The sequence below is a fragment of the Parambassis ranga genome, chromosome 7, assembly GCF_900634625.1.
Source record: "Parambassis ranga chromosome 7, fParRan2.1, whole genome shotgun sequence".
NCBI lineage: Eukaryota > Metazoa > Chordata > Actinopteri > Ambassidae > Parambassis > Parambassis ranga.
The window spans coordinates 11641129-11749912 of NC_041028.1; the positions used below are offsets into that span (position 1 = coordinate 11641129).

General features: G+C 40.8%; 7 protein-coding genes across 9 annotated transcripts; 3 read left to right on the forward strand and 4 right to left on the reverse strand.

The window, feature by feature from the left end:
* Window positions 1-835: 835 nt before the first annotated feature.
* Window positions 836-3309, reverse strand: LOC114438978 (chymotrypsin-like elastase family member 2A). Its single transcript, XM_028410656.1, has 8 exons — window positions 3235-3309; window positions 3044-3132; window positions 2869-2966; window positions 2486-2608; window positions 2260-2396; window positions 1692-1837; window positions 1283-1435; window positions 836-925 (listed from the first exon to the last, which is right to left on the reverse strand). Exons 1-8 carry the CDS (start codon window positions 3269-3271, stop codon window positions 908-910), a joined length of 801 nt encoding a protein of 266 aa, XP_028266457.1. The 5' UTR covers window positions 3272-3309; the 3' UTR covers window positions 836-907.
* A 754-nt stretch (window positions 3310-4063) lies between these two features.
* Window positions 4064-6596, forward strand: LOC114438975 (chymotrypsin-C-like). Its single transcript, XM_028410653.1, has 8 exons — window positions 4064-4158; window positions 4242-4330; window positions 4509-4606; window positions 5107-5229; window positions 5364-5500; window positions 5760-5905; window positions 6187-6327; window positions 6490-6596. Exons 1-8 carry the CDS (start codon window positions 4089-4091, stop codon window positions 6505-6507), a joined length of 822 nt encoding a protein of 273 aa, XP_028266454.1. The 5' UTR covers window positions 4064-4088; the 3' UTR covers window positions 6508-6596.
* Window positions 6597-9483: 2887 nt separating this feature from the next.
* Window positions 9484-12214, forward strand: LOC114438974 (chymotrypsin-C-like). The gene is made up of 8 exons (XM_028410652.1): window positions 9484-9617; window positions 9691-9779; window positions 10133-10230; window positions 10700-10822; window positions 10959-11095; window positions 11367-11512; window positions 11794-11946; window positions 12109-12214. The coding sequence occupies exons 1-8, from the start codon at window positions 9548-9550 to the stop codon at window positions 12124-12126; spliced, it is 834 nt and encodes a 277-aa protein (XP_028266453.1). The 5' UTR covers window positions 9484-9547; the 3' UTR covers window positions 12127-12214.
* Window positions 12215-12465: 251 nt separating this feature from the next.
* LOC114438980 (chymotrypsin-like elastase family member 2A) lies at window positions 12466-14884 on the forward strand. Its single transcript, XM_028410659.1, has 8 exons — window positions 12466-12523; window positions 12708-12796; window positions 12967-13064; window positions 13583-13705; window positions 13786-13922; window positions 14218-14363; window positions 14515-14667; window positions 14758-14884. Exons 1-8 carry the CDS (start codon window positions 12484-12486, stop codon window positions 14773-14775), a joined length of 804 nt encoding a protein of 267 aa, XP_028266460.1. The 5' UTR covers window positions 12466-12483; the 3' UTR covers window positions 14776-14884.
* Window positions 14885-15158: 274 nt separating this feature from the next.
* tmem51a (transmembrane protein 51a) lies at window positions 15159-19700 on the reverse strand. Of its 2 annotated transcripts, none has more exons than XM_028410655.1 (3): window positions 19562-19700; window positions 17866-18324; window positions 15159-17445 (listed from the first exon to the last, which is right to left on the reverse strand). In XM_028410655.1, the coding sequence occupies exons 2-3, from the start codon at window positions 18282-18284 to the stop codon at window positions 17049-17051; spliced, it is 816 nt and encodes a 271-aa protein (XP_028266456.1). In that variant the 5' UTR covers window positions 18285-18324; window positions 19562-19700; the 3' UTR covers window positions 15159-17048. The 2 variants fall into 2 exon arrangements, with proteins under 2 accessions (XP_028266456.1, XP_028266455.1); XM_028410654.1 differs by lacking the exon at window positions 19562-19700 and adding an exon at window positions 18457-18669 and having other exon boundaries at window positions 17049-17445.
* A 2597-nt stretch (window positions 19701-22297) lies between these two features.
* On the reverse strand, window positions 22298-25442 carry LOC114438979 (kazrin-A-like). The gene is made up of 6 exons (XM_028410657.1): window positions 25337-25442; window positions 24268-24499; window positions 24076-24177; window positions 23435-23601; window positions 23208-23349; window positions 22298-23113 (listed from the first exon to the last, which is right to left on the reverse strand). The coding sequence occupies exons 2-6, from the start codon at window positions 24478-24480 to the stop codon at window positions 22955-22957; spliced, it is 783 nt and encodes a 260-aa protein (XP_028266458.1). The 5' UTR covers window positions 24481-24499; window positions 25337-25442; the 3' UTR covers window positions 22298-22954.
* Window positions 25443-27639: 2197 nt separating this feature from the next.
* On the reverse strand, window positions 27640-108010 carry LOC114438964 (kazrin-like). 2 transcript variants are annotated; one of them, XM_028410637.1, is made up of 9 exons: window positions 107441-108010; window positions 61809-61916; window positions 42022-42213; window positions 33672-33808; window positions 33229-33399; window positions 32867-32950; window positions 31799-31988; window positions 30449-30585; window positions 27640-30065 (listed from the first exon to the last, which is right to left on the reverse strand). In XM_028410637.1, exons 1-9 carry the CDS (start codon window positions 107613-107615, stop codon window positions 29895-29897), a joined length of 1365 nt encoding a protein of 454 aa, XP_028266438.1. In that variant the 5' UTR covers window positions 107616-108010; the 3' UTR covers window positions 27640-29894. The 2 variants fall into 2 exon arrangements, with proteins under 2 accessions (XP_028266438.1, XP_028266439.1); XM_028410638.1 differs by lacking the exon at window positions 32867-32950.
* Between the last annotated feature and the right edge of the window lie 774 nt (window positions 108011-108784).

Genomic DNA, 108784 nt, shown 5'->3' on the forward strand with positions numbered 1-108784 from the left:
AAGTTCTTTATACAAAATGGAGTTAGATTATATACAGGAATTACATGGGATGAGAAAGGAAGAATAATACAGAAGGAAGGTAAAAGAAGACTCAAAAAAAGAAAAAAAGCAGGGTCAAAACAAAAACACTAATCATATTACATAAAATAACAAATAGAAATGTTTTCTTTGGTGCTTGTTTGATTTCCAAATACCGTATATTACTGTTTGTGTGTCAATGGGTCAATGACGGACATTTGCTTAAACGCTTTATGAAGTTTGGTCTATTTTGTTGTATTAGTTTAGTGGTAAATTTGCAGCATCCAATATGGCAGTCACGCTGACGTACCGCAACGACGGGCCAGCCCGCTCAATGAGGCATCTACGTATGTATGTCTATGGGCACAAGCGTAGGCTAATTCAAGGTGGTCCAAGGTGGCGCTTCTTTCTTTTTACTTGTGACATCTCGACTGAAACAGCACGAGAATATCATAGTTGCCACAACCGTGAGGCAATCATTTGGGCTAATGACAATTATATTAGATAACTAGATTACTAACTAGATATGTTTTTAATAATAATAAAAACTTCATTAAAAAATTTTTAAGAAAATAGCCTATGGATAGATTGTTTTGGATTCAGCTCTACAGTAGGGCTGTTGATTCAAAAAAGTGATGTTAGCTTTAAGTTGCAGTGAGGTGGCAACATGTACATTCAAAGCTTGTAAACAGTTCATGTCAGTAAACTCAAAGAGGAATAAAAAAATAAAAGGAAGGCAGGAGGACACTGTGGTAACATATTTTGTGACTCACTAACAAATCAATGTGGATGTATGATTAAGAAAACACAAAAGACATTTTTTAAAACATTCCATTCTTTATTTGATGGTACAACAACCAACCATGTATGAGAAAAAACAAACCATATCTTAGTTTGTAGTCATCACCTGGAAGAAAACAAAGGGCATTAAAAGATTGTTTTTAAGTGTAAAGAGGATATTTTCTCTGCACTTGGTGAATGAATTTAAACAGTATTGGAATGCAGTAGTATTTCTTCATTTGCTTCAGCAATTGCTGCACAATTTAGATTTTTTTGCCAAATGTTAAAAAAAAATAGCTGCCCATCAGTAGTTTGTATGTCTTTTCATTTTGTTTGGTATTATCTCTAAAGTGAGTCAACAGTGGATGTCTGTGGAAATATTTACGACTTGTTTGCCTACACCATAAATAATGAAGAATGTATATTGTATATTTTTTGGGATTCACTGAACAAATGTATTTATCAAGTGCTTTTTTCTACTTACATTGTTGATCCAAGACATGTAGGCGCTGACTCTGGTGAAGACAGAGGGCTTCTTGGCGTAGTTGCAGCCCATGCTGGAGCCAAAGCTCACAATTCCATGCACATCCCAGGAGCCATCTGAGTTCTGGCAGTTCAGGGGACCGCCAGAGTCTCCCTAAAAGGTAACAGAGACCAACATTAAGAAAACCCTTTTACAAGCCACAACCTGAGACAGTGGGTCTAAGGCTTCCTCATCCCCCTGTGTGAAAGTTACACACATATATGCAACATATTCTCCTTTTGATAACTAATTCTATATGATCATTTAGCCCCATCTGCAAATTTAAAAACCTCTCGAAAAAATGTAAAACTACAGAGACATAATAGAGACATGTCTCAGTACTGAGTGAAATGAAGTGAATCTGACTCACGTTGCAGCTAGCGAGCTGTCCATCTCCTCCAGCACAGATCATGCTGGTGGTGACCAGACTGCCCCACCAGTCAGACTTGGAGCAGGTAGCGTGGTCGACCACAGGGAGCAGAGCCTGCTGCAGGATGTCAGCAATGGGACCTCCAGCTTAAGAGGGGAACAAAGTGTTTTTACTGTGGTGTAAAATCCATCATATTCAACATACTTTCATATTTCTAATAAATTAAAAATGTATTTATTTATGCAGTACACAAATTTTATAATTATTGTGAAAATAAATCACATAACTCTGAAGAAATGGCAAGAAGACACTAAAAAGTGTTCTTGAAACTGGATAAGGACTTTTCAGATTTATGACCCATAGAGGCCAAGTTTATGATTAACCTCAGGAGTGCTGTGTAACATATTCTTCTCACACATTTTAGGACGGAAAGAAGGTGGATATGTGCTGAGAAAAACTACATCTGTGCTCCATGAATTCTGATTGAACATTAGAGATATGACAGGAGCACAAGGTTTACAGCCTTCACAGCTACTAGCACTTCCTTATTAACATCGATCGAACTTACTCCAGAGACGTCCCCATCCAGTGACGTAGCAGGGAGCCTTGTTAGGCAGGATTTCTCCAGAGGCGGGAAGACAGGCAGGCATGATGGCGTCGGAGAAAGTGACAGGAGTTGACAACTTAATCAGGGCAATGTCGTTGCTAGAGTGCAAACATGAAGAGCACATTTAGAAACACAGGTAAAGCAGTTTCATATCCAGCCCACTATATAAGTACAATATTTGGCCCACCGGATTCTGTAAGAGTCCCAGTTAGGATGGACGACAATCTTGGCAGGGCTGATGGCCATGGAACCAGCCTCATTGTCGTTCTTCAGATTGTGTTTGCCCAGGTAGACTCTGTAGGTGCGACTGCTGCTTGGCCACAAAGGAAAATATAGAAAGAAGCATCAGCACAATTTAGATAGTATTGCTCTTGTGACAATAGTTGTTCAGCTGACACTAATGTTCTCTAAATCTGCATTTTCTGCAGTGAGCAGGTGGATTGATAGATTACCAATAACTAATAATTTGGTACCTATTGTAAAGAACTGAGAGCACTTTTTTTTATTTTCCCTATGTGAACTTGCTCGTCTGCGACACACCTGTAAATGCCAGCTGTTCTTTGGCCTTACCCGATGCAGTGAGCAGCAGTAAGAACCCACTGGTTTGAGATCAGAGTGCCACCGCAGGTGTGGTAGAAGCTGCTGCCACTCTTGTACTGCAGAGACACCTGAGGAAAGCAAACAGCACCCATGAGTGATTTAAGGAGGGCACAGAGTTTTAAAGAAAAGTCTGAGAGGTGTATACCTGCCAGGGCCAGCTGTGCTCACGCACATCATCTCCACCGACCACTCTGGTGAGGACGGGAGGGTAAGTGGGCAGCCCACACCCGTACGCTGAGAGACAAAAGAAATGTGATGATTTGTGATGGTGTTGCAATCAGAAAACAAAAATATTGCCTACATAGTTTTCTTGTCAGAAAAGTATCACCAACGTACCACCAGCAACAAACAAAGCCAAGATTGCGAACTTCATTGTGACTGTCTTCAGCAGACGTTCAGAGTGTTGCTCCCCTTTATATAGTGCATCAACCACTTTTTTAGACACATCAGGTGTATTGCTTAACATTTACCCCAGCACAGCCTGGGGAAAATGGTGAGAAAAATAAATCAACCTTGAAGATAAGTAACCACAGATATCCCCAAATACTCCTCACCAATACCTCTGTGTGAACTACACAGATGCCTCCCGATGGGATTTTACAGAAAGCATTGACATGTTAAGCTTCAGTGGCAGTCCGTCTGTATTGTTGTTTGTCAATTTTTATAGGTGAAACCACACTACATAAGAGTTTTGGTGTAAACAGGATGTGCACTTTTGTTTTTTCTGTAAAGAAATCTAGTTGAGAAATTGAAATTGAAAGAGAAATTTAAAGCTGTTTTATTTCTATAAATTGGTTTAGCATAATTTTAGTAATTGTGCGTAACTCAACTGTATTTAAGGGATAAAGCAGGTGAGCTATTCAACATGTCCATGAATATTGAAAACCTGTATATATAGATATAACCTGTATATGTCGTTGCATTATAGGTCTATCATTTCATAATGGGTATGGGGTAAGGCTGCTATGTGAACTGCAGCTGCTGATAATAAAACCTAAAAAAAACTTAAGTGACATGTTCAATAAACAAGATAAAATACATAAACTGAACACCTGAACGTTTTGGCCTTGGCCTAATATTCTTGTTTGTCATTATAGCTCCACCCAAGGTTTAAGCTTAGTCAAAAGGCAAATTTCCAAGAAATTGATGTAGGGTTGAGGTTGCATAACACTGTGGACGCTATAAACCAGATGTTAACTGCCAAGTGTGGAGATACAGACATGATGAAGGTTGTGGTTCTTGCTCTGTGTGTTGCTGGCGGTAAGGATCTTTTTGTGGCTTAAAAACATCACACACCACACTTGTAAAAGCCAGGTTTTAAAAGAGTTTGTCTCAATCCCCAGCCTATGGGTGCGGCCTGCCCACCTTCCCCCCTGTGGTGACCAGGGTGGTTGGAAGAGAGGATGTCAGACCTCACAGCTGGCCCTGGCAGGTAAAGGGAAGAGTTTTATTGGAGAAATAAGATATATTGGGTTTTTCAGTGCACCAAACCCCTTGTTGTTAGATTTAAGGGCAAAGGCAAAAACGTACCAGTGTCTTCTACCCCTCATTCACCCTAAAATAAAACTTAGTGATCACACATTGTTGTGTTTGTTTTTTGCATGTTTCAGATTTCCCTGCAGTACAACAGAGAAGGTGAATGGACACATTACTGTGGGGGTACTCTAATTTCCAACCAGTGGGTTCTTACTGCTGCTCACTGTATCAGGTATAAGTGAAAGGATTAGTGATGTGGTGAATAGCATCCATAAATTGTGTCAATGAAGATTCTTACTCCTCCAGGTCATTTTCATTCAAGAGGTTAATGCTTGAAGGTGTTTTGCAGCTCCTCCAAGCAGCTATGAGACTGGACAGGGGCGACTTTGGGTGAAACCTTCTGGGAATAAGGTGAAAACAATGGGTTGTTAACCTGTTTTCACCACCACAGCTTCCAAGCAGTCTCATAGCTGCTTGTAAGAGCAGCAGAACATCTTCACGAAACACAAATCCAGTTGACTCGATTCAAACTCTTGAATAAATTGTTTGGCTAATATGAAAAATATGTGAACTTATTTGGCTTCAATAGTGGATTAAAATGATTGCTAGGTACACACGTTTCCATAAACTATCCTAAAGACATAGTGGGTAGTTCAAATAGTTCAAATTTGTTTTTTCAAGTGAATCTGGAGCTAATATAGCTGCTTCACATTTTGCTTCATCAACCTGCAGCATAGGCGTGGAGTATGGAGTGGCCATGGGAAAGCACAACTTGGTGGAGACAGAGGAGGGCGCTGTTTTCCTGGGAACTGCTAACATCATTGTGCATGAGAAGTGGAACCCCCTGTTTATCCGGTAAAATATAATCTACCCCTGACAACTGTGAACAGCATCATCTGCATACAGATAATATAGACAATAATAAAAATATATAGTTTTAGCTTTAGAACATTTGATTGGACAGTGTTTTTTGTTGTTTTTTTTGTCAGTAATGACATTGCCCTGATCAAACTGGAGTCCCCTGTTGACTTCTCCGACACCATTATGGCTGCTTGCCTTCCGGCTGCCGGCATCATCCTCCCCCACAATGAACCCTGCTATGTCACTGGGTGGGGTCGCCTCTACAGTGAGTAACACATTCACTTCTGAACTGAAATCTGACTGTATATAAAGTCTCTTTATAACAGTTGTGTGCTACAGTCTAATTTGTATTCTCTAAAAACACAACCTGCCTGTTTATGTATATGATCCAGGACACACTTTGGTTTCTTCTTCTTTTTTCCTAAGTTTGACATCTTAACCTCTAATATCACTAGGACAAACTTAGGCTACATGATGTCATCTGTCATTGAAGTTTTACCTGAACTTGTGCTTCCTCCCAACAGCTGGAGGTCCCATTGCTGAGAACTTGCAGCAGGCTCTCCTCCCTGTTGTGGACCATGCCACCTGCAGCAAGCCTGACTGGTGGGGCTTTATGGTGGCAGAAACCATGGTCTGCGCAGGTGGAGACGGAGTGGTGTCTGGATGCAATGTGAGTCTTAAACAGAAATACAAATAATAGTTAGTTGGTTCCTTCGCATTTTAGTCAATTACAAACATTCCTTGTCTAAAACTGTTCTTGCAGACTAAAATCTGACACCTCTTGTTTCTAGAAGACTGTTTTGGAGAATATAATAAAGTATTTCAGAGTAGGAAGTGTATAAACTAGTAAGGAATGTCTGGTCCCCCCCCCTGGGTGTTTTTATGGTCAATAAGTTACAGTGAAGTGTGGAACTTGCCCACTGATCACACGTTTTCTCTCATATGACTCAGGGAGACTCTGGTGGCCCTCTGAACTGTCAGAACACTGATGGCATCTGGGAGGTTCATGGTATTGTCAGCAACAGCTGCAACTCCCCCAAGAAGCCCGCTGTCTTTACCCGCGTCTCCTCCTACAGCGACTGGATCAGCTCTGTAAGCTCCTACACTACTTTTTCAATCACTTAACAGAATTTAGAGGGAAGACCTACAAAAATTGACAAGAACATATATCCACATAATTACCTCATGTGATACCGCTGAAAACACCATGTTGTACTAAATCTGACGTGTCTGTATGTATGATCTGTTTCACAGAAAATGGTGGCCTATTGAGAAGAGCCTTCTAGGATTAAAGCAACTACTGCATGTGCACATTTAACATGGGACAGTAAACAAAATAAAAAGCTGAGGTTTTACATTAAGTTTGTTTGTGTCATTCTTATTTAACAATTTCAATAAATAAATAAATGAATAAATAAATTTTTACTTACAACCACAAGTTGGTCAACATAGTCTGCAGTTTGGATTTAATTCCTATAGTTTCCACAACACACTATATATACATTAATTTATTATGATATATATATATAGGGTCAAAACAGATTCTATTATTATTCTCACTTGACAGTGTTGCCTTGACAATTCATTTAGAAATGACTGCCCAATATGTTCCATCAGTAAACATTTCTCCATATATCTCCATAAAAAAAGCCCAGCAGAGGATGTTCTTCCTGCAGCAGCTGAGGAAACTCAAGGTGCCAGCCAGGATGATGGTCCAGTTCTACATCACTGTGTGGTACGCTGGGACCATGGCCAGGGACAAGCACAGACTGCGTTGTGCGCTCTGCTGAGAAGGTGATCGGCTGCAGCCTGCCATCTCTCCAAGACCTATACATCTCCAGGACTCTGAGGCATGCAGGTTGGATCACAGCTGACCCTTCTCACCCTGGACATGGACTCTTTGAGCCACTCCGTTAAGGCAGGAGGTTGTGGTCCATTCGGACAAGAACCTCACGCCACAAGAACAGCTTCTTCCCCTCTGCTGTTGGACTGTTGAACTGTAATTAACCATACTGCTCTGCACTGTCACCTCACAATGACACTTTAGTATAGTCACTGCACAATGATGACTATTTGCACTGTTTACTTTCCATGTTGCACTACATTGCACACTAGTACCACCTCACCTATCCATGTGGTACCTGTTACAGTTACACTCTGTTCATAGGTCTAGGTTTGCCATTACAACCACCACTCATGTTCTGTTCTTTGTATGTCTGTAATGTCATGTCAATTTATAGCCTTACTTTTAGATTACATTATTTAATTTGTTTACGTGACCTTATTTTATCTAATTTTATTTTTTTTTAACCCTTGCATGCTTCTTATTTCATGTTATTTGTTGTTTTATGTATGCACCAATCACTAAGGCAAATTCCTAGTAATGTGAAACCTCTTCACTTACATGGCAATAAACACGATTCTGATTCTGATATATAACATAAAATGTGTCTAATATAACATTAAGGGCATGATTAGCATGTCTTAACTCAAACTAGTCTTGTTCCATTCTTACCTGAGTTAACTATGTTTCTATGTTTATCTCTTCTTTTTTATTTTTTTAAGCTGATACTGCAGGTTCAGCAGCTGTGGCATTCTTTTACTTAACATTAATCTTCTGCATTGTTCCACTTTGTTTCTGGGAAATAAAATATTTCACTCTATGTGTATAATACAATTGTACTGGGCTATACACAATGAATGTGTTAAACATTGCTTTATATGAAGTTTATGAGTGGGTTTAATATTGTGTGTATATTGGTTTTGCATAATTTGAGTAACTGTGCATAGCCAGTGGTGGAATGTAACTAGGTATTTGTATTTTGTTACTGTACTTAATTATTTTTAATGTATTTATACTTTACTTAAGTAAAAATAATAGTGCATACTTTATACTTTAAACAATTACATTTTGCAGCTGATATCTGTACTTTCTACGCCACTACATTTCTACAATGTCTGTAGAAAGTTGCAAATACATTTATGAATACAGTTGTGTTCATACAACTGTGCTGGACTGTACTTCTGGACTGATGTGAGGTCAGACTCTGCATGGAGGTGGTGTCACGCTGCGAGCTGTGTTTCTATAATGAGCCTCAATCATGATGCTGGTGTACTGGCTCAGCTGACTAGTTAGCTACTGTTTGCTAACATGAATCCCTCCATTAAAGATAGGGTAGAAGATTTTGAAAACTCAGTGAGAGTCAACCAGATTTCGAAAGTAAACACACGCCCCTTTCTCTCGGAGCTCACCTCGAAGCCACGCCTCCCAATCACATGGACGCGCATTACCTGAAGACGAGCTGCGGTCTGTGACTTTGGCCATCGGGTCGTCTCAGAGGTTTGGCTGATGTTTTTAGCATTTTATAGCTTCCACAGCTGATTCATATTCTTCGTTTTAATGCGAAACTGCCGAACTAATTGGTTGCTATCGGATTGTGAAGAAGTGAAGTTACACTAATTTAACAAAAAGTACATCAGAATGAAATCTCCTTCCTACCTTTAATATCTGATTAACATTAAACATAACATTAAGCTAAAGCAGGAATACTTGCACAGTAAAAATAGTGAATGCCTGTTTTTTATTACCAGCCTGTGCCCACAGCCTGTGTCATGACACACACACCTGTCCATAGCTGGTTCTGGGCACATTTCAAAGATTTCTGTACTAAAAATGTAAATTGTCCATTTTAATTTTAAGATGATTTCTTTGATTATTTTAACCTCTTTATATATCCTTTGCAATGGAGATCAAATATATGTATTCAGTGCATGGTTACTTTTACTTTTAATACTTTAAGTACATTTAAAAGTAAGTACTAAAGACTTTTACTTAAGTTGGATTGTTGATATAGCACTTCTACTTTTACTTAAGTACGGTATATATTTTGCTGGTTATTTGTACTTTTACTTAAGTTCCAAGCTTCCATACTTCCTCCACCACTGTGCATAACTCAATTGTATTTAAGGGATACAGCAGGCAAGCTATTAAGCATTTCCACGAACAATGAAATCCTGTATATATGTCGTTGCATTATAGGTCTATCATTTCATAATGGGTATGGGGTAAGGCTGCTATTTGAACTGCAGCTGCTGATAATAAAACCTAAAAAAAACGTCAGTGACATGTTCAATAAACAAGATAAAATACATACATAAACTGAACACCTGAACTCTTTGGCCTTGGCCTAATATTCCTCTTGGTCTACGTTTTAGCTCCACCCAAGGATTAAGCTTAGTCAAAAGGCAAATTTCCAAGAAATTGATGTAGGGTTGAGGTTGCATAACACTGTGGACGCTATAAATAAGCCAGATGTTAACTGCCACACGTGGAGATACAGACATGATGAAGGTTGTGGTTCTTGCTCTGTTTGTTGCTGGCGGTAAGGATCTTTTTTTGGATTAAAAACATCACACACCACACTAAGTTTTTAAAAGAGTTTGTCTCACCCCCAGCCTATGGGTGCGGCTTGCCCACCTTCCCCCCTGTGGTGACCAGGGTGGTTGGAGGAGAGGATGTCAGACCTCACAGCTGGCCCTGGCAGGTAAAGGGAAGAGTTTTATTGGAGAAATAAGATATCTGGTAAAAAAATAAAACCTGTATATTCTCATCAGTGTGATTAATCCAAGAAGGAAAACAATGAGGTAAACTTAATGTCCTAAGTTCAATAAAGAACATAAGAACAGAGTAAACAAAATAATTAAGCAAAGTTGTAGGACTTTCACCACTTGTGATGCATGTGCAATGTTTTAATGGGTTTTTGAGTGCACCAAACCCCTTTGAAAGGGCAAAGGGGTTTGGTGAGAGACGCAAAGACGTACCAGTGTCTTAAATAAAACTTAGTGATCACACATTGTTGTGTTTGTTTGTTTGTTTGTTTGTTTGTTGCATTTTCAGATTTCCCTGCAGTACAACAGAGAAGGTGAATGGAGACATACCTGTGGAGGTACTCTGATTTCCAACCAGTGGGTTCTTACTGCTGCTCACTGTATCAGGTATAAGTGAAAGGATTAGTGGTGTGGTGAATAGCATCCATCCATTGTGTCAATGAAGATTCTTACTCCTCCAGGTCATTTTCATTCAAGAGGTTAATGCTTGAAGGTGTTTTGCAGCTCCTCCAAGCAGCTATGAGACTGGACAGGGGCGACTTTGGGTGAAACCTCCTGGGAATAAGGTGAAAACAATGGGTTGTTAACCTGTTTTCACCACCACAGCTTCCAAGCAGTCTCATAGCTGCTTGTATGAGCAGCAGAAAAACACAATTCACAAAACACAAATCCAGTTGCCTTGATTCAAGCTCTTAAATAAATTGTTTGGCTTTATTTATTGATTAACATGCTTGCTAGGTACGCACATAACTATCCTAAACTATCCTAAAGACATAGTGAGCAACTGACTTCAAAAATTTTCAAGCAAATCTGGCTAATATATATCTGCTTCACATTTTGCTTTGTCAACCTGCAGCAAAGGCAGAGAATACAGAGTGGCCATGGGAAAGCACAACTTGGTGGAGACAGAGGAGGGCGCTGTTTTCATGGGAACTGCTAACATCATTGTGCATGAGAAGTGGAACCCCATGTTTATCCGGTAAAATATAATCTACCCCTGACAACTGTGAACAGCATCATCTGCATACAGATAATATAGACAATAATAAAAATATATACCGTAGGTTTAGCTTTAGAACATTTGATAACACTGTTTTTTGTTGTTTTTTTGTCAGTAATGACATTGCCCTGATCAAACTGGAGTCCCCTGTTGACTTCTCCGACACCATTATGGCTGCTTGCCTTCCGGCTGCCGGCGTCATCCTCCCCCACAATGAACCCTGCTATGTCACTGGGTGGGGTCGCCTCTACAGTGAGTAACACATTCACTTCTGAACTGAAATAAATGCAGATAAATTAAACCAGTCTCTTTATATATATAGTCAGATAACAGTTGTGTGCTACAGTCTAATTTGTATTCTATAAAAACACAAGCTGCATGTTTATGTATATGATCCAGGACACACTTTGGTTTCTTCTTCTTTTTTCCTAAGTTTATCTTAACCTCTAATATCACTAGGACGACTGTCCCTAGGCCATGGTTTATCACTAGTTTTACCTGAACTTGTGCTTCCTCCCAACAGCTGGAGGTCCCATTGCTGACAACTTGCAGCAGGCTCTCCTCCCTGTTGTGGACCATGCCACCTGCACCAAGCCTGACTGGTGGGGCTTTATGGTGTCAGAATCCATGGTCTGTGCAGGTGGAGACGGAGTGGTTTCTGGATGCAATGTGAGTCTTAAACAGCAATACAAATAATAGTTGCTTAGTTTCTTTAAATTTTAGTCAATTACAAACATTCCTCATCTAAAACTGTTCTTGCAGACAAAAATCTGACACCTCTTGTTTCTAGAAGACTGTTTTGGAGAATATAATAAAGTATTTCAGAGTAGGAAGTGTATAAACTAGTAAGGAATGTCTGGTCCCCCCCCCTGGGTGTTTTTATGGTCAATAAGTTACAGTGAAGTGTGGAACTTGCCCACTCATCAAATGTTTTCTCTCATATGACTCAGGGAGACTCTGGTGGCCCTCTGAACTGTCAGAACACTGACGGCGCCTGGGAAGTTCATGGTATTGTCAGCTTTGGCTTGGGGCTCAGCTGCAACTTCCCTAAGAAGCCCACCGTCTTTACCCGCGTCACCTCCTACAGCGACTGGATTAGCTCTGTAAGCTCCTACACTCCTCTTTAAATCACTTAACAGAATGTAGAGGAACTTTAGACCTACAAAAATTGACAAGAACATATATCCACATAATTACCTCATGTGATACAGCTGAAAACACCATGTTGTACTAAATCTGACGTGTCTGTATGATCTGTTTCACAGAAAATGGTGGCCTATTGAGAAGAACCTGCTAGGATCAAAGCAACTACTGCATGTGCGCATTTAAATTAACATGGGACAATAAACAAAATAAAAAGTTGAGATTTTACATAACTTTTTGTTTGTGTCATTCTTAGTTAACAAATTAAAAAAAAACATTTGCTCTGACGAACTCTTATTTACCAGTGTAAAAAAAAGCTGATGGGAAAATCATATCACCAACCAGCCGCTCTGTCTTCCACCCTCAGTGTTGTTTGTTTTTCTGCATGTGTGTAGCAGGTTTCCCAGGAAAGCCTATAAACTGGACGTTAAGCATACAGTATAAATACAAGACTGTTACTAAGTTAGCTTAAGCATACAGTTATACACACATGAATTATGAGGAGGCTGGTGGTTCTCACTGTTCTGGTAGCTAGTGGTAAGAGACAGATTTTTTTTCAAAATACATCAAAATAAAATAATTTCATAGATTAAGTTTTTCTCTCTTTAGACTCTACAATTAATCCAAAACTGGCTATTTCAATATTTATCTTGTCTTCATCTTGCATTGCCTATGTATGCAAGTTGAAACTAAGTTTCTGATGTGACTAACCTTGCTCTAGTGTCTGGGTGTGGCCTCCCCACATTCCCTCCTGTGCTGACCAGGGTGGTGGCAGGACAGGATGCCAGACCTCACAGCTGGCCCTGGCAGGTAAGGTCTGCTCTAAATGTGCAAAAAAATGCATGAAAACAGTATCAACTTTACATTTTATGTTATCACCCCACACAGAAAAAGTAAATCCTGCATTTTAACAGCCAGTCTAATATTTACTGTGTATATTTTAAGGACTACAGATTCTCTAATTTCTTCACTTTGCCCAGATCTCACTCCAATCAGACAGCAGTGGGCGCTGGAGGCATGTCTGTGGGGGTATCCTCATCTCCTCTCATTGGGTCTTGTCTGCTGCACACTGCATAAAGCAAGTTTAACTCAACACAACACAAATGTGTTACATTATAAAATGAAGATAAAAAGCATAAAATAAAAAAAGAGTACACAGAAGGGCAAAGAAAGCCAAGCTTAGCTCTAACACCCTGAATCACCATCATTATGGTGTGATCATTAGTTATTACTATTATGGCGTTTTATTAGCAGTAAAGATTGCAGATGAACCCATGCTGGTCCTTTACATGTGTCCACAGTGTGAGCGATATCACTGGAATTCTACCCTACAGGCCGAATGTTGCAATATTACAACATTCTCCTAAAAAAGTAAAATCCTTAATATATGCGTATGTGTTTTGGGGAGTAAAAGAGATTTGCAGCTCACAAATGCAATCCGACGACCATCTAGAAACCAGTCTGAAAAAAAAAACACTTGAAGAAAACCATTAGCCTCACATGACGGTTTGCTTAATCATAGAGGCATAATATTCAATACTGCTGTCTGAAAAACTCAAGGCCATGACCAAAACCATGCAAACTGCCATCCCACAGTAACCGCTACAACTACAGAGTGGAGCTGGGTAGACATAACCTGAAGACGAGTGAGGAGGGCTCAGTAGTTCGGAGTTCAGCTACAATCATCACCCATAAGGACTACAACACCCTGCGCAGTCGGTAACAGCAACAAACCTCACAGTTCACCTCATTAGTCCAAATGATCTTTTTTAGTTAAGTTTTTGCTGTGTGTTTTACAGTCATGACATTGCCCTGATAAAGCTGTCGTCCCCTGTCACCCTCTCTGACACTATCATGCCCGTCTGCCTTCCAGACCAGGGTGTCATCCTGCCCCATGGCACCCCATGCTATGTCACTGGCTGGGGTCGTCTCTCCAGTGAGTCAATGAACAATGTACAATATTAATCAACCACAGATTGGTCAACACAGCATGCAGTTTGGATTTAATTCCCATAGTGGCCACAACTCACTGTATGTACATTCATTTATTATCATATATATAGGGTCAAAACTACAGATTCTATTACTATTCTCACTCAGTGTTGCCTTGAAATGCCTGATATGTTCCATCAGTAAACAGCTTTTATTGGCTCTCCATATATGACATAACATATTTGCTCAACTAGTCTTGTTCCATTCTTACCTGAGTAAACCATGTTTCTTCCCCACAGCCAGTGGTCCTTCAGGTGACATCCTGCAGCAGGCTCTCCTGCCAGTGGTTGGCCACAATATCTGCTTGCAGCCGGACTGGTGGAGTGTCCTAGCAACAGATAAGATGGTCTGTGCTGGAGGTGATGGCATCACTGCTGGCTGTAATGTACGTTTATATGGAAAAGATCTGATGGTCAAATAAAAAACACAATGGACATCAAGGAAAGGAGTTACTATGAGACAATGAATGCAAATGATCAAGAAGCTGTACCTTCTAGCCTGTCCTGCTGGCCAACAGACTGTGTGCTGCCTTACAGGGAGACTCCGGCGGCCCTCTGAATTGCCAGAACCCCGATGGCTCTTGGGATGTCCACGGCGTGGTGAGCTTTGGTTCAGGTCAGGGCTGCAATGTATTCCAGAAGCCAACCGTCTTTACACAAGTCAGCTCCTACATCAACTGGATCAACACAGTGAGGAACAGTTTCAATTTAACAAAGGCCTTGGCTGCACACAAAAAAACAGGAAATTGAGATCATTTGCTTTCTTTGTTCACTTCACAGGTTTTGACCAACTTCTGAAGAGGCTGGTCAAGTGCTTTTACATCAGCAAAAACATCCATGATGTACAATGTGGTCTGTGAAGTTCTTTGCTCCTCTCTGCTACCTTTTATTACCTTTTATTTAGAACACAGGTGCCGCTGTTAACCTAGATGTGGTTACAGAAATGGTGGTTAGTAAATATGAATGTTAAATCTTCACTTGAATCAACATGAAATAAGAAAGACAACTTTTAGTTAAATACTTAAATACTTCCTTTTATTTCTCATAAAATATTCATGAGATAAATATGTTTTCACTCTTTAGAAAAAGTTCATTTTCCTTATTAGAATTATAGAAAAGTACATTTTCACAGTACATATAAAACACAGATTAAAGTAAAAAAGCAACAATAAATGAGACCGACCAGAAAGAATATTGTTTCTGAAACTTCTCTACAAAGTGATTTCTAAATCCAAACACTATAATTCCTTAATGTAAAACATTTCAATGATATTGACTAGCATCTTAAATAAACACAAGTCAAATGTAGACAGCTAATTTCATAACAAACATGAACAAAGTATTGAGCTGAAGATGACAGAGCAGAGTTTTTTGCAATTAGTTTAACTTAAACACAATGCAGAGCAGAAAAGAAAACATCTTATTTGTGCAACTTAAAAATAGTAACATTAGACCAAATGACTACTGGGCTTCAGCTTGTTATATCTAATCGGGTCTACCCTATTGCTAAAAGAAGGCTGTTGACAGATATTGGCAAAATAGATACACAGTCAAAGAGTCTTTCTGTTGGCCATCTAGAATACAAACAAAAAGGCCCTGAGAATCAGACTCAGCCTTCACAACAACAGTGTGCACTATGGTTACAGGATTCACAAGTCCTTCCATCATGCCTTCTTTGTCTGCCATTTGCCAGAGTAAATGCCAAACTAAATAAGTAAGGCTGAGTCAGGATCAGTCATACACAGACTCTGAAATGTTGAAGGAAGCACAAAGGCACTTACAACTGTACAGTCTTTGCTGCATCTGCAGTCAGTCATAATTACCACCGCTCTCAGGAAAATCATACCTGCCTACACAGTAACTTCCCTTACATGGTAACTGAATCTGGATATATGTGGTAACAGCTGCTACTGCACTATAGCAAAATGAAAGTTTCATTCAGTGCATGAATGGAAGTTTCATTCAGTGACATCCATCCAGTTTCCATGTGGATCGCCGTTTGATTGCACCTTAACAACCGATGCCAGCATAAAACATGCATGGCAACTACATGCTCATTTCAAGGCCTAATGTGGGGGCAAAGGCCTGATGTAAATGATTCATAAGTAGCAATCAGCAACCCAAAGGCCAGTTGCTCATGTCACCACAGCCTCCAGATCTCAACTCCAGCATACAGCAAACATACAGAGATTTACCCAGGTTATAGGCTCAATCAACAATGTGTAAACATATTTGGCTTGAATGTACATGTTTCAAAAGGCGACACCACCTATGTGATAATCCAGGATATTTTGTTGGCACTCATTAAAACAAGACTTCACAATAGTTGCTGAGAGTCACTGAACCTGTACTTGGTGAATATGCCAGAAATGTAAAGTGTGTCAAGAAAATAGTACAACAACCATTAAAGTGGGAAGTGACTTTCCCCTCTGTGAAGGACAACTGACTCTATCACAAAGTTAAACTCATAAATAGCCTCTTATCTGCAGCTAATCTCTTGTTGACCACCATCTGTTTTCATGTAGGATGATACCACATCAGATTAAGGCACATACATGCACATGTCATTCAATATGGAGCTTAAACAGCTACCAGCAAATGGCCTCCAGTACTAATCCAAACCTTAATGGCAGCTAACTGACAATGAGGAGTATTTAAGTATGAAGCATATTCTCAGTGTACTGTAGCCCTTATGAGAAGTCTGACCCTACTTCAACTCATTCTTTCATCATTGGCTGCTGGTTACCTAAAGGTCATCAATGAACAGAAAGCTATTTTGATAATAAATATAACTGCATTGGTATACTTCAAATCCACTCTGCCATAATGTGACACGATCTGTCACTATAAGGACGATAAAGCAACCATGTCCATTACAATCTGTCAGATAAAGACATCAAGTGAGATCCAAAATAAAAGAAATGTTTCTACTGCTCAGTGCTGGCACAATGAATGTCACAAACTGCCACTTGTATTCAAGTCTTAACAAAGCAGATCCAGAGCAACAAAAGGTGATGATGGGTGGTTCTGGGTATTCCACTAAATTGTTTTAAGACACCATCAGGTTAATCTCAAAGCGGAGGCACTTTATCCTCATACTGGGGTGGTGGGGTGAGCGGTTCAATACTCATTCCTGCTGCTGGCTGAGAGTTATCAACATTTTTCATGTGCAGCTTCTCTGATTTAATTCTGCGAATCTTTATAGGCAGAAGCTTCCGGTTATTTTTCCCAGGTCTGCGGTTGGATGTTGATGCAGCAGCAGAGGAAGCAGGGGCAGGCTGGGATCCAGTTGTAGTGACCTCTGGACCCTCGTTTTCGTACTGTATGCCATCAACTTGGACCAGGTCATCGTAGGAAGGTAGCTGGGAAGAGCTTGGGCGAAAGTTGCTCTGACGAACTGGATACTGTCCGCTGCATACCACCTCTTCATAGGTGGGGACAGCATAACGCTGGGCTTGTTCCGCAGCACTGCAGACATTTATAGAAACATACTAGTATCAATGGCACAAATTAAATTATACATTATCTTAAACTGAAAGTTAGGGATAACACACTTTAGAGTAGAACAATATGAAATCAGCCATTTACCATTATTTGTATTTTGCAATGTTATCCAGCCATTAGTTATGTAATGATTACAAAGCAGCTCTGTGTTCTTGATTTTATATGTACCGGCAGATTTATCTAACAAATAACTTCTTTACAATGTCAAAAAATCTAAAAGAAGTACACATAGTCCGAATGTTTCTGACGTGCTTTAAGGGAAAAAGCTGTGTGTTCACCAGTCCCTGGACTAACAAATGTAGCTGACAAAGCTGCAAGAAGTTTCTGTCTGCAGACATAAACAACACTGAGGTGTCATGTGATTGTGATCACGACTGAACTCACGTCTCTCTTTCCTCCAGCTCCCTTGCTGCCACTCTGTGGTTCTGGGCCTCCTGGAGCCTGAGTCGCTCTCGCTGTTTGTTCCTCATTCCCAGACACAAGGATAACAGAAGCATCGCCACCCCGGAGCCTGCCAAGACAAACGCTACAGAGGATGCTTTATTCTTCCTGTCACTAGTTTCACTGCTGCCGCCTCCTCCTCCTCCTGAACTGCTGCTGCCGTTAACAGCTGCTTCTGCAGGTACCACGCTCCATACAATCATCACAACGCCGAGGGCAATAAGTCCAACCCCCAGAGCGCACAGAGCATACTGGGAACCTGAGTTTCCAATGTTTTCAGGAGTACTGTTGTTATTGTTGTTGCTACGGTTCCCTCCGCTGCCACCAGCGGGGCCTGGTGGTTCATCCACAGTGGAACGCATCTTGTCAGTCTGTAAACTTCAGTCGAACCAGGGTCAAAAACTGTGGAGAGAAAAGCTACACTTAGTACACTCCAGAATGTACCACAAATCATTAAAACAATAATGTTACACAATAACTTCAGATCTGCACTCTGACACAGGAACAGCAGTGTGTATGCAGCATGGCTCTCACCAATCAATGTTTTCCTGTTAAGAACTCCCAAACATGTCACTACTGCACACAGATCCGTTCTTTATGTGAGTCCAGGCCCTTTTTCCAGTGAACATAAAACTCACTGAAGTAAAATACCACCGAGGCTTCTGCGAATAGGTGTGCTGCATGGTAAAAAATTTACAGCAGCCTTTCAAAGTCACTGGTGTCATAGCATTCGTCACTATTGTTGACACATTAAAAGGTAGATAACAACCGCAACAGCCACTGTAAAACAAAAGATATAAGATCTAATCAACATGCACATTTACTGCATTACTTTCTCTCGTTAGTATATTAAATATTACATCATGTATCATTTATATGTAAATCCAACATAAGGGCTTTTCAAAGTGAAATGATTCTTTGAAAGGCAATGACCGACCACTGAGTGTACATTTCTTTTCTTCTTCTCTAACAGCGTGTCTCCTCTGCAGACATGTGCTGACCTGTAGGAATGGAGGGTTAAGCAGATAAACCCAGCTCCACTTTAGGGGTGCTTCCTCCTCTAAAGAATGCATGGTATGAATTTTTCACACTCACAGCTGCTCAAATGACATTACACTAACTACGCTCTGCTGTCCTGCTCACAAGCACGTTGTGCAATCCAGAGGCGGAATGTATGTGAAGATGTCACATGTTGTGGACATGCGTACAGGGCGCAGTCCAGCTTAAAAACTGTTAGATCATGAACTTCCCGGCGCAGTATAGTAGGTTTATAGTAGACATTGACAATAAGCCTGTTCATTCTATGTTTTAATGACTTTTTGTGGAACATCTTTAGCCACAATCTGACACTTTGTGTCTCTTTCAGTCTGATGCCATACTCCCCGCGCTGCGCTGCCCGCGATGCTTTTTGGGTGTGTGAGGGCTTTAGTAAACATATTTTAGTTGTTCCGACAACACAGCGTACCGAGCTCTGTCCCTTTTTACTAAACAAACACTCAGCGCCCTGTTTCGTTTGTGCACTCTAAGTTCATAATAAAAGAAAACATGAAGAAAAAAACTTCGGTTGTAACTTTTACTGACATTTTCAGCGATTCAATGGGATACTTGAGCGAACGGTGTGTATCAGCGTCACACTCACCTTCGCATCACCTGACAATTTATAATTTCTTCTTCGTCGTCTCCACGCCTGGAGGGGTAGTTGTTTATTATTCCGCCCTTTACGTGGCTCAGTTTGATCACAAACACCGTTTGAGAATCAGGAACCTTCCGCTAAGATGGATGGGCCCGGGCAGAGGAGGAAGGAGGGGGCTCCGAGCCGCCAAACACTTCCAGTTTCTGTAACCCTTTCATGCCCGGCTCGCTGGTGACTGCAGAGCGAGCAAGGGTGTGTGAGTAAATATTTCAGGTATTCATTTTACTACAGCTGGAGCAGGATTCTCCGGTCTACGATAGGATTGTAGACAGCTGAATGATGAGTTGACAGATCTATGTGTTCGTGTGCTTTAACTTTTAACAGCCACACCTGATTGGTTACAGATATAAAAAGGAACACATGTCCACAACATCTGATGTGACAGTTATTTTTATGGTTTATGCCAAAAAGTGCCCCCCCCCCCCTTGTTTTACCTAATCTTTTATGTATGCTTCAACAGCTGATCGTTTAAGATGACAGATGATTTCTGTCTCATTATTCTGTGAGAGTAGCATGGACGGAAAGAGGTCAAGGTTTATGACTCATAATGACAAAAGATAAGATAATCCTTTATTAGTCCCCCACGGGGAAATTCACAAAAACTGACAGGAAGCAAGTATTTACAACTTCCAGTATTTTTTTCCTGGAAAGATATCACTTTACATGTAATTTTGTAGTGACAGCTAAATGCTAAGCTATCTAGGGAGGCTTTAGTCACAGCAGACAGATCAGCTTTGTGTCATTTGGCTATGAGCAGCATGCAGTTTTCATGAATGAATAGGCTTGTAAGTATTTTACAGACAGTGGTGTGTCTTTTATTTTATAATTTAAATGTATTTTTGTAAATATGTGACACTATTTTTGTGCATGTTGAATCATATATATGACTCATGTATGATTGTGCAGACAAATATCACATCAGGAAATACCCCAAAGCAGTGCACCATTAATTACTGCTTAAAAAACGAAGGTCCAGCAGCAGAGAAGATAACCACAAGATTTTGTCATCTCAGTGTTGCACACATTTCTTTCGAAACTTTTCCAACCACAAGTTATAAATACAATAACATTTCTGCCTCTCCGCTTTGCACAACAATCAGCAAAGACTCACTGTAAGTGACACACACAGTGAATACAGCTTTATAGCCTTTATTAGTCAGATGTGATTTTGACTTCCTCTTTGTACATTTACCACCTACTCACTGTCACACCTTTTCAGCTCTTTGGACAGGACCAACCTCAAAGACTGATCCTGCCCTCTCTCAGATGACGTAGATTGTCTTTCATCATAAGCAAGCAGCATATCATTTACATGTTGCAGAAGAGTTTCCCAAATTTCCCAAAGACAGAAAAAAGAAAGGTCTTCGTTCAGCTCCACTTCCTTTGTCCCAGTGTCCTGCACTTGGACTGTACTTTTTCACAGTAATGACAAAACCAGTCCTCAACCCTGACCGTATGGTTCATTGTTCCTTAAGTGAGGCAACCTTGTTGTTGTGGGCTCCCTCCTGTCTGGTTCCTCTGTGTTACCACACACGGAAGGATAGAGAACCGCTGAACTAACTTTGATTACATCTGGTAGTCTGGATTGATTCCTTATCACTATCAGTATGTAATCAAATTAACTGGCAGCTACAGGAAACGTCACAGTAGACTACAGTTAAATTGTAACTACATGGCCTCATTATGGCTGGGAAATTGACTTAAACATTACCTACTATCTCAGACAAAATAACCAGTTTCTTGCTTATTTTCCACTTGTGATCTCATTCCCTTATACGGGCATGCAATTGTTAATCTTGATTTTATGGCTGCTGGGCGAGCCGGTGATTACATTTCTCATCTAGATGTTTTCCCGTAGTAGTTCAGTTCATTTCCCAGGTGGAACTTCCCATATCAGGGGGCTTCAGCCAGCTGTGGGTGGATCATCAGAAATGTGAAGTAAAGCAGATAGCTGGAGGCTATATAACGTGTCTCATTCTGTGCTTTGTCATTCTTGGCTTAGCAAAAACATCACTGAGTCACTGTAAGGAGAAGTTGCACCATATTGCGCAGAGGTATGTGACCCGTCCAACAGAGAGTAGAGGAAGAAAGTGGTGAGTGGGAGTGATTTGCAGCCTAGGAATAAATCAAGTGTATACATTTAGTGTTGGTGCACAGAGATAACAGCTCAGTTTAGTGTGGACTCTTATTTGCATTATAGTGGAGGTAATGAACCACACACACTTCCTCAAGCAAATGAGCTCATATTAACGCATTCATTCTATGGCAACTTCCCATAACCTACTGTCATTGTTAGTTATGTTAGTTCCTTTTCTCCTCACAGCTCCTTTTATTTGTAAATGTTTGCAAGTATGATCAATCAACAATTTTGGGGGGATTTTGATTTTCTGCATGTTTAGTGTTTTATTTAAAGCTGCTAAATCTGCATTGCTGTGCTTTATTTAGTGGTTACCTGATGAATTTTAGTCAGTTCTTATCTTTAGTGGCTTCATGTGTAGAACTGCCTGATGATTCTTTGAAAAATTGTGAATAAATTGTGAATTGTATTCATGCGTGTTGGAGCTGTGAGCTTTTTATTGACCTTCTACAATTATATTTTAGATTAGATCATCTTTATTTCATTATAAGGAACACTCTTTTATTTCCACAAAAGTGCATCCTTACACTTTTCACCATGGTCACACAGTTCTGCAGTCATATTTTGCTGGCATTGTTCAAATATTTTATATTTACTGCACAGTATAAAACATCAGAAGAGGTGCTACATGTCTTTAGACACAACAGTGTAAATGTGCAAGATGAAAAATGACTTTCAAACATAAACTCTAGAGTTTAAAACTCAGTCTTTTTGTTTTTTTTTTTTCCCTCAGCCATACTGACAAGGCATCACAAACAGCAGTATTTAATAAAACATGAGCAGTTTATACTGATATTAAACTTTTTTTTACCCTTTTCTCATTAGGTTTCCTGTATAATACAGTGTTTTTTTTTACTTATTCCCCTCAGAATAGAGTGTCTGCCCATAGCAGCCACTCAACAAAGACAAGCTGGCACATAACAAGCTGGTTTACACACATAAAAATAGAAAAATAATCATCTAGCTGAGGTCCTTCATCTCTTAATTCTGGAGATGGGGACATAAAAATATTATCCTCAAAAACACAAATGTACCAAAAGTCCACAATTTTCTAAAACTTAAAAAAAAAAAAAACGCTTTTACAAAGTGCACTCTATCCTGTCAAAGTCCCATGTTGAGGTGTACATTGGTGACAAACCTCGATGTTGTTATTTTAGCTGTGATGAAGCCTAATGACTGTTGTTTGTCGGACTCTGAGGACATCACACATTGGTGACCTCAATGCTGGTGTAACCTCGGATTGGACTTCCCTCAGCTCTGGGTGGGGTGTGCTCTCGAACTTCCCGAGGCAGGGAGCCATAGCTGTTGTGGCAACTCAAGTCCCGGCCACTGCGAGCTTTAGGGCTGAACCCAGCGGGAGGCTGGAACAGAGAAATACAACAGAACTATATAAAATAGTATTTGCAGCATGGCCTCTCATATGTCAGGAAGGGAATGGAGGGAGTTTTTTCACACCTTGACCGCCCTTCTCCTTAGTGAGCCCTCTTCATCAGTCTGTCGGCTGTTCGAGCTGGCTGGTCTGCCCAGAGAGTTCTGGCGCAGCAGGGTTGGTGGTGTTACCTGGCCTAAACGCTCATTGTCCTGTTTAGCTTCCGCTCTGCAGGAAGAACAGGCAGGATCGACTTAATGAATCTCTTAGGAGAGTGTGGAAAGCAGAACTACAGTGTCTGTATGCTTCTTACCTGGCTGGGCCAAATAGTGTTTTCATTTCTTCAACAAGGTGTCGGCGAACCATGTGCTTGCTGCTGGGGATCCCCAGGGCTGTTGCCATGGTATCTGTATTAAATGTAGGGTCAAGCACCATGACAGCTCCATGAATGCCACTGTTTATGAGGTTCTCAGCAAATTCCTGCACAGGAAGGGAGGAAAGAAGGCCAAAAAGTGACCACTTTCATTTAAAATATCAAATCTCAAATAGGAAAAGACGAGACATCACACAAAAGACATCAATATTCATGTTGTCAGGTTTTTTTGATTAACCACATTGATTACATTTGTTAATATTGGTGTAAATAGGACTTGCAGAGGCTATTATTACAATGTCAGTTTAGATAGATTTATCTTTGTACACTCTGACTGTAGTAGTGTTGAAATATATATTCCTATTGCATCACAAGGCTATAACTCGACGGGTGTTGTTATCAGGTAGGTTCAGCCTGTTATTGTTTTCTGGAGATAGGGAGTGCTGTACACAAGCTCCATCACCAACACTATAGTGTGTCTGTTCATTGTCAATATTAAATAAAAAATATTCAAAATTAAAAAATATAACTTTGGTGACTAATTTCATTACATGTGTTTAGTGTTTGCTTGCATGTCCCACCTTCAGGTCAATATCTCTGATCCACTTCATGACACGATGGGAAGTCCAGACCAATGGATCCGCATTCTGGTGCTCACAGTGCATCCGACGAGCCTGCAGTGCCTGAAAACCATTTTAACAAACATTTCTTTCTACTTATCTGCACTGCCACACACCCAAGTTTTTTTCATCGTCCTCCTGTGTCTCTCTTACCTCCTTATCAAAATTAAGTAAGTGTAGCAGTTCGATTCCCAGCAGCAAGCTGACCTGGTGGAACTTCTTGGTGATGTTGAGGTGGCGGTCAAGATCACGACGTGTCAATGAGTTCAGCATGCGCCCGTCTACCAGGTGAGTGTGAAATGCTTGGGAGTACTGAGGTAAGCCAACATCGCTTAACCAGGCCTTGGCCACCCAGTGGTGGTCCATGTCTGCAGCCCTGGACAGCCTGTGTGTCACAATGCCTTAAAGGGTCACACACTCATCTCGATATATAAATATAGTAAGCTACGGGTCAAAAGTTTTAGAACACCTAAATGTTTAAAATTTTTATTCAAAATTATGCTGTTTAATATCCTCTGAAATAAAGAGTATAGAAGGTCCAGGCAAGCGTCTGTTTATGTGATGTCTTACCAATGACTATCCAGCATCAGCTCCATCAAACATGCAGCTCGAAGTCTTGTCTCTACAGTTGAAACTGAGACTAACTTAATATGACCACTGTTGAGCTGTGCTGGAAGCTGTTGTCCTGAGCTGCCTATCTTGCAAGCTGTTGACTTTCAGAAACCTGTCTTCAGATTCTGTTGCAGCTTTGTGTCTGCCAGACCTCTTCTTGTCAGAGTTTCCCCCAGCTTCAGAGAGCCTTCTGAGGGTGAAAAAATCTGTACTCACTGACACCTTGATTTGTTTTAACCTCAGGCAGTTCACCACATATCTTTGCACCATGTCAAGATATATATTGGAACTGCTTGAATGTCAATAAAAAACTGGAATTACTTAGGTTGTTCTAAAACCTTTGACTGATAGTGTATGTATTATTTTCATTTAAGCACATAACATTAAGTGCACTAACTGTTTACTAATTGCTCAAAATTACTTAAACAATGGACAAATTATCAAACTAATGCTGGACTCATGTCTATTTAAAGTTAATATCATGACTCTTGAGATTTGATTGTTCCATACAGTAAGTGGTTTATACCATAAATCACCAACAGATGGCTCTCTTACGCTACCGTCTAACATGGCATTCACAATAATCCTCTGTCCCCTTCTCACCCTCTACCATTCTCAGCATCCCTGTAATCTTCAATGGCCAGGCGGAGTTTGCGACGATGCATCAAACTGCTGACACCTAAACCCAGCTCCAGGTCCTCATCTGTTAGTCCCAGTAAAACCTGCAAGATGTCAAACTGTTACAGTTAAATCTCAGTGCCGTTAAGAACAAAAATAAAAACTGCATCATATTTCACTAACCTTGCCACTCTTGACATTTTCCGAGCAGGCGCGAATGTACATGGGCATCGCCATGACAACCTCCAGCCAGGCCTGCACAGTGCCCGCCCTCCACTGAGACATGGGTGTGGTCCTCGCGAGCTCAACCTGTTGGAGGCGGTCTAGCTGGTCCTCTGACCCATCTGACAGGCTGAGGCTGTGGCGGGTGGGGCTGGAGAGGCTATCTGAGTCTGGGTGGGCAGGTGGGTGAGAGGATGAGGGGGTAGACATATGGGTGATGTGGTTGAGGTTGTGAGTGAAGGCAAAGGTGGCAGTGAGGTACAGTGAGCAATGAAAAGAACAAAAAAATATTAATTGCAATGCACTGCAACAAAAGCTAATTTAGTATCAAACCAGCCCAGTGGGGTAAGAGAACAAACACCTTTTAAACAGCATCCTAAGCTTTTGGCTGCCAGACAACAAGCCAAGTGTTTGCCAGTAACGATGTAAACAAAGGTGCAGCTTTTATAAACAGGCTCCTCACTTAAGAAGTCCATTAAACCAGCAGCTGTTTGAGCTGATGAATTAATGTGGCTCATCTGTCTAAATCAGCTTGCAGCAACAGCTCTTCAAAATTATAAAACATGCAATTACAAATGTGTGTGATGCATTATGACCACATCTACCTCACATTATTGTTGTTCCCCTGTCGTTCTTACCTGTCATATGTCATATTTTTTTCTCACTATTGTCCAAGTAAACAGCAGGCATTTTTATCAGGATCATTTTGATTCATTTCACTGTTTCTACCAGTGGGTGGCAACCCAGTCACAGTTTAGTCCTCAGCATCAGTCATTCTGAAGTACCCTCAGCTCTGCCTGTGCAGCAACACTTTTTCCATGATAATGAAAATCCTCAGTCACTTGTCTCATCTAATACCGACTAAATGCCTGCAGAATCAGCCCCTAAAATAAGCTGAACACTGGCTGTAACCATGAAGCTTCAAACTGTAATGAGTCTTGCATTAAAAGCATCTACCTGAGTGCACTCTTAGTCAGTCCTTGTCCTTCTTTTTGCTGGTTGTGCACTCTCCATATCTGCTTTTGTTCTTTATAGAAAACCTGAAGATGCTGTTCACTGTTTTAGGCAATACAAAACAACAAAAAAATAAACTGTGCATTCTTTGTTTTCTCTGTGTTTTTATGTCTCATTTCCAGTAAATGGTAATGGTAATGGAACGCCTACTTTTTTGGAAGGCTTATCTGATTGTTGTTTACTGACAATCAGATTCACAGCTATGGCTGTACTAATACACAGATAGTTCTAAGTTTTCCCTCTGTATTCCATCTCAGACTGGATGGTAGAATGAGAGACATAATCTGACAGCACTCTAATCACTGCCTTTCTGAGAATGATGCATATCACATAAATTTGCTATTTTAAATGAACTCTAGCCCACTGCTTAAGATATGCTGACGTATTTCCTGAACTGCTGTGAGATCACAGAAAGAGATGCACTGTTGTCCTCATACTTGTGAAAATCAATTGTTTTCAGTTGGTTTTTAAATTCAACTTGAAGAAGTGCTAAACATCCGGTCGATTAGTGATGTTGTCTGAGAGTTAGAAGGCATCTACAAACACAGTCTGCAACCCAGCACAACTTGATCTGCTGTACCTCGGTCCTATACTGAGTCTGATTGATTGGTTCTTGGGTCGCTTCACTGTGTTGAGAGTCCGATGGAGGTCAGACAAAAAGGATCAGTGTTAGAGGTCAGGGGTGAAATCAAAGCAGAACATTATCGACAACATGTGCTGACACATATGAGCTCTGCGCCAGCAATCTGACATGGCCTCATCTCCTCTCTTCTTCTTCTTTAGTTTTCTTTTCCAGTAATCGATTTCAATATTATGCAATAAGAAAAAACAAATGTTGGCATGCAGCAAAATTTACAAAAGAGAGGAAAAGAGGCCATTTGGAACTTCTGGGATGCAGTCCCCTCACAGATGGACTGGCAGGGCCGAGAGGAGCTATCACATATGTTAAAAATGGAACCCCCCCCACCCGAGTATAAAGGGACGACTCAGGATTAGAGTCACAACAGACGAACACTTACACACACAGACATTAACACAGGGAAAGAGAGGACAGCCACATTGAAATTCAGTGTTATTTATTTTATTTTAAAATAATCTTTTTTTTTCATTGAGTTCTTTTGAGTGTAACTTTGTTGCCATGCCTTTAAAACTTTGCTACAATCCACTTCTAAACATCTCAGGACTTCAGAATAGAAATCCTCCACTGAGGCCTACATCTTTGACTTTAAATAAAACTCTTTAATAATAATAATTTCTGTAATGTTTTCTCATTTACAAAAAGTAAAATATCTGTGTGAAAAAAAACAATGAGGCTGGTGGCTCAAAACATAAAATTATACAATGTTTTCATTTGATATGTTTTTTCCCCTTCAGCAGAGGGTCATAAAAGTCTGCCAAATAAAAATAAAATAAAATATAGCCTAGTTTTTTTCATTTCTTGGAAGGCTTAATGGAATAAACTGGCTGAGTTGTTGTTCTTCTACACACAACTGAAACACTGTTGACTTATAATTGGTAAGCTTAATGATTTATCTTTATATCTGTGAGCCAATTGTAGGTTGAGCCAAGGGTTAAATGAAACTCTCCTCACCTCTTACAGTACATGGATGCTCTTTTAACAAGCTCTATGGTTAAATATAGCTCTGGCATAATGTGGGACTCTATGGTGTTTCAGGTAAGGCCAACAAATACCCAGCGTTAGTTCAATATCAGGGAGAGAAAAGATTTCCTGAGGGGGCAGTGCAGACTCTGACTCAATCCAATGAAAGGAGGAAAATAATCCAATGTCTGTCCTTTTGCTTGAAGAAATGCTATTAACCTTTAACACCAAGTTAATTGCTTTTTTTCAGTAATGGCTTGAACTTTGCATTGGAATTTTTGGTGAGTTCAAGGGGTTATGGGAGAAGGTATGAATTTGCTTGATTAGCATGCATAAATTCTGATTTGTAACTGTCAGACTTGACAACAGCTGATGTTATAGTAGCTCACTGAATGTGTGTAACTCCTAATTGATGCTATGATATATAAGTACCTGATGCTACTATGTATTTGTGATAACTTTGGTATGTTAACACCCAGCAGATTTGTTTTCTACAGACAGAAAAAGGCAACAAGCCTGCTGTATAAGTGGAGTAATTACAGTATTTAAAGACTTAAAGTAGTGCTGGGTTTTCTTCACAACTGTTGACTTTGCTGACCTTTAATTTTACAGAGGTGATCTTGTATAAAGAGCCCCGTAGGTGCAAACTAAGCTCTTAACCAATAATCAAAGCACGTTGGAATAACAGAGGGCCAAGCTGATTTAAAATGAACAGCCATTATTAAATTGGTAACTGACCTCTCTTTTTTTAAACACATTTTGTCACCTTCTCAACAACATACCATAGGGGAAGACATTTCTGTTCAGTAGGGTTTTGTTCAGCATGCACTTGGGGACTGGGACTACGTTCATGCACGTTACACATGTACCTTCTATCCAAACAGATAGAAAACACATTTCTTTCATTTCCTGTTTGGCTTCATGATGCTGTGGAACAAATGGTTCTGCATAGAAAGTTCATTCCTTGCTTAGCAGCTTCTTTGAAGTCTCTTTGAATAAAACTTCAAGGGCTGCAGAGCTTCTGTTTGGCGGTTGTGGGACAACACACGAATTAGAGGTGGATTTGAGGAGTCTGCATGTTGCCTACAGGAAACTGTTCTCATTATGGCAGTGTTGGAGGAGGGGGATGGACCAAGCAGGACAATAAACAGGGAGGAGTTTAAGTTAAAATGTAGTGAGGGGATGGGAGTCCATGTCAAAAATAACAAAAGGCATTCAGGACAAGGAGACATTTACACGCACAAAGTGCACATCAACTGTTGTTATTTACAAGTACAGCAGTCCTTCAAGTTTCCAGTTGAACGAAAACAAAAAGTCAAACCTTAAAGAACAATTAAAAGATCCAATAACACAGCCTTTTTTTGGAGGGCAGATACAATAATGTCCACGGTGTTGCTGTGTTTCACTCTCCACACTATTTACAGGGCTGTACATACATACAGGTGAAATTAAGGTTTACACTTCAGCGAAGCAAGACGCGCCTCCGGCTTCTGACATGGCCTGTGACCATGGGCGACACACACATGCACCCGCACTACACGCATACATGTGCAGCATGCATGTGAGACTGCACAAGCACACAAAGTTTTATAGACGCATACGCACCGACATTAAACACACACTCAGCCTGTCACACATGCGCACTTTAACATAATGTTGTCTTCTGATAATTGCCACAAAGGCTCTTCAGGTGGTTCACTTGGACGTGTGTGCTTTACCAGTCTGCATCCTCCTCTATGTAATAATCAGGTGTTGAAGTACCATCAAACAAACCAGGGTCGAGGGACTTGCGTTGCTTTCCCCGGGCGAAGACACGTGACAGAGAGCCTAGACCCATCTTTTCTTTCTTCTTCTTACGCTTCGCCTCCTCCAGATCTTCTAGGGACTGAAGGAATAAAGAGGGAGAGAGGGAGCAGAGGAAGGAAAAAAAGATGAAAAGAGGTGCAAAGGAACAGAGAGAAAAGCAAGAGCAGAGTCAGTGAAGGGGTGCCGAGTGGGTGATAACAACCAAAAAAGATAAAAATCACTGCACAAAGGGGAAGCGACACTTGACATGCTGCCAGGCATGCACTTACTCAACAAGACTTGGTTTTCACACAAATTCAAGTTTCTACTGCAGAGTGAGTACACAACAGACTGCGTGGGGCAAACATGAACTCAGCCAGAACAATGGTGGAGGAAACAAGAGTGGCCAGGCAGCAGGACAGTCAGCAGTTTGCTACAAAGGAGGTGATTACTTGGGAGGATGCAGTGGTGGGCAGCTCTTACATTGCAGAGGGAGTGAGTCCGATGGCGTGGGGAGTTGATGTCACTGGGTGTGGATGATCGGTCTCCCTCCACTGCAGAGGCGTCAGAGATGATGGAGGGCTGACGCGAGTGGCAGGGGCTCACCCGCACGGCAGCCACTAAACGGGGTGAGAGGGAGAAGAGAAAAGGCTCGTTTCTTTCTTGGGTGTTTGTGCACCTCGAGTAGTGAACAGGGAATACCAAATTCTTCTCAATAATAGCACGAGATCCATAAAATAAAAATGTATTTTAGAATAAGCCTGTAACCAAAAGCCTGAAATGATTTGCAATCAGCTGCAGTTGCTAAGCAACAGTAAAAACAGCTTCACAGAGGTTGAGAGGATGTGCAAGTGTGTATGTGTGTGTGTGTGTGTGTGTGTGTGTGTGTGTGTGAAAACCAGTGAGGGTGGTACATACAGTACCAATTGCATATGAATTTGGGGTTTGTGACTGTTCACACGTTTCCCCTGTTATTGTTGGACTGTGTGCTTTCTTCTCTAGATGTCCCCATTAGTGAGCAACCTGTGTGAGGTGCACTCTGAACAGTCTCTGAGAGGATGGAAAAGGACTCTGGTGGCTACAGGGCTAATGTTTGAAGAACTTCTTTTTTCGTGTAGTCCACAATGGCACTTCTTCAGTTGAGGATGAACCTCTTAGGCATTTTTTAGAACAATGTTTTTTTTTGGTCTTTTTTACTTGCATGTGTGACCGACCACCTGAAAAGCAGCAAATGTGTTTAAAAACAAAAAGAAAATGGGTGTGCTGCATTTTAATGGCTGTGTTGCTACACACCTCTGTTTTCCGTCTGAAAAGAGTCACACAATTCAAAGTGAACAAGCTACATAAGAAAAAAGATTTCAAACTGAGTTTCCGACGTAGTTCTTGACTGCACTTCATCTATAATGGTCTGCGTGTATGAGTTGCAACAGGAGATGCTGTTTCTCCCTTCCTCTGGGATGTATGCAGGTCAAGGGACACAGCTATGGCACTGGCAAATGTTACAAGGGGTCTTGAAAATACTGAAGTACTGTGTGGCCAAGAAAAGTTAAGTAAGAGAAAAAGCCTTCAAATCCATTTACTTGCAAAGATTCCCAACAAATAGGACATACTGGAAATATATCTGTGTGGCAAAGACAAATGGAAGCTGTAAAGCCAAAAATCTCTTCACCTTAACTGCCACATGAAGCGCATGACATGTCACGACTACTGGAGCATCATCGTGTGGTCAAACTAAGCAGATGGCAGGAGTGAATGTGTGTGAAGCAGGTTCAGATGAGCATGCAAAGGGTAAATGATGGTACGACTGCATTATTTCTGCTCATGTTGTCCTACCTTGTCTGTCTGTTGGATGTCCCGTGTGAACATAGAGGGTCTGCTGACTCTGTCTGATGGCAGCAGTTAGAGGAAGATCAGCCTGCATCACCCACTCCTGGTTGTTGCCATTGACGACCGCCTCTGTGGGCATGGCCAGAGAGTGACGCTTGGGCACGTCCTTGGTCAGGGTGGCTAGTGACTGTTTAGCCTTAAGAAGGTAGATGGACAGATGCAATCAGTGAGCAAGTGACACATCCTGCAAAAACATTTTAAGTGAACCTCATTTATTCTCGGTCTTTTTATGTGTAAACAAATACACATGTTGAGTGTCCAACCCTATGAGTGCATGCAGATGTGTGAGTTCTCCCCTGGGCTCCTCATGTGGTTCTTGTCTCATGAAAAATACAGCTGTATTCTTGTTTTCTTTTAGCAATGTGAAATCTCTCTCAAAAGGATGTGTTTGCCACAGCCTAAGGGGTGGGAGTTGGTATTTGTTGGGGTGTAAAAATTGAGAAACTGAAAACAATTAGGGTGCCTTTTAGCAGGAGCAACAATGAGCTGCAGGAACCTTGGAAGATGTTTTTTGTGCATATTGATTCTGTGCCAATAAAAACTTTTTTTCTTTGTGTTGGTGTATTCTGATTGCCTTGACATGATGTTGTACAAATGCTTGAAATCTTGTTATTGTGTGAATCTTATCATCATGCCAAGCGACAGCAGGCTGCAAATTAGAAACACAATCAGCTTCACTGCAATCATCTCCGCCAACCAAGTCAAACTATTATCAACCACAGTGTTTCACATGCAAAACAGAACACAATCACAATTCTCCAATGTGATCATTAGAAATCAGATTACTGATGTTTTTCCACCCAAGCAGTTTAGCCCTAAAAGACATTCAGATCAATCACAGTGGGAATCTGAGGGACCACTGATGTTAGGGTCACTGGGATCAGACGGGGTGGGCTGAGGGTTAGTCAACAACGTGCTTTCCAAAACCACAACTAGGTCACAACTAGGAGAGATTTCCAGGGAGCAGGAGGGGCAAGAAAAGTCAAACGTTAAAGCTGTGGGCGCCCATCTTACCGCCATGACCCTAGTAGAGTAGTCCCTGTCCACAAGCCGCTCAAACACCCGGAACTCCATTCTCTGATTGACACAGTTACTCATCTGGGGGTTGGAGACATGAGGGATGGCTATACTGTTCATTCAAAGGCTTTCCATATGTAACCCTAAAACTATGCATAATGACAGACAGATGTACTGTACACAAACACAATCACACTGGTTCTTCTTTTTCTCGTCTGTACAATATTTTTCTTTCACCATTAATAGTTTTAACACTTGAGACGGCTAAGACTGCAATTTTAAAAACCTTCATAATTAATGAAACAGATAACTGGTAACTGACTGGCTGCTGACTCTCCATCTGCCACCTGCTGTCTCACCATGGCCAGTTCAGCCTCCAGCTCCTTGATGCGGTTCTCCTTGAGGTCAAGCTGGGAGCGCAGCATCCCCGTATGCTCCGTGGCTTCCTTGGTCTGCCGTCGCAGGTCCCACTTCTCTCTCTCCAGGAGGTCTTTCTCCTTGGCCAGTGCCTTCACTGCATCCTCGCTCTCCTAGCAGACATACATATCCTGATGGATTGGTTCACATTTCAAGCATAGGCAAACAGACTGTGGACAATGTTCAAGCTGTATTTTAGCTGTTTAGTTGTGTGCTGTATATGTGTATATGTACAACACACCATAGATACAATGACATGTTCTTCTGCTGTGGTATCTTATCTTATGCTCTTATTTTATGTTGTTGTATTGTGGACCGATGTTCATTTATTCATCTGTATGCACCTTTGCGTGTTTGCATACAGGAAGGTGCATGGGGGCCATACTTTTCTGTGCTGCTCATAGTTGCGTATGAAGTCGCGGAGCTGCTCCTCCCGGCTCTCCAGTGTGGCGTAGAGCTGCTGCATCTGATTTACCAGATCGGCTTTCTCTGCCTTCAGGCGCTTACGGTCCGACTTCATGGCTGCATGACAGAGAGAAAGAAAGGGGTTGTTGTTAACATCAGACATTTTAACATTCATGCCCTTTGTATATTTACATGTAAAGGAGAAAAGGGTCAAAGAATGTACTAGTTTCACTTGGCAGTAAGTTTGGCATCGAAAAAAAATTTCAAGAAACAGCTGCTACACCAAAGCACAGTCAGTCTTCCTTAGTCATAATGTGCACACACATTGGCTTTTACTAAGTTGGCATGTACAGACCATGCTGCAGTAGCTACTTTATGCATAATAACCAGGTTATTAAGTTCCTTCAGATATGAAGTGTGTAAGTAAAATCATTAAATCCACCTGCTGTTGTGGGTCTAATTTGGCATGACGGTGTTGATAAAGAAGTGAATCACACAGCCCACCTGTCAATCTTCTCCCTGCTGCTTGCTTCATTTAGAGGCCAAGTCTCTCCTTTCATCTGTCTCTCCACCGCACATTCTCTCTAATCCTCTGGCACCTCACCCACGCATCGTGATAAAGAATATGGTTCACAGTGGTTATTCAGAGAAGCTCTAATTTTCTCAAAGGCAACATCTCTGTTTTTCTCTCTCTGCATCTGCCTCTTCTCCAGCTTTCTCTTCATGCGAGGTGGTTTTCCAGGCATGTGTTTTAAAGCCGAGTTTCTCTCCAGCTACACTTCAAAACTGCCTGCACACAGTATGATTTATTTATATATTACGCATCCACTGTCTCTGTCCACCTTTGTCCTCGTCCTTTTTGACATTTCTTTCCTTGCAGCACCACAGCTCTGACTGCTTGGTATTTCACAGCATCACACGGTTCTGTTTTCCTCTTGATGCTTGTTATCTTGTGTTCACCTTTCTGTCCCCCTTCCCCCACTACCTCCGAGCCAGCTGTGTGTCATTAATTAACTTATATCACAGCCTGGTTAATTGTGTCACATTCACAAGTTGTGTCAGGGGAACGTGTTCAGGCAAGTACAATTAAAACAGTTCTACAAGGACATAGTCACCCTTTCATTTCCCTTCCCCTCCATGTCACCCTTTCATATCTCATCCTTTCACTTCCTCTTACAGGTGGAATCCCCAGCCAAAAGGGATATCCAGGCCACACTAGCAGGTGAATGATGACAAACACAAACAACATCCCTCCCTGACCAAGAGAAACAGGAAACCTCCCAGCACCTGCCTCAGGAAGTGAAATCAAAGCCGTCTTTGAGATGAGCCAGAAACGCGGCTACTGCCTCACATCCTGCACCTGTGACCACTTGGCAGCAGCGACCTTCCTGGTGTTGTGTGCAAGAAAGCACTCACTGTGTCTCAGTGAAGGGGTCCATTCACAGTTGCAAATTCAAGTTTTCACCATTTTCTTTTACCATTTACAACTGATGCATTAACAATTCTAAAGGACAAAGACGATATTACATTACACCAAAGAATGTGGGAGAGACGGGAGCATGTTAGCCATAGTAATGACAAACATGCTCTGCGGCTTGTTGCTAAAGTATAAAACAATTATTACCAGATGAAACATGCAGAGGACACTTGGAGTTCAAGAAAATGTTTGGGGCCACAGGAGGTAGTCATAGAGACAACATAGACTGGAAGCAGTTTAGTGGTCAGTTAATGGAAACATGATTCGCATCATGGAGACATCTGTTTTCTGTCTTACTATCCAAGTTAATACAGTGGGATCCAAAAGAGATACTTCTGTCTCAAGTTAGTTTTTGTCATCACAATTTGGTGGATTTAAAAAATATCATAGTATATGTCATGCCTTATTTTTGAAACCACACGCTTGAGCTGTTTAGTGTTCTTATTCTGCAAGCAGCCCCTTAAAAGTTTCATGATGATGAGGTCAAGTGGTGGAGTGTTCATGACAGACAGCACACCTTGGTCTTCTTTAATATTTAATGAGTTCTTTCAAACCTAATTAACCACTTTTTAACTATTTATAATCTTGGTTCACTGTTTTGTTGTGCACTGACTGCTGAGCAGTGGATGAGTACAACTTATTTTGGTTTCTAAGTGGTGCATAAAATGACAATAAAGAATCTATCTTTAAAAGTTTTGAGGTTCAGGTCCTCCTGCTGCATGAATCCTTCCCCACTTGCAGTGTTGTGTCAATTTAGAGCAGGTGTCTAAGTCCAGAGTCACATAACATTACAGGCCATGTTTCAGTTATGGGTTTTGTCTCGTAAAACATACATACTACATACATACAACTACATATTTTTCATCCTTTTGTTACTGACATAAGTGTATAACTTGGATTCAACAGGACTCTACTCATGCTCGTTTTTTTCAACTGAAATAGTGTAGACATGCTAATTCCCATCTGGAGTCACTACTACAACGGTCCTTTGACTTCTTTCTGGGGTTCCTCTGTACCTGTTTGTCTTCTCTAAGGGAGATCGTCATTGTTTAATGTGATCACTGATCTGTAATTAGGTTGGGTTTTACATGTCATATGTTAAAATGCTTTAAAACTTTAATTATATACAAGTTTCCATTTTTGATGAGATCCTGGGCTTTTTGTTTCCGCTTCATTACAGAATTTGTGTGCATTTTTCATATTGAGTTTTGGTTGTGGTATTCAATAGCTGCCTTTGTGTGATTTTGCAAATGTACATACTAAAAGCTACTCCTTTTAAACAGAAAAGAAGCATATCAGGTCTGTTGCAGAAACATTCATCATGAAAAAGTCCAACCCACTGTTACAGGATGGCCAATGTTGAAAACAAAAACACCTGTCTCTATCATGCTCTTGACACATTCTCTAAAATCTGCATAAGTGGTTTTTACCTTGCCACATAAAAGCTCTAAAAGCCTTTGTCTGCTGGACTCTGCTATGATGCTTTCACACTGGAGGACATAATGAGTGGGCCGACTCATTAGGCAGTTTCTAAACAGAAACACCGAGCCTCTCATGGAGTCCACTCCAGTAATAAAAATACCTTAAAGAAGTGGTTCCTAACCTTTATATGACTATATGAGCTCTAAGTATATAACACAGCATTTTGTGTTTTTAACATATTCGCAGCAATTTGTTAAAATTAGTAAAATAAGCTAGCTAATAGGGTTACATAAAGCTATCAGCCAATCAATACCATGTAAAGAACTACTAGATTTTAGGTTTTAGGTGTGATAACAGCACAGTGTTGACAGTAAGTAGTTTGGAGGTTTGATTGGTGGAGGCTAGTCTGTGAGAGTTATACTGGTACCTTAAAGATAATTATATCACATGTTATTCGGCTCTAGGAAAATACTTTGATTGTTCTTAATTGTAAAAAAGACAAGGTCAACCTACGCCATCTGGGCTTGCATGGTTTGTGCCTGCTGTGTTGTGGTTTTCACATCCTGCTTACTGATTCTGTTTGAATAAATAACTGCTCTCATTATCTGGTGTGCAGCATCTCTTAGGGTGTCAATACAACATAATTCCAGCCATGATTGCAGACACATAACATGTCTGTTTGTTTGTTTTAATCTAATACTCCCTCTGGCTTCTTGCAGAAGACAATTTTTAGCTGGATGCATACAAGACACAAGTGTGTCAATCCACTGACAAATACACTTATCTATACTTATGTGCATTCACTGTTGTGCTTAAGCAAGTTTTATACCTCAGTCCACCCGCGATGACAGGATCACAATGACATGATTATCAAAACCCTTCGTAATGAGAAGCCTCTGCATTCTGACATCACTCCCTATAAATCCAGTGCTAAAGAGAAAGGACAGGCTTTTAGTCAGCTCTTAACATCATTATTTTGGGATAGAACAAAAGAGACACCAGCTCATTGGACAGTGTCCTTTGTTCATGGTTTGTGGATTTTACATCTGACAGCTGAATAATAATGTAGGAGCTGAAGAGCAGCACAATGTGCTCACCTCCTAACAAAACAAACTCATAAGTTGTAAGAAGCTGACATCAGTACTATGCTGTCCATGCACTGGCAGCTGCTGGCTACTCGTTGTGGTTGTCCTTTGCCACTTGGTGGCAGTGTGTATAACTTAATAGGTAAACTGCTGCATTCATCTTTGTCCAGCCAACTCTTCAACCAATCGATCATTACATTGGTTGAATTCCCATAGTCCTTCACTCTGCACAGAAGTAGAAATAAATATTTCTTTAAAGGGACAGTTCAAAGTCGAATATTCTGCTGTTCCTTTTTGATGGAACTTGATGCCTCTCGTGTTCAAAGCATCGAAAAACCAATTAGCTCTGTAGCAAATTATGATCTGGTTACTGTAGAAAATCCACACACCTTGTTAAAAAGCTATTTTATTTATTTTTTGTTACACACGTGTGTTTTGCTGCACACTGTCATCATGCAGATGGCATTCATCTACATGATGACAGCGTGACAGGAACACTGGTGCTGCTCTGTTCATTATGGTGGATATGTATTAACAGCTACTTATAGGGTGGACACATTAGGGAATCAAGGAGAGGATGATGCTCAAACACAGTGCCTCAGTGCTCCCCTTTCTCTCATTATGGATTGATACATTTGCTGGTGTAGAGTCTATATATATATTAGGCTGATCCTAATTCTGATATGCTTTGATGGGTTCTGACCACCCTATCTAACATCTAAGATTGGGGAATGATCACCACTGTATGATGTAATGACCTGCTCTCATGGATGACCTTCCAATTTGAATATTTTGAGGTGGAACACCAATATTAAAGTCATCGCACAATATGGCGAGCTGCTTCTAATGAGAAGGAAACACTAAAAAAGGTTTAGAAAAGCACCGCTGTTTTTGATTGCCTCGATTTGATTAAAAGTAAGACACCAAAAACAGCTTTAATAGTATCTATAGTTGAGTAGCCTGATGGGATTTTGCAGCACTGTGTGTGTTTGTGTGTGTGTGTGTATTGGTGTTTAAACACCTAGTGAGAAAAGGAGCCTTGTAGTCAAGGACAGAGCTGCTTTCTGAGTACAGTGTAGCGTGAAATGACACTAAACAGAGCAGGCAGACTGTGCTTTGATGATACATAGCTGTCTTCTGCTTTCATATGGGCTCTGGATTGACTGGAAGTCCCTCAGTGATAGTAATTAGCCAAAGCTGAAGCTAATTAAAAACAGCAGCGAGGCCCAACTATACTTTGAAAATTCATTAAAGTAAACTTTGATGACGAAGTCCAAATAAGAGTGGTGTAAACTTCCAAGTACCATCATTTTAGTTTGTTGTGATTTGTGTACTTTAGGGTTGCAGGCAATTGTAAATGCTGCTCTTCGGTTGGACTGAGTGCCCACGGGCAACATAACAAAACCAACAATTGTAAGAAGTTGGCAATTACCCTCGATGGCAATTACAGTGCTCACAGGCCAAAGTGTGGATCATGGTGGGAGTGAGCTCAAACCTTAAGTTTGAAACAGTCTGAGCACCACACCACAAAGAAAGGCAGCTGAGGAGATAAAGGGAGAGACAGTGGGGAAGAAAATGAGGAATAACTAGAAAGAAAACAGACTGAAAAATAGTCTTCTTCGCTGCTACTCCATTTTGTATTCATAGGCACCAAAAATCTGCATGTAATTCAGCTGCAAACAGTCTGAACCGAGGTAGGAGTGGCAACACAGTTTCTCTGAACCATTCCCAAAGTAAACAGGTATTATCTCATGCGGCTGAGAGCAAAGGAGGAGATGATGCATTGCTTTCACGTTGCTTGCTCACTACAGCTTTCTCCTCCAAAGCAGAACCAGAGTAAAAAAAAAAAACACACACACACAAAGAGAGATAGTCTGCTTCACAATAATTGTTGGTAGCATTTCAATAAAAACCCCCCAGGGTGCTAAAGTTCTCCAAACATTGCTCTCATTCTTCAGGGAAAAACACTTTGTCTGAGCATCTGGTGAGATGTTCACAATATGCCAGACTCATTGAAAAAAAAATCAAATGGAGCCGACGCCTCGCCTCCAATCAATTGACAGCATGCAGAAATTGCTGTAGTTAATGAGTTTTTTGTCCTTAGAAAATTCTTTAGAAGTGTTTTTTAACTAAGCTTCAAATGTATCTGTTCCTCTTTAAAACAACATTTCTACTACTATATGCAACATCACAGGTACCTACCATAGTGCTATATTTATATATGTGTGTATGTGTGTGTGTGTGTGTGTGTGTGTGCCCTGACCATTAGCACCCCTCTTTATATGACAGGCACTTCCTCCGCCTCCAGCATGGCCACGCAGGGTCTTTATATTCAGACATATTAACTGTAGTTTAGTTTATTTTAAGTATACTGATACCTGAAAGCTTCTGCAGATATTTCTCAGGTGTTGCTTTCTACTTGTCAAAATGTTGAAAAATGCACAACCAATAATTTTCAATTTTCAAAATTATTCTGCATAGATACATAGCAGATTATATGAAAAACATAAATATGTTGTTTTGGGTTGAAATGTCCTTTTTAATAAACAAACATCACATGCACTGTCTGCTACCATGTTCCAATATCTGCAACAGTGAACATAAATTGCTGAGTGAAAGCAGTTGGACAAGCAACAAAAGGAAGAAAATGAAACAAAGTGTGATGGCAGATGTGTTTCCACTTTCTGCTTGTAAACAAGAAAATTTTGCCAAAACTCCCTGGCAGCTTCCCACCACAAGCAAACAGCAAAGAGCAAAGAGCTTGCTAATGCTGTAGCTGGCCTTTCATACAGTGGGTGGCAACTGGGGACTAACAAAAGGGCTGAGAAGCAGCTACTGCTGTTTACAAGCCAGGTGAAAATAACAATAAAATAAATAATTCAGGTTTCTTTCTGCTTTAACGTGCAAATGAAAGATGTGTTGGGTCATTCTCTGGCCAAAACTTCTTCTTGAACATCAGCCACTTGCTTCTTTTACACCATAAAAACAATGGAAGAATAGCAGCAAATTCAAACTCACAGTTGCTTCAGTTCACCTTTCTGAACTTACTCTGACAAAACCAAACTTGAATATGACAACAGCCAATTTCCTCTTGTCCTCCCACATACCCCATCTTAATTGCAGACCAGATCCACCCTGCTTAACGTTTCTGGACCTTGTAAGCCAACCAAAGTCCCCTTTTATAAAGCTTTCATTAGCCGCTGATTACTGTCAGTGCCTGCTGGGGCTGGTAGGCTTTGGCCTTCATTAACAGGCCTGAGTCATACAAATGACTGCATGAGCCTGTGTGCAGTCAGTTCAGAAGAAGAAGAAGAGATAAGTATTTATTTGATGTGTGCTCTATTCTTCTCTGCCTCAGTCCATTTTGTTTCTGTTCAGTTCTTCCAGAAGGCGTAGGCTGAGAGTGTCAACTGAAATGTCGTGGCAAAAAAAAATCCCCTGACAGCGCGTCATGCTTTTGTCTGATACCAAATGGTAGTTTTGTGCTCTGCCTCATTCTATGGGCAATATTTCTTTGAAAAAAATGATTCACTGCCACGCTGATGACATCTCTGCTTGATGCCCTGAAATCCACTGTGCACTGCCACGCAGAACTTGTTCATTATACTTGACCATGATCACACTGTCTGCGAAGATGGTAATATCCCCACATTACATACCTTCATAGTGATAGTGTCAAGTTATTAATAGTATATCTCAGAAATTATAGCATCAGACTACCTGAGTGCAGGGGTGACGACAGACAGGCAAGTCAAAGTATCTGTGTCCTCTCTTACCCCAAGGTACCACTCTATCTCTGGGGTATGACAGGTGCGAATGAACCATAATGCAGCTAATGGGCTGCATTAAACACACTGTTACAGACACTTATGTTAAAATTACAGTGACAAGAAAAAGATGCTCTAGATTTTAACCTATGAGGTGAAATGCAGCAGGTTTTCTCAGCAGCAGTGGGTGTGGAAAACAGAAACTCTGATGCTGCTCGGTAGCGAATGGTTAGAGAATAGCTTGAAGTGGCTGTTGTTGCTATTTTGCTTTACATATAACCATTTCACCTTCCACATGTGCCACTGTTCTTGCTGAGCGCATTGCATAATATGTAGTATCTGATTGCCCTTTGAGTATTTTAACTGCAATTTAAACCAGTGACAAAAGCACCTTTTTAATAATTTGATTTTTAAAATGTTTTATCTTTGTATAAAGACAGGCTTTTAGAAATGATTGTCTTTGTCTCTGGTCACAGGAAAAAGGCAAATCAAACAAATAAACAATGAATTTCCATGAATATAGTTATGGGAGAACTAAGAACAAGAACATATCTAAGCAAAAACTGATGAAGTTCTTACCTTGCAGGGCCTCTTTGGCTCGGTCCAGCTCCTGCTCCTTCTGGGCCAGCTGCACGCGGAGCTCAGTGGCAGAGAGCACGTCGGCCGAGCAGCCTCCCTGGGTCTCCTCCAGGTCCTTACTCAACATGTCCTTCATCTGCCGCAGCAGGTGCACCTCCTCTTGGAGCTGGGCCACCTCCTCGCGCAGCAGGACTATAGGAGAATGGGAAAAGGAGAGAGATTTATCAGGCTGACACCGAAACACAGCCCCAGTGTTTGTGGTTTTCATTTCACCAGATAGACCTAAGAGTGGATTAGTTTTTAAGCCAAAGTAAAAAAACACAAAAACAAAATGGAACTCTAGCAGCGACAGAGGGTCACATACACACTAGAATCCAGTATCATACTGGTGCATTAGCTTTCAATAGCTACAAAGCAGCCGGAATTGTAATGCTTGAAATTCAAAATCAATTTCCCATTGCCATAGGAGGTCGGTTTCATTTGTCATTGAGATAACTGTAACACCAAATTACTGTCAGTAATATGCATCACAGAGATAGGTGTCAGAGCAGACAACACAGTGATGCTGTAATGAATTTAGTCTTTGAAGCTGCCTGTTGAACCTCCTGTTTGAGAAAAAGCTAGAGGTGTATCTATTTAATATTCATTGAATGGTGCTTTAAAGTGCTCCTCCCTGCCGTTGTCACAAAGAAGCAAACAATGAAATGAAAACAGAGGCACAGAAAAATAGATTATTCTCACAATTTGACTCACTAGAAAACTTTCAAAGTGCTTTGAAAGTGTCAGCATCAGAGAGAGGACTACACTTGCTTTAAAAACAAGCCACGCAGACCAAATGTCACACTCCAATTTCTCACATCAAACCTAAAAAAAAAAGAACTATTTAATTCCAAAATGTGTTTTTCTGCACACTGGATGTGCTCGTCTAGGTGGAGCATATACAGAGTAATTTATAGCGGGATGAGTAGCATCATTCTGCTCAATTTCATGCATCCTCGGGGCAAAGGGGGAGGATGGTGGCGGGTGAGGGTGAAAACTGCTCAGCAGCCCCATCTCCCAAGGCTCCATTATTGAAGTGCCTTGCATAAATCACACTTCATATTTTAATATCTCAGCTTCAATGTTATTGTGTAAAAAAAATAAAATCAGAGATGAATGGGGGGAAGGAGGAGACAGAACATGCCAAAATACTGGAGTCCAAGTTAATGACTCAATTATAGCAGCAATTAAATAAAAGTTGGGGGATTATTTTATCAAAATAATGGAGGGGGAAATTTCACTGCTCTCATACCAGGCCTGGTGTTATCTCTGCTGACCTGGTAGCTGATTGATATCTAGCAGACTGTGACAAAAAAAACACACAACAGAGGATGTGAACATTTAAGGACTGCTTGGATCACTTTAGCTCTCAGCTTTCATTCTCTGAACCTTTAAGATCAGTTCACTGCTTGTATGACATGTGCCTGCTTCCCAGAGGCTGTTAATTTGTGTTCACTGACAAAACGTAAGTGGCTGAGGGTAAGGGCTGCCCGCTAAATAACCAAAATGAAATGTAAAAGGGGTTATTAGGAGAAGGGTCAAAAGAAAAATGTCGGCAAGTGGGGTGTCATTATGCAGAGGTATACTTAATGGACCTGATAATAGAACCACATTTTAGAAAGCAACTCAAGCAGCAATGCTCTTATTGGCAGCACATGGAGCTGCACCCCCCGTCCTGGAAACAACCAACAGCAAGCTACACTTCATTTGTTTTTAAAAAATCCTATATCCTATATTCATTAAGACTGGGCAACAGCAGCAACACAAGGAGTCATAACTAAAGGACAAAGACTAATCTACCACAACAAACTTTAACATAATGTCTACATGATTAGATATGAACTGACATATGAAGTCTAATGTGTTTACAGATATCTACAGTTCTGAATGGGACATTTGAGAAACATTTCAATAATCAAACTTAACTGTGAACTGATAAGTTAATGATAACCACAGGACCAGTGTTTCTAGTAAACTTCCAAATATTTACCACAGATTAATTACATTTTTTATGTTAAGGAATATATGTATTTTTTTACATTTTACAGTCTTGTTTCCTGATTTGAACACTTGACTCAGTAATGTGTCTTTACATTGAATAATTAGACTCAGATGCTGCCTACATCTGAAACAGTGATAAGTGGTCAAATCCCTCCACTTTACCAGCAAGAGGACCCTCGATATCTGTGACAGGAAATGCACGATGAAGTGTCTAAATATGCCACAGCAATTATTAGCGGAGTGTGTGAGGTGAAAACAGATATGTTATTGTCTTCTCCAGCTTTCTGCAGGCGAGCACAGTGCTGGAGCATTCCAGATAAGACAGTCAGCGTTTGGGTGGAGGGTGGGAGCGGTGGGTGGAGGGTGGGAGAGGTGGGTGAAGAGACTGCTACCTATTTTTCAATGTCCGCATAGCCTCTAGGTTGGCAAGAAGCACACATTGTAGCTCTGCATTACAATGACAGAGTGGGAGCTTCCTGATAAGTACTATCTCTCCTGCTCTCCCCTCTAGGGCTGTGTACAGCTTCATTCCCATGATGGGTTCTCCATGCAGCGGCTGCCAACGTTGGTCTCAAGTAAAGTGCGATAATTTAAAACATTTATTCAAATCATATTTGTCTCTATTTTTTACTTTGTGCAGTTATTTTCATATTAATGTTGTACAAATCAACTGAACAACTCGGCACGCTTGCAACTGATTTTCCTTCCATGTGTTACAAGTGTTCCACATGAGGTGGAGAGAAACACATATAAAACTAAAATGAAGCAGAGGCTATGAATTAGCAAAAAAACAGGGGAAAAAAATCTAAAACCAAATCAATGTTGTTGATCAAAAGCTGCTGTAACATGAGCCTCAACTAGATTTTTTTAACAAAAAGCCAGATGAAAGGTAAGAGAGAAAAACATTTAACCCTGAATTAAAAGGTATGAGTATGCTTCAGAGTTTTTCCAACAGTTCCTAATGAAATCTGTTCATTCACAGACAGGCAGCTGTTTTTATCTGCACTCAACTGGCTGCAAAAATCTTCTATATATATATTTCTTCATCTAGTGACAACATGGATGTGTATCAGTCTTAAATAGTGTGATGGTGTTGCCAGCGATGAGAGGATGTAGCCATAGTATCAGGGTAGGTGACTCTGGTTGCTCAGCTTTTAACACCATCTGTTCTCCAGCACAGGCTGAGCTTCACACTGTTAAATGACAGTTGCCATCTAAGGGGACTTATAGTAGTTAACATTTAACAGATATAAGCACACAGTTTGACTGACCATCTAAGCCTTGTTTACATCATGCACACTAAGTCTGCTATAACTCCTACCTGCACAGGATTATAGCGGCCACAAGCTGCTATGGTACTACCAACCAAAGATCATTCAAATCCTAGTGTAACCTATGAACAATAAATAATCCCACAAGAACTGATTATTTTGCCCACTTGAGGAGAAAGGAATCAAACTGTAAGCTAGCCGGTCAATAAAAGTAGTGCAGTTGTCCCTCCTATATACTATGTTTATTTGCTATTTTTTGGTGTGTGTTGAGCTTTTTTTTGTCAAAGATGGCTCCCTGCTGTGGCTCAGGATTATGACATTAAGAGCACAAGCTCAACTTTTGAGAGTTGGAACATTCAACAGAACCACTTCTTTTCTCAAAGCTGGCCACCAATACATCAAACATTTACTTTAAAGTGCTGTTCAAATGTGGAGTCAAAAAAACTCAGTTGGCATGGCCATTAACACTTTAGACAGCATGTCTACAAACAGTAGTGTGTTTATTTGTGCAGCCACTCTGAGCATTTGTAGTTGAAAATCTCTGAACTGCACCGTCATTAAAGTCCTCCTCATGTAAGCAGCCATACATTACGGGGGTGGATTCTATGTTATGTGGTGATGTGGTGCACTCCCTGCTGGTGCCTGTGTGTCAGAAGAATAAGAGGCAGCAACCCCACTGTGGTTTATAATCACAAGCTGAATAAATATCACCTCCTTATTTGAATGACACACCAAACACCTGAAGGTGGTCAATGGTCAAGCCAGCAATGGAAGAGCAGACAGAAGCACCTAAACATCAACTCTCCACTGCAGCATATGTCCCTGTGACAAAGACCTGAGCACCTCCACAGATTGCACTATACTCACAGTGCTTGTTGGTGAACTACAGCCAGCCAGCTGGGAGCATGCTAGTCGTAGTCATTCATGATAGTGCTGCTTTTTGTGTTCCTGTTTGTGGTGCACTGTTGTTACTCCTTTTTTCATCTTGGCATGCTCATACAGTACATTCAGAAATATCTGTGCCGTGGACTTCTGTCTCCATGCCAACTGTGTACGAGTCATTCCTCTCTTTGTGAAACAACAGGAGTGGGTTAAAAATGTGGATGGAGCAGCAAAGTTAATAAGCGACTTCATCATCTTGTGTTTTGGACTTTGGCTGGCTCTTAATCTAGTGACAGCAGTTTCATTGAAACAAATAGACTTTGCTGTGAATTGAGGTGACTGTTCCTTTATACTGAGGAGAATGGCTTTTTTTCTACTACCATCATTTTTTTTCATTTCTCTTTCAAATCACTTCCTTTCAGTTTTTCTATTTAAAGTATCAGCCTTCACCACAAAAATACAAAGGGGGAATTTAATCGTCTTTTAATAGTATGGGCTTAATATGAATGTCTGACCAAAGTCTTATGCAACAGCCAAGTGCCACAGGGATTAAACTAAGGCTAATGATGATGACTGATCTTTGTCTCTGCCTCAAACAGTGAAGAAATATGTGCATTTCTTTGACCTCCCCTCCTGCATGTCTGTCTCCATTCCGTTCCAATTCCCTAAACAGACTCGCCTCTAGTCATTATGATTCATTGAAACAGTAAATAAAATCTCCTTCCATGGCCACTGATGTAAATGACTGCTTAAATGTGTGCATTTGCATAATAGCAGCCATGCATCAGCTGACATGCACTTGGTACCAGTGAATTATGAATCTGATCAGTGCCATTTCCTATTTGTATGATTTAAGCAAAATGGCTGAAACTGTCGTCCTGAATAATCCTGCAGCGTTTGAGTGACAGCTCTGCTATGCTGGAAACCAGTCATAAAATTGTTCTAAAATATCAGCACTGCTCTGGGGACACTAAATTCATCATGCTTTCTTCATAAAGTAGACTTAATGGTGCAAAAAAGATTAAACTTTTCTAAGGAGAAAATGGACTTTTGATAATTATAGGGCAATATAAGGGGGCTCTCTCTCTGCCGTGTCCATGTCACTCTGTGTCTCCTTCAAACTCACTTGTCCTACGTTGTTGTCCCTTCCTCTGCTCCCACTTCCAGAAAATCAGCAGGACTCAGATACTAAAGTTGCAAAAGGTCTAGCAATCTGTCAGTGAGTCCAGTGGCCACAAGGCAGCTGAAATTGGACTTGGTTGGAACGGCAGTGGAGGTCAAAAATTGATAGGGAATGACAGTAAGTGTCTAGAGGGGAGTCATTTTTAGATTGGTTTTCCCTCTTTAGAGTGGGTGGGAGGAAAGGACAGGGTGGGGTTCAATTTTTGCCTCATACTGGAGACAAAATCAATTAACAGTCCAATTGTTCCCATAGAATTCTCATTCAGCCAGCTTGCAGTGAGGACATACAGTCCCCCAGTATGAAGCTGATGATAGCACATGCTGTTACAGGCCACATATAAAACATACAGGCAGCACATATTGTGCCCAGCCTGCAGAGAAAAGGCTTGATGTCTCTGACATAATAACTGTAATTTAGACACATTATGTGTATGTTCAGCTCCGAGCATCACCATGTAATATCCCATCTGACTACATCAGCCCCTTAAATCGAGTCCAGCTTCCTTTAGCATGAAGAATGTCACATTTAATGACAGGAAAATAAAGCAATGCAGCGCTGGCGAGTCTCTAACATCCTTTTCCTGCTTAGATGAATGTTTGTGTGTATAGTATTGTCTGCTGTGTGAGTGCTGAGCATACTGTAGCACAGTTGCATGAGACAAAAGGAACAACCCAAATCAGGAATGTGTTAAATAAGAAGGGAATAAAGGAGCAGTCAGGGTCAAGAATGTGAGCAGCAAGGGCTTTCATGAAGCAAGGCAACAGCCCACATCCTCTTATTTGTTTTGGGCTTGGCAACTCATCGTTGCTCTGTTTGAATAATACTGATTCTCTCTAATATCCATATGGTACCATGCTGGGGTGAGATCTTAACCCTTCGCAATACTCTTTTGAACGGACTGACAATAAATTGTCGATTTTGGAGTGCCTATGCCAATGTGATTGAGTTTGTCGACAGATTATTTTAATCACTCTTTTGTGGTCAAATAATGAACATTATAGCATAAACACAATCAGTTCACTGAACACTGCCATGTCAGACTCTAGTATTACTTATTTATAAGTCATATACAACACCAAAAATATATGCCTTGTATTCTGCAACTATACAACAATGCTATTTGCCTATTCTTGCTTGATGGTATTTGTGGTATTTTGTCTCTGTTTCTGTTTCCTCCACAGTTACCAGCCAGACTATAAAATCCATGAAGATCAGCAGTGTTATTCCAAAGGAAACTACATGGAAGAGAGCCTTTGGGCTAATGCACCCAGTCCTCTCTAATGATTAGACCCAAGGAAACACATCAACCTCACAGATTTATCCGCAATATGTTAGACAGTCAGCACAGATGAATATGAATGCTTTTAAAAGACACTGAGTTGGTTATTCCAATTTATTTAATGTACTACTTGATGGGAAGAAATTCTCTTACACAACAACACACTTAGATGCTAGCAGAAGAAATAAAAAATATGCATGATGAGGTAATGATTAGTGTTTGCTTGTTACAGCCATGTGCACAAACACCCCCATTATCTGACCTTTCATTTCTAAAAGAATCTGTCAATATAGTTAATCCAATCAACATTATATTAACAGCTTTACACTCACTAAGGTGTTTTGCAAAGCCTGAACCCCCAGAGCAAGCAGTTAAGGAACCGGCAAAGAAACTCACAAACCCAGATTCAGATGCATCAAATGCTCATCATCTGATGAAGGAAAGATGGAGTACAAAACTTTTAATTAGCAAACACTCTGGTCCACAAACACACTCTGCACTGTGGCTGATCTGTGCCAAACCATTACAAACAATTTCCCACTGCTAATACAGCCTCTATATATAAAGTGTAAGGAACCTCTGTCATCCCTGCACATACACTGATGAGTTCCTTTTAATGTGATTACACCTGGTTGCCTGTCATTTATTATTTAAACAGAGAGTGATGGTCACAGGTGCAAATGAGGCATTCAAAATCAACCAGAAGGGCAGCAAAGGTGACATGCGTCACTTTCACATGCGAGTGAAAGCATAGTGTTCACACTTTGCCTTCTGATCCGGCACACATCATTCAGGGCAGATTCCCCAAATATATTTCATACAGCCTTTCATCTCAAATGAGCGGCTGGAGTCATTAATAAAACTCAAGAGTGCCTGTCTGTCTCTCTGTCTCTCACACACTCATTTTTATGGACCATTGATAGCAAATTCATCAGTTGCTCGTGACGGTTGTAACGCCTAAGCTCTGACTGATGAAGGCTGCCTGCAGTGTCTGCTCTGTCTGGCAGTACTTTGCTCTGGATTAGCTAGTCAATTCTCATGAGCAGAACAATCTTCCTGCGTTGCCTGAGGAGATGACGGGGTCACGGCTGATGAAAACAGAAAAAAAGGGAAAAAAAAACACACCTGCCTCGGGCCACTCCATCATCGAAATCAGACTTTAATATTCTGTTTTAACTGAGACAATGATGAAGACATATTGAATTTCATCATAACACATCAGGGGATATATTGCTGTTTATTGATGAGCATGCATGCATGGAGGGTAAACCTCCAGTCTCCATGGGCCAGTCTCATTTAAACTCATGATCTCAGACTTAAAGATTATGTATGAAGAGGTCACTGAAGCTTACAACATAGTATACAAACGTATGGGACCATTCAGCCAACAATAGGTGAGGATAAGACCAACTTTACTTTGTGTTGACATTTCATCTTGCATGATTTAATACTTTACCTAAACAAACCACTAACTTTATATCATAGGATCTTAGGCTGTCAAACTCATCAACAAATTCATCACTTAAGGTATTTAAATGATACGTCACTCACTGCATGACTCCCTCCTTTCTAGTCAGCCAGTGTCGATCAAGTGGTCTCTGCTTTAACATCACAGAATCTGACATCCACATGCTGGCAAGCCTATTTCATGCTTCAGGTCCTTGGAGTAATGGGGGTGAACTAGTGTGAGAGTGGGGGTTAGAACAGAGCTCAACAGCGAGCAAAAAAAACAACAAAAAAACAAATGATGGGATTGAAAGATAGGCAGTAATCTCAGCCACATTCCACCAGCATCTCTGTGGATATTATCAGTAACACTGGCAAGAACATGCACTTCTCACATAAATGCCAACAGATTATCTTAAACATGCAGCTACTACACTGTAGTTACATGGGAAAAAATACAGATTTGCATTTTTTTGACTTTTCTCTTATGGACTGAGATTTAAGTCCAGCTTCAGTTTGGTGCTCTTTCACAGAATTACATAAGCGACCCTCTTTTTTTCACAGTCCGTACTGGCATTGAATTGACAGTAATCCATCAGAACAATGCATTTGTTTTAAAGGCTACAGCCATGTCTGAAGTGAAAATCATAAACAGTGAGATTACTGTCCCTCTGAGGCTGCAGATGGACAGATACACTAGAAGCTTTTTCAAATTCTTCGTCATGGAGATTAAGAGCAGAGTCTCCAGAGAAGTGGGGTAAGGTCACAAAGGGGTGAAGGCTTGGATGGCAAATAAGATAAGTGGTAGATAGAAGGAGGAATTGATGGAGCCATTAAATACTGCACCGAACAAAATGGCAACCCTTCCATAGGTATTCACTAAAAGTGCAAGTTAGCAACTATCCGCCCCACGCTATTTTCAGCCTCCTGTTTTTTTGTATTAGGCATTCAGGAAGAAAACAAATGCTGTACAACAGCCAATTGTAGGATAGAGTAACTGTAAAAATGTGCACTATTTGCTTTTTTTGGGGGGGGGGGGGGTAACTAATTATGAGCACACTACAGTCTAAGTTGGCGAGCTAATGAACTGGGCTTTGCGAAGGTGTTTTTGCTAGATACTGTTTGTGGTTTTATTCTGGTCAGCTCATACCAGACATGATGAGAATGCTAATTGGTTGCACTGAGCCATGCAATAATAACAGCCATGGCTATGCTTGATGAGCTGAGCTGCTATTATACTCATGTCATTCATTTAGTCATTGCACAGCATCTAGCTATCAATGTGTCAGGAGTTTTGCACAGTTTTTCCCTAATGCTCTTTTTCTGGTGTGTGTTGTTAACACTGTGCTATTAAGTGTACCTAATTTTCCCTGGGTGCCTAAGCATATTGCAAACATATTAACAAATTTTTTTTTCTCAGGGTTTTGTTGTGCATAAGTGGGTGCCAAGTAGATAACAATGCAGCACTTTTTTATGCAACAAGGGCAATAAACAAGGTCTGTGGAGAAGAGAAGAAGTCTGTAAGTGTGACCAGAGCTGTCTAGAAACATATTCAGATTCTGTTAACTGCATGGACAGATGTGCTGAGACAGGTAGCTAAGAGGTGTCTGGATATGTGCCAATGCTTGTATGACAGAGCAGGTGTGAAGAGTGTGTGTAAGTGTGTGTGCATACAGCTGAATGAATGACCTTCTGTGCCATAGGCTAACAGTGTTGTTATTAATAGTTTGGGCCAAATGAGAGAGCAGACACTGTGTCACCATGGATATTTCATCAAACTCCAAACACATAAAAAGCCACTTGCATGCGGCGGCCCCAACTACTGTGATAAAACCCTGCAATCTTTCACATTAACCACACACATAAACAAAACATCACCTGACTGTATTATGCCAGGATGAAAATTGGCAGCGAAGTTAGAATATGGAAGTGCCAAAACGATCCTCAGTCAGATTCTAGGACTGAAATGTTGACAAGAGTTGCATTTGTTCAGTTTTCAAAATGAGACAAGCCTTTGCTGACAGCTTCATTAAATAAAGCTACAAGATTGAAAAGACTGTCACTGCAAATGTGAGTTACCTTTTAGGTGACTTACAAAGAGCAGGTTCTGTCATTTGCCCATGTATATTTGATGAACTGCAGAGGGAAGGAGACTGTCTGAAGTCTGCTCCCAACAGGGAGATGAATTTGATTTGTGACAGTGACAAAGTAAGCAGCAAAATTAATCATTGCTTTTGCTTTAGAGTAAATGTAATTAGGCACAGAGGTGTTCAAACAGAGGGATAGATGGAACACAATAAAGGCCCCAATCAGTCCACTGAAATAGAAATTTACTTCACGCTCTCCGAAAGTGGTAAAGCTGTCGTACTGCAGCTCATGATTATTATAGTTGCTTTTCCATTATCCCTGACTTGATTCTGACAGGCAGCTGATTATCTGTAACTTGTTCTAAATTGTCATCCGTGTCTGCCACAACTAAAGAAACCAGCAAGCACCTGAAGGAGCCTGCAGGAGCTGCACTCACCTGCGGCACGCTGAAAAAGGCCAATTACACAACTAGGGCTTGCAATCAGCTGCTCTCACAATTATGCTGTCAAACTACGGCAACAGGAAACTCAAGCAGGCACGTGTACATGCATGTATGAAGTGATTGCCATGTATTCAGGCATTTGAAGGCATATCCATGACCTGAATTTCTGTGGGATGGTAACCAGTAGGGACTGTTGTTTTACAGTGTGGTTAATATAAGGTGTTAATCTACTGGGTGAAGCCACTCATGACACCATGTCACTCCTCTGTCTCAACTGTGGGACATAAGGCAGCAGTGTAATCTGGAATAAATTAGATGACGGTGGTTGACTGGCAGTCCTGGCAGAAACACAGTGAATGTCACTTCTCTGTTATTCCGCTTGGAAATCATCAACAGCTATGATTATATATAATCTGTTGCTATGGTTACAAGCAATAATGGCTGCATGACTAATGTTGACCAATTCGAGTTTGCAACAACAGACCACAAATTACCTAAGTGGTAATCACAGAGCTTGTCAGAGAAATGTAAGACAGGGAGGGAAGTAACTGAGCACAATTACAAATACACAACCACACCTGTGATAGTAAGGTTTAAGTAAAGACCACCATCCACAGCCTTCAGGTGTTTTTGCTTTAAACACACTAAGTGTCACGACCACACCTCCAGGTAAGCTTAAAAGATTTACATGACATACCTGCAAAACTCATCATGACCAGTTTACATCACATTTGATTAGAAGAGAACAGGCAGAGAGCACAGAGAAATGTCTGCCATCATATGAACTTTTACTTCTGTGTTAGGGCTTTCTTTAGTCCAAGGTTGAAAGGAGGGTCAACAACCAGTGTACACATGGAATGCAGGTATTTTGAGGCCAAACAGCAGAGACAGATATCTGAAGTTCGCCTCACAATTGCAACACTTCTCAGCTTATGTAAGCTTATGTATGCTTTTCAGTTAAAAAGTCGGAAACCACTCCGGCTAATGCAGCGAAACAAGTGGTATGTGAATCTAAGATGTTCATTCAGATTAAAAACTGCAGCGTGACCACCCCAGACCACAGTGTTTACATTACAAACACAAGATATTGACTTTACATGACCACAAAACACAGCTGTTTGGGGACAAACTTTACTGGAGAGTGAAAACAACACCAGTACTGTCCCGAGACAGCACTGTTCTCAAATGTAGTCATTGTCTGCACTTAAATCTTCCTACAAGCAGCCATTCTTTGCAGTTTTGTCGAGGAAAAAGGCTCATTAATGGTGGACTGTCAGTTCCCATGTTTACACAATAACAGCTGAGGTCAGTGCAGGTTAAAGTCTCCCAACGGCTCTACACTCGAACAGGTGACGGACTGGGTGACTCACTACAAGATATGACACCTGCCAACATGTCAACATGATGCTTTTCAGGTTAAAAAGCAGACAAATCTCCTCTCCTGGGAGCTTCAGTTCAGACAGACACTGAAAAGAAGCCTTTTCAAGAAGAAGCTCCTTTCACCGTGAAACCTTTGAAAGTGAAAGACTGCTGCACTTGTTTCCACTCACCAGACTTCACTTGCTCCCCTTCTGACTTCATCCCCTCCTCTGAGGGGTGTTTTCCAGAGGATTCCAGGATCTGTCAGTGTGTGCTGGACACTTCCAGGACAGATAGAAGGACAGAAACCACCCCCCCAAATAAATCCTTGTTTCTGAAGCAGCCCTCACTCAAACCATTCCCATTTTCACTTTAATCCGACCAAAATCAGGCTCAGCTGGCACCAGGAAATGCATCCAGGAGCTATCGCTGTGTCTTTCCCGCTGAGACTGTACCTGTTCAAGGCAACTCCTGCGAGCTGAATAATACAGTACACTTGGCCCCTCCCCCTCCAAATAGTTTACTAGGTAAAGAGGGAGGAGGAGGAGCTCAGTGGGGGCTGTCACTATGATTTTCCCACATTACTCAAACAGGCAGCTTTGAGCACACACATGCACCAATGAGGAAAGGAGTGAAGCCAAGGTGTGGGCTTACAAGCAGGTGGGTGTCGATGTGTGTGTAGTCTAATATCAGCAGGCTGCAATGCAACAGGTCTGCCAGCTGCTGGCTCGCCTGAGGCTCTGAGGCCTAAGTAAGCTAATACCTTTAAAATAACTAGGAAAACCCTTAGCACCATTAAAATGAACACCGCTGCGGGAAACGCTCGCTACTTATTACTTATATACTTTTTTGAATTTGAATTTGATTTGATGTTTGATGGACACGTTTTTGAGCATTCCTTTTCTACTGTAACATATAAGGGCTATGTACCAAGTAAAGTAGGAGCCCAGGCAGTGCAATAATGCATGGATTTAGAGCTAAAAAACATGGGAGACACACAGGATATTGTCATCATTTAGTGGATTAAAGTCCAAGTTCCTTTAAAATCATCCTGGATATGTTTACAGTTCATTGTAAAAGGAATCTTCTAAAGCTTTCTGCATTTTTTTTTAATTTCAATCCTTTTAATGTCTCTGGTTGGCATGGAAGCCAAACAAACTCAGTCTCAGTACAGACACAGGTATGTGCTGTTTGTTTACACAAGTTGTGTATGCATGTTTTGTTGTCTTTTAATCTCAGCCACCCTCAGCAGTGACATGTTGTTCAGGCAAGCAAGTGAATGGAGAATTGATAATGTGCCAGTAGTCGGGCAGAAGATGTTACAGAAAGGTGATAAGCTTATACAATAATTAAGATATATTCATGTGTCTGCAGGGACAAAGATAAAACCTTTTTGAATGAGCAGAGTGATGACTCAGACCATAAATGTAAATCCTACAATTAAAGTGCACGAAGAGAATTAGTCATAAAAAGGACAAAACAGCAGAATAAAAGACTCATCAGAGACTGATTAATTGTATCTTAAAGTTAGTTCCCCTTTGTTCCTGGAAGAATTAGGAATAACGCAGCGAGCAGACAGAAATGACACAAATTTTATTCCCATCTCACACTTCCATACTCAAACGTTTCTGTAAAGGTTACAGTCTATGCTCTTCACAATGAAAAGTCTAATATTTACATATTTGTTGCCATCCTAGATCTATCTGACTACGGCACATGTAAAAGTGTCGTTTGGACTGGGACTCATCACCATGTTAGCTACTAATTTGGTGAAGGGGTGGGACAGTTTTACTGTGAAAAACATTGTTTATGTTGTAAATGAAGCTATTAGAACCCAAAACATGTTGTTTTTTTCTTAACCTAACCAACTCAAACTGTACCACATAAAATGTGATGTTTGTGAGGAGCCAGGATGCTGTTTAAAGACAGTAAGAGATGTGCCTCAGCCCCCTGTGTGAAAGTCTGGCTTGTTATCTGTTATCAGGCTTGTTGTGTATGAGACACATGGCCGGATCACTTCAGTGTGACTGCTGGATTTTTTTGTTGTTTAGGGAATCCAGCCAAACAAGGTGTTTTTTTTTCAGAGTGGTGATCCCTACTGACCATTTTCCACATTCATGTGTGAGTGCACAGTGAAAGGTTCATACATCACTCTGGAGGTTTTAATGGTCCCAACTGGTCTTTGGTAAAGCCAAATTATTTCAAGCTCCATGAATTAAAAAGGCCAATCAAACTACTTAACTGTGGGGTTGTGTACAAATTGACATGTAACACAACAGAAGCTCATAACAGTCAGAAGACTTTTACTCTAATTGTTTGAATGGATAGCCATGTATACATCTTAGTACAACAGACTGAGATGTCTGTATTAATCTATGGCATACACCTTGATGGCTCTTCTGCAGACTGACATTTGAGAGTCATTCAATGTACTGTACTTATACCATCCCTCTCTACACAACAATAGAGCAGCTGAAGAAGTGTTTGTGGGCCTACATCTCAGCTGCCTCGTCCTCTGTGCTCAACTGAAACACATCAGAATAAAACACTGAGCGCACTGACACACCACTTGATATGTTGTTGTGAGGCCTGATCATACTGCAGCAATTTGTCTTGTGAACATGTGTGTGTAACAAAATGATGATTTCAGTGCAAAGCTGCTGGCTTACACTGTGCGACACAATTGGAGTCGAGTCATTGATTTTTGGTGGAACTTATATTCCTTGTACAGTCCCAACGCCATTTCATGACAGAGTAACAAATAATTTATGTCAGTGCAGAGAAAATGTGTAGTGAAAGTGGCTATAAAGGACATCATGTTCCCCGTGCCTAGGATTAAGATTACCAATCCAAAGATGAGACGTGACTCCAGAGGAAAAGTTAAGTGAGAAAACATTTAATAGTGGAATTTGTCATGTGACCCAATAGATTATTATGTCACATAATTAATTATGGTGTTAAAATTGGGGGCTTGAGCATGACTGCAGTTCCTGAAACACAGCATGACCTGGTTAATCTATGACATTAATTTTTACTGTATACAACAATCATGTTAACACACAACATTTTAAATACTCTATTCTTGTTCCAAACTTTTTTTGGGACATGCTAGCTATAATAAGCAGGAAGCAGTCAAACTGCAGCTCAGTTTTAGACAGGTATAAAGATACAGAGCTAATCAGCTTTCTTGGGCTTTCTAATTAAATTATTGTACCTGGCTAGTTACACTACATTGAGACAGCATCAAATCACACTGCAGGGACTGAGGGAAGGAAGACAGCAGAACAGCTATCTGTGGCACTGTGCTTAGACTGCAAAATCATTAAAAGAAAACACATGCCAGCAGGGGACAAACTTTTTTTTAAATAAAAATGTATCGAAGCAGCCAGTTCCTCTTACTATACTCAGGGACACACAATACCTGAAAGAACACCCAGCACCGCCTCACACAGCCAAGAATATGTCAACCTTTTACTGAAAGAGATGGTAGTAAATACAGAGAGAATAGAATGAAGAGGAGTACTTGTGTGTATGTGTGCATGGATGCAATCAAACTTTTTATCACTTCAGGTCTTTTATGTGAACAGAGTGTGGTTTATCTTTTCAGTCTCCCTGGCCTTTGTTACGATACACAATGCACGTGTTAATGGACACTTTCTCCTCATAAATTCCTTCTTTTCTTTTCTTTTCTTTTTTTCTGTGCTCCTCTTCTCAACAGTGCAGCCTTGCACTGCAAAAACCTTGAAACAACCCTGTATGAAATATCAGCCTGCAAGTCGCAGCGTGTGAACTAAAGGAGAAAAAATAGCAGTGAACGGTGAAGAAGGCAAAGTAAGAATGGTGGAATGTATTATCACCTATGCCACAGCAGATATATAATAGAAGACCTTGTGGATATGTAGTAGTTACAACTTTCTGAGTCCTTGTAAAATATTTTGAAGGATAAATCTTCTTTGAATCACATAAAACAGAAGAGTGCTGCTGCATTATTCACTGTAGCTTCAACTTTCAACTAAGCTGCACCACCCACACGTCAATTAGTCAGGTCAAAGCAGGTACTTTCCTTAAGTACCTAGTAAAGGATTGCTGCTGCTTTAATAGTTAAGAAAGAAATGCAGCTCTTTCAATATTATAACAGTTGAGGATTTCTTCTGATAGGCCCTGTTTGTGCATCAAAGCTGTTGTTCCTGCTGTTTCTTTGCGGGCATGTAAAGGGTTTTCTTTTGCTTTTCAGCCAGCAGAGGTTTTATTCCACAGTAGAACTCTTCTTAACTTCCACAATTCCCCTTAACTGCAATTTCTTAATGACAGTAGAGACTGGAGGCAGCAGGGCTTTGATAGCTTTTTATAGCCTTCCATGTCTTTGTAAGCTCCAGTTAGCTTCATTGTTTACAGACAGAAACACTAACTTTGCCCACTGCAGATGTTATCATGACAAATGATTATATTAACAGTTCCTGAGCTGCATCTCAGTGCGTTACAGTACCTGTGACTACAGGTTATTTTTATTGGATAGGTGCAGTCATTTCTACTCATTCCTTTTGATTTTTGAACATCTGCATATGTCAGACTAAGAATATTAAGGTCCCAGATTTATGACCTTCAAGACAATGTTATTTTTTTCCTCCCATAATCATCTTCACACACCCCAGCTTTTAACTCTTTTTACCCCAGGCAAGGCACATACATGAGGAGGGTGGGTCAAAGTTAAAATGTCAACTCGAAGCTTTTGTTTGAACAGAGGCCTGAAGGCATGAAACCTTATAAGGCTGATGTGCTGTAAGTCTAAAATTGATCAATCTTCAAGCTTAACTGCCTGCTCTTCTTCTTCATTCTATCATAACTTGTGACCAATTTATGCAGCCACAACCAGCAATCTTTTCTTTCTTTATAAGCTGTGTAATATCCAGCAACTTATGTTTAGTCCTCATCGAAATGTAACCAGCAGCCACCAGGTGCAAGCTTCCGTAGCCACCTTCTCTCTCCAGCGACACCTCTGCTGCCAATTCGCTGCTGCCAGACATCAGCCCAGATTAGCTGCCCGTGGGTCTTTTTAACGGCCATTTGAAGGGCAGGCAGAAGGTATTACAACCGGCGACTGGTTGCACCAGTTGGCTGTTAGCCTTGTGTCAAGCCTGAATCCAAGGTGGAATTCAGAAATAGAAAACACCCCTCTAGTATCACCTTGGCACAGACATGCTACATCACGGATCCAAGAGCAAATGAGGTGTAAGTGTTAAGTGGAAATTCCTTGTAAGGCTTTTAATAATAATAAACACAAACAAAAAGAAGTGCCAAACACAATGTACACAACGTGCTGTAAAATATGATCATTTTATTCCGGGCTGCAAAGATGGTGCAGCAAGTCTGACTGTCTTTTCAGGGCGAGGTATCATGTGATGAAGACTCATCTCTGCTTGGACCTGTAGTGTTTTGGTCACTTTTAGTTCACAAAGATGAATAGGTGAATAATAAAAAGCTTTGCATGCTGTCTGCCTCTTGCTCTTAAACTCCTGACATTTTCAGCCCAAAATAGCAAACCCTGTGCCCAAACAATTACTGGCAATAAGCCAAACTCAAAATTGAATTTTTTAGGTTAGTTTCTTCTGTAAAAGAAAATAAAAACAGAAGTCAATAGATACAAACACATATAATAGGATATCTTTTAAGCAATGTAATGTGCTCCAGAACAAACACACATGCAGCCGCGCAGTGTGTGTAAAATGTGTCGACTGTTAGTGATGTAACTGATCTCCAGATCTAAAATTAGACTACAGTGTGGTATTTGAAGTTAAACGTACAGTAACAGCTTGAAAGGCTAATTTATTCAGCAGCACAAGCGGCTTCTGAGTGGCGGTGAGTTGCAGACATGCACACAGACTTGTACCAACACACAATCCTTAAAAACAAATATTTCCTTTGAAGACTGCTTAAATAAAGCCTTCCAGCACTGACACGACTAATCGAGACATCTGGAAATGCAACTTTTTGACTTGATGACCTTTTGAGTTCTACATTTCAGCAGTCCTCTTTAATGAAGCTGTGAGAAAGTGACAAAGCCTGAATATAATCAGACTGCTGTGTTCAACTTTTCAGCAGCATTTCATGGAAACACACAGGCACAGACACACAAAGACTGAATTAACGGAATGACACTCCCTGATGCTTTTCTGTGGTCATGTGACAGGTCTGGCTGATAATGTCAATCTGTGTGTGGTTTTATACGGTACCATTACATATCCATTATAACAGTGTTGTGCAGCCCAGTTGTTGCATTCTGGTATAATTATATGATGTGAGTCACATAAAAAAAACAACTCTAACAAGTCTGTCTGAGCATTTCTGAGTATCTACATCTGATGTGTGTAAATTACAGTGGACAGGCCTGGATATTGTTGCTGGAAACAATTTAACTGCCACTCTCCCAGAGGCTAAAGGAGGGCTTCGATGGGGGCAGGTGTTTTGGAAAGTGTCAGCACATGAGAAAAAATGGAAGTGCTCAGTAGAGAGCACTCACACCCACACATACAGTTCCACATTCTCCCTTTTCTTTACTGTCCTTTTGTTCCCTATACTCCCCCTGCCCTGTATGATTTTCTCTCATTAATCAGAATACATATGCAGGCAAAGCTGTGTCCTTATGAAATCTTTCACCTTGTTCTTGTCCTCCTCCTCTCTACGGTGCTCTTGAATATTTCTTCTCCCTCTCTGTCTCTATGTCCCTCCTATAAGCCTATTTTTTCCTGGAAGTCTGGTTTGACTTCTTTGCATTGACCTTCCTATTTAAACCAGTGTGCACATCATGGCTTATTCAGCTTGTGACATCATTGCCACTTAATGTGCAGAAGCAGCACCTGTCTCCATAATGATCCAGTGTTTGCTGCTTACGTTTGTTTCACCTCTCCTTCCCTGTCTCTGTCTTACTGCAGAACTGAGATGAATTTGCTGATAACACAGCCCTTCTGTTCTCATTCTGATGAAACTTGTAGTGATATACGTGGCCTTGGCCACTGCAGGGGTTGTGAGTGTGTGTGTGTGTGTGTGTACTGTATGTATTTTTTCCTGAGTCTGCACACCCAGAAAATGAGTACAGACATAATGCACCAGCTGCTTTATGCTGCAGGAGAGTGTGTACTTATAACAATGTGCACATTAAAATAAACAATAAATTGCCTTATATAGATATTATGCACATTAAAGTTATTATTAAAAAGTTACCAGGAGTGACTTTCCTTGTTTTTCTGAGCACTCACTACTTTCACGGCATTGACAAACACTAATAGGAGAGAACTGGCAGCTAAATGGACCCCAAGCAGGACATCCTAATGAGGGAAGGGCCTCTGGGGGATGGGATCCATACTGGAGCTGGCAACTTTTACTGAAAAGCTATTCTAGAGTCACTTTTGTACTGGTGCATATTTGATCCTCTCTGCAAGACTTCCTTGAGAGGATCATGTCATAATGTGCTGGAACATTCAACACACACATGTGATGTTAGACCTGAGTGACCCCACAGTCAGATAACAGTCAGATATCTTGTGGACATAAATACAGTCTTTAAAGATTATATGCTACACCCACTAAAGAAATACACAACAATTGTTTCTCGCTTCAGTAGCATGTGATGATGCTAACAGCAAATGCTAGGACAGCTGATGAAGTTTTAGAAGTGCTACCACTGCTTTGACCTAATGAATGAATGAAATGAAATGAAATGAAATCTGAATCTGTATCTGAAGTGTAACAGAAAGGAAACCCTTAAACTGCTCTGATTCAGCAAAAGTAATCAAATTTTACCTTTATCAAGTGAGGCATCCGGAGAGTTGAAGTCCATGAGGCTGCTGATTTCAGTTTTGTAGCAGAGGTCCGTGGCTGGCTGCTTTTGCCGTGCGTGCGGAGAGGAATCTAGGAGAAGAACAAATACCAACCACGGTTAACTTGACAGATAACATGTGAAGAGACGAGGACAAAGTAAACACAAGCAGTGTAATGCACAGCATGCAGGTGGTATCAAAACATATCATTTTTGATACCACCTGATATATATATATGTATATATATATCAAATATATGTATATATATGTATATATATATATATCAAACGATATCATATATATAAAATATTGATGTTTTAACAATACATTTAAATTGGTAGAATTTCTGTGTTTAACAGTATGCAAAAGCAAAAGAACAGAAGCTGTAAATTGTATATCTGTCATTATAAATAGCAATATCAACAGAGAGACAAAAAAAAGATGCTCATCATTTAAAGTTTCCCTCCGTGCACAAACACATATTGTGGGTTTCTAAATGAGTGCAGGAACTAGAATGATTAATGCAGCACAACACAACTACACAAAAATCCCCCTCAGTACACACATAATGAACTTTTACTCCTCACTCCTCCTCACACCGCACTAACCCCACATAGCTTTCCATTCATTAACACAGCTACTGTCTCCAGGGAGAACATGAATGCACAGCCGTAGCAAAAGCATATACGAGCTGAAACACATGCATGCGCACAAACACAGATGCTGCTTTGAGAGACGGCTGCTATACTCCCATATATATTAGCATTTTTATGGCCAGAGTGTGATTTGATTTCCGGTGAGGTTCAGTGGTTTCTAATATAGTTTTTGGTTCCCACCAGTGGCACATAGTGAATGCATATTGTGTGCATTGCTCCAGGTCACCTCACATAAAAGTGTTTACTAAAATGACTTCAACATGTGCAGTCAAACTCTGCACTCTCCCAGTCTTTAGAAGAATTATTTGTATAAGTAAACAACTATAAAACATGCAGTATATTATTATTTCTCTTTCCCTGTCCCTTTACTACTCTGAAGTGAACTTAAATCTAATGTGACAACTCTTCAATAACTCCATACATTCTCTGACCTTTCAAATATGTTGGAGGATTGGTAAACTACAACAACCTTGCTGCCAGACCTTATTAAATATCTGAAAACTGATGAAGCTGCTTGGAGGAGGAGTGAAACGTCTTCAAGAACACTCTACAGCCTTTTGAATGAAAAGGACCTGGATGACTGAGCATCTTCATTGACATGTAGAATATGACAATAATTAAAAATGGCAGTTTTCATGCACTAAAACCTTATCCGTCTCCTTTAATCCAAGAGTCAGGACACCCATCACGAATGCACAAAATACAGGCAGGGAGAAGAGGGGGAAGAATTAAAATGCTGCAGCTGTCAACTTCACAAAGAACTTCCTGTTCTCTGTGCCATCCCCTCCACCACCCCTCTATTAAGATGCTACAATAGTTGAATTACAGTACACTTAGCACGGCTGTGTCTATAGGAGCTGAAGCTGCAAGGGTGGTGCTGTCATTATGTCATTACAGACGTAAGTGTGTTAGTAAAATGTGTGTAAGTGTTGCCTTTACTGCCTTGCAAATACATAAGGATGTTGCAGACTTTGACTCCAGCAACACTGTTGTCAGTTTTCTGAATAATGTAAAAATTCACACTGCATACTTCTCTGCCAGGCTCAAGCTGCTGTTGCCCGGTAGCCTCATGAAAATGTTTTATCCTCCCCACATCGTGCATTTGACAGGTTCCCACCGATATTGAGGAACTAAAGGAAAGGGAAAGAGTACTGTGGAATAAATGCCAAGAATGATGGCTGATGATCTGTTTGGGAATATGCTGCAGAGTGAGCTCAGCTGTACCAGGACATTTTATTTACTGAGTATGTAATGAAATAAATGACCACTAAACCTGTTTGGATCATTTTCGATTTTATTTTCCTACAATATTCAAAATGTATAGTTAACTCTCTTCGTATTTCTTCGGCCAGGCAAGGTCATTTTTCCCAACAGGATTTATCAAGGATAGTTGTTACTGTCCATGGCCCTGAATCAATGCCTTCACTGAACATGTGGTCCACTGAGATCTGAGAACCTCATATTGATCTTTCAATCTTAAGCTCATTCACTAAAGTCAAACAGACACTGCACTGCAGGGGCTCACAATACACAAGACTTGTATCAATTAATATATCATCTCTTTTGTTACCCTCGTTACCTGTTTGTGCTTCCTGCTATGCTGCACTTTGGAAGCTCTCTGTAAGCCTAGTAAAAATTTTGGATGATCTCTTCAGGACATAAGATAACAGCATAATTTCCTGTCTCTGATTCCAGGTTCCCTCCTGATCTTTCCTCATTTCCTCCCTCACAAGCCAGTGGGAATTTTACTTGACAAAAGACACAGTAAGCTAACACATCATCTCACTGCAAGTGTGGATATATCTGCCAGGCAGGAGGATGTGCCGAACTGATAACAATGCAAGCATGCTAATTAAAGCAAAACTAATACGTTTAGACAAGCTTGTCAGTTTTTTTTTATCATTGTCACTGTAGAAGAAGGTGTCTCTTGTAAAACATTCTATCCACCTCTCATGCAGCAGATGTGTTGCTGGAGGATGTGCAGAGTCAAAGCTGGTGATATTGTGGCTTTCGCCGCAATCTTATAATTTGTGTACTGGAAAGCAGTGGTGGAAAGTAACTAAGTATTTGTACTTCGTTACTGTACTTAAGTAATTTTTTTATGTATTTATACTTTACTTAAGTAAAAAAATAGTGCATACTTTATGCTTTTACTCCATTACATTTTGCAGCTATTATCTGTACTTTCTACTCCACTACATTTCTACAATGTTTGTTTAATATGTATTCGTTGCATGAGTACTTTTACTTTTAATACTTTAAGTACATTTAAAAGTAAGTACTTAAGACTTTTACTTAAGTAGGATTGTTAATGTAGCACTTTTACTTTTACTTGAGTATATATTTTGCTGAGTAATTGTACTTTTACTTAAGTACCGAGCTTCCGTACTTCCTCCACCACTGCTGGAAAGTGATGATTTCTGGGAAAGCGTAACCATAAATACATTTAAATCTAATCACACTATAGTTTCCTTCTCCTTTGAGCCTTGAGGGGAAAAAAGAAGTGTGGGTAGGTAAATATTTCATTCATACAAGCTCTGACATCCTCATTTTTTCTTACGGTAAGTCATGTTTAGAGTTTGTGGAAAGCTTTCAAAGCCACACTGCAATATTCTTGTAAAATATAGGGTTTCATGAGAAAATGAACTGCACGGCAGCAGATTTTTTTGTTGCTGTTGTTCTTTCTTTCTCTTTTTTTTAAAACGCTGATGAGAATTTATGACTTTCAGTTTACTTTATCAACAATAAGCAGTTTTATTACTGAGCACAGTGCTGAGGCAAAAGGTAATTCTGCTGTGATAAAACAAATAATGATTTGGCACAGAGACTCAAAACAACTGTTGTACTCCGGAGTCGCAACAACGCTGTTTGATTATAACAAATGTCAGATGGTTGTTCTAAACCTTTAGCCAGGTGTGCGGAGAATGATGAAGAAAACAAACTGCTTGCCTACAACAGTCAGGTATAGTGGTACATTAAACCTCGCAAAAAGTGAGTAGAGTTGTTACTACTATTACTGGTAAGATGACAGCAGACTGTAAGGGATGTAAGACAAACATCAGCCAGCTGGTACTTGCAAGATAAAGGCATTTTATTTGTTTAGCCTGTTGGCTTTAAGAATGTGAACATGATGTCTTTAAACAAGCCTTTCCCCCTGGTTAACGCACTGTGAAAAAAAAAGATCTGTGTGTCTTCATTGACCCTTATTTTCATGGACGTCCGATGCTAACCTGTACTTTGTCACACTAAAACATGTGTGGAGGACTCAGACATTGCCCACCAGAACCCCCTGTTGTTCTTTCTCTCAGCAGGAATGCAACACAAAAGAGCGTGCTATAGAGTGGCATCTCCCAAAATAAACCAGAGGCAGACAAGCCTGCTTTACCTCACTGAGTCAGGAAGAACACCGAGTTCAAACTAAAGTCTCTATTGTGCCTTTTTGAAAGAAGTCAGTCACTTGCTTATGGGGATCTGAGTGTTTCAGTCAAAAGATCATCCATGAAGATGAGGGAAATATTCATGCAGCATTTAGAGTGCCACTCTGAGTGCTGATCCTCTCCCAGTACATACCAGTATTAAAGGGACAGCTGCTCCTGAAATAAAATATGACACTTTTTTCCTGCAGCGTTGATAATCTGTCATTGTACACAAAAAACACAAGTATATTCCCCTTTAACCACTCAGAGGGAACATACCCTCCATGGAACACATGTCGTCTTAATAATGAACTCATCTTATAGAGGACTTTGGTCTCGCAGCAGGAAGAAGACTCCCCTGCTCTCTTAATAAGCAAATCATGATTGGATAAAACCAGCCACTTCTAGCAGGTTACAGTACTAGAAATGCCACTCTACATCCACAGACATTCGCAGGCTTGAGGAGATTATTGCAGAGGTAATTTGAATGCTCACACTTCTAATAAGTTAAATTCTCCTTGAACATCCCAGCAACCCAGAAGGAAAGATTGAGAGGAATTACAAGTCTTTATGGTTGGATAGTTCTGTCGCTGTCTCATACTCTGCTGTCACTGCCCTTCATAGCTTAAGTCCTCTCTATGTCTTCAGCTGGCTGACTCCACTACCCCGCCATCACCTGTCCTTTCCCCCCTCATTTTCTGCTCTTTCTCTGTCACTGTTTAATGGGGTTCCCCAAGCTACCCTCTCCTGTGAGTCTGTCATATTTTATCTGCTGGCACAGAGCAGGAAAAGGCGACGGCTGGAACAAAAGAAGACCCTAATGAGTAGTGGAGGTGATTAAGGAATGAATAGACGCTGCTGCTGGAACCTTCACCGAGCTGCCCGCGTGCCCCGGCTCAGCCTGCAATCTGCAGATAGACACTGCCTCACTTTTCTTACATCTGCCACTCGCCTTTAATTGCACTGACATTTTCTGGTCCTGGGGCTGCCGGACTTGTGATAAAGCTTGCATATTCATGCATTAATCACCACCAGCCAGGACAAGCCTTTCCCCCTGCTTCACCTGTCTCAAGACCCCAATTCAGGGTACCCTATAAATATCCTGCAGATAAATGGAACAAATGGACCAGATGTGTGAATATAAGAAGCCAGTGCTTAATGTTTAGCCGCCCACACTAACCACTCTAGATCTCAAGATTTCTCGTTGTCAATTCATATTGTAATGAAAGGCTGCTGGATGTGCTGCGCAGGCGTTTTAAGAAAGTGTGCAGGCTGGGGTGTGTTATTAGTTGGTATAAAGACTCTGGAGAAAATGAGCTGCTGCCTGAGAGACCAAATCGAGGAGAAGTGGGCTTTTGTTAGCACGTGAATGTCATATTCACAGTAGCCATCAGGGGAATGAACACATCACCTCTGCCTGTAGAGTGAAAAATGTCCCATTTGCTTAGATCCTTCACAAAGCAGAGGCAGGTCCCTGCAAGCACTACACTTTTTAAAATGGCCTGAGCAAGACCACCACTTTTACACCATGTTCACTGCTGGAATCAAAGCACTTTGACATCTCCTATCAGGAAACTGAGCGGTGATAAAACGTGCATCCTCTGACAACATGCTCTCTTTAGATCTTATTTGACAGGCTTTAAGTAATAACTGAATAATGCACAGGCACTTCTACATGGTCTCCAACAGCCTGAAAGAAAAATACCGTCAGTGAGCAAAATACTGTGAAGGACTTAAACCATATCACTTTAAGCTTTTTTATTATACTAGTAATATATACTATAGTATACTATATACTATATATACTATAGTATATAATATACTAGTAGAAAACATATATCTAATAAACTCATTCAAATTTGGTCTTAATAATGAATATGAAGATATTTAAATAATTATCCTCTAATGTAATTATACAAAACAATTAGAGGGTAAATTGAAAATAAATCCTTCTCAGCCCCCCTCAATATCTTCAAAATCATTTTAATAAATATCATCTATACAAATGTGTTATGAGTAATACCAATTATGAAGCATTACTACTGAAGGTTTCTTTTTTTTTTCTTTTCATTTCCCTCTACAGCACAATTGCAACATTATGTAGATTACAGGATCACAGGATTACAGATCACAGGAAACAGCTCAGTCAAAAGGTACAAAGTAACAGACACTAACTTTAAAAAGGAAAATGACTGTGACCTACTGGGTGGCATATATTCAACATTAAATGGGATGTGTTTATAATAACAAAACAAGGACAATGTGATGGATGTAATGAATCACTTTTATTTCTTTAATCACATGGGATCATAAAAACAACATAATGGTTCATCCAAAAGTTTTACATGACAAAAATCTGCCAAAACCGTTATCATCACTAATAATAACATGAGTGTGACATGTTTCTGTGCACACCCTCTAATGCTGCCTGCTATCAATACATTCAATACAATCCAGCACTGTCAACTCATCAAGAAACTACAGCACCTGAATGCCACCCCTCTCCTCACTCACTGGATACACAACTTCCTCAGCAATAGGCTACAGACCATGAAAATAGGGACATCATCAACCATCATTCAACACCGGTGTCCCTTCCTCTGCTCTACACAAATGAGTTGACTACCCACCACCACTTACTACAAATAAGCAGATGACACGGCCGTACTAGGACCACTCACAGACAACTGTTCCATCACAGATTTTGTACTGTGGTGTTCTGACTACCTCCAACTTGACATTGACAAAACAAATGAGCTGGTCATACACAAAAACACCCCTTGGTCACAATCCGATCACCATCCATGGTCAACCAGATGGGCAGGTCAGTACTTTCATATATGTTACCATGTGACTTACCATAGACAATAAGCTAAACTTCAATGAACATGTCACCGTCACACAGAAACACAACAGAGACATACGTAAACTAAGATCACTGTCTGCTGCCCCCCCCCCACCATCTGCTGCTACTTCAAAAAAGTATCATTAAACCCATTCTTCTCTACTGCGGCCCCTGTTTGTTCACTATACTAACTGTCACAAGCAAAAACAAACTCATTAAAATCTCACACATAGCATCCAAGATAACACACCTTCCCACTTTGAACAAAAACATGAAAACAGTTCTGTTTGCAAAAGAGAGTACAAACAGGTAGAACATGATAAAAAGGCTGTGAGTGTCTCAAACCTGATGTTAGGTAAGCTTTAGAGAAGAGGACGACAGGCTAAATGTTTACTAAGTTACAGCTCTGGGTGACTGGGTGCTGAATGTACGTCATCCAACACCAACACTACTCTCTCTATTCTCTGTATATTACACAGAAAAGGTAAAAATAAGTTCCTATCAAGATAAGTTAATGTGAAAAACATCTGATAACAACTAAAAAAAGCAATAGGAGAAGAAGCACAACCACCTTGTAGACATGCTGTTAAAAACATATTTGAATGCATGCAGGTATTTTAGGTGAGTGTGAGAACTGCTGGGAAAAAAAAGAAGGCACCATAATAAAGTAGGAGGACAGTAACCAGTGAGATATATGATGAAATTAACTAAGTCTCTTCAATCATTCAGCAGTGCAGGCTAATTATGGAGAGGATGGGGGAGGATGGTGAAGCAATTGAACAGACACACGTGATTTACCAGGAAGTCCTGTAATTATGATGCGTTTATATCTTATTGAAATTTAATATATTGCATCTGGACAAGGATGTTGTGTTTTTCTTTTTCTTTCCTTATTATCACTAAAAGTTCTGGTCAAGTATAAGTATCTGTTCTCTTTCAAGGAAACGTTAGATGTCCCTGACAGAAGCATTACAACTGACTGGAATTAATTAGTGTTTATAAAAAAAAATGGGGGAAACAAATAACTTCATTAAATTACAATGTTACTATCATTTAACAACATATCATTCTTATCTGTCTGTCTGTCTGTTTTTGTGATTGTGGGTGAGTCTGTCTGTCTGTCTGTCTGCTGACACAAAGTTTACTGTAGCTATTAAGGCAACTTTACCTCACTGCAATATCTTTCCACTTACAGACACACACAGGCCTCCCATTATAACAGAAATCCTCCCTCTTCTCCCAAACTCATCCAAGGCAATAACTCTTCCATCGCTCTCTGCACACAGCCCTCCTCGGCTCCACTTTCTCCTCTCATTCTGAAACTCTCTAACACCTGACAAATACCCATCTCCGTTCCTCACTTTTGCTTTCATTTGCCGACTGTAGATCATTTCTCCCACACTGTCCATGCCCCCCCTCCCTTTGCAGTCTGTGCTCCCACCCCTGATCGTCTCAGCTCATCCCCTGTCTGTCTCACCATCCTCTCACGTTCTGTACTGATTTCATCCACCTTTATCCTCCTTTCTTTTTTACTCTCAGGCTCTCTCTCTCGCTGTTCCTTCTCCATTTCCCTCACCTGCTCTCTCCAGTCTTTTGAAATGTGAGACTAAATAATGGGGGGAAATTAAAATTGATTGAGACAAGCACACACACACTTCAGCATGCTTACCTTTAACATTAAACACTCCCTCTGTTTTTAGGAAATGAAATGAGCATCTAAAGTGATGGCACTTAACAGCCATCTGGGCATAGTAACAACACCAACCCAATAAACGAGAGAGAGAAGCTGCTGGCAGATTGATGGAGTCTTGAACATGTGCACAGTTTATTCACAGTGTTCATAGTTATCTGCAGTGGGGCAGCACATTGTGGGAGGTGTATACTGGATTTTGTGGATCCCAGAGATTTTTTTTCTTGCCTCCTGACACTGTTGCTACTGACAACCACATCTGTGTTCCTCTTCAGCATGCAATATGGTTATTAACTGCCCATACTCTATGATTTGACTGCAACATTTGCGAAAACAAGAGCGGTAATACAGAACATGAAAAATGTCATGTGTAATGGAGGTATGGAGGATTTTTGAAAATGGTAAATGTATCCTTAAGTGTTTTTCAACAGTATTTCAAGGCTGGTATGATTGTCTACAGAAGCAGACTATTTTTCCTTCCTGTTTACGTTGTGGTCTAGGATCTACTGGGTTCACTAAATGATGTTATAAAGTAATATGTAAAAAGCCCCCTTCACACAGAGATTGTACTACACTAATTTCACTGTGCCAGCTCACCTTTCACACTGCAGTTCTGATTACATCCACCTTTGTTCAGCTGTTTTTGTTTGTTTCAGCTGATTGCCACATAAAACAGAAAGGAGTTGTGAGTTTAACCAACCAACATCAAGTTGTCTTTGCCAATTAGGCCCACTAAAAAGCACCTCATACAGATTTCTCCCTGAAAGAGCTCCTGAAGGAGATGTTCAGACAGAGGTAAAACACATACTTTAGCAGCAGTTTCCAACACCCAGCCCAAGTTTGCGTGTACAAATGTAAACTTCCCACTAGGTGAGTTGAGGTGAGAATATTGGAAATTTAGTCTTCCTTCTGCTTAAATTGTAGTGATTTTTTCAACACGGCCCGCTCTGCTAAAAAGCACACTGGTGAGCTTATTGACTTCTGACCTCCCTGACTCTTTTTATGTGGACTCGACTATAGGTGAAGGACACCAGGAGGGGGCAGTGAAAACTGCAGATTCCCAAGAAAATCTGTGTTGGCAAAGCCTTCTTCTCTTTGGCAGAAGGATTTGATGCCATATTGAAGACATTAAATGGTCTCCTGTGTCATTTTTCTCAAAGTTGGGAGCGCAGCAGGGCCTCTTACTGGACTAAACATCATGCACAGTTTGGATTTGAATAATTTGTGTTAATCTGATGCTGTTTTTTTTTTGGTTAAACGGGCTTTAATTTTCTGACTGAATTTTGTAATCTGCATAAGGATATTTTATGACTAATGCTTTTCTGTGGCTTGGTGCTCTGTTGATCCTCAGAGGTCAGAGGTGAGAGACTACTGTCCCTGCAGCTGTTAAGTATTGATGAAAAATTGTGGAAAAACTGAGGGAATAAACAGCTCAGAGAAGAAAAAGACTTTGCTCATAATAAAAAAAAAGGATCAACTGGGATTTGGGCAAATTTGAGTGATGCACTTTGTCAATACACATAACAGTGGAATGCACTGGTGAACTGGCTTTTTCTTGCCAATTAAGGCCATGAAAGGCAACACGGGAGATTCTGTCCATTCAGGCATTATTGTTATGCCTGAGTATACGTGTGTCTGTGCTGATGTGTCAGGCACGTGCGCTGTGTGATGGATGTGTTATGTTGCTGCCTGGAAGCAGGTACAAATGTTCCCAATTATGAAATGTGTGAAAACTGACAAGGAAAAAATTAAAGCAAAAGAAGGCACAACGCTGAAGTGAAGGGAGTGAGTGTGTGTGTGTAATTTAAGGTGTTTTTTTTAAATATTTATACAAGTGGGTTCATCTGAGGAATCATGCTGTGCAACAAAGTGATGAATCTGTTTACACTGTTGTGTGATGGGTGATGGACTTAATGAGCAGGATATGGCTGCATCAACTGGGACAGCTTGAGCAGGGCCAAAGCTAACATAATATTTATGCATGCTTAAACAGAACAGGAGGCATATGAAACGAAAAAACCTAACATGTGTTAATATTAACTCTCTGCATGAAGAAAATTGATGTCACAGAAATATGTTCCTTCACTGCGACCCTGTATATATCACATGATTAGAAACAGCTCTAAGGTTTACATTTAAAGTGTAGCCAGTGTACCATAGTTTGTGCTGTTTTTTTTGTAAATATACTACGTGGACAAAATCAATTGAAGTATGACATTAGCTGAATCTTTTGGATGTGAGTGTTTATTGTACCTTATCCAACTTTAGCTGAAGCCAGAGGTTAGTGGGTCTTTGCCAAGAGTGAAAAAAGTCTCTGCTGTCTGCAGCAGAGGGAAGGTGGAGCAGAGGAATGACATGCAGTGTGATCAGGGGGATCACTGCTGACATTTGTCATTAAGAGGTGGTAAATTGTACCAATAAGTAAGACATAAAGACAAACTTTAAGAGTAAACAGAAAGGTTTATGTCTTGACAGTTACTGTGTGTGATATAGAATCAATTCATATTTATATGTCTGTTCTTAGTCTTTTGAAGACTTGGAAGAAGCGCCATTCTTTAAAAAACAGATCTTAACTTGTTGTCATCCGGTTAGATTCAACAATAGTTTAATCCAGTGCTCAAAGAGAGATAATGTGTCTTATTTCCTCTATAATATTGTTAACATTAACAATCATCCCTTAATCTGAGCCTGCTTAGTGTGCAGTAGGATCGATTGAAGATCTCTCTGCTTGATGAATAAGGAATGGCCCTCCAGAGCCAGCTCAACAGCTTTATTCCATTTTTCTTCAATAATTTCCCAATATTTTAAGCCTTTTAATTTACATGCATAGAAATCCCTGATGAGGTAATAGAAAATTAACATGTTGCAGGTTTTCTTTCAAAGTTTGGATGAGATTTCAGTGCTAAAAGGAGGAGGCAGTGTCAAGTCCAAGAAAGCTACAGTATCTGCCATGTTCATGATTTCAGATCCTAGTGCTCTGGCACCAGGAGAAGTTTTTATTATAAAGACTTAAATTTGCCTGAGGAAATTAGGTGACTTAAAATGTGTACAGATTCAAATTCCAGCATTGTGATGCTCCATTTCACACAGAACTCACATAACAACAAACAAAGGAGCACACTCATCCTCTAGATATCAAAGCAGAGAAGACACACAGCAGGACGATGCCAAGCGCTTCTCTCAAACTGCCAGTAAAGGAACACTTACCCCCATTTTAAGGTCACCTAACATCAAGACGTCAAGACATAAAACTTAGAATGGGTTTGACACATTAAATATCACAAATACCAAATGACGATTAAAGAAGGATTCTAAGATGAGAAGGGAGAACAAGCTAGTACTCATAAGGTTTTCACAAAGTGTGAGTGGATCATATACAAGAAAGATTGTTTGCTACATGCAACCATGACAGCAATAATAACCATTTAAATGGAAAGAGGTCAACAAATCACACAGTAAGTGTGAGATTAAATGCAGTGAAAAGAAATCTCTCCAAACATTGGAAAAACTGCCGCCTGGGTCACCTGACAGGGTTTAGATAGCAGACGTGTTTGTAAAATGCAGCCATCAACATTTAGTGTTCAAGAAGCCACTACAGCCTCACTGCTCCTGTGAAGTGGTTCAACAGCTGACTGCAGACAGCTGAGGGATCAGCGGAGTTCTGGATACTTGCAGAGGTCAAATAATTATGCAAGTGGGAAGTGTCAGGAGGCTGAAAGAGCTCTCATCAACTTTATCTGGTGGAAAGAAAAAACTTCAAATAGAATATCAGTGCTGCATATTTTTATTGATTGAGTCCATCCCAGACACAGACGTAGTTCATGGGTGATGATAAGGGGGACATGAGACTGTTCAGACATAAGCAAACAGTCTTGATTTAACAATAATTTTTTTAATTTGACGGCAACAGCGTGGCTTCCTTACACTCTGAAATTAGACGAGAACTTTGGTAATTTGGGAGAGGGTAAGTAAATCTGCTGCTTCTCTTCTTGTGAGGAGTCAGTTAAGGTTTGAAAGGGGCAGCTGATAAGGATGCACTCCCTGTATAGGTCCACCAGGTACTGGCAGCTGGGAGGAAGCCCAGAAAGGGAGGAATCCAGGTCTCCCAGGAGGAATTATTTCTCAGTTCTCACTGGGTTTGAGCAGCTGGTGGAACATATCGAAGACAGAGAGACTTGGGCTCTCTGATACCCCTGTTCTGCTGTGACTGACTCAGTTCAGAGAATAAACAAACGGTTGCAATTATTTTAAGTTCAGGCAGTGCCTGTTGCTCTAATGTGTCATTTACTTTAATAATAAATCCTCTAAGTGCTTCAACACTCCCAAAACTTAAAGACTCCAAATGTGTCTCATAGGCCATTTTTGTGATATAAATTGTTATGTGCGGTGTAACTTGACATAAAACTATGAATAACATTACAGATAATTAGGTCAAGGATTGGATTTAAGGACTGAATAGCTTGCATATCTATATGATTTTGCAGTCTCATTTCACATACACACAAATAATGATTCAAAAAGCCTCTTTAAAGTTTAGCCATAACCTTGCAGCATGATCTCCAGATGCTCGTGTTACAGCTATTAAGCTCCGTACAGCCTTTTCATCACTCCACCAAGGCACTCAGCGCCAGCATTAAGGTGGAAACCATTCAGGTGTGTTTCACAGCTTTATCGATCGGCAAATGAGGGACGGGGAGGGGACGGGGTCAATCTGAGGAACACTCAGTAGGGGGCAATGGGCTGGGACGAGCAATAGTCAGCACCAATCAGCATCTGAGTATGAGCAGGGTGCTCAGCCATTATGGATCGATCTATAAACACTCTCCAACTCACTCCAACTTAGTAAGTAATTCATTACTACATACAGTTGTACAACTTTCTGTGTAGTGACATCGCTCTCCATGTTTATTTGTGAACTTTAATACATATATTTGAGAGAAACCGAGACATTAATAGGTAATTGCCTCAAGTTGACTTTTCCCATCTGACTAGAAGTCAGTCAGAAGAAGAAAAAAGAAAGTCAGTAACTTTTTCAGCTTTAAGCGGAATGGCAAGGGCGTCTGGGTCAGTGCAGGTCCATGGCTAACAAGCTCCTAAGAGACATATTGGTGGGGGTTGGCACTGGAGTGGTCACATTAGTCAATGTGCCATGAGAGAACAGAGTGGAAAACTCAGTGGCTGTAAAACCTTTCTTTCCAGCAAGATGAATGAACAAGACTAAACTCTGAAACATCTAATATCCCTGTATAACCCTTAGAACTATGCTTATATTTTTACATCTGTAAAATGTATTTAGATTAACATCTGCGATCACAGTCAGTATATCTTAAATTGGCCATTCTTTCTTAGCACAGACAAGATATTCACAGTTATGTTATATGGAGGTAACTCCATTTATACAATATCTATGCAGCAACTGTCACATCCACATCAGAATTCCAAAGCAGATACATAAATGAAATTTCCCAAACTTCAATGTAACCATACCTAATGTCACAGAATATCTGTAGATGCTCATGGTGTACTTGATGCCATTCATAGGTCTCTGTGTGCCTACAACTGTGTCAGTATGGCAGCTAAATTGCCTTACCTAATACAGTAACATTTTCAGCATTCATGCCATCCGGGATTCAGGAGAAAGGGTGCGGGCGTCAAATTAAATTCAATATGCAATCTAAACCATGACACACTTGTCTGGAAAATGAGAAAAAGCAAATACAACAGAAAAAATAGGTAAGGATTATTGAGGATATAATACATATTCGCTGTATTATTCATATTTGTATGCTTTGTTGATTGAAAAGATGCCGTGGCTTTGTAAGTCATTAAGAGATGATTATGCTTCTTGCTGTTCCACTGTAATAAATGACATAAAGCCTAGTCTCTGTTAGATATCTACAGTAAACAGGTGAATGATGAACATCATAAATGTTCCCATTGGGCATAACTTCAGACCACCATTCACATACAAGTGACAAAACAATACCAATACAATATGCGCCTGTTGACAGCTGAAGGCCTTTTCAGTACTTCCTGTCACTTCTTATAGTCCATGCTTTGCCTTTTCACATTTACAGATAGGTGCATGTAGCAGAGGACTCTGCCAGAAAGCTTGGTGATGTAAGCTGTCACTGCAATGTGTTGCTAGGCAAAGAAGTAGAGGGAGTTTGTTAGTTGTGCTGCGGTTCCTGCATGTTGACATTTCTGTCTGTCTGCCACCAACAAGAATTGTTGTTTTCAGTAAACACTGCCAACAATGGCAGAAGATAGATAGGCAGAGGTTGCTGCTCCTTAAACCTTGACACTGCCAGGTGTTTGACCCTGACAAGATGCTGTACTGCTATATTTGCCCTCATGATATTCTGAGACTGTCACTGTGGAGCTTAAAGAGGATCCACCTGGATGCATTTTTTTGAAAGTTGCGGAAAAATATCTGAATACTTTAGTTAAAAAAATAAGATCTAATAATTTAATTTTGAAAATGTTTCTGTGCATATTAATAGACAAATATACAAATGTTATCACAGTACATTTTAATCCACTCTGCAATAAATTGACTATAACTGCACAGTTAATTAATAAAATATGGTCCTAATAACACAACTGAATAACAGAACAGTTTGCCAATCCATTGAAAAATCAACTTGGCTTAGGCAAGGTAGGACATAGTCTGCACAGAAAGTGGTGGGGCTGATTGTGGTAAAACAAGCCCTGTCTGTCCTCTAGAAAGATGAGGTTTCTGACCAGAACATTGCCTTCTAACTTTACTTTCATTTTCACATTATCACAGTATCTCTTATTTTGTTGTCATCCTAGAAACTTTAAGTTAGATTGGAACAAAAAACTCTTGCCTCCACACAATTAAAGTGCATCCCTCAGAAAATGTAATATGTACAAATACAGAGAGAATGCATTCACAAACCAACAACTGTCAGCAGAGGCACAGCTATGGCATCAGAGAGCTGACTAAGTGGATTTGATAGTGTCCTATATTCAAAATAGCACAGTGGAGCAGCCAATCTGGCGGTTTGGCCACAGGTCACCTACAGTAGCGTCTCAGCTAAATCAAGTGGGCCCTCTCAGTTAAAAACAGCTTCTCGTAATTGATACCACACAGCAGCCTTACGACCCGGGTCAGTGCCATTAACACATACTACGTGGAGGAGTGTGTGTCTGGTATTTGCTTATAAATAATGAAGCCTCCAGTACAGTGCACAGGGAGTTTTTACTGAAAAGTTCACCCTCACCACAGCCTGAAGTTGTTGTTTGGTCAAGGTTACACAACACAACATCCTCTCAGTGCTCCCTGATTCTACGGCACTCATTTAGTAACACAAGCCTCTTTTCTACAGGCGGTACACCTGTGCCCTACTTGGTAGCCCTAAATATGTCCAGTGAACAAGCCCACAGTATGTTATGCAGAGCCAGTTTGCCTCAAGAGCCACAGGGGACCACCTCATCTCTCTACAGGCCATCTCTCCTCTACTCCATCCTTCACATACTCAGCTTTAAACTCTGCGTACACTCCTTAATTAACCTGCTTCACTCTTAATATGAAATTTGTTTAAACCCCTGTCTTTTCATCACGTGCAGAACACACATGCGGCACTTCCTCTCCACCTCCTCAGGTTCATCGCAACAGCGGCCAACTGTAGAGTTTATGCCCTCCAGCAGAGCAAAGGAAGCCGGCAGTAGTAGAAACAGCTGTGTGTCTCTGTGTAAACAAGCATCGGGTCTGACCTGGCATCATTAATCCCTCTGTGGTAGGTGTGCAGGCCCTGCGGCGTGCGTGCCCCACAAACTCTCTTTTTAGGTCGTACTCTTCATTATAGTCACTTTGCCTCTCTCTCCCTCCTTTAGAGCTCTCATTCTCTTCAACCATCTATCACTCACTGTCACGGGATTATCCTTCATTACAAGGATACCCATCCAACAAATTTCTCTACAGGTATGTTTATATAGAATAGAATAGTAGAAATGCCCTGAAAATAAAATGCCTGTTTCATAAACTGAGAAGAAAATGGCATGATGAAACAGCAGCTTTCACACATAAGCTGTGGCTCAATGGAGGGCTTTGATACATGACCACATTTAGGGCACGTTACCTTTAAAATCTTCTATTAACAGACCACTTCTTTCATCTCACAGCCTCTCCAAACAAGAATAGCCTCTTCTCATCAGGCTGATGCGTGCTCATATCAGACAGGTGACCACATGAATTAGCTCCTCCTTTCACCTCTTTTCCCTCGATGCATAACTGCAATTAGTTCAAATCAAATGAAGGAAGCCAAATGAAAAATCTCTGTAGACTACTTTCACAGCTGCACTGCCAGAGATGTCAGTTTGCATAACAACAGTTAAGCCTGTGATCTACACCGACACAATCCTCTGCCAGCTAATGATTGTCCTATCAACTATTCCAATAATACAGACGCATCAACCTGGGTGGGATATAAGTGCTCCGACACTGACTCATAAGTGAAAGTGCAGTGAGACAAATCTTAGCTTCACCATCCCATCGTTCATAACACTGTATGACAGATTACACCATTCGTGAGGATTTAAAGACTTTAAATGCAAGCTTGAATGGGTTTGTCAAAAGTCAATCTGACTTATTGTGTGTAGATTCTAATTAAACTGGTGCTAGCTGACAATGTATTTAAAAAAAAAAACAGGAATAAAAGAGGGCACCTGGGGACAAGAGTGTTAAGCTTTATATACATTTGAAAAGTGCAGTATCATGCAGGTATTTAGGGGTTTTTATCTGTTAAGGTTCATCATAAGAGGGGAGATTACTTTTTTGTGTCATACAGATATAAAAAAATTAATTATTTTCATAGAAATCATACAAACTGTTAATTAGACTCTACCAAAGCTCATCTTGTGGGTAAAGAAGTTAGAAGCACAGCAAAGTTCTATTTTTCTATCCTGTAATTTAAGGCTGCAGTTTTTCTGATTACTGTTTTCCGCCACCTTTTTCCACCATTTTCTTCTGTCCCATGTATTACAGGAATTATATCTACAGGGGTGTGCTAGCAGCGTAAACACCACTCCATTTGGAGCTTTCTTAGATATATTATAAGACACAGAAATTGTGCAAGTAATATACTTGCTGGTCCATAGAAAGCTATACGGTAAGAAAACAAAAGGAACCCGTACAAGCTCTAGGAGACTCTACGTCCACAAACCAAATTTAATGGTGAATTGATTTTGTCGGCAAGCATCAGCAGGTAACCAGGATATCTGTGAGTCTGTGAGTTTAATGCCCAGTGTTGTTGTGACAGCGCACCATTTCAGTCAATCACTTATCAGACCGTGACTAAAGGCTCTGAGGTGGCGTCAAGCTGGCTTAGCCAAGCGAGTGTGCCATTTTCTGGGTAAGAGGAAAAGAGTAGGAGAGGTCAGAGCTCCATGACTGACCTGGAACAATCCTGTCATCTCCTCAGTGGCTGCCACAAATCACAGAGTTGGGGGTAAGGGCAAGTTTGGGTTAGAGAGGGAGACTGATAACCAAGAGGTGTGACTCCAAACGGTCAGAGAAAGAGCTGCCACGTTATGGTAAGAGAAGCTGATTGAAACCAGTTAATGTATTCATTATTTTTATTAATTTCCAGGATTAGAATGCTGCCTACAAAGTAAAGACCATTGTTGCTGCAGTTTGGGCAGAAGAGTTGAAAGAAAGGCAAAGAAAAAGTAGAGCAGTTTATCCAAACAGACTTACCTTTAAACAAAACACAAGGAAACAACAAATAAGGTAAAAAGCTGAGGTGTGAAAAGCACCTACACAAAGAGAGTTTTTAATTAAGAGAATTCAGAAAACACAACAGCACAGGAAGGAAAGAAATGCCCCAAGTTGACATTTGGAAGGAAGGAAGAGGAGAATAAAAACTGCATTCCTAACAGACAGAGATCCCTAGGGGAGTGTAGAGAAAGGATGGAAGAGAGAGGATAGAAAAATTCACTCCACAACATCTTTTTCTCTTAACACTGAGTAAACCTGTATCTTTTTACATCACATGTGACACTGTTGACGATGGATTTGACATTTAAGATGGAAAACTGAAGAAGGATCAACTGTTTCGTGCTAAGCACGTTAAACAACTTTAAATAAACACTCCCTGCTTGCACCAGAAACAACTTCACCGTATGTGTGGATGATGTTGTGCTGGTTTGCTACAAGAAATGTAAGTTTACTCACACCCTCACACCCAAAGCCTGTTGTAACTACATATTTGATTTGCTGTTCATCAATGGTCTGTTCCTCCCAGGGAGAATACGTTCTGGTAATCAAACAGTTATTTGTAACATTACCCTGCCTGTTTGTATTCCATTTCCAAATTTATTAGGAAGCAAATATGTTCAACAAATTGCCTTTTGCAACATCAACAAAGATTACACCTTCCAATAATGGCAGAGGCAGGAAAAAAAACACTTTCAGACAATATGTTTCATATTATTGGTGCACCTCAGCCTTGTCTGTTGGCATTAGTATGCATCTTAGCACAGCAGTAAAGACCATTGTTTGCTGCAGTTTGGGCGGTGCAGACAGTGTGAAGCAAGATCAGGTAGTGACAGCCTTACATGTGCATAATTGACACTAGCTGCCTGGATGACGCTTTGCAATTAATTGGGTGCACATGCTTTTTTTCATTCACTGCTGGTAATCTTGAGCAATGTAATGTTAGTGATCAATATCATGCCGAGCATGAGCTCCAATTTGAGAATTGCATATGACAACCTTGATGGCCTGGATCAATTTCAGTTTTGTAAAAGAATGAGCATAACAAGAATTAGCATCAACATTGCAGGCCTGTGACAAATGAAACCCACTGTCTCTCTCTGCAAACAGTACTGACTGCATTGGAAGTTGGAGCCCTTTTAGACTACTGGTAGCCCATGGCAACCAATAATTTGCCATTAATGTACATTTACTTGATACGTCAAAATGTGTTATCACTGAGAAATGTATTAAACAAACTACAAAATGAAACTAACTGAACTTCTTTCAATAAAAAGTGTCTTTATATCATGCATCATCAAATGGTAAATGACATTCTGATGATATATGTACCACATGTCCATGTTATATTTAGATGCATGGCTTTCCTCTTTCCTGTGCACCTTACAGCTGTTAATATGAAGACTCATTAATTTCAATAAGGCAGCCGGTATCTCCTGTGGTGGGGGAGATAATGTTTGCAGAGAAGACTCAGCTGCAGTCCAAATCAGAGCCATTGATTTGGCCCTCAGCTCTGTGGGACAGTGTGGCTCCCAGAGGAAACAGCACAAGGGCAATTGCAGGACTCAGCTGGCCTCTTGGCCCCCTGCATTAATAATCATTCCAATTAGAGGTAAAAATGCCCAGATGCTCATCTGGTTGCATAATGTCCTCTTCTTTTTTGCTGAAAAAGGTCACAGTCTGTGGTATAACTAATGATTTAAAGTTGTTAACAATTATAAACGTAAATTAACCACACGTATTGGGAAACAACTTAGACCAGGATCCATTATGAAGATGAAAAGCCCTGCTTTAGTTGGGAATGCAGAAAACCCGTAAAGTTTAACTGTAAAAAACTATATTGAGGAAAAATCTACATTTTCAAAAACAATATTTACCTTCAGGACAAACATAGTTATCTCACTGTTTAAATGTTTATACCTGTGCCTGCAGAGCTTCACATCCAGCTTCAGTTAAACTAGTGTGAGGGTGTTTTATTTATAACTTTAACAATAGCATGATTAAGTCTAGTAATATGTTCACTTTTATGGAAGAGTATCAGTGTTACAGAGCTTTTTCTCATTACTTTCCATGCACGTCTCAGCTTGATATCTAAGCTGCTTCTATGGAAGGGTGTGTAATCTTCACTCATCTGCACAGTGTTGAGCTCTCTATTGGTAGATCCTCTCAAGAATACCTTCATGATTCAACTCAAAGTAAACACAACACCACAAAGGACCTTTGTGTACAGCTGGAAGGTTTTTAATTTCTGCCTTAGAAAATTAATCAGTTTAAAGACTCTGTGTTTCCTCACATTTAGACCTGAATCTCAAACACTGATGTGCTCTCAGATTATCCCTTATTCCTTGCAGATACTGTAAAGCTCTTCAGATGGATACCAGGCTTTAAGTCTGGGCCACTCAAGGACAGTCAGAGACTTGTCCTGAAGCCACCGTTGTCTTGGCTGTGTACTGTGGCTCATTGTCATGCTGAAAGGTGAACCACTGCCTCAGCCACGTCGCATGCAAGGACCTCTTTGTAATTAGTTGTACCGATCCTCCCTTTAGGTCCTACCAGTCTCCCTGAGCCTGCTGCTGAGCAGCACTCCCATGACGCGATGTTACCACCACTACATTTCTCTGTAGGGGTGGTATGAGCCAGATGATGAGCAATGCCTGTTGTTTGCTAGCCACAGTACTTGTACTAGTTTGTCCTAAAGCTAGATTTCCATTGTTTGATTTGTACCGCATTATATGCTTTATACATACAGCTGGTGCCTCTTAAAATTATGTACAATTCAATTTTCTGGACATCACATTCAAGGTACGTCTCAACAAAAAGGCATCAGAATATTAACCTGTAATAAAACCTGTGATAAAAACTGTACTCCGCCGCTTGTGATAGCATGAACCAGCTTTCGGCTGCACCTATTGCTATGGCACTTTGCTTAATATGATTTGATTTTGTTACCAATAAATGTGAAGTTGAACTGCTTCAGCCCGATCCCTGCATTAGCCCCACAATCGTCTGATGTCTGCTGTCTTCTCTATATAAGCTCTGATTAAGCCATTCGTTACACTAGGGCCCTAATTTGCAAAGTACTTCCCTCAAGTGCAATTTGTAGCTACTTTTATATATATATTAAAAAAACTGAGGGATAGATCAAAAACAAAACACTTGTTTAGTGGAGGAAAAGTAGCAGCCAGAAATATCTGTGTTCATCTTTGATGTCAGGGTTTCATTCCTTTCCCCATCTGCAAAAAAATAAAAATGCTGATATTACTTAGGGCCAACTTGGAGCTTTAGGAATTTTGACTTCTGTATTTCTGTATTTTCACTCCAAGACTGATGAAAGATCTGTTTTTAGTAGTGGCAGCTGATCGTCTTTTTTCGGCCAATCAGGTCATGTTTGTTATCTGGTATAAAAGAGATAGATCAGAGAGGATGTCTGTCATGTGATCTGCCAGAATTTAAATAACTTGTCTGACGGATTCAATAGTAAAGAGTATGTCAATAGCTTTGAAAAGTAAACAGCGTAATAAAGAGATACAGTAAATGAAACCATCTTTACACATGAATTAAACAGTTTTTATTTATTTGTGAGCTAAAAAAAGCCAATAATTAAAAGCAATAACAATTCCTTCACTTGCAGACATCATCAAATTAAAACAGTTTACACTCTGCCTTCCAAAGACGCAAGATGCCAATTCCGACATACAGTATTTGGCTTCATTATCATCTCGCCACATCTCATCCTGCCTGTGTGGCAGCAATTCATGTGAAGCATCTTTTGACAGCCTGTGCATAAAATCCAAGAACTTGGCTGTTTGCTAAGTGTTATGAAAAAGCTGCCTCTTTTCAGTATTGAACATATTTTTGTGAAAATTACCACAGGGACCAGAAAAAGCCGCTAAGACTGACAGCACCACTGGAGCGTCCCTAGTGAATGGCATTACTAATGCTTGGCTGGTGCATTGGCAGCCGGGTATTGATGGTCCATTTCAGCATGTGAATGGTGAGAGTGAGGGGACAGAGAGGTGGGGGAGACTGTTGCTGTGCTAATGTGATTCAAACACAGCCTTTTTATAATAGGGCTTGTCCCTGTGCCAGGGGAAGCGGGTGGCATAAACTAGTGGGTGATTACGTTAAACAAATGACTGCCTCATTAGCTAGACCCCCAGAGTGTCACATTCATATATGCAAACAGATACATACACACTCACACTGGCCTGTGATTGCTCACACACACACATATATTCAGACATTTACACAGACATAAGCATTAGGTTGGCTTTGTACACAGAAAAGGGCAGCACACAAAGACAATACACATGAGGGTACAAGCTCCATCCAATAGACTAATTAACATCTCCCAATTACACCAGCCAACACTCCATGGTGCTCCAGTTAGCTTTGGATGATACTACACACTACAACAAGAGTGTGTCACCATGAACGTCCATGTCCAAACAACATCTGAGCTGCTCCCCCTAAAGCCAAGCTAATGACTGCAATTAGCATCATTAGATTCTGAGCTCAGGTCTCAGCTGGGGTAAAGATGAACATTTGATGCCACACAGCTCAATGTATGAAAACTGGGGACAACTAATTTATGCTTGTTGTGTAAGCAACAGCACGAGAGAAAGAAACTAGATTGATAGCCTATCTCATTGACTTAATTGCTTTGATCTGCCACAAACCATCTACCCCATACTGCCACCGAAAAATTTAAGAGCCTCACACAATCACAGCGCTCAGCTTGTAATGCAGTGGCTGAAAGAGTCTAACACGCCACAACTTAAGAACACAGCAGCAAATTAAAATGATTGGTTCAACTTTGAGAACATGTAAAATCAACATAGAAGAATGCTCACACAACCAAATACAGAAAAGCGACACTAGTACTAAATCAATTAAAACACATTTCAGCACATTTACCAAAAACCGCAGATAAGACACAGGCTTCAATATCTTTAAACAAGCAGCTGTGAGAAACGGCCCTGGAATATACTGTCATTGTCATGTGTGCTTGCAGCACCGTTCTGTATTCTCTGTGATTATCACACGTGCAGGAGTCGTCACATTGTTGGAGATTTGTTGGTGTTTTGTCTATTTGCATGTGTCTCTAAGCCATTGTACTATACAGGGAAAATTCAAAGTCAAGCTGCAGGCAGCTATTTTAATTGTTGACCACTTCCCCTGAAATTTTAAAGAGGGAAATGATTTGTCAATTGAATTAAATTGCCGTACATTAAATTAAATTAAATGACTGTAGTAACTCAACATTTGAACTAAAGCATAAAAATTATAACTATATGGCACAAATACAGGTGTACTGAGCTGTAACTACAGACCCTCCTGCTCTCCTTAAGGAGTAGAGATGGGAAAATCATTGAAAGAACCATGTACTTGTAGTACAACAAAATTAGATACATAATGCAAATGTCTACTATAAAGTAAAGTTATGGAATATGGAACTAAAATAATTCTGTGCACACAGCTTGCTTCTTCTTGCAATGGAAATTACATCTTTGAAGTGAAGCGATGTGGCGTCCTGGTGTGGATAGTCTGATTTTTTTCTCAATCATGTAAATGGGATGTGTGTTTCTGCACTCAGAGCACAGATATTAGCCCTTAAAACTGTGGGTGGCTTCAGGCTTTCAAACATTAGCCCCTGGGAGGCAACATTAACTGCTGTGAGAATACCCAGACAAAATGGTTGTGAGCTCACCAATGGTCAGGAAGGATCATCACTGACCTTAAACAGAAAAAAAAAATATACGGTAAGGGTGATTGCAGAGGGCAGCCTGTGCCCACTGGGACACTGGTCTCAGCACAAGCACTCCAGCATCTGCCACCTGACCATTAGTTAAATAATGCATGGAAGCTTGTGTGATGTCTGTCACATCCGGCTTCATCCTCATTACTGCTGCTGAGTGGTGTGAAAACTCAAACCAGCCACTGCACCAAAGCTGAAGAGGCGTGATAATGCATGCAAACATGCATAAAACCACATATACGCACAATCACACATGCTAAGCGAGGCTTTCCAGAGGCTTATATTGAAAGCTTGCAGACATCTGTGGATTAAAGAAGGTTCTTGAGATTATGTGGAAAAACTCAGTGTGGGCAGATTAAGCTCACTACCAAGAATGTGACCAAAGTTTAGAACATGAGCAGTTTATCTGTCAATCTCCACCACAGAGACTAGATTAAACAGCATGCATATCAAAATAAGAGTGTGCGTGTCCATGTTTGTGTCTTGATGTATATTTTTATCTGTGCTGGAATCTCACAGGGTTTCAGTGCTAAACAGCAGGAGAGGCTTTCACTTATACCTACATCTCCACGGGCCTAAAAGTCACAGTGACCCAGGGCTTCAGGAGCATTTCCCATCAGAAGTCTGTTACACCGCAAAGGCCGTTTCACTCCCAGAATAGCAAATCTGGGGAAATGTAATCTTTGAAGCCTCAGCTAAAATAGCCTGACAAAGCCATTTTCTGGCAGGGGCAACAGAAGCAAAGCGCAGACACCGGAGCTAAATTTCAAATGACTCACTTTATAGGCCAAAAGGGAAAAAAAAGACTATTACTTTATTGGTTTGAGGTCTGAAAGTAATGTTATATTGGTTGACCTAAGGCACAGCGCTTGTTGAGTACATGAAAGAAGTCTGCAGAGTCATGAAAGGAAAGCAGTGTGTTTGGTAAGACAGGAGATGAACCCACATTTGTGGTAATGGCTACCTGCCAGGCTATAGTGACAAGTCAAAGTAAATTCTCTATTGATCATTTTTGCCAGTGATGGATCTATACTCTTATCCATAAATGTTCAGAGAAACCAGAATCTTTGCAACACAGAACTCAGATCCTGGGAAACAAGAGCAAGCACTTTCAAAAGCGTACATGGCAGGGGACTGGATGACCCATCTGTCAGTCACAGGCTAGTTTCAATTGATCAGATCATATCAGTACCAGTCAGTATAGTAATATCCGATGCTTGACAGACTTTATTGCCATTTCAAAATCCATATAAATCCAGGTAACACAGCCATGTTGGCCATTGGACGGCCATGTTAATTAATTTGGTAGGGCCTAATTATACAGACGTGGGAAGTGATATGATTTAACCTTGATTTAACATGGAGAACCCCCCCTGAGACAGATCTGTATGTTGGACATGAACGCTAAAGACAAAGAACCTGCAGAAAACCGCCATCAGCTGCTCTCCCAGTCTGGCAAGGTGACAGCACAAGATGACAGGACTGCTGCTGCCACAGGAAGAAGATGTAGGGTTGTCTGGTGTTACTACGTACAGACAACACACACACACACCAAGCAGACGACAAAAATGAAAGCATGTGCAGACCATCTGTACGCACACACCTATTCTCATCACAGCACCATCGAGCAAACCATCTGTTCAGGACTACTAAATGCACTCCACACTGTATGGAGAGATCAAATGATGATCAAAATGGGCAAAGTTTCCCTTTAACTGTAGAAATCTCACTGTACAAATAATCCACAAACCCAACAGTCCCACCAAAGCAGAAAGAAAGTGTTGTGTGCTAACATTCAAAGACAGCACACATAAAACCAGGCGTGCACAAGAAAACATCATTCAGCATGTTCAGAAAGAGATCAAAGGGTTTTTTACACTTTCAAAGTGTCTCGTCTAATAGACTGTGTATATTTACTATGTCTCCGTACACCACGACGAGCAACTGACAAACATCCTTTCTGAAAGTAGAACTGCAGTCTTTGGATGTCAAAGCTGTTGGGATATTAAAGGAAACAATTGCAGAGAACCAGACCAAACAAATCCCTCACATGTCAAAATTCTAGCAGAGAAAACTGAACATGATGTCTCCAGATGTTTAAGTCGATATTCCTTGCGAAGCATCATTTTTGTTTTGAGCAGATATTCTTTTGACAAAGTTTTTTTTTCACCCATGCAGTTCTGCACAGCAGGCTTAGCGACAACAAGTCCGTCCCAGAAATGTCAACATGCCAAAATGAGACCGTGGGATCAGGGTTAATTTTTCACTTGGTAATTCCTAAAGCTTGCAGCGACAGTGACAAGGTGCTTTCAGTTCAAGAGATGTGGGGCAACAAAATGTATGCAGATGACTACAACCTCAGAAGGCCCTGAGAAGACAGAGGAAGCATGAGGGAGGTTCATGTGTTGGACAAATCTAAACTCTACAATCGAACCCCACAATTCAGCAACAGACTTGGCATGAGTTGGCAACATAATTAGGTTATGACTGTTTCAACAGTTGCTTCTCTATTCATGTACACAACACAGTGGAGGATTAATGTGCCAGGTCACTGATATCTATGCCAATAACACCGGTTTCATTGGTTCATAACTGACTATCAGCATCAGGCCATCTGGCCTCATAATGTCCCTAACAAGGGTGCATATCCCAGCGTAATACCTCTGCTTCTGTTTCATAGAAAACATGACTCCACACGCTTAACCGCTGCGCCACATCTGGTGCTCTGCATCATACAGTGTTGTAACAGTACGTATCTAATACAATATGTTTTATTTATATAGCCTATATATAAACAGATGGAATGAGTTAAGCCAAGAGTCTATAGGGAAACATCCAAAAGTTCCCAATCCCACAGTATCAGCACTAAGGAAAAACACGCCATACTTTCCCACTCCTCAGAGTGGTGAGTGTATCAGCCATCCATTACCTCCTCTGGTCCCCACTCTTCCAGGTTCAGGTGTGATGCATATCCAGCGTGGCAGCCGCTCACCAGCACTATGCCGGGATGAATAGTCCGTCATCCCTGCTCCTCTGTCTCCCTTCTCTTTCTGCTTTCTGCCTCTTGCCGGAGCTGTTTGCTCAGCTGTTCCCCTCTCTGACCGCATTTATCCCAGATGAGCGGCACAGCTTACCCCGTTAATCTCTATGTGAGTGTGTCTGTGTGCGGCCGAGTGTGCGCGTGTGTATGTGCTTCTCCATTCCAGCCATCCTTTCAGTGCCCCCCTGTAGACCATCTAAAGACACGCCCCGATCAACAGGGACACACACATATGCACCGTCACACAAGAGACACACAGCATGGTACAGACATTGAAGTGGAGGTCACTGGGAGCATATTGAAGGTTCAGAAAATGTCTATGGCCATTAGAGTCAACTCACCACTGCCCCTGAAAGCAGCCAATTGTTCTGTAATATTTCGTAAATGAACTTGCAACAGCTTCCCTCCATGTTTTAGGCTTCTGTGTATCGACTTTCATCTCGATTTGCTTTGGCAAATCTCAACATCCATTTTCACTGACTGTGCACGTGTCATATATTTAAATGCTTCTCAAATTATGCAGAAAAGGCTGGAAGGATTCCAGCGAAGTCTGGACAGTATCTGCAGTGTCCAAGCTCAACACCTACTTGTGTCTCACAGGGAACTAAGGGACAGTGTCATACTGACAATATTTAATTGACACTGCTCAAAAGCTCTAATGTATCCTCTAAAATAATTTTTAATCATTCTGTTCTTTCTTACTGAACTTAAAGGATCATGAGTGCACCAAAATGTAGACTACTTGCTGTGTACCATGGATCTGAGATGCAACATAACCCATTCAGATCCCTGTATTGGATAATGAACAAGAAATGTTTTGTGTGTCTGGAACATAGCACATGCTTTCAGACTCTGCCAATAAACTGTGTCTTCCGGTCAACAGACTGCATGGCTGGCTGGTGGCTAACATAGCAATGGCCAGACATGGGCAGCTGTTATTGTGGTTAAACCAATCCCTGAGTACCTATTTTCTGCATGTCTATTCAGGAAAAGAAAAACGATGTATTTAATTAAATATTTAGCACAGAAATACCACATTATAACTCTGCCTATTAGAGATAATAAAACCGTAAAACACATTTCATGGCACAACACTCTCATACAGCCATACTTGTTTGTGTCTTAGGGTGTCATAAAAGCTTTCCTGAAAACAAGGTGAAACCTCAACCACATTCAGACTCCCCACATAGTGAAACAAATAACCCCTCTCAGCACAGTTAGAGGAAACTCACTGTATGCTACGGCTGAGATTTATGCTAGTGACAACAGAAAGGACAGTGGGCAGCTTAAATGCTGGCTTTGTTTTTTCTAGACAATGGCTGTTCTGCTATCCATCATGTGTTCAACAGTGAGGTGTGACCTCACTTCTGTGAGGGTAAATTGTTCCTTTTCTGCAATAATACTATAAATAGCACATAAATAAATATTTTTATAGATTTTACCAAGAAAACGAAAATGTCACACCACAGGAAAGGAAGTTATCCTCGCACCATCGATGAAAACATCCATGAGTCCAAAGTTAGAAAATAAATGCAAGCACTGTATTAGTAATGGAAATATTATTTATAATAATTATTTCCTATTTAATATGTTTTATGTTGTAACTCTGACCAGTTAAAACTGTGATTTGTATACCAATAGTAGTAAAACTGTGGATGAATGAGACAGACAGGCTATTCTCAAAAGTCATTTAGTGTCAAAGGACACTCCATGCATGTCAGGTGTGTCCACGTCTATACATAGAGCTGCCTGCTTGTGATCGGATCATCCACAGGAGTGGGCAATGACTGCAGCCTCAAGCATGCTATTTTATATTTGCTATATGTAATACTACGCATTGGTATGGTTTAAACTCTCACTCCTTCCAAATATGGACGTCAGTGAACAGAGATGTTAAATACTCTGCTGGAAACCTGTATAAACCTTGTTGTTAAATATGGCACTACTTCCATCAGAGTGATGTTTTTCCTCCTCACAGCAACCCACCTCCACCACACACTGGTGTTTTGCCACAACATGTCTCTTGAGCTTACTCCGGACCATTGCTGCATTTAATAGCTTCTCCCTGCAGAGAATTCACAGTCCATCTACTTGAAATTGTACCATATACTGTATGCTACAGCTTTGTTGGTTGTGGTGTATTTTGACGTTGAGCTCTAGAGTGTAACAAAGGAATCCAGGCACAAGTGTGCAGTCTCTGGAAATAGAGGAAAGAAGACTAGAGCTGTCAAACAGAGAAGCATTCATCATCCGAGCTGTCTACATAAAAGACAGAAGGGAACGAAGATCATCCTACAAACCGAAGCTGATGAACTGATGACTGAAGCTTGGTGGATGTTGTGTGGGCTGTGTGTATGACTCACCAGGGACATTACTGTTTTGGGTTCATCAGAATAAATGCTTCCTGAGAATGTTTTTGGATGTAAAAACACAGTGTGACTGTGCTGAAAATAAAATCAGGAGGTGCAGGTTGTATCTTGTATCCTAAGGGTCTTATTTTGCATGTGTAAATTATGAATGCAGAGAGGCTGGGAGCAAAATGATGTGCCACTGAGGGATGCCGGTGGTTTTCCTGTGAATTTGTTTTATGGAAACGGACAGATGCTTTGTGTGTCTCAACACACAAGTTTGTGTATCTTCAGCTGCCTTTTGTTACAAGCCACTTATAAATGCACACATTAATCATAGTTGGTGGTCGTTTAAAAAGTTTACAGTAGAGTAGCGGTTTATTTCCAGGATGACACTGAGGCTTTGTGACTGGGTTAGTATGCAGAGCACTCCATCTGCTTGAGAAGCTCCGTTGCTAATAATGCTATACTGAGAAGCAATGGCCGGCTCTCACATTAATGGTGACTGATGGAGGGCGCAGATGCATTATTGCCTGCAGTTCATCAAGTTAACTTTGCACATTAGGAAGTTGAATGAGTTTTCAGGACATTCTATCAGTGGTAATTACAGGATGAGCTGAGATTTAAAAGGGTTTGAGAATGTTAACCCTTTGTCCATAGGCATGATATAACTGGGAAATGATATGTTCCTCTGTGTGGTATGGCTCAAACTTAAATTAAGCTCAGATTACCTGGAAAGACATTTCACAATGAGGGACAAAGTGCTAAAAAATAATAAGCAAACAGAAGCAGGAGCGAGGTACAAAGGATTTAATATCATCTATTTGTGTATGTTTTATGTGCTTTATTTCTCTGTCTTTCATTGTTCCTCCTCCTCTCTGTAAATCCCTGGCTTCAGCCTCTCCTTAGTGAATGTTTGTCACTTTCTTTTTCTGCTCACTCTCTCTCTTCCAGCTCTCCATCTCCCTTATTTTCTCTTTTCCAATTTCCTTTCTCCTCATCTCTCCTCTCCACTGCTAGCTGCACTGCAGATTGCAGTAAACCCAGAAAATCCTCTTCATCACACAGTGCAAATACCATCTGCACTGGCTTCGCCCTCAACCCCAATTAACAGCCACACATGTGGCCTGTAGTGTCTGGGATAGCATCGGACACTCAGATGTGCAAGCTGCACAATTTATATACAAAGATGACATTGCAAGGCCGAATGTCAAGCACCCATATGGTTATGCAACTGAAGGGTCACATATGCTGCTGCTCAGTACTGTGCAGACACAGCATGTGGACATGTATTTTATTTATTCCTGCAGGCTAGTCACTACAGCAGAACAATAAAAAATGATGAAGTTGTTCGTGCTATCCTTACATACACAACACAACAATCGCCTCAAACTTATACAACACATCCATCCATCCATTATCTGAACCCGCTATCCTGCAGTGCAGCGTCACAGGGGGCTGGATACTATCCCAGCTATCTATGGGTGAGAGGCGGGATACACTGCGGGCAGGTCATATATAAGACATTTGCCACGATAAATGTAGAGTGTTTTGGATTAATTAAAAGGCTTATGGATTTTGTTTCTTTGCAGAGTCTGACTGACTGAACACCTGTATGTATTTCTGCATGATATGCAGTGTTTCTGCTGTGATTATTCCATTTCTACATATGACCCAAAGTTTAGAACAATCTCAAAGTTCAAGGGCAGCAGCCCATCTGTGCTTTGTGTGCGTGGGCAGGTGCCTCTGTATGTAATTAGCCAACTAGTAATGACTTGGGACTCTGAAGCGTCAACCGTGGTAGCAAGAAAGTGAAGGACTCTGGGCTCAGAGGCATAAATAAACCACATAGCAGCTTTGTTCCCTCATCTAGAATTAGCATTAATAATTAAATTGAACAATAAGTGGAGGTGGCCCTGGAGGGCAGGGTACAAAAAAGGCACAGCAGAAAAAAAATATCTATGACATGAACCTTACAGCTACATACAGAAACAAATTAATGTTAAATATGCTGGGTTAGGGGTGCGTGAAGCTTTTCATTTGTGCATTGAAAATACAAGAGGTTTAGAAAGTTTAGACTGAGGTAAGGCACAAAATAAAACACAAAGATGGCAAGTTATAGGCTTAGACACGAGGAAAAACACAGTGAGCTGGGTGGTAAGTCATACGAGGGTGGTCTTGTAAGTGTAATGAAAAGGACCAAGGAGAAAAAAAGATGACAAAACGACGAGCTCCCACAACCTTCTTAAAGACTGCAGAGTCTTTGTGGTCACAGATGCTCAAACAGACCCCGGGGAGTGTTGACCTTGGCATTGTTTACTCAAGCCAGGGCCTTCAAAGACACCAGGCAGAGGCAGTGCCAGCAACTTTACCTCAGTCTCCATGGAGACGGTGTACTTTTGACTGGGAACTTTCCAGGCTCATTACCAGATGAGGTAGTGGGTTCTACCTCGCTGCCTCGCTCTATTTGCTTCCTTTCCGCTCATGGATTCACAGAAACACAAAGCGAGGGAGACAAACAGAGACAGAAGCAGAGGGGGGGAGTTAAAGATATATATGTCTGAATGAAACTGCAAGTCACAAAAGGAGTGGGTAAAAAGAACAGCAAATGAGAGAAAAGTGGAAGTGAGAAATAAGAATATAGAGGGATGAAAACAGGGAGACAAAGAGGTTAACAGAGCAGGAGAATGAAGAGATAAGACTGAAGACGGTGTCTCTTTAATGTCATCCATCCGCACAGCTTCAGGATTGTCAGCACAGTTCTAATCGCCTGTTTGGAGAGGGAGGAATTGGGAGGGACTATGGACCTGCTGAACTCAGAGTCACATTTTCAATGACCTGTAGTTATGTTATTTGAATTTTGTATGTGCAACTTTTTTGATAAATCATTGAGAGAAAATGGAACTGTGTTTTGAGAATTTAAAAATAAATGACCTCATTTGCAGCGCTCGTATCTGTCACTCCTCTCAGAATCAAACACAATACGAGCACCTCAGAAACTGACATGCTCTCAGTATTTGCAAACCACATGCTACACTGTTATGATGTCCGGCTCATTAGATGAAAGGCTGCGGAGAAAAAGAACTTGAAAGCCAGAGCGAAGACAAACGGCCACTGACACATTAGACCTACTGCATGAAGTAACTTGGACTAATGGAGCAGAAAATAAAAGAATCATGAGACTCTTATCTTTGTACTAATCGCAATCAGAACAGCAAAAGTAAAAGAGAGAGATAACGGAAATTGGGTGAAAGTAAAGGAGAGCAGAGTAAAGCTTGAGGGTTTCTATAATCCACATCCTTTCCAATCACAACCAAAACCCTTCTTAGTCTTATCAGCATTCTTAAATACTTCACATCATTAGCAAGCTAGCTAGCTTCATTGCTGCTATCGTTTTCCTGGGCGCCTGTCTATCTGCAATCCAGTCAGACAGCTCCATTTAGCACGTCCTGGCTTACATTACCAGCATTCCTTCCCTCCCTGTGCCCACCAGTACTCTGGCCTCCAGTTTGGTTTTGATCTATTTCTGGCCCTACACAGCCTCTCCTCTCATCAGTTCATCTCATTTCAACCTCGCTCAGTGGCCACTGCAGAATCATAATGAGCAGAGAAAACTCACAATTCTTCTCCCAGTCGCTTTCAGCATGCAGCATGCACGTTGCAATGCGCTTCTGTCTTACGTACATAACACTGCCAGCGTGCTTCTGCAAGAGCATGTATGGATGGCACAATTAAGCTGCTCCACATAATCACTGGCTGTTCATATTTTAGCACTGATAACATCTTAAAAGGGTGGCATAGACATACAGTGAGGCATGTGCATGAGCTTTGATGGACTAATCATTTGGCTGTGATAAATGTGCTGCTGGACCAGAGGCAAACACTTAGAAAACGACTTTAATCCTCAAGCAACGCTCTGATCTGGGGCGGCAAGGAAAAGCTCTGACCAGCCTGAAGGCTCAAGAGTCTGCAAAGTTGTGCCAGTATGGAGTTTTTTATGTAGTGATCTGCTCCTTTAATGATGCATCCAACAATATACTGCATTATAATTCTGGTCTAGTACAAAACCTGAAAAATAAAGAGGTACATCCATCCTAATGCTCCAGTCTATTTTGATGTAATAAGATGGAATCACAAACTAAAGTAGCTACATAACATTTAGTTATCTTGCCTTATCTACTTTTCATTTTGATTCTCATTATTGTGACCCTGCACAGTGACACTGTGTGCTGCAAATGTATGGGATAGGTGAACTCTAAGAGGCCTGCAATCAATGATACACTTTGGCATCACGGTGTGGAGCATAAGCCTGGGAATAGTTCTCTGACACCCCAGGTAGCAGAGCAATATGTGTGCGCTAAGCCTATTGTAAGTCAATTTTGTGGAGGGAGAGACACCTTGCACAGGGCGGCATGTCACTGCTGAAAAAGATCGATTATCTATGAGGTGATAAACTTTATTCCTCTGCAGAAGCCATCTTTACCCACCGCCAACAGCTGCCTAATCATATATACACTCAAGTAAGATTTGCAAAGAGCAAGCATTGATTGGATTATAAAATGGAGAATTATAGAACAATAAAAGGTTGAAGGTTCTTGGCAATCTTTCAACATATTTTGGCATTCAAATAAAGTTTGCATGAAGGGTCTCACTATGGAATGTGAAAAGAAAGCTAAGATCCTGTGTGGGGATCTGAAGGATTTATAATCTAATATAGGGAGCTCATTGTGTCTGCTCCAAACACTTACAGAACCATAAATCTCACGGATGTTCTCACAATAACAAGACATAGTGGCAAAGGGCCAAACACAGATACAGGCCAATAATCTATGTTTACTGTGATTACGAGTGCAATGGTAATAGTAATAGATGTTGCTCAAGGCATTAGGATTTTACAACTGTTAACAACTCATGAGCTGTCTAAACACTGGGAGAAAACTCCTTGTTGATGTCTGTAGCTTGTTTCATCCAACCATGATGCAGCATTGCACTGCAGACTAAGCATGCAACCACTGCTCAATGGCAGCACAAGAAGGTATTTAGTCTGGATATAATTACTCTTACAAGCTCTTGAACTGCAGCTGACACGTTACTACAGTAAGATGTAAACCTGCTTTCCATGATTTGTTTTCAAGGCAGACTATACTGGCATTCAAGATCTGTCTTGGACATAATCTAGGAGGATTTATCTCTTGGCCAGACAGTTACTTCCTGGAGACATTCTGGCACTGTAGGATTGCCAAGCAACTAGTGAGAGACAAAGGTAGTGTGCCAAATAACCCTTAGTAAAATCATATTTTAAAACTTTTATGAATCAAACAAATGTTACATGTCTGTCAATAAACTGAGGTGGATCATTCAAGAGCAGATGCAGCAGAGGCAGAGTTGAGACAGTGGCACAAAAGCCCTGCAGGTGATGGAGCTGTTTTTTTTTTTTTTTTTGATATCCATTACATTATCCATGAATCCATTGAAGAGTGGCATCAACTTCCTTTCAAGGCAATGGCCTTGTAGTTTCTGACAGCGAAAAGCCGTAGCATTGTACTTTATGGTCTGTACCAGAAATCAATTCTGTCTACACAGCCAGGCACATCAATTAATGACCACAGAGCATCCCAACACATGGATCACTCACCGGACCAAGCAAATAAAGGCTTTCTCTCCTTCTCCCTCTCTATCCCTCTGTGTGTGTGTAAAGTGAGGACATATTAGCAAGTTTTTTTGACTTGAGTCAAAGTTTAGGCTGAACCTGCTTTTATATCACACTTGTTTTAGACAAAAAGCTGGAAAAAAGAAGTACAACTCCCATGCATATCTGCCGCGTACCAGCTGTCAGACCAACAACTTTGTATGCTTGAGGATTAAGACCTAAAAGGTGGAGAATAACTGACATTGAGCGAAGGAAAAATCTTGCTCTCCTCCTCAACTTCCCTTTGAACTCTGGATGAACTCATTTTGTTTGGATGGGAGTTACGAGACAAAGCCTCTTCACTCACAGAGATGAAGTGTCATAACTAGCTCTAAACTGACAGGGTAGTTGGCAGTACCTGTCTCTTTGTTATGTCTCAGATAAGAACCACAGGACATGCCACAACTTTTTAGAGTTTTTATTCTGTAGGAGACATTTTCATTGCTTGGTATTTGAGTAAATCACTTTTTATGGCTTTTTACATGTCTGTCAGCAAACAGGTAACATGCAACATTAGCAGCAAAATGACAGTAATGTTAAAATGGTGCAAATAAAGCTGAAATGTTTGATGCAAATGTTAAAAAAAACATATGAGCTCTTTTGGCTCAGGAATAAAAAAGTGTTGAAACACCATCCACACACTAGTAGCACCATCCTCTTCATCCATCTGAGAATCTGAGAATCTGTGGGGTTTGTTTACTAGCTAATAAACCAGAGTGTGCAATGCTGAATGTTTCAGTTCACAATGAAACTATGGAAGAACAAACTGTGTCTATTGTTGAGGCATCTGCCTTGCTTCCTGCTGATTGGAGTTCAATGGACCTTAAACAGGGCTTGTGACACATCGAACGCTTTCTAATGACTGCGTGAGGACATCACATACTCTGTTTGCGGGTCATGTGGTCCTGGATTAGAGGTCACCTGTAAACTCAATGAGAGTCAAACGATGCCCCTGGATGCATCGACCCTAAGCTAACATCCGTGCTTGTTGAGTCTTGGAAAGCGTTCCCATGCCTGCATCTTCATACTCGCTCAGACAGTCAATTCACTGACTGTTAATGTCACAGCGAGACTGCTGATGGCAACATATTATATAATATTTTTTTAATTACTGTGTAATGTCTTCACTGCATAATGAAACCTGCATGACAGTGACCTGCAGGGGTGGTTATTGTGGTATTTTATTTAAAGACAACAGGACAGATAAGTCAAACATTTTTTTCCTGCCAACTAGGCTGAATTAATCCTAATTTAAATGAAACCTACAAACCCCACGAAAACGCTTCTGCATAACTAGAGTTATATGTATGTATGTATGTATAATAAGGAAACTTTAATTGTGGTAAGAGCAACGCTCATGTTTGATAGGTTTGTACCACTTTTGCAATCACTTATAGCCTAAATATGTAATGTTTTTGCATGCAAGCATGAAAGGACAGTTTTACCTGTACATCGAGTTTAAAGCAATAGTTCACCTCTAAATCTATTATTAATGTTCTCCCGCTGCATTCTTCCCTCAGCTCAGCTCAAAGAGTCAAAAAGTTAGAAAGTAATCATGACACGGTTACTCAAGAAAATCCACCGTTATATGTAATATTATGTCAGAACTATTTTCTACCTACTACACATATCCTGAGCATCACTGAGCAGAAGAAGTGTGCATTCATCCATGATGAAAGTTACAGCTGAACTGAAGAGGATGCCATTAATGTTTACATACATTAAGAGTCACACTGTCACAACCACAAGTACAGAAAATAGTTCCTACATGAAGAAGCTGAGATCATGGAGAGACATTTTGGCACTTCAAGCATCACAGGCTGAGGGCCATCAAGGCTCATTATAGTGCAGAATGGAGGAGAGCAGGATTCTTCCATTGCAGTGTAGTTAACCTGACAACACAAGTTTTTGGCAGAATTTTAAGCACACATACATCAACAAATAAAATATGACTTTCAAGTCATTTTTCATACAAGGTAATAAGAGACACAAAAAGGTTTGTGACACATGGAAAAACTAATAAGGCGGAGGATGATGAGTGTGCAGACAGGCACTGTGTACCTGTGAAAACAGCACCGTAGGCAGCCTTTTTTAGCCTTATTATAAAGCAGAATGTCCCCAACACTGATGCAAAAAAAAATCACCCAATTTTTCACTGTGTATGTCTGTCAGTTTATGTACATTAATGTAAATACATTTTCCTCTCCTTCAGACACACATCTGCTCTACACAACCCTCCTCACCCCTCCCACCCCCTGCCCTCTCCATCCACCATGCCAGTTTGCTTCATATGTCAGCCTCATACTGGCACTGCTCTTCCTATCCACTGGAGGCTTTATCCAATTTGTCAGGGCTGGCATACACATGGCTCAAGATGCCTCCCTCTCTCCTCAGCCACACATGCTCACATCCCTCCCCCCCACATGCAGCTCTGAGACGGCCCCGTCTGTGCCAGCGGGCATTACGATACCTGATGGCGGGGGCCCACCTGCCACCACTGTGACATCCAGGTTTGCCCAGTCTGCCTCTCCAACCCAGCAGGCACCAGCTGGCTGGACAGCCTGCATGCTGATAGATGGACAATTGGAAGCTAGATGATCAGTCACATTCTAAACAGACAGAACTGAGGAGAACAAACAGAGAAACAGAACTGGGTCTGTATGCTGACTGTTAAATGATAATTAGTGGAAATAAATAAGAAGTAATAGTTGTAGTTTGGCCTCTTCTATCAAAACAAAGGAACCACTGTATGCAACCTTACTCAAACTCATCTTAGACTTATCATCCTCATGTAGAAACTGGAAAATTGGACAGGATGAAAAACCCAGCATTTCATCGCAGTAATGATGACATAATGTGTTTGCACCCACTGTGCTCTGACTCTGTCAATAATGAACTAATCTAGACTCAACATCTTCCACAAGAGGTGAAGGCTTTATTCCGAGCAGCATGTCAAGCACAAAATGTGCAAGTTGTTTAACACTCAAATACCAAGCATAGTGTCAGCTGTGCATGCACTACACTCCCACTGATTCTTCTCTGTATACAGTGAATGTCATTGGTTTAGGCCCAGGACACAGCATCCACTGCCGTTTCTAAGAGAAATGTAGCAATTTCAAGTCAATGTCTCACAAACACCTTCACAGCTCCCTTGACTGGTCCTTCTGAGCTGGTGGAAGCTGTTTGACACATGAGTAGAGGCTTTACAGAACCACTGATCCGAGATCCTACTCCATTTGTCAGCTTCTAATAGGTTGCAGTGGGATGTGTGCAATGAGCAATCTGACCCGAGACCAGTACATATGTCTGAAAGTGCTCTAAGGCAGAGGCGATGTCTCAGCAGAGCTACGCGGTAATTCTATTCGGTTATACCTGCACCCAAAATACACTTATCATCTTGGGTTGCACACACTTGGCACCCTCCACTGCCAGGACACAACATTACCACCCTGTGATAGAAGCAATTTAAACCACAATATAAATCAATTTAATAAAGCAGTTATTACAATAAAGATTGAATTTGTATTAATATTTATATTTCTTTAGATGGATCACAACTGATAAGACTAACAAATGCTACAAATGCTTTCTAAACTCTTGCAGAGAGACCTGCCTAGAAATAAAGTAAAGGACTGACATCAAGCTTTATACCAGCTCTACATAGTGCTGCAGCATTTTGTAATGGCCACATGCAGTGCACAACATCGATCTCACCAAAATGGAACAGAGGACAGAAACAGGTAAAACTCACATCCAGAAAAGTGAGGTGAACAAGGAAAATGTCATTTCATCATTGCAACTGCACAGCCCACACTGTGACTGCACCTCATTGTGAATAATTGCTGACAAAAATCTTAGGACGCCCTGCAGCGGACTCCCCCTCCCCAGGCCCCTCCTCTTCCCCTAGTCCCCGTCACATCACATCATTCAGAAACCACTGGGGGGGCTACATGTCTGACGAGAGCACACACACTTTCCTCATCTCCTATCTCAGCCTATTAGGAGCCATTCTCTGGGGCTACAGAGCAGACCTATCAGCATCCACTCTGCAGATTTCTACACCCGGGTCCCATCCAACATAATTGCATGTATAGCCTTGGATGCATTCAGCTGCTCTAATTTCCTATTTTACTTCCTTTTATGATCACTGGTTCAGTGACATCGATGGAGTTCTGAATGAATCTCGGGCATGTTATCTGGAGGAAGAAGTTTGTCCTAATATAGTTGAGCAGGGCCCTGTAGCACACACATAAAATGAAGGCAATCTAGAAACTAATGGTCAACTATGGTGGCATGCAGTATAAAAACAATGATGCCCACCACCCACCATCACCCACTAATGAAGACTTCCATCAAGTTAATGAGTTTTAATCATTGTTCACACAAGTCAATCCACATAGTGCCCTATCTATTACACTGAGCCTCAGCCTGGGTGGAAGTACAAAATATTCACAATCCTCTCACAACTGTGGGGAAAGTGACATTTGTGTTGTACTTTCCCACTTTTTCACCCTCTGCCTCCACAGTTTGAGAAGACACAACGTCTGTACTTCATGGCATCTGAATATGTGCAATGTCACCGACTACAGAACAGGCTTGCTCAAGCCATCTGCCGCTGTGTGCGAGAGTATGTGTTAGCATTACTTTTCAGGCAAACGCAGGCTGAAGGACAGAGGGCAACATAAATTTACATACCCGAGAGCTCCTCGAACTCATTAATGCATCGATGATCATCCCAAAACATCAAATATATATTATAGGCATGACCTTCCCAAATGCAACAAAGGGCATCAAATTATCCACTCATGTAGAGAATAAATAATGTCTTCTTACAGTAATGGATGGGTGAGATAATTAGTTAAGGGTTGTAATGTTAAATAAAACCACCAGTGAGTCAAGGTTGGTTGACTGTTTGGGAAAAAAATGTATAAACATAAATTACACAAGGCCACAGACAGAGGTGTGAAATAAAATATTGAGCGCACATGTGTGCGTATGAGACAGCACATGATAGGTTTTAAATGTTCGCTGCATGGTAATCTGTCTAATTCACAAGGTTTTCTGACTCGGTTGATGACTACATGTATATGGTAATGAATGACCTTCAGACATATGGCTTCAGACCAACATCACTCATCATTAACATGCTTTATAGGCAAGTAATTACCACCTTCATCCACATGTTCAGATTTTAGCCTTATTAATTATGCCAACATGGGTCATTCCATTTGAATTACAACTACATAAGCTTGGGGTTCATTAAGGAAGTTTTGCACTTGATGCCACAAGACAAAATAAAATGCAGTTTGCTAAAGGTAGTTTCAATTTTTGTTGCACTTTTGAGGACTGCACTGATGAATAACCATCTGTTGGCCAACTTTGTCAAATAAATGACTATAAAAAGTGCCATAAACATGAAACCTGAGGGGGACTATCATTTTCCCCCTCACACAAGTCATTAAGTTTCTCATCGCCACAGACATAGAGGATTCCAAAACCATTTCCATCCACAAAAATACTAATGAGATTTTCACAGCGTGCAGTAATTCAATGTAGTCTTTACGAGAGCATTGCCACGTTGCACCTTCGCTCGTGTTGTTTCTTTTTTTTTAGTCACCTACCTGACATGCCTTACGGAGTGACGGCAGTTTTACATCTATCCCTCTTCATCGAATCAATGAGATGGAATGTGAAAGGGTTTGAGGTAATGATGTGTTGCAGGATGTCTCTTACACGATCTCTAAGTAGACAAATGACGGCAGGAAATTCATTGAGGATTCAGTGAAAAACATGAAATCTTTGAGGCGATCTTGAATGACTGTAAGGTTACTGACAGGACTACAACTTAAAAATAAAGGAAGACAATGGTGGAAATTATATATATAGATATTTCTCCACACAACGTGTAAGGATGAAGATACAGCATGGCATCCAAAGGTGTTTCTTGTGTTTTTCATAAACTGGGCCATGTCAAGTACAAGCAGATCTTATATGCACTTCATGTCTGCCCAGGTATATATCCCAGGTTATTCATTTAATTTGAACAATATGGCTCATTAGAAATCATTATGTTGAGCAGGTATTTGGTTTTTAATGCAGATATATCTTTTTTGTTTGACTATACCAAAATGTGCTTCTTCTCAGCTTCTCAGCTTGGATGCTTACATTTCTTGCACTCATAGTAGGGCAGTAAACATCCCATAGCAGGAAGGATAACACACTAAAATCTCAGGTGTGGGGAATATGTTAAGTTGAGAGACACTCACAGTGGTGGTAAAAACCACAACTAGTGACTAGCAAACATGGAATAGCTAATATCATCATGACCTCACTCCAAAAAGTTACTAAACTAAACTAGTGAACCAGTCTTCATTTTCCTGGACATAAGGGACCTGACAGCTGGGCGTCTCTTGGCTGCATTTGAAGGAGCTTTGAATTGAGGCAGCATCATTGTGCCGCTATGATACATCTGATGCAGCCTTTGAAGGATGCAGGCCCTGCAGCTTAAGCAGTGTTCATCAATGGAAATGTTTGCGAAAAGACAAGAGCAGTCAATTTACAGTTTTCAAATCATTTACCTGGATTTTAAATATAGAAACATACTTGACTTGGCACACACAACAGACAGCTATTATGGGATTGTGGAACAGAAGTGGTTTGTTGTATGCACAGCATGTAGTCAGTGCTGTATTGAATGTCATAGCTGGGAGAAGTCTATGCCACATGTGTCAGTGTAAGTGTGTGAGCATGCTGCATGTTGCAAGCATACAAATGTTCAAAGTGCTTTTCTTTGATGTTAACGAAGCATTTACTGTGAGCACAGTGGCTCTACAGCATACTGACAAATGGATATTAAAGCTGTGCACACAAAGACAGGAGCCCCACCGAGCAGAGAGAATAAACACTCTCACTTAAAAAGTGTAACCACGGCAGTGAGTAATTTCACAAAAATCCCATGTTGCATTAATTTATTTAAGATAGTGTATGATACCGAGTCTGTGCTAAGAGCTTTTTCTTGCTTCGCAGCAACAGAACTATGGATATGGATACTCACATGTAAAGAGAGACAGAGATTTGACATCCCTCACACAGAAAAGCTCAGCCGCCTCGAGATCTCATAATACTGATAAATGAGCAGTCTTTACAATCCTGAAGACTAAAGATGGGGCCAGTCTGAGAGAGGACTGGGCCGCCTCACTTACTTTAAAGATATCATTAGTGCTAAATTAGTTAAACATCCCATCCCACTTTACTGTGTTAAACTACCTTTAGCTTTTAGCACAAGCTAAAAATATTAAAAGCACGAGTGGTCTTGTTGGGTTTCTGTCCTCTTCATATGTAAAAGATAACTACTTTTTAGCAAATAGCCTCCAAATATTCTTAATCCTGTTTAATGTCAATGGCCGTGGAGGCTTTTCGTGCACAGAATTACAGAAGACCAACATGATGTAGTCTCCAGAGCATGTTAACATGCAGAGCTTGTCTGTGCATTAATGATGCAGAGACAGCAAATACTCTATGATAAACCATATAATTGGCCTTACTCATTCTTTGGATTCTGGATGACCATTTCTTGAAGATGAATGCATTTGAGGGTAATCATATATGTGATTTATTTGAATGATTACACAGACGTATAAAACATTTTAATGAACTTATAAAAACATGTTTTTTGTGGTGATGGTGTAAATGCTTGACCAGTCTAACTTTTATATAAGTTATAAATACCTCAACACCGTGCAGAGTTTTTATTCAAACCCTGCATTAATAAGCATTATTTTGTTTTTGCTAAATTAGGCTTTGGAGATGTCACTGACATATAAGCAGGAGAGGTGGTAAATTAACAACAGTGCTAAAAAAATAACACATGCTTTTCTACTCCAGGACTTCAGGACAAGGTGGCATAATGACCATACAGGAACTGTCCCCCGCAACTGGCCCTTTGTATACACTGTAGAGTATGGTCTGCCAGGCTCAGAGGATGTTACAAAAAACATGGATTTCACCAATAACAAGCCTAGCTACTTTACACAAAGGCTAGAAACAGTTTGCTAAAGCAATTGAGCCACCCGTATGTCCTTGTATGAGAAGGCCTGAAAGAAGTGTTTGGAGTGACAGAGAATGACAAGCTTACTGACCATGACAACTGACACTGAAAGCTTTGTACAAAGTGAAATGAAAGGCACTGCAAAAAATACCTCTAGCTGAAGGTCAACAAAGAGAAATATGGTGGAATAGGCACCAGAGAGGGCCTTTCATTCAATTTGCCATTCCCAAAATACAGATAGGTTTGACACTCTTTCCTATACAGGAAAAAAATAAGAATGGTAGAAATTAGGGCCAGAGAAAGATGTTTTGGGTTAGGTTTATGGATACTCAGCATGTCTCTATATACAAACAACAAAGGTAAATGTAGCCTATATAAGTCCATGGGGGCAGGACAGATAACATCGAAAGGCCTGAGTGACATATTGAGGCTGGATCGTGTGTGTGTTGTTAGTATATAACCACCATGAAAAGGTAATACTGTGGTACTGTCATTTCTACGTCACTTTGCACTTGCTGGGATGAATATAATATGCAAATATTATACCCCAGGCAGCAGAAATGCAATTAAGGTAAGCTAGCCTGCTAGCAAGGTTGGTGCTGCTGGTAGTGAAGTGCCAGATAGCATCCCCAACACAGCTTCCCTCAGGACTCCCGCTCTGCCGGCTGTGCAATGAACCAGCGACCCTTTACCACACACCTCCCTTCCCAACACAGTCACTGGTGATAAATTACCTAATCCTCCTATCCCCAGCCGTTTCTATTATACACCCTTGGCTTGTAAAGAACAGCTAGGAGGAGAGAAAGGGGGTTGAGAACAGACAAGAGGTGGGTGTGAAGCAAAAAAAAAGACTTACTGACAGTGACACAATGACAGCAGGAAGACATACAGGCCAAACAAAGGCAGGTCCCAGCAACCGTAATCTTCAGTATCAAAAGGACATTTGTTTGTTATCTTTCATGTTCAAAAAAGGGGACACTTTGAAACACTTAGCAATGTGTTTCCAGATAACTGTGCCTGACAAAATGCACCTTAAGAGAGATATGCAGACATGTGTCACATTCTGAAAGTGAAATGACTTCAGAAACATGACAAACAATCCTAAGAAAGGAGCAGTTTTCTGCACTCTTTGTGATGTTAATGTGACTGTTAAGATTGTTCCCACTCATGAATGTGATTCTGCCGCTAAACATGCACAGGCATCATTTCAGCTGAGCTTAGAAGCAGCAACAAGGGACAATGACATCAGTTCTCAAACCCTCCCAGAGGCACGCCTGACGTCCCTCACACTGCACACACACACACACACACACACACTGCTATGGAAACAGCGGGAATGAAAGCATGCATCAGGGTTAAAGGGATACATACAGGAGGAATACGTTAAAAACAAAGTGACACATGACCAAACTGTTGCCGATCAGCTGAGCGAGGCAGGCTGCGTTCACATTTTCCATGTTTAAACAACACCACAGAGGTCAACTGAGGACTAAATGACTCACTGTCATTGTAGAGGGAAAGTTTGCCAGCAGTAAGAGAGGAAATACTGCAGCTTGATCTCGGAAGTGTCTAAGAAAGATGTGGTTTCAAGGCCGAGATGGAATATATCCTATCGGACAGCTCGCTCACCAGCTGACTGCTATGGAAACAGCAAGGGTGTGAGAGCATGTGTGTGCCAGAAGCTGAAAGAACATGGCAACGGTTTGGAAATGCTCATGCAGCCATCCATACTTATACTTGTACACAGAAACACACAGAAAACTCACATCTGCCATCTATCTGCATGTCGAACTGAGTTCATAAAAGTTAGGAAAGAGGCAAATGCACCAGCTGCAGCACACACAGAGGACAGCATTCTACAGACTGGGCAGCCATTCAAACAGCTCTCAGTAACAGTAACCAACAGCAACCCTAAAACCAGCCCCCTTTCCCTTCCTCCTCAAGAGACAGATCCATTGCCCAGTTAAGGGAGAACCAAATGAACTAGCACACAGAGTGCCTGGGAGTAAAAAGAGGCTGTAACTTTAGCCACTCTGCCCTTACTGAAGTGCAGCACTACCCCCCTCTTAAAGGTTCAGGAGGTTAATTATTCAACATGAGAGGGGATTTGTGGGAGAACTGAGAGTGGACACAAGCCAGCAGAAACCCTTTACCTCTTTTGTTCAAGTCGCCCCCCTGAGTCTCTGACTTATATATATGCACTTATTTCCATGAACAGAAGTACAAGTGAAGCTTATTCTGGACATCATGCACTATATGAGGAAACACAATGTCAACCATTGCAAGATCACACACACACACAGCTGCATCAGAGTGCACTCCACATGTTCGCAGCTTCTCAGCACTTCTCAGTTTGTCTCACTCCGCTCTGTGAGTGGCTCTCTTACCGTTGTGGTTGTGCTGCAGGGTCTCAAGCATGCTGGTGGAGGAGTCCGTTGCTCCCAGCTCAGCCAGTCTGCGGCTGGTGGCGCTCAGCTCTGACCGCAGGTTGGTCACCTCCTGGCTGGCCGACTGAATGGCCCCATCGATGCGCTGGGCCAGCTGCTTGTTGTCATCCATCATTTTCAGGATTTTTGCCTGAGGAAGAGAGGGGAATCCAGACAAGGTGTCATGCTGACAAGTTGACCATTTCCTGCACAGGAAGGTGTCCACAAATAAATTCCTCCTCCTTTCCTTCTTCTGATTGTTCTTGTTCCTTTTTTATGACAAAGCCAAGTTAAATCCTCAAAGCAGTTTGTCCTTTCCTTTAAAGAGAGGCATCTGGCTCAGGGGAAATGTGTATATGAACGAGTGTATACGCTAGAGATGGTGTATGAGTGCTGTGAGTGTGTCAGTGTGGAAGCATGCCTGCGTGTGTGTGTGTGCGTCTGAGAGTTCAGTAACAGCATGAATGTGTCTGTGTGTGTGTTAGAGAGCCAGCACTGCCCCTGTGAAATGTGCTCCCCGCAGCTGACTGTTGAAAGGACACAGAGCATTGAGAGATGACAAGCACCCATTTAAATGGACTGTACCATTTGTAGAGAAAGTCGAAGGGGGGGAGCAGGCTAGACCAAAAAAAGCACATGCAAGTCAGAGATCCTCCACACCAGCTGTCCTGAGGAAACACTTCTGACAGGATCAAGGACTGTGTGTCTGACTGAACAGACACATTTCTGTGATCAGGCAAAACAAACTTTAGGAAAACAGTGCAGCTTTCTCTTTTTTCTGTGTGTACGGCCTCCACCCCCTGCCGTGGACCCATGGACAAAAGGGAAGGAAAACATTATTTTGACAAAGGAGCAGTTGTGGAAAGAAAACAATAATAGTTATGTAAACAAAGCTGTTTCACAGTGAGGCATTTCTCCAGTGAACAAAGATCTGCAATACATAAGAGACTGGACTAAAGTTAAGGTCACAGCATATACATGATTGCATTCAATTTAGAGATGCATTCTGTTGTGCAACTACGTCTTTCATTTTCCCTCTATCTGCTGAACATAATAGTAATAGGCTGCAAATAAAAGCCACACAGACTGTCACCTGTCTACAGATAAGGCTAATCATTCACAGCCAACGAAACATTAATGCTTCTTCCTCCCCTCAGAGAACGACAAAGGCTGAGCTGTTCAAAGAATCCGCAGCTAGACTGTGATTCCTGTTGCTTTTATTGCAGAAACACTGCAAGACAATGACACTATTTTCAAAATGTCAGACATTTCCCAGAAAATCAAACAGGAGACAAATGGAAGCTT

What these genes read in the sequence shown, in the direction of transcription:
- LOC114438978 (XM_028410656.1), bottom strand. Translation starts at nt 3,271, where the DNA reads ATGAAGTTCGCAATCTTGGCTTTGTTTGTTGCTGGTG. An exon ending in GGCTTTGTTTGTTGCTGGTG is followed by an intron (nt 3,133 to 3,234) that starts GTACGTTGGTGA and finishes TTTGTCTCTCAG; the next exon opens with CGTACGGGTGTGGGCTGCCC. An exon ending in ACTGCTGCTCACTGCATCGG is followed by an intron (nt 2,609 to 2,868) that starts GTAAGGCCAAAG and finishes GTGGCCAAGCAG; the next exon opens with CAGTCGCACCTACAGAGTCT.
- LOC114438975 (XM_028410653.1), top strand. Translation starts at nt 4,089, where the DNA reads ATGTTAACTGCCAAGTGTGGAGATACAGACATGATGAAGGTTGTGGTT. An exon ending in TGGAACCCCCTGTTTATCCG is followed by an intron (nt 5,230 to 5,363) that starts GTAAAATATAAT and finishes TTTTTTTGTCAG; the next exon opens with TAATGACATTGCCCTGATCA. An exon ending in GAGTGGTGTCTGGATGCAAT is followed by an intron (nt 5,906 to 6,186) that starts GTGAGTCTTAAA and finishes CATATGACTCAG; the next exon opens with GGAGACTCTGGTGGCCCTCT.
- LOC114438974 (XM_028410652.1), top strand. Translation starts at nt 9,548, where the DNA reads ATGTTAACTGCCACACGTGGAGATACAGACATGATGAAGGTTGTGGTT. An exon ending in CTCACAGCTGGCCCTGGCAG is followed by an intron (nt 9,780 to 10,132) that starts GTAAAGGGAAGA and finishes TTGCATTTTCAG; the next exon opens with ATTTCCCTGCAGTACAACAG. An exon ending in TGGAACCCCATGTTTATCCG is followed by an intron (nt 10,823 to 10,958) that starts GTAAAATATAAT and finishes TTTTTTTGTCAG; the next exon opens with TAATGACATTGCCCTGATCA.
- LOC114438980 (XM_028410659.1), top strand. Translation starts at nt 12,484, where the DNA reads ATGAGGAGGCTGGTGGTTCTCACTGTTCTGGTAGCTAGTG. An exon ending in TCTGCTGCACACTGCATAAA is followed by an intron (nt 13,065 to 13,582) that starts GCAAGTTTAACT and finishes GCCATCCCACAG; the next exon opens with TAACCGCTACAACTACAGAG. An exon ending in TACAACACCCTGCGCAGTCG is followed by an intron (nt 13,706 to 13,785) that starts GTAACAGCAACA and finishes TGTGTTTTACAG; the next exon opens with TCATGACATTGCCCTGATAA.
- tmem51a (XM_028410655.1), bottom strand. Translation starts at nt 18,284, where the DNA reads ATGCGTTCCACTGTGGATGAACCACCAGGCCCCGCTGGTGGCAGCGGA. An exon ending in GAGCTGGAGGAAAGAGAGAC is followed by an intron (nt 17,446 to 17,865) that starts GTGAGTTCAGTC and finishes AAATGTCTGCAG; the next exon opens with TGCTGCGGAACAAGCCCAGC.
- LOC114438979 (XM_028410657.1), bottom strand. Translation starts at nt 24,480, where the DNA reads ATGGACCACCACTGGGTGGCCAAGGCCTGGTTAAGCGATGTTGGCTTA. An exon ending in TCAGAGATATTGACCTGAAG is followed by an intron (nt 23,602 to 24,075) that starts GTGGGACATGCA and finishes CTTCCTGTGCAG; the next exon opens with GAATTTGCTGAGAACCTCAT. An exon ending in TAAGGAGAAGGGCGGTCAAG is followed by an intron (nt 23,114 to 23,207) that starts GTGTGAAAAAAC and finishes TCTCTGTTCCAG; the next exon opens with CCTCCCGCTGGGTTCAGCCC.
- LOC114438964 (XM_028410637.1), bottom strand. Translation starts at nt 107,615, where the DNA reads ATGATGGATGACAACAAGCAGCTGGCCCAGCGCATCGATGGGGCCATT. An exon ending in GGATGCCTCACTTGATAAAG is followed by an intron (nt 42,214 to 61,808) that starts GTAAAATTTGAT and finishes ATTCTCCTATAG; the next exon opens with TCCTGCTGCGCGAGGAGGTG. An exon ending in ACTCTACTAGGGTCATGGCG is followed by an intron (nt 31,989 to 32,866) that starts GTAAGATGGGCG and finishes TACCTTCTTAAG; the next exon opens with GCTAAACAGTCACTAGCCAC.